A 137618-nucleotide genomic window follows, 5' to 3' on the forward strand; every position below is an offset into this window, starting at 1 on the left:
GTGCCGTATGCCCTGGTCATAGAGGGAGCTGAACACCTGTGCCCCCTCCCAGAGGAATATAGGCCTGACAACTTTCCTTTTAGGGTCATACCTCTTGGGCGAGTGGATTGAAAGCAGCAGCAGGTGCATGGGTCGAGTTATTATTATGAAGAAAAGGAAGCACAGGCTGGATTTGCGGTAGTACGAGTGCCACCTGCTGGTCAAGATGCAGACCCTATTCAGGTTACAAGAGGGAGCGGTAATCCACATTCGGGGCAGGCAGCTGAAGTTGTTGCGGTGGCCCGGGCTCTGGGGTTGTCAGCAACTGAGCACTCAGTGGTAATTTTATCTAATTCAGGTTGGATTATTAGTATGATGTCAGATTGGCTGCTGGTCTGGGAAAAGATAGGAATGAAAACAGTAGATGTGGTGTGTCCAGGGGTATTGAGGTACACCTGGGAATGGCCCAGCGATGGGACACCCCAATATTGTTAGGGAAATTGAACGCACATGCAAGAGAGTGGTGTATGTGGAGGGGAGCCAGACAACAGGTGCAGAAGCAAGAAGAGGAGCAGCTGAAGGCCAACTGTGGAAGCCAGGAAACCCAGAAATGGGAAGGGCCACCCCTGTAGCCCCTGTTAAACAAAAGGTGCTCCCTGACATAGATTTAGTGAATGCAGCAAGCAGACCCCTCTATTACAAAGCTGGTGCAGTGGATGGAAACCTCAGGCTGGAAGGTCTGAAAAAAACCCAGATGAGCTAGTCCTGGCTCAGAAAGGGAAAGATGAAGAGGCTCCTGTATGGGTGGTCCCTGCAGGTATCTGGGAGGAACTGATCCTGATGATACACAACCAAGGACACCTGGGGATTGATAAAACACTGAAGAAGGTACAGACAGGAGACTGATGGCTCAAGATACGAGAGGACATGAAGCAGTGTGTTAACAACTGCTTTCCCCACTATGCTTACAATCCAGACACCAAGATTGTTAAGGGACCTCAGGGCTCATCAGCAGATTGAAAGCCCATGGAGCAAACTCCAGGTAGATTACATCAACATGGCCCACAATAAAAGAGGGTTCAAGTATTGTTTAGTGGTAGTAGATGACTTCACTAAATGGATTGAAGCCATGCCAGCTTGGAGGAATGATGCCCAGGCCACTGCACAGGACCTGGTGAAGCACATGTTTAGCAGGTTTGGTTTGCCTAAAGAAATTCACTCTGATCAGAGACCTAGCTTTGTGTGGGAAATTATAACAGGGTTGTGCCAGGCCCTAGGCATAAAGCAGAAATTGCATATTCCAGGTCATCCTCAGAGTTCTGGGTTAGTAGAAAGGACCAATAAAACCCTGAAATTAATGTCAAAGAAAGTCATACAGCAGCAAGGAAAAGATTGGGATGAAGCACTACCCCTTGTCCTAATGGCTATACAAAGCACTATAACCTCTCACAAGATTAATCCACATGAAGCGATGGCACCTCCCTGAACGTTGGTGGCTTGGAAGGGAGCCGCCGGATGGGCTGCAACCCAGAGTCCTCACAGATCAATGGTTTCAGAATCTGCTTCACACTACTTCCAAAACACAGAAGCCATGCACCACCATGCATCACATCCCATCATGCCTTCTTCCAGTGCGGGGTGTGTGGCAAAGTGGGATTCTTTCAGGCCAGCCGTCACCAGCCTCCCACCTGCCTCCGGGCACGCCGCCCGCCTGTTTTGCCCGCCACGACTTGCTGGAAAATTAGTAAGCTGTTAATAATGTGGGAGGCTACCCATTTCTTGCCTCGATGCCAGGGGGCGCTATCTGCAGCTCTGTTTTTCCCCTACACCACAGCCCAAGCCTTGCAGATGGCATCCAGATGTTAACAAGCACACCAGCCCCACACTGGGCTCCCAAATCCTCCTGACAGGACCCTCCTTTGATCCCTCCATTCAGGAGGCCTACGCCAACTTCATTTGGGCTGCCGAGCTCCCTGTAGCTGGCTCCCCTCTTGGGCATGGTCCTCCACTCGGGACCTTCGGCTATACACAGGCCCTGGCCTCACCTCCAAGGCCAGACAGGGTCCCAGGCCCACGACTCTGGGTGCCCCTCGCGGTGGGAGCCTGGCCCTTTTGACCTTCTTGGTCCTGGCCCCAGCATGGACCAGTCGAGGGGGCACTCTATTCCCAGCCTCACTAGCCCCACCTTCTCTCCGAGTCCCTCCTTCCTGCATGTGGGGAGCTGGGGTATCTCACACCACGACTGGTGCCCCAGGGTCTCACAGGGCACTCTCACTCCTGCCCTGGGGCAGCAGGTCATGGTGCTACTACAGAGGGCTAGGGTTAAAGAGCCCCGACCCGCCTTTCACCGGGGAGGCCTGGCATTTCCTGGGGGCTCCCGCACCACTGAGAGCCCCACCAGGCCACCCACTCCCAGCAGGGTGCAGTTTTAGGTCATGCCCAGGACCAGGAGCCTCCTGACCATCCCCTACAGCTCCTCCCTTACCTCCAGGTGATACCAGCAGCCAGGTGATGTTCTTACCTAGCCTTCAGCAGCAAAAATGCCCTGTTTATATGGGCAGCCCCAGATCCAACATGGCTGCCTTCATCAGGCACCTGCTGGCTGCTAGCATCCGGCCCTTAAAGTGGCAGGCACCTACGGTGCCCTGCCACAGGGTGGGTCTGTGTAAAGAGACCAGAAGCAGGGAACTGACTACCTCACCTCTCACCCACTCAAAAAGGTTACTTTCATTACTGGAACATCAAGAGCATTAAAAAGGAGACATCGTAGAATCATAGAAAACGAGGGCTGGAAGAGACCTCAGGAGGTCACATCTAGTCCAGTCTTCTGCTCAAAGCAGGACCAGCCTCAACTCCAAGGCTTTGTGTAGGCAGGTCTTCAAAACCTCCCAGGATGGAGATGCCACAACCTCTCTGGGCAACCTGTTCCAGTGCTTTATTACCCTCCTAGTGAAAAATTTCTTCCTCATATTTAACCACAACTTCCCTGACTGCAGCTGGACACCTCAGCCTGGAAGGGCCCTCTAGAGGTCTGTGATAGGGGGCAGCTCTCAAGGCCGGGTCTCATGCCAGCCCACCCACCTGTCTATGGGGCAGTCCATCCAGTCTTTCCTGCCACGATTTTGCTGTTCTCAAAACAGGGAGGGAGGGGGGTTTAATGCTGGAGACTGCCCATTACATGCCCTGATGCCAGGGGGCACTATCTGCAGCTCTGAGCCTCCCCTACACTGCAGCTCATGCCTTGCAGATGGCATCCATAGTGTCATTATGCTCCCAGCCTAGAGCCGGGCCAAGCTTAGCCCTCACTGTCAGGCCTCTTTCACACACACATTCATAGTTTCACAGTTGGTCGGGTCGGAAGGGACCTGAGCAGATCATCAAGTCCGACCTGCCATGGCAGGAAAGAGTACTGGGGTCAAACAACCCTGGCGAGGTGTTCATCCAGCCTCCTCTTAAAGACCCTCAGGGTAGGAGCCAGCACCACTTCCCTTGGAAGTTGGTTCCAGGTCCTAGCCGCCCTGACTGTGTGTGAAGTAGCACCTCCTGATGTCTAGTCTGAACCTACCCTCTGCCAGCTTGTGACCATTACTCCTTGCCACTCCTGGTATTGCTCAGGGGAGCAGGGACTCTCCCAATGCCTGCTGGTCCACTTGGCCAGTTTGTAAATGGCCACCAGGTCCCCCTCAGCCTTCTCTTGCGAAGGCTGAACAGATTCAGGTCCCGTAGCCTCTCCTCGTAGGGCCTGCCCTGCTGCCCCCGATCATGCAGGTGGCCCTCCTCTGGACCCTCTCCATGCTGTCCACATCCCTCCTGAAGTGCGGTGCCCAGAACTGGACGCAGTACTCCAACTGAGGCCTGACCAGTGCCACATAGAGGGGGAGGATCACCTCCTTGGACCTGCTCAAGATGCATCTGTGGATGCACGACAAGGTGCGGTTGGCCTTCCTGACCGCGTCCCCACCCTGTCGGCCCATGTTGATTTTGGCATCAATAATGACCCCAAGATCCTTTTCTGCCTCTGCGCTAACGAGAAGGGAGTTCCCCAGCCTGTAGGTGTGCTGCTGGTTCTTCCTCCCCAGGTGCAGCACCGTGCACTTGTCAGTGTTGAAACCCATCCTGTTCTCATCCGGCCACCCCTGCAACCTGTCCAGGTCTGATTGCAGCCTATTCCTCCCTCCTAGCGTGCCCACTTCTCCCCACATCTTAGTGTCATCTGTGAATTTGAATAAGGTGCTTTTTACCCCCCATCCAAGTTGCTGCTTAAGATGTTGAACCATGCGGGCCCAAGGACCAAGCCCTGGGGGACCCCATTTCCCACATCCCTCCAGGTCGAATAAGATCCATCCTCCACCACTCTCTGCATGCGGCCCTCCAGCCAGTTAGCGACTCATTTCACTGTGTAGGTATTGATGCCACAGCCTCCTAGCTTTTTAATGAGAGTGGGGTGAGAGACAGTGTCGAAGGCCTTCCTGAAGTCCAAAAAGACTACGTTCACTGCAACACCTCGTCCAAGTTGCTGATGAAGATGTCGAACAGCGCGGGCCTGAGGACCACGCCCTGGGGGACCCCACTGCCCACATCCCTCCAGGTTGAATAGGACCCATCCACCACTATTCTCTGGGTGCAGCCCTCCAGCCAGTTAGTGACCCATTTCATGGTGTAGGTGTCGATGCCACAGTCCCCTAGATTTTTAATGAGAATGGGGTGAGAGACAGTGCCAAAGGCCTTCCTAAAGTCCAGAAAGACTACGTCCACTGCTACCCCTGCGTCTAAGGGTTTTGTGACCTGGTCATAGAAGGCCACCACGTTGGCCTGACAGGACCTGCCTCTAATGAACCCGTGTTGGTTGCCCCTAAGCATAACCTCCCCTGCCGGCCCCTCGTGGACATGCGTCAGGATCATTCTCTCAAAATCTTACCCAGGACCGAGGTAAGACTAACTGGCCTATAGTTTCTGGGTCCTCCTTCCTCCCTTTCTTGAAAATGGGGACCACATTGGCCTTTTTCACTCTGCTCTCCTCTTACTAGGTCCTCTTGGACCCCATCCCCTTTCACAGGGTCTCTCTCTCTCATCAACAACTTGTCCCACCCTGCTCCCTCTTGGAGCGGGTCCTGTAGGCCATAGACTTTATCGGTATCACATCTTGGGTGGCAGACGTACAGTCTCTTGGGCCTCTCCCATGACCTTCACCTGGGTAGTGGCCAGCCACGTTCCTGACCTGGGCCAAGCTTGCCGTGGCCCTTCCTGGGGCAGCTTTACATAAACATACATAAACACACACTGGGTCCCTGGCCCCATGCACTGGCCCATGTGCTGCCCTTCAGGCTGACCCTCAGCCCTACTCAACCCTCTTCCGGGCCCTCACTACCACCCCCGCTCTGCGGTTACACATCTACCTCCTCCTTGGGAGCTCCAGGATTTCCCTCCCCTGTGGAGGCTCAGGTGGCTGTAACTGTGCCTGGCCCCCTTGTACCCACAGTGCTGTGGGGGCTGGGGTTAAGGCACCCCAACCCGCCTTTCACCAAGGTGGTAACTGGCCTGGCATTTCCTGGGGGCTCCCACACCACTAGAAGCCCCAACAGACCGCCCATCCCTGGCAGGGTGCAGCTTTAGGTCATGCCTAGGACCAAGAGCCGCCTAGCCATCCCCATAAGCTCTTGCCCTTCTCTCCTGGTTGATCCTGCCCATGCAGCCAACGTTTCTGCCCTCATTGCCAGCAGCCAAGTGCTGTGTTTATATCGGCAGCCAGTGTTTTGAAACAGCTGCCACGAGGTCACAGAACCATAGAGAAATAGGGACCTCATAAAGAAGAGGGCACATCTAATCCAACCCCCACCTGAGGCAAGATCTGCCCCCAGTCATCCTATACAAATCCATTGTGTAACCACATAAATCAACCCTGCCGCACAACTGCAAGACTTCACACACCCAACTGCCCCAGGGGAAGAAGGGAGGGGGGGGGCACCGTGAGGGGGACAGCTCCTGTTGCCACGGGAGCTGTCAGAGCACAGTATCTCCATGCTTGTATTCCAGCAAGGAAATATCAGCTTCTCTGCTTAGGAGACACATCCTGATTTTCAGGGCTGATATTTGGGTGGGGCAGGGGGAGCTGCATGTTGTATGCATGGTAGCAGGGGCCAGTGACAGTACCTGGGTGTGTTCGTGGGGGGCTAGGGGGAGGGATGTGTGGTGTGGGGGGGATACTGCCCCTGGTGGAAGGTGGGTTTTGGGGGGCAGCTGGGAGCACAGTTAAAGGGAGGGTCCAGCTCACCCCAGCTATGTTCTCTCTTCCAGATGCACCTACAGCCACATACGAACCAATGTGGAAGCCCCTGTGTACCTCCCACCAGAGGCAGCATGGAAGCACAGCATGGCATGTGAGCAGAACCCATCTCCGCCGTGGGCCCTAGCCACCTCTGCCCTCCCCACTCCACCCCTGGATACCAACCTGCCAAGACACACAGCCAGGCAGGGACCAATCAGACGCTTGGCTTCTCTAGCTTGGGTAATTGCAGCATGCATATGTGTGGACATGCAAATCACACATGCACTCTTGGGTCACAGCAGGCTGGAGGAGGGGCTTGGGGGTGGGGAACACAGCCCAGGTTGTCACATATGAACATGTCAGTGTGCTCCCATGCTCGCTGTACATGTGTATGCAATCCCATATGTACACACACGTACACACACATGCACACAAAACAGAACCCAGGTATCTGGGACATACACACGCACACAGATACCCACACACACACACACAGAGCCCAGGTGTTCAGAACACACACACACACACACACACACACACACACACACACACACAGAGGCAGGACTGATCCTGACCAGCAAGGGGCATTGTGCACACACACACACACACACGTGCGGACTGCTCCACAGATGTGCACATGCAGTTCTGTGCTCACAAACACACAAGCACAATCATGCACACAGACACAAGGGTTTGCGCACACAGAAACACGGGTGACTGTGCACATTCATTAACACAATTACATGCTCCTGTATACACAACTCTGCCCTCAAAAACACATACATACACCCAAACACACATGCACACACATTCAGATAATACACTTGTGCTTGCACAACCACCCCCTCACAGACACCTGCATGTGTGAACACACACATACACATGCACACACACAGAACCCAGGCATTTGGGACACGGACACACACACACACACAGAACCCAGGTGTCCGGGTCGCACACGCACACGCACTCAGATGCCTGATTGATGTAATTCAGCAGGAAATGGTGTATGTACCCTCTCTCTTTCTCGCTCTCTCTCTTTCTCTCTCACACACACATGCACACACACATACACGTGCACACACACACACACACAGAGTTGTGCACAAAGATAGGCATACCCAATTCTATTACATTGGGGACAGAGCATGCATGCAAATACACATGCATGTGCACACACATGCAGGTACATCCATATGTGCAAAACACACACATGCATATGTGCACACAGTTCTACCCACCCTGCTTGTACACTCACCACCCTCCCTGCCCATCCATGCACACACCTGCTGTACATAAAGCCCGAATGACCCCCGCATGGAAGTCCCTGCTGGCCTGACAGAACGGACTGTCCAAGGGAGTTAGAGGCTGAACCCAGCCCAGGGGATTTGGACACCTTGCTCCTCCATGAGTGCAGGGGGGCTTCTTTGTCAGTCTTGCCCGATATGGGGAAAGAGATGAGTTCTCATGTCCTCATTCTGACTCACCCCAATGACCGGTGGGCAGAGCAATAAAGCCTCCTAGGGTGCGTCCAGACAAGCCCGCACGTGCCTCTTGCAGCATCTCAAACCCCTTTGACGCTGCAAGAGGCACGTGCAGGTACAGGAAAAGGTTCCCCCTGCTATGTTTGCAGTGCGGGGGCAAAATTAGACCCCAGGGGTCTAAAAAAAATGAAGTTAAAAAAAGTGGAGCAGGGCACGGTCCCAGACCATGCCCTGAAGCAGCCAGAGCCTGGGTCCTCCACAGAGATGCTCTGACTGCCAGGGAATCTCTGTGGTTGCCCCTTGCCCTGATGCAGAAGCACGCTGCCTGCCCATGCAGGGCAGGCAGTGTGCCAGCAGCAGGGCCCCAGTGCCAGTAAGTAAGGGGTCGGAGGTATGGAGGAGGGAGGGAGGGGACTATGGGGGGGACCCCTGCTGGCCTCTCCTAGCCCCCCCAGCCCTGCCCTGCCTGACTCTATCCCCCACCTGCCCCCCAAGCCCCCCCCAATCCCTTTCCTGCCTGGCCCCACCCGCTGCCTGCCCCCCAGCTCCCCCGATCCCTGCCCTGCCTTACCCCACCCCTGTCTGTCCCCCAAGCCCCCCCAATCCCTTTCCTGTCTGGCAGCACCCCCTGCCTGCCCCCCAAGCCCCCCCGATCCCTGCCCTGCCTGGCCCATGCCCCCAAAGCCCCCAATCCCTGCCCCCACAGCCCAGCATCCCCACAATAAACCACCTGCCCACACTTACCAGCAGTTCTAGCTGCTGTCTGTGTCACTGGGGCCCCGGCCACACAGCGCAGGACAGGGGGACAGCCCCAGCGGCCCCAACCCGAGCCCTGCTGCCCTCACTGCCCTGTGCTGCCCAGGGGCACTCTGCCAGGAGGCCCCGAGCCCCCACAGACCCTGCTTTTAGGGTGAGCTTTTTTCCCCCTTCTTTTCATTCTTTTTTTTCCTTTGTTTTTTTTAAAGTGATGGTGCCTGGGGCCCAGGGGTGCAAGCGTGGGCGGGGTGGGGCAGGCATTAGGGAGTCTGGGGGAGAGGGGGTTGGGGCTGGGTGGGGCAGCAGCAGCCAGCAGGGCATGGGGCCATGTGGGGCAGCAATTGGGGGGCTGGGGTGGGACATGTGGGCCCTGCAGGGGGGGTATCCTCTGCGGGGGCCATTTGGCCCCTGTTGGGGGGGCTGTAACCCCTGTGTGGGGGCCGTAGCCCCGGGGGGGGGGGGCAGCAAAATATATATTCATGTATTCATGAATTCATTAAGCATGTATTTAGAGTTCATTTTATTATTATGATAGAGACATTGGTAGTCTTCCAAATTGCTTTAACACTGTAGATATAGCAATAAAACACTGCCCTACTGATCGCTGTCTTTGTCTCTCTCTCTTTATAGTGGTCTTTTGTTTCAATTGTGGAGGAACATGGATTTTGGAGTAGTTTACAAAGTGACTTTGGTATTTTTTTATCAGGGATTTTTCAGTTTTCCAATAGGGAACACCAGAATTCCTGCTAGGGAGGCCAGTGGCAGGACCCTGCCTGCTCAGAGCTGGCACCTTGGACCCAGCTGGCTGTGGCTGTGGCCAAATGGGGCCAGGAGGACATGCTTTAACAGTTCAAAGCAGGCCACCACACCCAAAACATCTTCTGGGCAATAGCTGCCCAGATGGCCAGGCAGGGGGCATACATGGCAGTAATGCCGTACAGAGGCCAACTCTGCAACCACAGCTCACTAGCAGCTGGTCCAGAGGAGCAGATGCCTCCACCGGCTATGCAATCCCCATCTGGGTCTGGCAGGTGCGCAGCAGGTCACAGCCAGGTAGCAGCCCCCACTGCCAGACTGCTGCAGTGGGTAGGGGGTGCAGGGAACAATCAGGGCTGCTTCAGCGTCCAGCTGGCACAAGGGGTAGGGTCCCCAGGTACCAACTGGATGGGCTGCAGAAGCTCCTGAGAGCAAGTAGCTCTGAGGTACTTGCCAGGGCAGCTTTTTGTACTGATGGTGCCAGGACAGGGCAGCTTTTTATCCTGCTGGTGACAGCACAGGTGCTGGCCCCAGGCACTAGCTCCTCCTGGCTGCAGATCCGAGAGGAGCCAGCTGGGGTTATTTTGCCCCAAGTGACACGATTTGCTCCACAACAAAGTGCATCTCCAAGCATGTGCACTGAGGCAAAAAGCCCGGGCTCAAATTTGCACCACTTATATTTGAGCTGCTACAAGTGCATGTGCTTGCATGTGTGGACGCGCCCCTAGAAACCTTTGTTCTTCAGGCTGGTTTGGGGGTGCGGGGTGTTGGTCACAGGCCTGTTCTTCATGGTCAATCCCACACATCTCCCATTGTCCCCAGGGCAGTCAGCACCACACTTTCCTTGCCCGGAGATTCCCCATGTCTAACACCTCCATGAACAGGTGTGTTAACACATATTGGGTGTGGCCTACACGTGCCTCTTTTAAGTGGGCTTAGCATAAAATCACCATTATTAAGGTGCATTAAGGGCACGTATCTACATATGTATGTCCTTAATGCGCCTTAAAAATGGTGATTTCATAGAATCATAGAATCACAGAAGTCGGGTTGGAAGGGACCTTGCAGATCTTCAGGTCCGACCCCCTGCCTGGGCAGGAAGAAAACTGGGCTCAGATGATCCCAGTGGGGTCAATGATTTAAGGCTACCTGAGTCTAAATTTGATACCTGCATAAAATAAGTATGAAACTTATGTGTCAATAGAGAAGTCTCATCAGTGCACATGTAGACATTCTAATGAACATTAATGTAGTGTGTGTCAATGGATACACACTGCATTAATGTGCATTAGTGTATCTGCATGTGTGCTAATGCAACATAGTTATTCACGCCTAGATTTAATGTGCCTTCATGCTCATTAGCGTGTCCACATGTAGACATGCACCTAAATCACCTTAACGCGCCTTAAGCAAAAGCACATTAAGTTTAGGTGCACGTAAATACAGGTGTAGGCATGCCACTCAAGATCTACCATCAACCCTGGCACAACACCAGACATCACACCTGAACCTGCAACTGGGAAAAAGTGGAGACCACGGTGGCCAACAGATCCCAGGCGGAGGCCATGCCTCTGTTACAGAGGAAGGCAACCCCCCCTCCCCCGCCCTCAATCCATACCAATCTGACCAGGGGGGAAATCCCTTCCTGACCCCAAATCCGGCATCACTGTGAGTCTGAGTAGAGGGCAAGACCCTCTAGCCAGGACCTTCTGGAATAGGCCCCATTGACCACCCCCAGCCAGGGCTGACACCAACATCCCATGGGTTTACTGGTGGAACCCATTTCCTCAGGAACGGTCAAGAAGGGTCTGAATAGGCCCATGGATGATGGTTCTGTTCGTGGCAGTGGGCCAGAAGGCCTGGAGATGTTTCCTCTGCGATCTAAACCCAGATCCCAGAGGAAATAACAGTGGATGTCAGGAATGGGGATAAATCACTCCGGTTCCATGCTCTCCCTCTGTAGCATCCATTTCTCCCAGTATTGGAGATGGAAAACTGGACTAGATGGACCATTGGGTCTGCCCTGGTCTGGCACCATTTATCCCTCATAGTCCATCCACCATCTTGGACTTTGGATTCTAGCTTGACCTCAGCCTGCTCCCTGCTCCCCCTATTCTGGTTGCTCCCTTGGCTTGGAAGTTGGTTCCTGGCTCTTGGCTTCAGACCCCCCCAGCCCATTCCCAGTCCCACACCTGGCTCTACCTGCTAGGCAGGATGTCCCTTCATGATAATATTGTCAGGAATCCAGACAGCGGGCAAAATAATTAGCCCCCACCTGACCCTCATTACCCTAATGGCTCTGGTTACTGGCATAGCCTGCGACTCCAGATGCCAGCCAAGACTCTTGAACAACGACTGGTCTAGATCTCTCTTCCCTCAGGCTAGCCAGGTCTCTTCCAGTCTTCACCCTCCGGACTCTTTGGAACTCAACCTTGTCTGTTCCTGATCTTCTCCGTCTGGGGTTTTCATGGAAAATGCCACCTCTTTAGTTTCACTACTTCTTGCTGACTGAAAAATACTAGAGCAATTCTGCAGCAAAGAGCTCTGACGAGGGCACCACCTGCTCATCCAATCATAGAAGATGAGGGTTGGAAGGGACCTCAGGTCGCCTAATTTAAGTAGGTCCATAATAATGATGGTGGGGTGAAGGAAACATTCTTGTTTGACTATTTTTGCCTAATTTGTTGGATTTAAATTAAAAAAAATTAAATATAAGTGAGCCAATGAGAGCACATTCCAATCATGTTAAATTTGCTTTTGCTTTGATCTTAAACTGAATAACATTGTGCTAGCCCACCTAGTACAGCAGTGCTTCACCCTTGGTCTGTAGACCAGATCGGGCCCATGGCACCATGTCGTCTGGCCCATGGGCTCCTCTTGGTGTGGGAATTTGGTGGTGGAGTGCTGGCGTGTGCTGTTATATGTGTGGAGGTAGCACCCCTGCCTTGGGACAGGTCTCTGTGGTAGGCAAGAGTCTAAAAGAGCACGTTGGCTAATGGATTTATTCACAGGCTGCGTTTTTACAATTCTCTTCCGTTTTCATCATGTCCCACAATACGGGCTTCTGAGAAGCAGAGCCGGGTACAAAGAGGCCTATTTCTGTGTGTGTGTGTGTGTGTGTGTGAGTGAGTGCACGTGTGTATATGTGTGCATGTGGGTGTACATGTGTGTGGGTATACGTATGCATGTGTATTTGTGTGCACACGTGTATGTGAGCATGTATGTGTATGTGCATGTATTTTTGTGTATGTGTGTTTGTGCATGTGGGTCTATTTGTGTGCACATGGGTGTGTACTTCTGTACAGGTGGGTGTGTGTGCATGTGTGTGCATTTGTGCATGTAGTTGTGTGATGCGGGTGTGTATTTGTGTGATGTAGATAGGTGTGTGCACACACGCGTGTGTGTGTGGCTCATTTACGCCCCAGGGTACAGTCCATGGAGAAGAGATGTCTTCCCCTGCATCTCCAATGAGCCTTCATTGCCACTAGAAGAGGAACGAAGGGAGACAGCATCAGCCACTCGCTGGGCTTGATTTAGGAATCATTAAGCCCATTAAAAAAGAGAGACAGTTGTTAGCACCTGTGGAATGAAGAACAATGAGCCATGGGGTCTTAAGTGGAAAAGGCATGAAAGGGATTATAAAAGCAGTCTTCGGATACTTGAAAGGTTGCCATAAAGAAGGGGGAAAGCACCTTTTCTCTCTGGCTACAGAGGGGAGGATGCAGACCAATGGCTTGAGGTTGCAGTAAAGTTGGTTTTGACTGGATCTCAGAAAAAATTATTCCCTGTTAGAGAAGACAGACAGTGGAATAGAGGTTGAGGAAAGGTGTGGATGTCATTGCTGGAGGGGTTCAAGGAGAGGCAGGGCAGGCACTGACTGGAGGTGATCTAGGTATCACAGTGCCTGTGCTCTGCTGTGGGGATCATCTAGGCTTCTGGGCTTTGCTGGTTCCCTGCTTACCACCCTTTCTGTTCCATGTGTCAGGGAGGTTTTAGGCCTCTCCCAGAAGCACTGGCTGGTGGCTGCAGCCCAGGCTGGAGATGGGGACTGGGCTGTGCCAATGCTCTGGCTGGGACCAACCCCAGAGGGTCCAGGCTAGAGGGTCTTGCCCCTGCGCTCAGACCAGTGCTACTTTGGGGGTCAGGAAGGAATCTCCCCCCAGTCAGATTGGTACGGACTGGGGGGTGGGGGACAGGGTGGATTGCTTTCCTCTTTAGTGGGGGCACGGCCTCTACCTTGGATCTCTTGAGTATATATTAACAACCTTCTACAGCAGCAGGACGTTGGCTGCTGTGGTCCCCCTATTTCCCTGGTGCAGGTTTGGGTGTGATGCCTGGTGTGTCAGGGTTGATGGTCATTTTGCTAAGAGTTTGGATGATAGGTTTGTCCAGTATGGTTTGGACAGGGCTGATTCTGCCTCAGGCAGGGGGTTGGACTAGATGTGACCTCTGGAGATCCCTTCCAGCCCTACTTCTCTATGAAGTGAATTGACTCCCTCAGCTACCCAAATAGTAATTCAACAACTTCTGTACCACGGAGCAGGGGGCTTCTCTCCCAGGCAAAAAAATCAGCTCCTCTGGTTAATACACACACATACATTTTGGTGGGGCTCATTTTGGGTGTTCCAGACCTGCACAGAGGCTCAGCCCAGAGCCTGTGCCATCAAGTTAGTGAGCTCAGAGAGCTCCCTGCATGTACACCGCACAGATGAGGTGGCTGTGACTACACCCCCTTGGCCCCCTTCCTAGTTCCACCCATGTCATTACATCCCTGAGCTTGCTGGGACTTGCCTGAGAAGTGGGTCTCATCGGGCTGGGTGACACCGACAGCATGGGTGGGAGAAGTGGCAAAGAAAGGAATAGGAAGAAACTAAGATAAGAAGATGTTTATGGTGTGGGACAGTCCCTTCTCTATGGTTGTAGCCAAAAGAGGAGACAACACACAGAGAATAGATCCATGGTGCATCCACCCCTTGAATATTGTACTCAGTTCTTGTGCCCACACCTCCAAAAGGATAAAGAGCTAGAGACCACATCTAGTCCAACCTACTGCTCCAGGCAGGATCAGCCTTGTCTAAACCATCCAAGACAAGGGTTTGTCCAACCTTCCTCATCCTGGTTGTCCTTCTCTGTGCCTTTTGTAGAAGAGCTAGAGAAGGGCAACAGGGATGAAAGACCCTCAGGGGACCACATCGAGTCCATCCCACTGCTCTAGGAAGGATCAGCCTTGTCTAAACCATCCAAGACAAAGCTTTATCCAACCTTCATCATCCTTGTTGACCTTCCCAGTGCCTTTTATAGAACTAGAGAAGGTCTAGGGAAGAGAAACAAGGATTCTATGGAGGAGCTTCCCCAGGAGGAGAGAAGAATGAGGCCAGGCCTAGTCAGGATAGAGAGAGAGATGCTTGAGGGGGGACAGGAGAAGGGTTTCCAACATACTGAAGGGTGAAGAGAAAGTCACCAGGGATTTATTCTTGACTGTCTCTCACCAGACAAGAACATGGGGTCACAGCATGAAACTAGGAGGTTGTAGGATGATAATGAACACCAGACAGATCTTTTTGACCCAGCATGCAAGGAAAGAGTGGGACTTGTGGCCACCAGATGCAGGAAAAGCTGAGAATTTAGCCAGATTCCCCAAGGGATTGCAGCAATTCTTGAAGGAAAGGGGCACTGGTCACTATTGAGCATGGGATTGAGGGGCACAGCCTCTGGACCAGATTTTCAATGCTGGAGGCTACAAGTGGGAGGAACAGAGAAAAACCCCAGCTCAGACCCAGATCACTCCCTTCCAGCCTCCAATCTCTGCTGTTGTGTGGCATGAGACACTGGGCAAGACAGACCTAGGGTCTAACCCAGGACATGGCTGCTCTTACATAACTTCTGAATCAGCCAAGGAGAAGCAGCCCCTCACCTTCTTGGGAAGTCCCGGGCCTTCCAGGAGTCAATTATTTCTGTGATGGTTCCCACTATCTTCCCACTGGGCAGCTGCAGATCATTGGAGGCATTGCCGTTGAAGTCCCCACAAGCCGCACACAGCTGGTTGGCCAAGGTCTTCTTCACCATCACCGTCACCTCTCCATTGGAGCTAAGCTGAACTTGAACTCCTGCAGCTTGGGTGATTGTGATGGTGCCCTGGGACTCGCTTACAGACACAGTCTCAGACACCTGCACTGGGAGCTGTGTTGAACGCCCATTCACCTAGGACACATGGATGGGGTATATTTAGGGGACAGCTAGGCAGTGCGGGTTAAGAGGGAGACATATGGGCTGAGCTGGTGCCCATGGGCTGTGGCTTTGTAGAGTGTGATCCATTGGTGAGATGAACAGACTGTGGTTCAGGACACCTGGGTTCTTATTCTTATTTCAGGGTGGGGGGAAAGTAGGATCTAGCGCAAAGCGGATGGGACCTGGGACTGTCGCATTCTGCTTGACTCCAGAGAGGGAGGGGATGCTTGTGAGGTGGTCAGGGAGCCAGAACACCTGGGCTCTCTTCCTGCTCTGGGAGGGGAGTGGAGTCCAGTGGGTTTAGGCAGATGGGTTGCAAGCAGGTCACCTGGGTTCTCTCACTGCTGTGGGAGGGGTCTGGGTGGATTAGGGCAGCCCAGACCTCTGGGTTTTCTCCAGGTATGGAAAGGGAGCTAAGTCTAGTGGGTAGATCAAGGTCCTATCAGAAGTCCAGCTTTCCCACCCCTCCTGCTGACTCCCTATGAGACCTGGGGCAAATAGCTTTCCTTCCCTGGGCCTCAGTTTTGCCATCATGGAAACGGGGCTGATTGCATTGACACCCCCCCATCACCACTGACCTCCACTTACCCAGACCTCCCTTGTCTTGCTGATGACAACAAGCCCCTCCTCAAAGAAAAGGTAGATGGCGCCAGGCACGGGAATGCCTCCTTCCCTGAGGACCTTGGTCACCAGCCTGAACCAGGGCAGGCTGCTGCCCTCACACAGGGACACCATGTCATAAGCCCCATCCGAGGGGGCTTTTCCTGAGACACCATCGAAGGAGGTGAACCAGCCTCCGGAGGCCCAGGTGCAGTGACCCTCTTGATCCACACAGCCCTGGCTCCTCTCACAGACGAGTTCACCTGCGGAGCGGCAGGCACAGGTCTGCGAGCAGTTGCTGGACATGATGCTTTCCCCGATCTGCAGGGGAAACACATGGCTCCATTAGCCCCCTCCTCAGGCCCAATGACATCAGAAAAGCCCTGAGAAAGCTGCACCCATAAGTAGGAGCCAGGACTAGATCCAGGGGGGTGAATTCACACCTGCCTTTGATGCCACAAGTCCCCCCCAAATTTAAAACCAACCACCTGGAAGTGGCAGCAGCTTTTCTATTTAATTGGCTTCATTGCTCATTGTCATCTAGCAGATTCCTGCTAACCTTTCACCCCACAGTGTTAACCACCCTCCCCTTTTTAAAATGGTCTTGATCTTCTGCTAATCAGGCTGGCCTTTCTTCTGCAATGCTGCTCTCTATTAGCTGCAATGTAGCTCTCATTTCACAGACCTCCAGACTCTTTTCAACTCCAGCTAAAAACATCAGCTCAAGTGAACATTAACCCAGGGGTGGAAATAACTTCCAGGGAAGCACTGAAGACACTGCCCAGATACTCAAGGAGGCCAGATTTTGCTTTATGAATCTGTAGAGATATACATTTAATTCTAGTGACCACAGATACAATAGCTTTAGATTTTTTTTGCCTAGTTTGTTCTGTTTTATGCAAAATATATGATACAGCAAATGAATGCATGTTCCAAGAAAGTTATATTGGGGGTTGGACTTGATGACCTCCTGAGGCCCCTTCCAACCCTAATTTTTGATGATTCTATATTTGTTTTTGCTTTGATCTTAAACTGAATAGCACAGCTCTAGGTCCCTAGCATACTGGCCATGGTTCTAGTTTCTTTTTAACTGAAGAAACATGCGTGTTTTATGTGATGACACAACTCACCTTCTGCAACCCCTTTTTCAAAGTCCTAGATCCAGCCATGGTGGGAGCCTTTGGTGATAGCTCCAACCTCAGAACCCATCTCCATCCTTTCTCTCATCACCCTCCAGGGATTTGAAGATTATAATTAAATCCCCCCTTCAGTTCTCTCTTCCTCACACTCAGTCACTCTAGGCCTCTACCTGGGACCTTTTGAATATGTATTAACAGCCTGTTATGGAAGCAGGACACCACAGTCCCCCTGCTTTCACTGTGGCAGGTTTGTGCGTGATGTCTGGTATTGTGGATTGACAACAGGTTTGCTAAGAGGGCACATTATGGATTTGTCTGGGGTGGTTTGGCTGATCCTGCCTCAGGCAGGGGGTTGGACTAGATGGGTCATAGAGAAGTCATGCTGGAAGGGACCTCCAGAGGTCACATCTAGTCCAACCCCCATTCTTCACTCCAGAGGTGTTAACAATCATCTCTCTTTTTCAATGTTCTTGATATTGCACTAATCAAATTAACCTTTTTAGGGCAATTTTGCTGTTCCACTAGTGAAATTAACCTTTCTTAAGGCAATGTTGCTGTCAGCTAACTGCTTCTGGTTTCTCTTCTATTTTACAGCTGCTTTAGATCTTCATCATAGACCCTTTGCCTCTTTTAGAACGCATACAGAAGTGGGGCTGGAAGGGACCTCCCAGATGTCATAGAGTCATAGTCATGTAGTCATGGAGAAGAAGGGCTGGAAGAGACCTCCAGAGGTTACATCTATTCCAACCCCTGTCTAAGACAGGATCAACCCTGTCCAACGCATCCCAAACAAATGCAAAATCTTTGTAAAACTATCATTAATCTTAACACAACACCAGACATCACACCCAAACCTGCCACAGGGAAAGCAGTGGCCAATGTCCTGCTGCTGTAAAAGTCTGTTAATAGATGCTCCAGAGATCCCAGGTAGAGGCCATGCCCTGATACAGAGGAAGGAAACCCCTCCCCTCCCCACCACCCCAGTCTGTACCAATGTGACCAGGGATAAAAAAAAAAATAGTAAAGCATAATTATGCAAATTATGGAAATAGCCATTAGTGACAGTAATAGTGGAAATACTAAATATGCATAGGACAAAGGGCTGCTGGACTATGCCCTAAATGTCCCAGTGAGACCCTAGGCTGCCTGATCTACAGGATAGGGTGCCAGACTCATTTTCAAGGTACCTAGGGCATTTCATGGTATGGGAGTATCTGCTCTCTTCTGAATAAAACTACATGAGTGGAGTAGAAACTCCTGCTCCTCAAAGATTCTTCCCCTCAACCACCTAATGGCCCCCTGATCCAAAATTTTGGGGATGCAGAGGGGCCTGTGGCCTCCAGCCACATAAAAGTTGGATGGCCCTGGTGTAGATAAGACCCTGAAAGGGCTGGATTTGCTTCTGTGTGGTCGTAACAGGGAATCCAACCCCTGTTATAGAGGAGGGTTGGAAAAGGCCAGAAAGCCAGCCTGGCTCTTTTAAACTACAACCTTTTGGGCTGTCTAAGCCAATTGGGAAAGCAATCCCATTAGCATGAACACTACAGAGACAGCAGTCAACTTGTGCTAGGTGGAGTGGAGTAGGTCAGATGATTAGAAAGGGGGTGGAGTTAGGGAGTAATAGGGAGATAGGGGCAATTAAACCTTGATTGCAGAAAAGGCTAGCCTGCGAGTGGCTATGAGGGAAGATAAGGCTTCATAACACGGTGCTCCGATGTCCTGCGTGCTATCCTCCCAGACACAAAGGTCTGAAGGTAGGGAATAGAGCTGGTTGCTGTGGCCTATAAAGTCAACTGATGGATTTACCAAGCCCAAGGCTCTGGGTTCTAGACCCTGGGGAGGCTGAAACCCAGGACTAGCTTTGAGGCACAGAGGGTGTGTCTACATGTGGATTTACTACACAGTAAGTTACTGCACAGTAGGAGGTTTTCACACCAGCATCTACACTTGCAGGCATTACAGCACAGTAACAGTGCATGTGGACAGACTTGGGTATAAAGTTAGTCCCAAGTCAGTTCACACACAGGGTTACTGCACAGTAAGGCATCTATCTACATGTCCCTTACTGCGCAGTAAGTAATCAGGTGTAAATTTACTACCTGCATCATGCAGGTAGCAAATTTATGCCCAAATCGGCATAAGTTGCCACAGATACTATGCAGTACAAGAACACATGCGTAGATGCACACCAATACTGCACAGTAACTTTCGGTTACTGTGCGATAACCTAAATTAGTGTGCAGTAGCTGTGCACATGTAGACATGCCCAGAGAGGTAAAGAGTCTGGAGACTGCAAGTCCAGAAGAGACCAGACTCAAGGGTTCAGCTAGAGAAGCTGCATTCAAGATCAGGGAGCCAGCAGACACCAGAAGCCTTGCTGGTGCAGTGCAACTTTGTCATCACGTTCCTTCCCCTCCTTTGCTTTGGGCAGAGACAGGACAGCTCTGGAGCCACTTGTTTTCCAGCAGAGTAGGGACCAGGGAGAGTGCAAAGGAGACTGGGGAATGACAGGACCACCTGTATGAGATGGAGAGGCCCTCAGCTTGAATCCTGTCATCGTGTTGTAGCCCAGCACTCACCTGGAGGTAGCGCCCATCACGGACACAGCCACACTGGTACAGAGGCACACAGGAGGCCCCATCAAACAGATAGCCGTCATCACATTGGCAGCCTTCGAAGCATCTCTCAGTGCAGTGGGTGGGCACAGACAAGGCGGCACAGGTGAAATCACAGGATCTGGTGCACATTTCGTAGTGGCTGTGGGGTGGGCAGGAGAGAGCTGGGGGGAGAGAGGGGGGAACTGAATCCACCACTGGGCTTTCCCAGTTGCAACATGGGGCCTAGAAAGAATCCACCTCCTCTCCCACTCCAACCAGGGTTTTATTTTTGTCCTCCTCAGAGGCACTGGGTCTTGGTTTCAGCCCTAGCTGAGGATTGGGACTGGGCTGTGCTAATGTTGCTGCTGAGACTCAACCCCAGAGGGTCCTGACTAAAGGGTCTTGCTCCTCCACACAGGGTCAGACCCATGCTGCACTGGGGGTCAGGAAGAGACATTACCCCGTGGTCAGATTGGTACAGACTGAAGATGGGGGGTTGCTTTCTTCTGTAGTGCGGGGCACAGCCTCTACCTGGGATCTCCCGGCAGCAAGACACTGGCAGCCCTTATCTTCTGGCTTTACCTGGGCCAGGTTTGGGGCCTCAAGGTGTCTTGGGGAAACTTATCATAGAGCAGTGGAGCTAGGAGGGATCTCCAGAGGTCATGTCTAGTCCAACCCCAGGCCTGAGGCAGGATCAGTTTTATCCAAAACATCCCAGATACATCCATTGTCATAGTATCATAGAGTCATAGATAAGTCGGGTTGGAAGAGACTCCCAGAGGTCACATAATCATACAGAAGCAATCATCTTCTGTGGTGTGGCCACATCTGGAGTCCTGTGTCCTGTTCTGGGCCCCCCACTACAGACAGGATGTGGACACATTTAGACAGAGTCCAGCGGAGGGCAACGAAAATGGTTGTAGGGGGTTGGGGGACATGACTTCTGAGGAGAGGCTGAGGGAAATGGGCTTGTTTAGTCTGGAGAAGAGAAAACTGAGAGGGGATTGAATAGCAGCCTTCAACTCGCTGCAGGGGGTTGCAAAGAGGATGGAGCTGGGCTGTTCTCAGTGGTGGCAGAAAACAGGAGAAGGAGCAATGGGCTGCAGCTGCAGCAAGAGACGTTGAGGTTAGATATTAGGATGGACTTTCTCACCAGGAGGGTAGTAAAGTGGAAGAGGTTACCCAGAGAGGTTCTGGGATCTCCATCTTTGGAGGTTTTGAAGACCTGGCTAGACAAAGCCTTGGCTGGGATGCTGTAGTTGGGGCTGGTCCTGCTTTGACCAGGGGGTTGGACTAGATGTGACCTCCTGAGGTCCCTTCCAAAGCTGTTTAGCATAGACCCTTTGACTCTTATAGAAATCATAGAGAAGTGGGGCTGGAAGGGATCTCCAGAGGTCACATTTAGAGTCCAACCCTTGCAGGATCAGCTCTGTCCAAACCATCCCATACATATCCATCATCTAAATTAATCCATAATCCCAGGCCATCTCTGCACCGGAAGAAAGCATGATGGGATCTGATGCACATCACCACAATCACACCTCAGAGAATGATAGAAAATTTGGGTTGGAAGGGACCTCAGGAGGTTACATCTAATCCAACCCCCTGCTCAAAGCAGGACCAGCCCCAACTACATCATCCCAGCTAAAGGAAGCCAGCAGCTGGCCAGGACCTTTGCTGATATGGGCCATTTTAAAGTGGAAAACCAGCTCCCAATGGCCAGGTTCAACATGCATGTGATCCATGGGGAAAACCATGGTGCATGAACCTGCAGGAACCACAGCTCAGGCTGGAGGTTGGTTACTTACGGCAGAATGCGTCCGATCTCCAGTCTCTGACCTGGGCTCCGACCAGCTGGCAGGCAGCTGTGTAGGCCTGGAGACTGTGACAGAGAGTCTCCTGTGCCCCACGGGTGGCGCACATGTCCTGGACACAGCTCTTGAAGTAGCTGGCAGGGCTGACCAGGTTGTGGCAGTCACTGAAAGGACCCAAAGTGTCTCTCATTTGTCCACATGAGCTGCCAACCTGGTACGGTGCCATTTTGTTCGTACTGCAGACGGGGCACTGCACACCACAGCCCTTGGTGCACCGGGGATCGTCCACATGCACTTTCCATGAGGTGATGAACTCATCCATGTCCTTGGTTCCCCTCCCAGTGGGCAGCAGGAAGTCATCGCTCTTGTCCCCATTGTAGTTGCCGCACAAGCCCCGCATGCGGCCCTGGTAGGTGCTGGGGACAGTCACCAGAACATAGGAGGAGGTGTCGTAGAGGACGCGGAAACCAGAGGCAGCCTGGATGATGATGTTGTTGCCTTCCTGGTTGGCCCAAAGCTTCCCATCATCCAGAGTCAGAGGTAGGATGTAGAGTTCTTCATCTACCTGGGGAAACATGAGGGAAATCTGCCCATCACGGAGAGCACTCAGCAGTTCTGTCTTGTTCACACATACACGTGGCACTCATTACGTGGCACATACGCGTGGCACTCATTACACAATCAGATTCAACGAGGCCAGCAGAGATGTCCCTCATAGGGTTTGTTCCCTGAGCAGCTACAGTCTCCAGCTGGAAACCAGGACCCCATAGGTGGAAGGTTGGAGATTTAGGGTCCTGGCACCTGTGTGTACAGGGCAAAGGAGCCAGGGAGTAGTGACAGGGTGGCCTGCAGGGTCGCATCATCTACAGAAGAAGGTGTCCCCTCACCTATCACTTGCTCCCCATTGCAGCTGTGGCCAAATGTCGTGCTGAATGAGCATATGACACCTTTCATTTGGTGGTGTCCATAGCTGCCAGGACCCTAGAGCAAACCCCTTCCATCCCCTCTTGGGTCCTGAGCCTGAGTAGAGGCATAGCTGCATCCATTCTGGTGCCCCACTCTGTTATGAATGCCCCCCACATCCACCCCACATGACTCCCTTCCTAGGGTGAAGCCAGCTTCCAACACGGACTTACCATAATTCTCCACTTCTTTCCCTTCTCAATGGTCATGGTATGGCCATGAGCAGTGACCACCACAGTCCTGCCTGGAGGCAGGAGGCTGTCCCCAATGGAAACATCATTCTCTATCACCACGGAGAAGTTTTCCAGCCTGGAGTCCCCTTCCTTCGCTTCAGCCATGATGTAGCCACAGGAGCCCTGGAAGTTGAAGGCTTGCCCATCAAAGGTCAGGTAGTGAGTACCAGCATGTGCTACGCATGTGCCGGAGGCCACAGGGTGGCAGCCAAAGATGCCATTCTCCAGGCGGCACTCTTCATGTGTGCTGCAGCTGACCAGCGAACACTCAATGACCCCGTTGGTTGTGCACCGGCACCATTTCTGGCAGGATATATCAACATAGAACTCTGCCCCTTGGCTGTAGTACCGGCCCTGGTGCACACAGCCACATTCCTCAGCTGGGACGCAACGGTCCCCGCTCAGGACGAAGCCGGCATCACAGAAACACCCTTCAGTGCAAGGAGCATCACACATCTCCAGGGACACGAGCCCGTGGCAAGTGGTTGGGCAACTGTTCCCACAGAGCTCATAGTGAGAGTGGGGGGGGCAGGGGAGGTCTGGAAGAAAAGATGGGAGAGAACAGGGTGGTTCAGGCACAGAAAGACATACACATCTCACCAGAAGGCTGGAAACTCTTTCTTTCCATATCCTTTGTGATAGGGCTGGGGCAGAAGTCGTATTCAGTCTGTTTACAACCAGAGGTGGACCCAGGGGGTGCACTTATACCCCACTTTGATTCCTCCCCCAGTCAACATTTAAAACCAACTGCCTGGTAGTGGCAGTGGCTTTTCTATTCAGGCAGTGCCAAAGGAGTCATTTGATTCCATGGCTCATTATCTTCTCACTGGTTCCTGCTAATCTCTTCACCCCACAGGTGTTAACAACCATCTCTCTTTTTTAATGATCTTGATGTTCCACTATTCAAGCTATCCTTTCCTTTGCAATTCTGCTCTCTCTTAACCATTCCTGATGATGCCTCTCTTCTATTTCACATCCCTGCAGTGTTTTTAGCTCTAGCTACAAGTCTTACCTTAATAGTGTGGTGCCAGGCCCTCAGAACTCAATCCTGCTCTAGATACATCTTGTTCATATGCTCTCTCTCTAAAACATCCACTCCTGCTGCTGTCAGGGGCAGGACCCAATCTGGCACTGCTGATGGTCTTCTGAGCCCACCCTAGAGGAGACACTCACCACAGAACATAGCTGATCGCCATGGCCCGACAGCAATGCCCTGGGCTTGGCAGGCTGTCACATAGGCGCTGATGGAGTTACACAGAATATCATGGTACCCCTTGAACTGGCAGGTGTCCAAGATGCAGTGATCAAAGAACGGAGCCAGTGTGATGGTCTCATGACATTGCCTGAAGGGACCATCTTCTCCCATGAGTACCCCGCAGTAATATTCTGCCTTGTAGGGCAGCTTCTGTGCCTCCGTACAGACCACACAACTCCCAGAGCACCTTGCTGAGCACCCTGGAAGCCCTCTTAACTTCCAGCTCTCAGTGAACTGGGCTTCATTGAATGCCGAGCTTCCATCCTTCATGGTGAGGTCATCACTGGGGTCCCCGTTGGCATTGCCACAGAGGCCACATGTGGCACCTGCATAAAGGTTTGGCAGGACCACCTGGGCAGAGCTGAACCAGTCAAAGGTCACCTGCAAGTCAAACTCAGTCTTGACAAAGCCATGACGTCCACTGAGGTAAACAGAGAGTTTGTCCTTGTGGTGAAAAGGCAGGTCCACCAGGACTCCATCAACCTATTAAAAACACAGGGGAGACAAACCAGAGTGGATGAGGCTTGAAACAGTTCCACTTGCTTCGAACTAGCTTCACCATGACATAAGGACAACACAAGAACTGCCGTCTCTGGGCTCGGATTGTAGGTCTGTCTTGCCCGTCTCCTGTGCCACATGGCAGCAGAAAGTGGAGGCTGGAAGGGAGAGTGAACCAGGTCTGAGCTGGCTTTGTCCCCCTGTTCCTTTCTCCCTTGCAGCCTCCAGTATTGAAGTCCCAGGAAGGTCTGATTCAGAGGCTGTGCCCCTTACTCCCATGCTCAAGCTACCGATTCCCCTTTCCTCCAAGAACAAGTCCAATCCCTTGATGGATCTGGCTACACTCTCAGCTTCCACCACATCTGGTGGCCACGAGTCCTACCCTTTCCTTCCACACTGAATGAAAATGTGGGGAGCACATAAAAAGTGGAAACAAGGTGAGATCACTAAAGATGATTATACCTCCTCTGCTCGTGCTTGTAGGGAGGCAGTTAGGCGGGCCAAAGCTACCATGGAGCTGAGGATGGCAACCCAAGTAAAAGACAACAAGAAATTGTTTTTTAGATATATAGGGAGTAAAAGGAAGGCCCAGGGAGGAATAGGACCGCTGCTAAATGGGCAGAAACAATTGGTGACAGACAGGGGGGACAAGGCTGAACTCCTCAACGAGTTCTTTGCCTCAGTGTTCCTAAGCGAGGGGCACGACAAGTCTCTCACTGGGGTTGTAGAGAGGCAGCAGCAAGGCGCCAGACTTCCATACGTAGATCCTGAGGTGGTGCAGAGTCATTTGGATGAACTGGATGCCTTTAAATCGGCAGGCCCGGATGGGCTCCATCCGAGGGTGCTGAAGGCACTGGCCGACATCATTGCAGAGCCACTGGCGGGAATATTCGAACGCTCATGGTGCACGGGCCAAGTCCCGGAGGACTGGAAAAGGGCTAACGTGGTCCCCATTTTCAAAAAGGGGAGGAAGGAGGACCCGGGAAACTATAGGCCGGTCAGTCTCACCTCCATCCTTGGTAAAGTCTTTGAAAAAATTATCAAGGCTCACATTTGTGAGAGCCCGGCAGGGCAAATTATGCTGAGGGGAAACCAGCACGGGTTTGTGGCGGGCAGATCATGCCTGACCAATTCAGTCTCTTTCTATGACCAGGTTATGAAACACCTGGACACAGGAGGAGGGGTGGATGTCGTATACTTAGACTTCAGGAAGGCCTTCGATACGGTATCCCACCCCATACTGGTGAACAAGTTAAGAGGCTGTGACTTGGATGACTGCACAGTCCGGTGGGTGGCAAATTGGCTAGAGGGTCGCACCCAAAGAGTCGTGGTGGATGGGTCGGTGTCAACCTGGAAGGGTATGGGCAGTGGGGTCCCGCAGGGCTCGGTCCTTGGACCGATACTCTTTAATGTCTTCATCAGCGACTTGGACGAGGGAGTGAAGTGTACTCTGTCCAAGTTTGCAGATGACACAAAGCTATGGGGAGAAGTGGACACGCCGGAGGGCAGGGAACAGCTGCAGGCAGACCTGGATAGGTTGCACAAGTGGGCAGAAAACAACAGGATGCAGTTCAACAAGGAGAAATGCAAAGTGCTGCACCTAGGGAGGAAAAATGTCCAGCACATCTACAGCCTAGGGAATGACCTGCTGGGTGGCACAGAGGTGGAAAGGGATCTTGGAGTCCTAGTGGACTCCAAGATGAACATGAGCCGGCAGTGTGACGAAGCCATCAGAAAAGCCAATGGCACGTTATCATGCATCAGCAGATGCATGACGAATAGGTCCAAGGAGGTGATACTTCCCCTCTATCGGGCGCTGGTCAGACCGCAGTTGGAGTACTGCGTGCAATTCTGGGCACCACACTTCAAGAAGGATGCGGATAACCTGGAGAAGGTCCAGAGAAGGGCTACTCGTATGGTTAAGGGCCTGCAGACCAAGCCCTATGAGGAGAGACTTGAGAAACTGGACCTTTTCAGCCTCCGCAAGAGAAGGTTGAGAGGCGACCTTGTGGCTGCCTTTAAGTTCATCACGGGGGCACAGAAGGGAATTGGTGAGGATTTATTCACCAAGGCGCCCCCGGGGGTTACAAGAAACAATGGCCACAAGCTAGCAGAGAGCAGATTTAGATTGGACATTAGGAAGAACTTCTTCACAGTTCGAGTGGCCAGGGTCTGGAACAGGCTCCCAAGGGAGGTGGTACTCTCCCCTACCCTGGGGGTCTTCAAAAGGAGGTTAGATGAGTATCTAGCTGGGGTCATCTAGACCCAGCACTCTTTCCTGCTTATGCAGGGGGCCGGACTCGATGATCTCTTGAGGTCCCTTCCGACCCTAACATCTATGAATCTATGAATCTATGAATCTAAAAAGATCTGCCTGATGTTATCAACCTATGACCTTGTAGTTTCATCCATCCATCCATCAAGCATGGTTGTGACCCCTCATTCTTTTCTGGTGAGAGAGTCAAAAATAAATCTCTAGTGACTTTCTCTTTACCCTCTAGTGTTTTGTAAACTATAAAAAAATACTATCATGACTTTGCAGTGACTAGAGCAACCCCCCAGCCCTACCTGTATCTTGTGTGGGTGCTCCCAGCTCAGGGTGATGGTCACGTTGTAGACGTCCAAGGTCACTGACTGGATGAAGGATGTGGCCCGGAGGCCCCGGTGGCTGTTCTGCACCGTGATGAGGAACGGGACAAGTGTAGGGTCCTTGGAGCAGAGCGCTGCAAACTGGTAGGTACAGGTGCCTGTGATGTCATACTTCTTCCCATCGAAGGTGGTGTAATGGGCATCTCCGGTTGCCATGCAAGTAGAGTAGCTGGAGGCATGACAGCCCCAGTGCCCATTCACCAGGGTGCATTTCTCATTGGACTTGCAGCTCACTTCCTTGCAAAGCACCACGCCCAGGCTAGGGTCACACATGCACTGAGCACGGCAGTTCTCATCAGTCCAGAAAATTTTCCCAGGCTCATAGAACTGGCCACCATAGGAGCAGTCACAGCTGTCCACAAGGATGCATCGCCCAGCACTGAGGATGTATCCAGGGTCACACTGGCATGACTCCTCACAGGGCTCCCAGCAGGAGGACGGGGCAGCTGGGTCAGAGCAGGTGGCTGGACAGGCATTGCCACAGGCTTCATAGTGGCTGTTCTCAGGACAGGACAGGGCTAGGATTGGACCAGAGAGAGGGAGACTTACAACCAGTGCAAGGAACTAGGAGGTTGTGAAAATGATGCATGAATTCTCCCATGTCACCAGCACCCACAATATTTCCCAACTACAAGAGGAAGGTTAAATTTCTCCAATTATCCCCCTCCCCCAACCCAAAGCCATACTGTAGCAGGAGGCCCTGCTACTTTAAAGAGAAGGTAGACTGCAGATGGAGCAGCCTGCAGGTAGCAATCAGGAGTCATGAGGTCCAAAATGGGGCTGGGCTTACAGGATATAATCCCAGAGCCTGAGCTGGGGCAGGAGTTGATCCTGGCAGCTGAGACGTGAAGAACTCCCCAACAGCAGGGCTGCAGCCAGGCTCCTGGCAAACACTTAAGCTGGGGTAAGCAGACTGGTGGTTTAGGGACTGAGACAAGGGGCAGTGGTCTCAGGGTATGAGAGATAGGGGCCAAGGCCAAAAAGTGGGAGCTACAGCCAAATGGTCATGAGAGCAAGAAGGGTCAGGGACCCATAGCCCTCAGGAGCCAAGAGGCAGAGTTGGGGACTCATAGCCCAAGAGGCACACACAGGGCCCAGGAGCCCAGGGGTCTCAACTGTCTTAAAAGCGGAGTCAGGGTCTAGGGAGAGGGACTGAAGGCCAGGAAGGCCACAGCTGGAGACCTACAGGATCAAGGAACTGCCACCCAGAAAAGGGCAGAGTCAGGGCCTCAGGAGAGATGGGATCAGGGTCAGAGACACAGAGCCACAGTCAGGAGCAGCCAAGATGGGTGAAGTGACCAAGTGTGGACAGAGAGAGACAGCTTGATAGTAATCAGTGACATCTGTGAGGCCTGGACATGGTGTAAGGGGCAGTTGGAGACATAAGCTCTTGAGGCACTGAGTAATGAAATGTAAGCTCAGGAGTGGATGAGATCTCACTCACGGATCCCAAGGGTGGCCTCCCTGCTCTAAGGACTTATTTCCATCAAAGCGTGCCAAGCAAGGAGAAGGGGAGAATGCATAAAGGAGCAAGGACACAACAGGAGCAGGGTGACCACCGGGGCATCACAGTGGGTCCTTGCCTGTTACACACACACACACACACACACACACACATACACACACACACACAGCCAAATTGCACAGGTCAGGAGACACCTGGGATCAGGATGACCTCCTGAGGTCCCTTCCAACCTTAATTTTCTATGATCAGAGGTGGGGCAGGGAGAATGTACAGGCTACAAAGAGACATCAGATTTCCCTATGATGAAATCTTTTTTCTCCCAGAAAAAAGTGTGATCATTTGGATATAGATGTCCGTTGTCCCAGGACAAACCCTAAAAAGGATTGAGGGATAAGAAACACTAATGGGTCATCCTGGGACATTGCCAAGTTCAGAGGAATAGTTGTCCCGGGACTGCTTCATTGGCTTAATGGTGGAAAAGCAGGAATGCATTCAGCCACATATAGAATCATAGAGAAGTGCGGCTGGAGGGGACCTCTGGAGTTCACATCTACTCTAACCCCCTGCCTAAACCATCCCAGACATGCGCTTATCTGACCTATCATTAAAACTACACAATCAACTCCATCACATACGACAAGGCCCATTGGACCAAGAGCCCCCAGGGCTGCCCCAGGTAAAGACAGGGGACTGAGAGATCCCAAGAAGAGGCCATACCACCCACTATAGAGGAAGGCAACCACCCCCCACCCCCCACCCCCACAGCTGCCATTGATTCCATCCACCCATCCATCTGTCCATCCACCTGCTTACCTACACATCCATCCATCCATTCATCCATCCATCCGCCCACTTGCCTACATGTCCATCTGTCCATCTGTCCATCTATCTTTCCATCTTGCCATCTGCTTACCTACACATCCATCCATCCTCTTACCTATATATCCATCCATCTATTCATCCATCCATTCACTTATCTACACACCCATCCATCTGTCTCTCCATCTCTCCATCCATCTGATTACCTACACATCCATCCATCCATCCACCCACTTGCCTACATGTCCATCCATTCACCCATTTATCCACACAGTCACTCATCCACTTACCTCTCTATACTTCCATCCATCCATCTATTTACATTTATTTACTCATCTACCATATTTTCCTACCCACCCTTTAATGTCTACATCCAATCCCACTGCCCACCCCCCTTGTTTATCAATCCACACTACCTACACATATCACCTTCCTATCCAGAGGATTTAATGATGCCATTTACAAATCCATCTGCTACCCTGCTCTAATATCCCCCATCCACAGCAATTGCAGAGCTCACCACAGCCTGATGGCTCCCTCCAGGCATGGACAGTGATCCCATGGTCCTTACAGGTGGCTGCATAGACTTCCAGTGCCTGGCACAGACTGGTCTTTGTCCCCCCGTCCCGACATGCATCAGAGGCGCAGGTATTGATGAAGTCACTGGGGTTCACTGTGGAGTGGCAGTCTTGGAAGGGGCCTTTGGGTGCTTGGAGAAACCCGCAGTGATCATTGCCTTCATATTGCTGCCACTGCTCTTTGCTGCAGATCAAGGGATGCTCTTCACAGGAATCTGAACAGGAAGACTCCAGGAGGTAGACTTTCCAACTACCTGCCCAGCTGATGATGGAAGGGACCACTGAGCCATCAAGCAATGTCAAGTCATCATTGGGGTCTTGGTTGAAGTTCCCACAGAGGCCACATGTGGCCCCATAGTAGCTGCTGGGTACAGTGACCTCCAAAAGCCAGTTCCAGTCATAAGCTACCTGTAGGCCAAAAGCTGTCCTCAGGACAGCACGAAAGCTGCTCTGGTACATTCTGATCTCACCACCTTCCAGTGTTATGGGGAGATTGGTGACCACTCCATTCAGCTGGAGGAAAGACAAAGAGGGAGACAAGACAGGCTGGTTAGTGCCCTTTCATATGCTCTTGTTCTTACCATAGACATGGCTTCTTCAGGCCTTTGGGCTGGTGCTTGGTTGTGCCCAAGGATATGGGAGGTAACCTAATCCTTAATCATTGTAGCTGCTTTTCCATCCATCCATCCACCAACCCGTCCATCCATCCATCCATCCATCCATCCATCCCTAACTAGTTATGCCACCACTGACATCTAACCTTCCATCCATAGACCCATCTACCTTCCTAGAGACCCACCCTTCTTTCTAGGCACACTATCTATCTATATCACCTTCCCTTCTAAAATATTTGGCCAACCATCTATCTATATCCACCCATCTCTACCTAGCTATAAGACTTATTACATCTAACATCTAACCATAGACCCATCTACCTTCCTAAGCATTCACCCATAATTCTATCCATATTATCTACCTATCTCTAGGAGCACCATCCCTGCAGCTGTCAAAGGGGTTGGATCACATGATCCTCAAGGTCTTTCTCAACCCTACTATTCTATTACCTGACCACCCTACAGTATATAGTCATCCATCCATCCATCCATCCATCCACTCTACTTAATTTGACCTTTGTCCATCCACTCTACTTAACTATATCAACCAAACTATATCTGCTACATCTACAGTAACTCTATCCATCTACATCCATTCATCTACTGATCTTTACCTATATCAACAGTGGCAAATACACATTCTTCTTATCTATTTTATAGTCTGTGTGACAAATTTAGAATCTAAGCTTTTTTTTTTTTTTTTAATTAAGTTTCTGGCCTTTAAGAATGTGGGGAAAGACTTCCAAATGTGCCCCTGGTATGATTGGTGTCTGCCTGAGTGTGAACAGAATCTGAAATAATAAGGCATAAGCTTCTCTGACAGTTATTAAGATGGCCAGAAGGCATTGTGCTGAGCCATCCTGGAAGACAACCCAACACTGGATGGAGGCCAATAAACTCACCCGGATCTTGCCAACCTCTCCCTTGTGGATGGAGATGTTGTGACCGTAGACATGGATGTTGGTGAACCTCACAGAGGAGGTAGCTGGGCAGCCACGATTGTCATTCTTCTCCTCCACAGCAAAGGGCACCAGCCCAGCATCACTGCCACAGGACTTCACAAGGGTATAGGTACAGGTGCCTTGGAAAGCAAAGTCCAGGCCATCTAAGGTGTAGAAGTGTGAGTTGCCCCAGGCCCGGCATGTTCTCATGTAGTCAGGAACACATTTTGCGTGGCCATCCTCAGACTTGTAGCTCTCCTTTTCCCGGCATCTCAGGTCTTCAGAGGGATTGGAAAAGAGAAAGATGAGTTGCATCAACACTAGGAGGAACTGAACTTTAGTACCTGAACTGGGGAATCAGTGGCTGGTGGGTGGTAGAGGAACAATAAGGAATTTTGCCCCAGTCTTGGGCATGCTGGCTTTGGGCCACTTTAATAGCTTGCTATTGGCTTCTCCATAATACTTACAATTTTGCACTAAAACCATAGAATCATAGAGAAGTTGCACTGGCTGGGCCCTCCAGAGGGCACATCTAGTCCAACCCCTGCACAGGGGGACTAGATCATCCCTGGGTTTATTTAGTCTGGAAAAGATGAGACTGAGCGGGGATTGAATAGCAGCCTTCAGCTTCCTGAAGGGCGGTTGCAAAGAGGATGAAGCTGGATTGTTCTTAGTGGTGGCAGATGGCAGAACAAGGAGCAACGGGCTCAAGCTGCAGCAAGGAAAGTTGAGGTTGGATATTAGGAAAAACTTTTTTATGAGAAGGGTAGTAAAACACTGGAACAGGCTGCCAAGAGTGGTGGTGGGATCTCCATCCTTGGATGTTTTGAAAACCTGGCTAGAAAAAGCCTTGGTTGGTATAATCTAGCTGGGGCTGGCCCTGCTTGGAGCAGGGTTTGGGACTAGATATGACTGCCAATTATCATTTTCTAAGCTATGTAATTATATTATATTTGACATAATATGACATGATATGACGTGACATGACATGAAAGTGTGCGTCTACAAACACATGTACACACATATATGCACACACATAATATAATATAATATAATATAATATAATATAATATAATATAATATAATTGTATGTATATCTACACACACAGACACACATATATATACACACACATACCACAATATGCAATGCAATGCAATGCAATGCAACACAATGCAATGCAACACAATATAACATAATGCAGCACAACCCAATGCAGCATAATACAACACAACACAACATAGCACTATATAACGCTATATAGTCCCGCTAGGGGGAATGCCATACTGGATCTGGTATTGGCAATAGGGGATGACATGATAGGGGACCTCCAGATCAGTAGCCATTTGGGAGACAGTGATCACCTTATAATAGAATTCAACATAAGATGGCGAGTGGGTAAGGTAACTAGTAGGGTGAAAGTGCTAGACTTCAGGAAAGCTGATCTCAATGCACTCAGGCGATTAGTCAAGGAAGCACTGCAGAGTAGGAGTTTTGAAGGGATGGGAGCCCAAGAAGGGTGGCTGTGCTTAAAGGAAACGATCCTTCAGGCACAAAGCAAGACGATCCCCGAGCAAGGCAGAAGAGGGAAAGGGGCCAGGAGGCTTCCATGGCTGACCAGAGAAATTCAGGGCAGCCTAAGGGCCAAAAGGGGAGCACATAAAAAGTGGAAACAGGGTGAGAGCACTAAAGATGAATATACCTCCTCTGCTCGCGCTTGTAGGGAGGCAGTTAGGCGGGCCAAAGCTACCATGGAGCTGAGGATGGCAACCCAAGTAAAGGACAACAAGAAATTGTTTTTTAGATATATTGGGAGTAAAAGGAAGGCCCAGGGAGGAATAGGACCGCTGCTAAATGGGCAGAAACAATTGGTGACGGACAGGGGGGACAAGGCTGAACTCCTCAACGAGTTCTTTGCCTCAGTGTTCCTAAGCGAGGGGCACGACAAGTCTCTCACTGGGGCTGTAGAGAGGCAGCAGCAAGGCACCAGACTACCATACGTAGATCCTGAGGTGGTGCAGAGTCACTTGGAAGAACTGGATGCCTTTAAGTCGGCAGGCCCGGATGGGCTCCATCCGAGGGTGCTGAAGGCACTGGCCGACATCATTGCAGAGCCACTGGCGGGAATATTCGAATGCTCGTGGCGCACGGGCCAAGTCCCGGAGGACTGGAAAAGGGCTAACGTGGTCCCCATTTTCAAAAAGGGGAGGAAGGAGGACCCGGGAAACTATAGGCCGGTCAGTCTCACCTCCATCCTTGGTAAAGTCTTTGAAAAAATTATCAAGGCTCACATTTGTGAGAGCCCGGCAGGGCAAATTATGCTGAGGGGAAACCAGCACAGGTTCGTGGCAGGCAGATCGTGCCTGACCAACCTAGTCTCTTTCTATGACCAGGTTACGAAACGCCTGGACACAGGAGGAGGGGTGGATGTCGTATACTTAGACTTCAGGAAGGCCTTCGATACGGTATCCCACCCCATACTGGTGAACAAGTTAAGAGGCTGTGATGTGGATGACTGCACAGTCCGGTGGGTGGCGAATTGGCTAGAGGGCCGCACCCAAAGAGTCATGGTGGATGGGTCGGTCTCGACCTGGAAGGGTGTGGGCAGTGGGGTCCCGCAGGTTTTGGTCCTTGGACCGATACTCTTTAATGTCTTCATCAGCGACTTGGACGAGGGAGTGAAATGTACTCTGTCCAAGTTTGCAGATGACACAAAGCTATGGGGAGAAGTGGACACGCCGGAGGGCAGGGAACAGCTGCAGGCAGACCTGGACAGGTTGGACAAGTGGGCAGAAAACAACAGAATGCAGTTCAACAAGGAGAAATGCAAAGTGCTGCACCTAGGGAGGAAAAATGTCCAGCACACCTACAGCCTAGGGAATGACCTGCTGGGTGGCACAGAGGTGGAAAGGGATCTTGGAGTCCTAGTGGACTCCAAGATGAACATGAGCCGGCAGTGTGACGAAGCCATCAGAAAAGCCAATGGCACTTTATCGTGCATCAGCAGATGCATGACAAATAGGTCCAGGGAGGTGATACTTCCCCTCTATAGGGCGTTGGTCAGACCGCAGTTGGAGTACTGCGTGCAATTCTGGGCGCCACACTTCAAGAAGGATGAGGATAACCTGGAGAGGGTCCAGAGAAGGACAACTCGTATGGTCAAGGGCCTGCAGACCAAGTCCTACGAGGAGAGACTAGAGAAACTGGACCTTTTCAGCCTCCGCAAGAGAAGGTTGAGAGGTGACCTTGTGGCTGCCTATAAGTTCATCACAGGGGCACAGAAGGGAATAGGTGAGGATTTATTCACCAAGGCGCCCCCGGGGGTTACAAGAAATAATGGCCACAAGCTAGCAGAGAGCAGATTTAAATTGGACATTAGGAAGAACTTCTTCACAGTTCGAGTGGCCAAGGTCTGGAACGGGCTCCCAAGGGAGGTGGTGCTCTCCCCTACCCTGGGGGTCTTCAAGAGGAGGTTAGACGAGTATCTAGCTGGGGTCATCTAGACCCAGCACTCTTTCCTGCTTATGCAGGGGGTCGGACTTGATGATCTATTGAGGTCCCTTCCGACCCTAACATCTATGAATCTATGAATCTATGAAAGCAGCATAACACAATGCAATGCAATGCAACGCAACATAATGCAACATGACATGACATGATATGATATGTGTGTGTGCATACACACGATATCATATCATATATCATATCATGTCATATTATATCAGTGTGTGCATCTCTGGCATTGGAATCCTGATCAGGAGGCCCTTTATGGGCATTCGATCATCAAAGATCAATGAAGAGAAGCATGAGCAAATACCCATCTGGCACAGAAATACATTGTCAGCAACCCTACAATCTCCCAGCCAGGATATGACCCACTGAGAAAGATTTGGTCTTCCCAGAACTGCATCCAGAGACATCATGGAAAATGTCAACACCTACTCTATAAATGGAGAATCAAAGAGAGTCTGGGTTGCGACTGTGGTGAGATTTTTCAGATGGTGCAACACATTGTGAATGATTGCCCTGTTCGAGCATTTAACGGTGATCTCAAGTCAATCCATGCAGCTACCCCTGAAGCAGCTGAATGGTTATCAGTGTGTGTGTGTGTGTGTGTGTGTGCGTGCGTGCACGTGCGTGCATGTGTAAAATTATTGCAAACCTTGGGGGAAATGGGGAATCATGGACCTGTGCTTTCGGGAGACCTGAGCAAGAGCTCAGAGTTCCTGGCATGGGTCTGGGTCTGGGTCTGGTTTTGCATTTGATCTAACTACTAGTTAAACTTATGTTCAGCTTTCCAATAAAGTGACTCTTTTGAGAAGAGGAAAGTGTGCTCTCCCTTTACCCCAGGGCCCTGTCTGGCAACATAAGCTCCCTTTGTCCCAGTTTGTGGATGGAGGCCTTCTCTTCAGGGGGCATCGCGCTATCTCAGCTGATCTCAATCACCAAAAAGGGGCTGAAAGTCAGCAAAGTTCTTAGCCAGCTGTCACCTGAATTCCACCAGGAATAAGTCTTGGTCTCTAAGGTTTGCAGGCACCACCACCCTTTACCTTTGCCAATGCAGCTCTGAAGGCCATTCTTGATCCCACAGGTCTCTCCTTCAGGGCAGCCGGGGGCCTCACATGTGACCCCTCGGGTGGGAACGCACGTGCAGATTTCCTTACACTTGTTCCTCAGGAGCTTCTCATTGGGCTGAGACATGGGGTGGATGGGGGAAAGAAAACCATGGGAATGGGAAAGAGATGTTTAAAATACTGTATTAACCACATGCACTGTTCCCCATAAAATAAGCCCCTTAAAACTGCGGTACGTGTCTTCGCAGACAGGTTGATTTTTCTTCACTGAAGCAGCATGGAGGAATAGAAGCATGCAGATGCTGTGCTCTAATGGCCTTTTAACTGGGCCAGCAAGCAGGGGGGTGGGGGGGGGGAAGTCCAGGCTTAACCCTCTCATGACTGTGAATCCAAAAGCTGCTACAAGTTCCTGAGCGGCTGTGAGAGATTTAACATTGCAGCTGGTGCCGGAAGCAGTGATTGAGTTGGCTCAGGGTGAGGGAGCTGCTGTCTGCAGCTGGCGGTGACTGGCAAAAATCATAGAGAGGTAGGGCTCGAGGGGACCTCCAGAGGTCACATGTAAGCCAACCCCCTGTCTGAGGCAGGATCAGCCCTGTCCAAACCATCCCAGACACAGCCAGCATCTAATCTCTTCATAAAACTACCATCAATCCTGATGCAACACCAGACATCACACCCGAATCTGTCATAGGGGAAGCCAGGGAACAACAGTGGCCACCATCCTGCTGATGTAAAATATATGCTCAAGAGATGCCAGGTAGAGACTGTGCCTCCTGCTACGGAGGAAGGCAAACCCCCTCCCTGCTGTCCCATCCATACCAATCTGACCAGGGGGTTAAAAGTCTTTCCTGACCCCAAATATTATGATCATCAGGCTGACCTTGAGCGGAGGGGCAAGACCTTCTAGCCAGGATCCTCAGGGTTTGTGTTTCAGCTGAAGCATTGGCATGACCCAGTCCTCACCCCCAGCCTGGGCTGCAGCCATCATCCAATGTCTCTCAGAGTGGCTGGACCACCCCACAAAAACCCGCCAAGAGCATGTTTCTAAATAGATTCACAGATGCTAGGGTCGGAAGGGGCCTCAACAGATCATCGAGTCCGACCCCCTGCATAGTCAGGGAAGAGTGCTGGAGTCACGCGATCCCAGCCATGTCTATCCAACCTTCTCTTAAAGACCCCCAGGTAGGGGAGAGCATCACTCCCTTGGAAGCCCGTTCCAGCTTCTGGCCACCCTTACCAGGAAGAAGTTTTCCCTGATATCTAGCCTAAATATGCTCTCTGTCATTTTGTGACCATTGTTCCTTGTTACCCCAAGAGACAATGGTCTCATGTAGTATATGAGAGAATATGGTAATTTCTGCCCTAAGCCATTTGGGGACATGGGCCTCAAAGTCCACCATGTTATAAAGCTGGTTGCTTTGAACAGCTGAGCAAAACAACGCAGTGAGCTGTGAGAATGGGGAATGGCCCCTAGCTTCCAGCCTCTGACCTTCTACTGACTCTGGTAGCTTCCTTGGGTGCCCTGTTATGTGCCTCAGTGTCCCCAGGATTGGAGAAAGGCATTCAAGTCCTAAAGCAAGCATGAGGTGCAACTAAGCATTGACAAAAAGAGAGACAAGTGGTAGGAGACTGCGTCCTAGAAGGGCCCAGCTAAAGGAAGCTTTCTCTTCCTGGAATGGATCCCATCTAGGAATAAGTTAGCCTGCTACTTGTCTCTTCTTCTGCACTTGGCTCTAATTAGGGGCAGTAGAGAAGGGAAGTGAGATACTGGCTGGTTGGAAATCAGACCTGGGGACTTGTAGGATTGCTGGTGGTGGAGTAGAGAAGGGAAGTGAGGTTCTGATGGGCTGGAAAATCAGACCCAGGGACTTATGGGATAACTGCTGGAGGACTTCTTGCATATCTGGGTTGGAGTTGAGCTGTGAGCATGCGATGAGGCTTGGGGGAAGGACAGACAGCCTAATGGGAAGCTCAGTCATGGGACATGTCCCTCAGTAGAGCTTCTGGGGTGGACTTTTATTGGCTGGTGGGTTTGGATAAGAAGTTAAGTCTCCAGCTAGCAGTAGATCTTCCTGTGCTGTTGGTTTTGGCCCATTGCCTGGTGGGTACTACAGAGCTGGGACCTCAGCCCAGATGCATTCCTCAGAGGCATTGGCTGTTGGCTGCAGCCCAGGCTGTGACTGGGCTGTACCAATGCTCCTTCTGGGACCAACCCCAGAGGGTCCTGGATAGAGGGCCGTGCTCCTCTGCTCAGGGTCAGACTGATGCCAGATTTGGGGTCAGGAAGGAATTTTTGCCCCCTGGTCAGACTGATACAGACTGGAGGTGGGGAAGGGGGGCAGGGGTTGCCTTCCTCTGTAGTAGGGGCAGTGCCTCTACCTGTGGTCTCCTGAGCATATATCAACAATCTTTTATAACAGCAGGACATTGGCCACCGCAGTTCTCCTGCTTTCCCTGAGGCAGATTTGGGTGTGATGTCTGGTGTCATGTTAGGGGTGACTGCATAGTTTGGTTAAGAGGCTGGACAGTGGATTTTGTCTGAGATGGTTTGGATGGGGTTGATCCTGCCTCAGGCAGGGGCTGGACTAGATGTGACCTCTGGAGGTCCCTTCCAGCCCCACTTCTCTGTGATTCCTCAGAGTACCAGTCTTCATAGACTTCAGGTATCCTCACATCCAGCCCACAGGGCTCTTTGGGGGTCCACAAATTTCATAGCAGGGCAATGGTGGCAGTATTAATTGCTCCTCCCCTAATGCCAAATTTCTGGACCCATAGATGTGATTGTGTACTTTTGCTAAGTTTTTGGAAAATGGATACGTCTGGGATGGTTTGGACAGGGCTGATCCTGCCTCAGGTAGGGAGTTGAACTAGATGTGACCTCTGGAGGTCCCTTTCAGCCCCACTTATCTATGATTTTAACACCCCGACCCAGTATTACACACCCTGTGATCCTGGTTAATGCATGATGTTGGATGAGGTGACTTCAGACCCAGATGGCACAGCCAGGACCCATACCTTGTAATAGATACCATTCTGGAAGCACCCACAGCTCCTTGCAGCCACACAACCTTGGCCATCAAAGAAGAAGCCATCATCACACTGGCAGCCCTCGGCACAGATGTCTGGGCACTGGAGGTCACTGGTGAGGCTGGCACAACTGGTGCTGCAAAGGCTGGAACAGATTTGGTAGTGGCTGTTGGCTGGACAGCTCAGGGCTAAAAGAGAAAGAGAAATTGTCTTTAAGTCTTACGCCATGGATGTAGGATTGGAGGAAAACTGCCTGAAGGGACCTCAAGAGGTTGTCTAGACCCAATTCTACCAGCCCCAGCTCTACTTTAACTACAGATCTTTGCTTCACCTGCTCTTAACATTAATATGAAAGAGAGAACAGGACAAGAAGAAGACCGGGACAGTATGGGAAGGAGGGTTTCCATCAAAAAATATCTGAAGAAACCCAAGGGTCTCAAATGAAAGTCCAAGAAATGCTGGCTTCCCAACACACCCCCGCCCATGGTCCATCAGTATCAGGGCACTTACGGCAAAAGGACTCATTTCTCCACTCTTCGATGGGGACCCTAGCACTCTGGCAGGCTATCATGTAGCTGTGGATGCTCTGACACAGGACCTGGGGGTCTCTGTCGCTGAGGCAGAGGTCATGGATGCAGTGGCTGAGGTAGGCACTAGGCCTGATCACACTGTGGCAGGAGGCAAAGGGGCCATTGGAGGCTGTGATAAGTTCACAGGAAGAGGTTTTCTGCTCTGTTTCCTTGCACACTGGGGCTTGCATGCCGGCTTCACATGAGGGCTCTGACATGGGACCCTTCCAGAAGGCACCAAACATGGGTGTGTTAGGGGCCATCGTGCCATTGGGGAGCAGGAACTCATCGTCCTGACGTCCATTGTAGTTCCCACACAGGCCACACACATGGCCCCGGTAGCCTCCTGAGACAGTGACACCCACACGGTACAGGAAGTCATAGCTCACAGCCAGGCCAAAGTCAGTTTTCACCAGGACATTAAGGCCATGTTGATAGGCCCGGAGGCGTCCATCTGCCATCATCACGGGAAGGTTGTGGGACACCCCGTCCACCTAGAAAGGACAGAACATCCCCCACACTGTGAGCACAGGGAGGTGGGCTCAGAGTAAAGGGATTTGGGGACTCTATTCCAGTGGTCTACAATCTTTTTATGGTGAAGATCAGTTTTTGGTACTACCGCCACTCCCCCCACTGCCCCTCCCACCCCACTCCCCCCAGCCCCTTCCCTGCCTCCCAGCCCACCCCCCATCCCACCCCCACCTTGCCCCCGCCATCCCCAGTGCAGAAATCAGCTGCCTCACTTAAGATAAGCGCAACCCAACTTTGTAGGGCTGATTTTTTTTGAGGGAGTGGGGAAGGTATGTGAAAATAGAAGCAAAGAAGAGTCTTACTCTGATGCTTCCCCAGCTGTGAGGCAACAGGGTGAGTACAATTCCATAGACCTCGACAGACACTGTCTTGGCGACGGAGACCTTCCCATGTCCCGTTATCTCCTTCTCTAGGGTGACCACAAAGGGCATCAGCTTCCCTGTGAGGGTGCAGGTCTTGACTAGAGTGTAGGTGCAGGTGCCTTGGAAGTCAAAGGAGAGCCCATCGAAGGAGAGGTAGTGGGAAAGGCCAGTTGCGAGGCAGCTGGCAGATCGAAGCGGATAGCATCGTCGGATGCCGTCCACTGTCAGGCAGTCCTCACCGGCGCGGCAGGTGTGTTCCTGACACCTAACATCCCCCCCAGGCCGACACTCGCATTGCTTTTTGCAGGAAGCCTCAGGGTAGAAAATCTCCCCAGCCTGGTAGTAAAGTCCCTTGTGGAGGCATCCGCACTGGGAAAGGGTTATGCAGTGGTTCCCACTGAGGGGAAATCCCTCGTTGCACATGCAGCCTTCCATACACCCAGCTGTGCACTGAGTTGGGGAGTATAGATGGCCACACGAGAGGTCACAACCTTTGCTGCATGTTTCATAGTGGCTGTTGGGAGGGCAGGATGGAGCTGCGGGTGGAACAGAGACAAAGTTAGCTTGTGGTATGGAATTGAGTCACCATCTCAAATGGGTAAGCTCAGTGGAGACCCCTAAGTCTTGGTCTTCAAGGTTGGGTTACCATATTTTCTCATATATAATAAGTGTTCCCCCCTTACAGGGAGCTTACTGTGCCCATCACTTTCAGAGAAGAGGCCTGCAGGTGTGGCAGGGGCCAATTAGAGAGTCATCTGACCAGAATGAGGCTGGGATTGAGGCATATAAACCAGGGCCTGAGCTGGTCAGGGAGTGCCATGAAGAGACAAGCTCCTGGAAGCAGGGCTGCAGCAGGGCTCCTGGTTAACATGTAAGCTGGGGTAAGCGACTCTGGAGGCTTGTGGATGGGACTAAGGGGTGGAGGAGGTCCCAACAGCCCCAGGAACAGGATAGAAGAAGGATGGAGAGGCCTGGGAGTAAGGCCAGATCCCAGGAATAGGGCAGTGGAAGGACAGAAAGGCCTGGGAACTCAGAATAGAAGGCCTGGGGGCCCAAAGAGAGAGAGCTTGAGCCCAGGAAGGGTGCGTGTCACTGGTCCAGGAGCAAGGCCAGGACCCAGAGATGGGGCATAGGCTGAGGAAGGCCACAGCCAGAGACTGGTGAGGCCAGGAGAGCCCAAGAGTCTCCACTGCAGGGTCCAGAGGGGAAAAAGACCAGGGGTTACAGCCAGAGACCGAGGTGGCCAAGGAGCAGTAGCCCAGGAGGGGCGAGGAGTGGGGCTGGGAACCTGCAGCCCAAGAGGGGTGTGTGTCAACTGGAAGAAGGATCACCTGCGAGGTATGGGCGTGGTGTAAGGGGCAGTCAGTCATGTAATTAGCTCTTAAGGCCAAGAGCAAAGACATCTGAGCTCAGGAGTGTAAGATCAGGCTTGGGAAGCCCTAGGGCAGCCTCCCTTTTCTCAAAGGATAATAACATGAAGGCAAAGCAGGCAAGTAAATGGGAGAGTGCCCAAAGAGATCCAGGTTGGCAAGGGCTGAAGGGGCTCCTGGGGCATCCTGGCCACCCCTGGAGCAGAACCTGGTTACACCCTCCCACCCCCAAAACCCAGCAGCTGGGAATTGCTGTGCGTATTATGTGTGAGGAAATATGGTAGCAGCAGTTCCCATTCTGGACCAAACCCGGGCTTCTCTGCTGCTGCTACTTGGCTCTTTGCTACAAGGAAAGGCTTAGACTTACCTGGGTGGGGCGGTGGGTGGGAAACAGACTGCCTGCCTTGCTGAGATCATGAAATGGGACAGTGGTTTTCAAACTAGGGTCCGCAGCACGGGGGCTTGTGGATCCAAGGGGCATGTGTCTATGTGCGGGGGCACATGCCAGGGGGGTACATGCCACCAGTCATATGAGGAGAGGCTGAAGGAGCAGGGCATGTCCAGGAAAAGGCACACAGAAAGGCTTGAAGGGCTGCCATGAAGAAGAGGGAAGGCACCTTTGCTCTCTGGCTGTAGACAGGAGGATGTGGACCCATGGCTTGAACTTGCAGGAAGTAGGTTGAGATCCCAGGAAAATAAATCTTCAATGTAAGAGCAGGGAGGCAGTGGAATAAATACCCAGGAAAGGCGTGGCCTCCCCATCACTAGAGAGGTTCAAGGAGAAGTTGAAGGGGATGATCTAGGCATAGCGATGCCTGTGCTCTACTATGGGGATTTTCCAGGCTTCTGGGCTTTGCTGGTTACCCCTGACTCTCCTTTCTGTGCCATCTGTCGGGGGGGGGGGGGGGGTTAAGTCTCCCTTAAAGGCATTGCTTGTCGGTTGCAACCCAAGCTGGGGATGGGGCTGTGCCAATGCTCCTGCTGGGATCAAAGCTAGAGGGTCCTGGCTAGAGTGTCTTGCCCTTCTGCTCCTGGTCACACCAATGCTGTATTGAGGGCAGGAAGGGATTCCCCCAGTGAGATTGGTATAGGTGGGGGGGCAGGGGTTGTCTTCCTCTGCAGCAGGGGCATGGCCTCTGTCTGGGATATCTCGAGTGTATGTTAACAACCTTTTGCAGCAGCAGGATGTTGGCCGCTGCAATCCCCCTGCTTTCCCTGGAGCAGGTTCAGGTGTGATGCCTGGTCTTGCATGAGGGTTCATGGTAGTTTTACAAAGAACGTGGATGCTGGATGTGTCTGAGGTGGTTTGGCCAGGCCTGATCCTGCCTCAGGCAAGTGTGTGGAGCACGGGATGGGTTCATGGCCTGGGAACCGCTCTACACAATTTATCCTTGCTGACTTGTTGGTAATTTCTTCCCACGTGATGTCAGGTGGGGTCCCAAGTGGGGCTGGAAGGCACCTCTACTCTAGGCCCCTGCTAAAGGCAGGACCACCCATTGCAGAGCTCCATCCCAATCCCAACAATGCCAGATTTCCAAGTGGAGAGCTGGATGGGCCACAGAAAGCATATAGAGCATCTCTCCTGGCCCAGGGTAACAGAGAAAAATGAGAACAAAGTTCCAGAGGCTTCAGTTCAGGCCCATCTTTTTCCTTGGAGACAAGACAATGAAGGAACAGAAGGAGAGATCATAGGAAAGGCAAGCTGGAAGGGACCTCACAAATTCACATCTAGTCCAGCTCCCTGCTCAAGGTAGGATCATCCTTGACTCAACTACCCCAGTCACATGTCCAGCCAACCTTCTCCTGAACATTTCCAAGGATAGAGACTCCACCACAACTCCGGGAAGCCTGTTCCACTGCCAGACCACTCTCATTGTCAGAAAGTTCTTCCTCATCTCCAACCTACTGAAACTTGAGGTCATTGTTCCTAGTCCAGTCCCCTGTGACTGTGGAGAAAAACCCATCTCCATCCTCTCTGTCATTACCCTTCAAGGACTTGAAGACTGTGATCAAATCCCCCTTCAGCCTTCTCTTCTCCAGACTCAATAACCCTGGATCTTCCAGCCTGGCCACATCAGCTGTGCCTGCCCTAATCATTGCTGTGGCCCTGCACTGGGCTGCAGGACTTAGAACTTGTCCTTGTTGAATCTCATCTGGTGGACTGTGGACCATTTCTCCAGTCTGCCCAGCTCATTCTAGATCCTAGCCTTGCCCTCTGGAGTGTCCCCAATGCCACTCAACTTGGCGTCATCCTCAAATTTGCTAGGCATCCCCTCAATCCCATCATGCAAATTATTGGTAAAGTTGTTAAACAATACTGGACTCAGGACAGGCCCCAGGAGAGCTCTGATTTTAGATGGACCTCTGCCCCCAGCAAGGGGACGACCAGCCCTGGACAGGAAGAGGGTGCAGGGGGAAGTGAACTCACGGCAGAACTTCTGTGTCCTCCAGGGGTACACCATTGCTCCAGCCTCCTGACATGCTGCCACATAGCTGGCCACAGCCTGGCAGATGATGTCCTGCTGGCCTTGCTGTAAGTAGTAGTCATACACACAATCTGAGAAGTAGCCCTGGGGGTCCACCTTGCTGTGACACATCCTGAAAGGGCCACTTTTGTCCAGGATGACCTGGCACTGGCCTTTAGTGCTATATTGCTGCTGTTTCAGAGCTTCTTGATCTGGCTGTGGCTGGATCCTGACCACAGAGCAGCCTGAGGTCCCCCCTACAGTCCAGCTCTGGCCCAAGCTGGTGGGGTTTGATGCCAGGTGACCATCACTCATGAGGAAGTCATCTTCAGCATCTCCGTTGAAGTTGCCGCAAAGGCCACACACAGCACCCATGTAGGTGCTTGGCAGGGTGATGGCAGTACGGCCGGACCATTCTGTGAAAGTCACAGTGAGGCCAAAGTCTGTCTGGATCACCATGGCCCAGCCCCTTCTATATATGGAGATTTTGTTGGCATCAAGGTTGAAGGGGAGGTTAAATAAGAAACCGTTTACCTGCAAAAATTAACCAAAAACGTGTCAAATCATAGAATTGTAAAGTGGGGCCGAAAGGGACCTCCAGAGGTCACATCTGGTCCAACCAGATCAAGGCAGAATTGTCTCTGACAAACCAGCCCAGACAAGCATATATTCAACCTGTTCTTGAAGACTTCCAAGGATGGAGAGTCCGCAACTCCCTTGGGAACCCAACCTGGACTGCAACCATTCTTCAGGTGGCTAATGATCCTGATGTTGAATCAGAAGTGGCTTCATGAAACTCATAAGAGCGCCAGCAGGGCCAGGCTGGGTCAGATCAATGGTCCATCTAACCCAGTATCCTGTCTGTAGCAGTGGCAAGGGTGGAGTCTATCCAAGGAGAACATGAAACTAAATATGTCAAGAGTGATCTATCCTTTATTCAATATTCTCCATGACATCCACCATCTATTGGGTTAGAGATGCCAGAGGAAACATCTCCAACCCTTGTGTTCAATAGCCATGAATAGATCCATCATCCATAGATTTATCCGGTCCATCCACCCACTCACTTTCCTACACACCCATCCATCCATCTGTCCATCTACCTACTTACCTTCAGATCTATCCATCCATCCACTTACCTACACATCCATCCATCTACTTCCTTATACATCCATCCATTTACCTACATATCCATCCATCTGTCCGTCCCTCCATCCATCCGTCCATCCATCCATTTATGATTTGTTTTTTCTTCTGGTTCCAAGATGACAACCCTCCCCTCCCAAAAGAAGTACTTCTGGGGGCAAGGGGAGGGACTTCCAGGGTCAAAGGTCAGGGGGCAGGACTTCTGGTCCCAAGATGGCAACCAGGGGGTGGGTCTACCTTTGCGGCCCTCAACAGCTCACCAAAACTCTTTGAGCGGCCCTCCAGCCTAAGTTATTGCCCGCCCCTGACCTAAGGCCTAGGGGTAAGCTGGAATTTTGGAGATTTGTGTTCAGTTCTTTACCCTGATGCATTCTCTCATGTTTTGACCCTGGGCAAATTGGTTCAGATTTCAAAAGGTAGTTAGACGGCTACCTCCTGTTATCTGATTTTTAACCATAGTTTGCAAGAGTTATTTTTTTATATTTTCTTCTCTATGAAAGTGTTTTCATTTAAAGTTTTAGGATTTTAGGATATATCCTTGGATGCTTATCTTGCTGGGGTGATCTCACCCTCACTTACTTCTTGCCCCTTGGGCAGGGGGCTGGACCCAATGATCTTGTGAGGTCCCTTCCAGCCCTAGTGTCTATGAAATCTATACGTGCATCCATCCATCCACCCACCCACTCGCTTTCCTACACACTCATCCATCCATCCATCCATCCATCCATCCATCCATTTACTAGGCCTGTGCAAAGCAGCTAGTATTCGCTTTGGATTTGGATTCAGTCGATTTGGGGGACAGTGATTCAATTTGGTGATTCAGATCACTGTCCCAATTTGATTCAGTCGAATCTGATTCAAATTCAGCTGCTGCCCAAATCTCTGAACCAGGCAAGCCAGGCCCATCCCCTGCCCATCTCCCAGCCCGGCAATGGCTGCCCCATCCACCCCAGCTCCCAGCACTAGTTTAAAAAAAAAGCCCTGGCTCAGCAGGTGCTGCCAGGTGGGGGGTGATTCCCACTTCCCCCCACTGCCCCACGCTGCGTGGGGGGCTCTGCACAAGCCCCCTGACCCCCCCTCACTCCCCCAGCCTCCCCAAAGGTGCCCTGCCTGGGCCAGCTCTGGCCCTTTAAGAAAAAAAACCCTAGACTCACTGCTTCTGCTGGCTGGGGCGATCCCTGCTGCCCCACGGCACATGGGGGGCTTTGCACGAGCCCCCAAAGCCTTGAGGCCACACCAGGAGCAGTGAGTCCCGGGGCTTTTCTCCATTTTTTTTTTTATTAAAGGGCTGGAGCTGGCCCAGGCAGGGTGCCCATGCGGGGGCCGGGGGAGTGGAGGGGGGGTCGGGGGGGCTCGTGCAGAGCTCCCCATGCAGTGTGGGGCAATGAGGGGCAGCAGGGATTGCCCCCTGCCTGACAGCACCCAGTGAGCTTTTTTTTAAAGTACCGGGAGCTGGGGCGGGTGGAGCAGCCATGTGGGGGCGGTGCTGGGGGAGTAGTCGGGGGCAGGGGGGACGGAAGGAAATGGGGGGGCTGGCAGGGGCCTCCCATTGGCCCCTCCCCCGCCCCTAATACTTACCAGCTTGGAGTCAGCTGCAGCTCCCTGCTGCAGCCTCTGGGAACTCATCATCAAATCATCAAAGCTCTCCGAATCTTTTCCAAAGATTCGAAGAGCTTTGAATCGATTCGGACCTTTCAGTTGGTCCCCTGTTTTGATATGAATTCAGAGATTCAGCCACCAAATTGGGCCGAATCTCCTCCGAATTGAATCACCACCTGAAGCTTCGCACAGCCCTACCATTTACCTACATAACCTTTCATCAATCCACCAGACCACTTACCTACTCTTTTGAGCAGGTGCCCCTAATTCTATTCTTGGACTTAGTGAACAACATGTCCCTGTTCACTTGGTCCACACCCTTCATGATGTCATAGACCTCTCTCCTCTCCTCCCTCAGCCTTCTCCTTTCCAAATAGAAGAGTTTGAGCCTTCTTAGACTCTCCTGGTCTAGTAGTGGGGCTCCAGGCCTCTGATCATTTGGTTGCCATTCTCTGGACCTTTTCTAGCTCTATTCCATCCGTGTGGAGATGTGGGGACCAGAACTGAACACAGGATTCAAGACATGGGCACCCCATGGATTTGTATCATGGCAGGATAATGGAGAAACCAGGTGTCCTGGAACCCAGCCCCTGCTGCTCTAAGCCCCCACACCTCTTCCAGAGCTGGAGAGAACTCAGGTGTATGAGCTCCTAAACAGGGGTGGGCAACATGCTGCCTGGGGGCCAGATGCGGCCCATCAGGCCATTCTATCTGGCCTGCGGGGCCTCTAAAAATTTTAGAAAATTAATATTTATCTGCCCTGGGCTGCCTGTCATATGGCCCTCGATGGCTTGCCAAAACTCAGTAAGCAGCCCTCTGCCCAAAATAATTGCCAGCCCCTGTCCTAAACTAACCCACCAGGTCTCACTCCCCAACCAGAGCTAGGATAGACCACAGGTGTTCAGGCTCCCAGCTCTCTCCCACTAGACCTCACTTTCCTTCCAGAGCTAACATAGACCCTGGTCTCCAGGCTCCCAACTCAAACCCACCAGACCTCATTCCCCCACACCCAAGAGTCAGAGTTTTCAATTCCCTTCTTAATGGTGCCCCACCTTTTATTTTGGATGCCCCACAGATTTGTATCTGTAACTCACCAGAGCTTTGCCAGGGAAGCGGAGATTGATCTGGATGTTGGTCTCATACACCCGGACCTGGACAGGTGCCATCTCGCTCTGCTCCTGGATGTCAATGTGGAAGCTCACCAGCCCCTCTGCTCCCTGACACAGGGCAGCCAGCTGGTACCGACAGGTGCCCTGGAAATTGTACCGCTGCCTATCAAAGGTGATATAGTGTGGGGTCCGCCCCACTGAACAGGTGGCGTAGGAGGTGGAGTAGCACCCCCACACACCATTCACCACCCCACACTGCTCAGAGGGCTTACAAGCTGCAGATGTGCATGAGACATGGCCAGTGGTGGCACTGCATGTACATCGCATGTTACATGTGTCATTCCAGACAGTCTCACCAGGAGCATAGGGGCGCCCCTCGAACATGCACCCACAGCCGCTCGTGGGGACACAGCGCCCCTGGCTCAGCACGTAGCCAGCTTTGCACTGGCAGGTTTCCATGCAAGGGAATGGACAGCTGCTGGGATCATCTTCATTCACACACGTGGCAGGGCATGCAGTCCCACAGAGCTGGTACTGGCTGTTCTCCTGGGGACACTCCAAGGCTAGGGAGAGAAGGAAGGACAGGGATGGAAGGCTCACATCATGAGGGCCACCACAGGTCTAGTGCCAGCTCCCTATCCCATCTACATGTCTGTGGACAGGAGCTCCTCCACATTAGAGGTGTCTCCAGAGAGGGATGGAGAAACTGATTCTTGGAGCCAGGAGAGGACCCAGGAGTCTTTAGGTCCCAAACTACTGGCTTAAGATGCCTTCTTAGAGCCAGAAATACCCTATTTCCCTCCCAGGTGTCCAAGCTTCCAGCCCCTGCTGTTACAGCCCCTCCCTGCTCCCCCCCAAAACCCCACTGCTTTCCAACAGAACCCAGGAGTCTGGGCTCCAAGACTGGGGGTCTCTGGTCCCCTTCTTCCAATCCTCTGCCTCAGATACTCACAGCACCGTGCAAGCTCCCGCCAGTCCCCGATGGACACTCCAAGCAGTTGGCAGGCAGTGGCGTAGGCTGCCAGGGCCTCACACAGCACCTCCCGGTAGCCATTGTGGTGGCACAGGTCGGCCATGCAATTGTATGCATAGACCTCTGGGTTCACCCTGGCATGACAGGGGCTGAAGGGACCCTCGCCTGCCTTGGCCATCAGGCCACACCAGGCCTCCCCAGCATAGGCTAAAGACTGTTTTTGGGTGCAGGACCCGCAGGTCCCAAAGCAGTCATGCCAGCACAACTGGTTACTGTCACCCAGTGGCCAGCTTTGGGCAAGGGTAGGGGCATCAGGCAAGTCATCAGCAGGGTCTCCATTGTAATTTCCGCACAGGCCACAGAGGTGAGCAGAGAAGGTGCTAGGGATGTGGAGACGTAGGTGGTGGTGCCAGTCATAGGAGACTCGGAGGCCAAAGTCAGTGACGAGAAGGAGGTGGGAGCCAGCTTGGGACAGGAGCAGGGCCCTGTGGTGCAGCGAGAGGGGTAAGTGGGCCCGGGCACCATTCACCTTTGGAGGGAGAAATGGAAGAGATCAGACCAACTCCTGAATGCTGTGATCCCTTCATCACCTACTGGGCCTTGCTCAGGCTCCAGAGCGAGGCTATAACCCAGGTGTCCAGGGTCCCTCCCACCTCTACTCTGACCCATTAGACTCCATTCGTCTCCAAGAGCCAAAGATATAACCCAGATGTCCAGGGTCCCAGCTCCCCCTACTCCAACCCACCAGATCCTTCTCCCTTCCCAGAATGGGAAAGAACCCAGGTGACCAGGATCCCAGCCACCTCCCCCTGCTTCTCTAACCCAGAGTCCACTCCTCCTCCAACAGCTAGGGAAAGAACCCAGGCATCCCAGCTGCCAGCACTGTTTCATACACTCACCCTCACAAAGCCAACCTCAGACCTGACCACCGTGACCTTGACTCCATAGACTTGGACAGTGAGCGAGGTGATGTACGAGATGAGTGAGTTTCCCCTGCTGTCAGTGGTGGCTGTGACATTGAAAGCAGGGAGGTTGGATGCCTCCCCGCAACTCTGGGCTACCATGTAGGTGCAGATGCCCCGCATGTCATATGTCCACCCATCAAAGGTCTGGAAATGCAAGTAGCCCATGGCCCAGCATGTGGCTTCGGAGAGGGGCACACACTCTGGTTGTCCATCTCTCATCCTGCAGAAGGTTCCTGCCCTGCAATGGACCACACTACAGGATGGCATCAGGGTGTCTGGAATGGAAAGAGAAGGGAACTGGTAGTTATAGCTACAGGATCCCACTCCAACCACCAACCCTGTAATGAAATAGATGGTACTAAAGGAACATAAGAATTGCCATTCCCTGGATCAAACCCTTCATCTATTTTGTTCAGCCTCCTGTGCCCAGTGGCAGCATAGGGTGGAGGCTGGAAAGGAGAGTGATCTGGATATGAGCAGGGTCTCTCCCCCTGTTTCTCTCTCCTGGGCAGCCTCCAGCATTGAAGGTCTGATCCAGAGGCTGTGCAGCCTCACTACCATGCTCAAAAGTGACCAATGCCCCTTTCCTCCAAGAGCGGATCCAATCCCTTAGTGAATCTGGCTACACTCTCGGCTTCTACCAGATATGGTGGCCACAAGTTCCACCCTAGTTGAAAAAGACCTGCCTGATGTTCATTATCAACCAACCTCTAGTTTAGTGCACTGACCTGTTGTTGTCTGGTGAGAGACAGTCAAGAATAAATTCCTAGTGACTTTCTCTTCATTCTTTAGTATGTTGTAAGCCCTCCTCTTGTCCCCCCTCAAGCATCTCTCTTCTACCCTGACCAGGCCTGGCCTCAGTCTCTCCTTCTAAGGAAGCCCCTCCATAGCACTTGTCATCCTTGTTTCCCTTCTCTAGACCTTCTCCAGTTCTATAAAAGGCACATATGAGGACAAGAAGGATGAAGAAGTTTGGACAAAGCCTTGTCTTGGATGGTTTCAAGACTGATCCTGCCTGGAGCAGTGGGTTGGACTAGATGTGATCTCCTATGGGCCTTTCATCCTCGTTGCCCTTCTCTGGACCTTCTCTAGTTCTTCTATAGCCTTTTGGAGGTGTGGGAATAGGGAAAGAGGGTGGGGTACCAGCATGAAAGCCACTACTGAAATCACGTGGTATCAAAACTGACTGGTCTCTGGATTTGAACCAGGGGGTGGGGTCAAAGGTGACAGGTCACTCACCCCCAATGTGTCCCCTACATGGGTCCCCAATGGGTCCTTCCAAAGGTGGAACTCACCTCTGAATTCCCAGTCAATCCCAGCCCCATCGTCCAGCTGAAATGGTTGGATCTGGCCAACAGGCTGTGACTTTCCCACCCCTGCCCTATGCTATTTAACAAAATCCATCTGGTATCAACCTAGAGAGGTTAGAGAAAGGATCTGAGATTAATCAGATCAAGTTAAACAAGGACAAGTACAAAGTCTTGCCCTTGGAAGGTAATCATTGAACACGGAGGAATGACGGGCTGGGAGGGAAGACTGAAGAGAAGGACCTAGGGGTAATAGTGGACCATAAGCTGAATATGAATGAACAGTGTGCTCTTATTACAAACAAAGCCAGCAGCATCCTGGGTTGAATGAATAGGAGGGTCACTTGCAAATCAAGGCAATGACTTTCCCACTCTATTCAGCACCGGGGGGGGGGGGGGGGCTCTCCTAGAGTCCTGTGCCCAGTTTGGGGCCCACACTTCAAGAAGATCGACAGATGGGAAAGAGTCCAGCACAGAACACCAAATATATTGAAGGACCTGAGAAGGAAGACTGATGACAAAAGGCTGGAAGAGCTAGGATGACTGTGTGTGGAGAAGAGAAGATTGGGAAGAGATGTGACAAATTGACAGCAGCTTTTGGCAGCTCAGCCAAAAGCTATGGCCCATTCAGCAGCAGCTGTGAGAAGGCTAAAACTAACAGTGATATTACTCTACCATTCCTTCTCCCTGGCCATTGAGAGAAGCAGAGCCCTGGCAGCCATTACAGTGCCCCTGTAAATCCATTACAATGTCTCCATGCTTCTATTCTGGTACAGAAATCACCTTCCCTGCTTAAGGCATACACCCCATTTTTGGGGGACCTTTTTGGGGGAAAAAGTTGTACGAGGTGCATGAGGAAATATGGTAAAAGGGGGGAGGGAAAGTGTAAGAAAATATGAATGTGATTGAATGGAGATTCGTGAACTCTTTTATGAAGAGCTTAGTTATGGATTTGTCTGGAATGGTTTGGACAGAACTGATCCTGCCTCAGGCACAGGGTTCAACTCAATGTGACCTCTGAAGGTCCTTTCTGGACCAACTTCTCTAGGATTCTATGGCTCTATGACCTCTGGAGGTCCCCTCCACCCCTATGACCCTATAATGATGACTCTGACTTCTAGAGATCCCTTCCAGACTGGATTCTCTAGGATTTCTATAATCAAGACCCCCTCCTTACCTCTGATCCCAATTGCTGGTGAGCCATACCCAGATTTGTCATTGATTCCAATGTTCCACAGCCCGAAGGAGGTGCTGAGATGCCTCATGTTGTGTCTCTTGAAACCACGACCAAGGTTGTATTCTGCCCAGGAGAACTCAGTGCCTGGAACTGGCTTCCACTTGAGGTTCCTGAGGGGCCTATTATCCAGGATAATCCCCTCTGACTGAGACGTGTTGACCACAATCAGCGCATAGTTCTCAAAATCCTCCTGCCCAAAGACATTATAGGTTTGACAGTAGCTGGAGACATCAGGGATGGTCATGAAGAAGGGGTCGTAGATGATGTTCCTGCTGGTCCCACCAGTGGAGAAGAAGACGACTTGGATTCCCACACTGGCCGAGAGGTATAAAGGTCTCAAGGCAGTGATTTCAAATACTGTCACCTGCCCCGCCTCCAGGTGCTTTGTGGCCTCTCTCAACCTAGAGTGGTAGGTAATGTGGGTATCTTGGGAAGCCACAACATACACCACATCAAATTTGGTCTGGAAGGACATGGCCGGGACCACAAACGTGGTGCCCCATGTGGACACTGGCAAGAGCTGCTCACCGACATAGTCACATTTGGTGTGTTTTGAGGCACAGGTATGCCCAGCATAGACAGCCACAGGGCTTTGGGACACAATCCTGGTACCAGATAAATCATCATGGCTCTGCAGCTGGATAGCCTGGTAGGCCTCCAATGTAATGGTCAGCTGTCTCCCTGCTGTATAGATTTGTCTTTGGAATGTCACATCTCCTCTGAGGTAGATGTCCACACGGGTGGACTCCTGCCAGGTCACTACCATGAACTGTTTGTAGCCAATCTTGGACAGCCTTCTTGGAGTCACCACATAATAATCAGTCCCAAGGTCCTGTATGGGGTAGATAACCGTGGTATCAGCTGTGTGGTCCTTATAGTTCAGGGCAAGGACGGAGATCTGCTGGTCAGCCCGGATGGTAACTGTGTTGTCTGAAATGGTGCTGCCTTGCAGCTCTGCGAAGGCTGGGATGCTCACGGGGATTGTTTCACTGGGATTCCCAGTCAGGTGGACAGTGAAATTTGCCTGGTTCACTAAGACAGTCACCGATGTGTCAGGGAAATAGCTGGTAATGAACAGCATGTTGCGGCTCTGCCCATAGCTGGGGACATAGTTTTGCAAGAAGGCCATGATGAATTCATTTCCTTGGGGCCCTGAGCAGGTAGTATGTGGAGGTTCAGCAGGTGTGATTGTGGGGGAAACAGGGCTTCCTGGGTGGAATAGACAAGGATACAACAACGTCATGAGCTGAGATACTCACATCATTGAATCATAGAGGAGTCGGGTAGGCATGACCCTCAGGAGACCACATCTAGTTCTACCCCCTACTCCGGATCAACCCTACTAGGTAAGGGTTTGTCCAACCTTCATCATCCTTCTTGCCCTTCTCTGCACCTATTATGGAAGAACTAGAGAAGGTCCAGAGAAGGGCAACAAGAATGATGAGAGCTATGGAGGGGCACCCATAGGAGGAGAGACTAACAAGCCCAGGCCTGTTCAGGTTAGAAAAGAGGCACTTGAGGGGGGACAGAAGAAGGGTTTCCAACATACTGAAGGGTGAAGAGAAAATCACTAGGGATTTATTATTTCCTGTCTCTCATCAGGCAAGAACAAGGGGTCTCAACATGACACTAGAGGGTTGTCAGGTCAAAATTAACACAAGGCAGGTTTTTTTCACCCAGTGTGGAAGGAAAGGGTGGGACTAATGGCCACCATATGTGGTGGAAGCTGTGAGTTCAGCCAGATTCACCAAGGAATCGGACCCATTCTTGAAGGAAAGGGGCATCAGTCACTATTGAGCCCAGGAATGAGAGGCACAGCCTCTAAACGAGAACTTCCTGGACCTTCATTGCTGGAGACTGCCAGAGAGACAGAAACAGGAGGAAAAACCCAGCTCTGACACAAGTCACTTACCCTTCTTCCCTCCGCTGTCCGCCACTTGTTGTGTGATACAGTCCTGGCAAGACGGGCCTAGGGACTGACCTAGGAAATAGCAGATCTTAGTTTCTTGTGTCAGAAATGTCTCCCCTCCCCCACCCCCCGAGTTTGCTGAGCCACCCTTCTCCCTCATTGCAATTTAAATCGCATGGACACGGAGAGCAACCCATTCCTGCCCTCTTGCTGGCTCAGTGTGGGTAACATGGCTACAAGGAAGGAAATCAGGACTTCTGAGTTCTCACAGAGGCTCTGGGAATGAGTATACTCTTTATATTGGTCCTGATGCTATCATGTTGCTTCCAGGAAGAAACGAAGAATACACACATATTTTGCATGGGTAAGACTATTTCCTTACCTCTTCCCCCTATAGCTGGTGAACCATATCCAGATTTATCAGAAATTCCAATGCTCAAGACAACAAAGGGTGAACTTGGGTGTTCAATGGTGTGGTTGCTATATCCCATCCCCAATCTGTATAATGTCCATGAATAGGCTGCACCAGGAACTGGCCTCCATAGGGTGAAGCGTAAGGGTTGTTTGTCAATAGTCAGAGCTGTGGTATCGGAGGTCTTGGCTACAATCAGGGCATAGTTCTCAAACTTCTCCTGCCCAAAAATGCTGTAGGTCTTGCAGTAGCTGGAGACATCAGGGATGGTCATGAGAAAGGGGTCGTAGATGAGGTTCTTATGGGTTCCACCAGTGCAGAAGACGACAACTTGGACTCCTACACTGGCCGAAAGATACAAGGGATTTGAGACTGTGACTTCAAATGTCATGACCTGCCCAGGGGCCAAGATCATTGAGGCTTTCAGGCTCCCAGAGTGGTAGCTGATGTGGGTGTCTTGAGAAGCAACCACATAGGCCAAGTCAAATTTGGTCTGAAAGGACATAACTGGGACCACAAATGTGGTGCCCCACTTGGACACTGGCAAGAGCTGCTCACCAACATAGTCACATTTGGTGTGTTTTGAGGCACACACGTGCCCAGCGTATACAGCCACAGGGTTTTGGGACACGATCCTGGTACTGGATAAATCATCACGGCTCTGTAGCTGGACAGCCTGGTAGGCTTCCAAGATGATAGTCAGATTGCTTCCTGCTGGGTAGGTTCTTTCTTGAAACGTCACAGCCCCTTTGAGGTGGATGTCAACGCGGGTGGACTCCTGCCCAGAAACCACTGCAAATTGTTTGTAGAGCTCACTCAACCCCTCTTTGGGTGTTACCACATAGTACTCAGTCCCAAGGTCCTTCACAGGGTAGACAATGGTGGTATCTGCTGTGTTTCTCTTGTAGTTGAGGGCAAAGACGGAGACCTCCTGGTCAGCCTGGATGATGACTGTGCGGTGGGAAGTGCCACTCCGAAGCAGCTCCACAAACTCTGGGATCTTCACCACCACTGTCTCCCCTAGGTTGGCTATGGCCTGGAAGGAAAAGTCCTCTTTGTTGACAGAGACAGTGATGGTTGTATTGGGCATGTAGGTAGTGATGAACAGCTTGAAGTCTGCCTTGCCAAACCGGGGCAAGAAGTTCTGCATGAAGGCCATAATGAACTCCGTGCCTTGGGGGCCAGAGCAAGAGGGAAGTCCTACAGGGGTAGCTCTGCTGGGAACATAAGCAGCACCTGCGGACACAGGCAGAAGAGACAGATATAAAAGGCTGTGAAGAGTCAATTGGTTGTCATCTCATGAGCCTCCCTATTCTCATTCACTTCCAATGTTACAGCGGGGAACTTTTTCTGGTCATTTAGCATAATTACACACACAATATTACATACTTAAGAACTGCCGTTTACTGGGTGAAACCATAGGTCCATCTTGACCAGTCTCCTGTGTCACACAGCAGCAGAGAGTGGAGGCTGAAAAGGAGAGCAAGCTGGGTCTGACCATGGTTTTTCCCCCATTCCTCTCTCACTTGCAGCCTCCATCCAGCATTGAAGAGCTAAGAAGTTCTGACTCAGAGGCTGTGCCCCTCACTCGCATGCTCAATAGTGACTGATGCCCGTTTCCTCCAAGAATGGATCCAATCCCTTGGGGAATCTGGCTAAATTCCCAGCTCCCACCAGATCTGGTGGCCACGAGTCCCACCCTTTCATGCCACGTTGGGTGAAAAAGGACTTTCTTGTGTTTGTTTTTAAACTGATGTCCTCTTAATTTCATGTTGTGACCCCTCATTCTTGTCTGGTGGAAGACAGTTAAGAATAAATCCCTAGTGACTTTCTCTTCACCACTTAGTATTTTATAAAACTTTCTCCTGTCCTACCTTAAGCATCTAATGTGGTCCCTATTTTTAAGAAGGGGAGGAAGGAGGACTCTAGTAATTATAGGCCTGTAAGCCTCACCTCGGTGCTCGGGAAGCTCTTGGAGAGGATCATCAAGGAGCATATCTGTGGGGGGCCTGAAGGGGAGATCATGCTCAGGGGCAATCAGCATGGGTTCACCAAAGGCAGGTCCTGCCAGACCAACCTGATTGCCTTTTACAACCAAGTATCTAAATCCTTGGATGATGGTGTCGCTGTGGACATAGTCTTTCTAGACTTTAAGAAGGCCTTTGACACTGTCTCTCACCCCATCCTCATCAATAAATTAAGTGACTGCAGCATTGATGCCTGCACAGTTGGATGGGTAAAAAATTGACTGATGGGGCACACCCAGAGAGTAGTGGTGGACAGGTTGTACTCAACCTGGTGAGATGTGAGCAGTGGGGTACCCCAGGGCTCAGTCCTCGGGCCCGCACTGTTTAACATCTTCATCAGCAACTTGGACGAGGGGGTGGAAAGCACGCTGTCCAAGTTTGCTGATGACACTAAGATGTGGGCGAGGTGGACACACTTGAAGGGAGAGAGAGGCTGCAACTGGATTTAGACAGACTACAAAAGTGGGCAGACGAGAACAGGATGGGGTTCAGTGTAGACAAATGCAGGGTGCTGCACCTTGGGAGAAGGGATCCACAGCACACATACAGGCTGGGGAGTTCCCTTCCTGAAAGCACAGAGGCGGAAAGGGATCTCGGAGTCATTATTGACTCCAAGATGAACATAAGCCGCCAATGCCAGACCGCAGCCAGCAAGGCCAGCCAGACCTTGTCATGCATCCAAAGGTGCATCTCAAGCTGGTCCAGAGAGGTGATCCTCCCCCTCTATGCGACTTTGGTCAGGCCGCAGTTGGAGTACTGCGTCCAGTACTAGGTGCAGCACTTCAACAGGGATGTGGCCAGCCTGGAGGGTTCAGAGGAGGCCACCCGCTTGGTGTGAGGGCAGCAGGACAGGCCCTACGAGGAGAGACTGAAGGACCTGATCCTGTTCAGCCTCAGCAAGAGGAGGCTGAGGGGGGACCTGGTGGCTGCCTACAAGCTCATCAAGGGGGATCAACAGCAAATAGGCAGAGCCCTTTTCTCCCCAGCACCACCTGGGGTGATGAGGAACAATGGTAATAAGCTGATGGAGAATAGGTTTAGGTTAGAGATCAGAAGGCAATATTTTACAGTTAGGGTGGTCAAAATCTGAAACCAACTTCCCAGGGAAGTGGTCCTCGCCCCTACCTTGGGCAGATTCAAGAGGAGGTTGGATGATCACCTGTCTGGGGTCTTGTGAATCCAGCATTCATTCCTGCCTGTGGCAGGGGGTCAGGCTAGATGATCTGTTCAGGTCCCTCCTGACCCTAGTTACTACGAAACTATGAAACTATCTATTTTCTAAACTGAACAGACCTAGCCTCTTTAGTCTCTCCTCCACTGCTGACATCCTTGTTGTTCTTCTCTGGACCTTCTCCAGTTCTTCTATAAAAGGTATATAGGAGGGCAACAAGGATGATTAGAATTGGACAAAGCCTTGTCTTGGATTGTTTAGACAAGGCTAATCCTGCGTGGAGCAGTGGGTTGGACTAGATGTGGTCTCCTGAGGACCTTTCATTCTTGTTGCCCTTCTCTTGGCTTTCTCTAGTTCTTCTATAGCTTTTTGGAGGTGTGGGGAATCAGGGAAAGGGGGTTAGGTACTGGCATGAAAGCCACTGCTGAAATCATGTCTGCATCAATGGAGTCAAAAGTGATTTGGACCATGGGTTGGGGGCAAGAGATGGCAGGTCACTCACCCCCATTGTGTCCCCCACATGGGTCCTCAATTGGTCCTTTCCAGGTGGTACCCACTTTTGAATTCCCAGTCAATCCCAGCCCCTTTTCTAGGTCTTCTATGTCCTTTTTGAGGTGGGAGGACCAGAACTGTGCAGTATCCAAGCTGTGGATGCACCAGGGATTCACAAACAGGACACCCTGAGTGCACAGAAATCAAGAATCTGGCCCCATATATTGATGCTAAAAGATTTTTGTTTTATGATCATTATAGGGCTCCATTCCTCTGCACTAGATCCAAAGGCCCTGTTCTAGTTATAGGATCATAGGACAGTCAGGACAGAAGGGTCCTCACAGGGTCACATCTAGTCCAGCAGGGGCTTAAGGCAGGATCATCCCTGACTATACCATCCCAGCCATGTGTCTGTCCAACCTGCTTTCAAGCATTTCCATGGATGGAGAAACCAGCACCTCTGGGTAGCCTGTTTCAATGCTTGACCACCCTCAAAGTCACCAAGTTCCTCCTCATCTCCAGCCTCAGCTTCCCCTGCCCTAGTTTGAGGCCATTGCTCCTAGTTCTAGCCCTTGTGGCTCACCTCCATCATCTCTATACTTGCCCTTCAGGGAGCTGGAGACTGGTAGGCATCTAAATAGGTTTCTATACCATCCTACCCAAGTCTCTGGAAAACTGGTCATGTAGCTACATTGGTCTATGTCAGCCTTCAGAAGATGATAGCTCACACAGGATGCAATTCATAGAAAATGAGGGTTGGAAGGGACCTCAAGAGATCACATCTAGGCCAACCACCTGCTCCAAGCAGGATCATCCCCAACTCGGTCATCCCAGACAAGGCTTTTCTCTAGCCAGGTGTTCAAGGATGGAGATCCCACAACATCTCTGGGTAGCCTGTTCCAGTGCTCTACTACCCTCCTCGTGAGAAAGTTTTTCCTAATATCTAAGGGGGTTCCTATGGGGTAATGTATCTCAGGTTTTTCATAGATTTCATAGACATCAGGGCTGGAAGGGACCTCGGAAGATCATCGAGTCCAGCCCCCCGCCCAAAGGGCAGGACGTCAGCTGGGGTCATAGGATCCCAGCAAGATAAGCATCCAGTTTCATCTTGAAGGTGTTCAATGAAGGCGCTTGAACAACCTCCGGTGGCAGGCTGTTCCAGACCTTGGGGGCTCGGACAGTAAAGAAATTCTTCCTTATGTCCAGCCTGAAACGATCTTGTAGTAGTTTGTGACCATTCGACCTCGTCAACCCTTGGGGCGCTCTGGTGAACAAACGTTCCCCTAGATACTGGTGGTCACCCCTGATAAACTTGTAGGTGGCCATCAGATCACCCCTCAGCCTGCGCTTTTCCAGGCTAAAGAGCCCCAGGGCTCTCAGCCTGTCGTCGTAGGGTCTGCTTCCCTGACCTCTGATCATGCGTGTGGCTCTTCTCTGGACTCTCTCAAGCTTCTCCACATCCTTTTTGAATCGTGGAGCCCAAAACTGGACGCAGTACTCCAGCTGCAGACTCACTAAGGCCGAGTACAGGGGGAGAATGACGTCCCGGGATTTGCTTGAGAAGCATCTATGGATGCAAGCCAGCGTTTTGGTCGCTTTACTAGCCGCAGCATCGCATTGCAGGCTCATGTTGATCTTGTGGTCAATGATGACCCCCAAGTCTCTTTCTTCCATAGTGCTAGCCAACATAGCACTGCCGAGCCTATAAGGATGCTGCGGGTTTTTTTTCCCAAGGTGGAGAACCTTGCATTTATCAGCGTTGAACACCATCAGATTCTCATCCGCCCACTTGCTGAGCCTGTCCAGGTCAGCCTGGATCACCCGCCTGTCTTCTGGTGTGGATGCTTTGCCCCAAAGTTTGGTGTCATCAGCGATCTTGGCCAGTCCGCTTCTGACTCCAGTGTCCACATCATTAATGAAGATGTTGAACAGTATGGGTCCAAGGACAGAGCCTTGGGGGACCCCACTGGTCACAGGACACCACGATGAGTGACTTCCATCAATTACTACCCTCTGGGTCCGACCACGGAGCCAATTTTCCAGCCAGTGGATCGTGGGGGACCCAAGGCGACAATTGGCCAGTTTCTCCAAGAGACGATCATGGGACACCAGATCGAAGGCTTTTTTGAAGTCAAGATATATGACATCAATCTCATCTCCCTTGTCCAGGTGATAGGTCACCTGGTCGTAGAAGGAAATGAGATTGGTCAAGCAAGACCTACTCACAACAAACCCGTGCTGGCTATCCCTTAAGATGTTGGCGTCGGCCAGTCCATTAAGGATGGCCTCCTTAATAAACTTTTCTAAGATCTTCCCCGGGATAGAAGTCAGGCTGATGGGCCTATAGTTAGCCGGATCCACTTTCCTCCCTTTCTTGAAGATAGGCACCACGTTGGCCATCTTCCAGTCTTCGGGCACTACACCAGAGCGCCAAGAGTTTTCAAAGATCCGCGCTAGAGGCTGGGCTATGATGCTCGCCAGCTCCTTGAGTACCCTGGGGTGAAGATTGTCAGGGCCGGCTGACTTGAAGGTATCCAGCTTCTCAAGATGTTCCTTCACAAAGTCAGCATTAATGGAGGGCAGGGGATCACCCTCACCCGGACTTCCTGGCCCTGTAGTGGGCACGGGCGTCCCATGGGGCTGATGAAAGACCGACACAAAGTACCTATTTAATAGGTTGGCTTTTTCCTGGGCGTCAGTTGTCAGTTGCCCCATCTGGTTCAGCAGGGGTCCAACATTGCCCCTGCTTTTTCTCCGGCTCCCCACATATCTGAAAAAGGACTTTTTATTGTCCTTGATGCTCAAAGCTAGCTGGAGTTCAGTTGCAGCCTTGGCTTTCCTGGTCTGCTCCCTACAGGACCAGACCAGTGCAGAATAATCCTCCTTGGAGGTGACTCCCATCCTCCATCCTTTGTAGGCCTTTCTTTTTAGCCTCAGGAGGTCTGCTAGGTCCCTGGAGAGCCAGGGGGGCTGCTGTCCCCTCTTGCTGCTGTTTTAGTCCAGAGTAAATTTATTCAGGGGTGAAGTGTCAGCACAAGTTGCATGCACACATCTGGGAGAATTCTCCCAGGTTTGCTCTCCTGGTAAAGACATTTACGCAGGTTTCTTCTGGGACATTTAAAAAGGTTTCCCAGGAGAAATGTAATGTCTGTACAAGGCCTGACACACACAGAGCACCAGGTCAAATATCTACAGAAGCTGCTATTACCGAGCAAGGGCACTAAGTGGTAGGGTAGCCCATCTGCAGTGATCCTGACTAGGCCCACAGACAGAAGTAAGGATCCCATGGCTGCCATCGGTTACAGAGATCAGCTATTAGGATACAGCTACATGATGCTGTAGTGATACCAATGTAGTTAAATCACTGGAAATGTAACTCTTCTTCATTCAGTTAGGCTCACTCATGGTTAGTATGGAACAATCCCATGTAGTACAGGCTGAGGACCAACAGACTGGGCAGCAGCTCTGCAGAAAAGGACCTGGGGGTGACAGGGGACAAGAAGCTGAATAGGAGCCAACCATGTGCCCTTGTTGCCTAAGGGCATCCTGGACTGCATTAGTAGGACTGTTTCCAGCAGATCAAGGGTAGTGATTCTCCCCCTCTATTCAGCATTGGTGAGGCCACATCTGGAGTCCTGTGTCCAGTTGTGGGCCCCCCCTACAGCCAGGATGGAGAGAGTCATGGCCATAGAATCGTGGTCATAGACCCATAGAGAAATCAGACTGGAAGGGACCTCCAGAGGTCACTTCTAGTCCAACCGCCTATACAAATGCATCCTCTAAACTCTTCCTAAAACTACTGTCAACCTAACATAACACAAAACTTGCCTTATACCAGACAGATGCCCCAACCTGAGACTGGTTTGAACTGGTTCTTTACAGGGCTTTCCCCTTCCTTCTTGTTGTGGACCTCAGCAACTTATCTAGAAATGTTTAGAAATCCATGCCAAAGCAGGGAATAGAGCCCCGAATTTCCTCCCCCAAGATATTCATATCACACCAGGAAGGGAAGGAGCTAGCTCAGTTGGCTGTGAATTCCTGTGGTTCACCTACACGTAACATGAGGTTTCTCAATCGTCCTTCTTTCTCAATCACCCTCCACCTGATTGGCTGGGATATCTCCTATCCTCTCTGTGGAGGGCATGAGACTGGGTTGGATCAACACAGAAAGTGTTGAGTAATCCCGCCACTGAGGCAACAGGAGGAAGTGTACAGTCCCATAGAACACCTGCAGTGAAATGAGTGTCATTTTGGAAAATTACCGGGTCTTGTGAGAGCCAAGATCTGTGACATACTGCCTCATAAGGAAGGCTGAAAGAACTAGGGTGATTTATTTTGGAAGAAAAAAAGAGAAGCCTGGGCAGAGGGTGGAACAGGTGAGGATTACAGGAAAGTGAGGCTGGAAGGGACCTCACAAGATCACACCTAGTCCAGCCCCCTGCTCAATTCAAGATCAGCACTGATAAAACCACCCCGGCCAACCATGTCTCTAACCTGCTCTTGGACATTTCCAAGGATGAAGATCACGCCACCTCTCTGGGCATCCTGGTCCAATGCCAAACCACCCTCTGAGTCAGCAAGCTCCCTCTCATTTCCAACCTCAGTTTCCCCTGCTGCAGCTTGCAGCTGTTGCTCCTAGTCCTGTCCCCTCCAGCCACAGAGCCCATCTCCATCCTTTGGGACATGGCTTATGAAGAGAGGCTGAGGGAACTGGGCTTATTTAGTCTAAAGAAGAGAAGACTGAGAGGAGATTTAATAGCAACCTTTACCTACCTGCAGGGGGGTTGCAAAGAGGATGGAGCTGGACTGTTCTCAGTGGTAGCAGATGACAGAATAAGGAGCGATGGGCTCCAGGTGCAGCAAGGGAAGTTGGGGTTGGATATAAGGAAAAATGTTCTCATGAGGAAGGTAAGAAAGCACTGGAACAGGCTCCCCAGAGAGATGGTGGAGTCTCCATCCTTGGAGCTTTTGAAGACCCTGCTAGACAAAGCCTTGGCTGGGTTGATGGAGTTGGGACTGGTCCTGCTAAGAGCAGGGGTTTGGTCTAGATGTGACCTCCTGAGGTCCCTTCCAGCCCTCATGTTCTATGATTCTTTCCTCTCTATCATTGCCCTTCAAGGATTTGAAGACTGGTGTCAAATCCCTCCTCAGGCTTCTCCTCTCTGGACTCAGTCACTTTAGCTCTTCCAGCCTTTGTTCATCAGTTTTGCTTCCCATGCCTCTAATCGTTTGTCTCACATTGAGCTGCACTATTTCTAAACTGTCCACCTCCTTCTTGAAATGTGGAGGCCAAAACTGGACCCAGGACTCCAGGTGAGGCCTCACTAGTACTAGACAGAGGGTGCATCTACATGAGATACTTTAAGGCACACTAGCTTAAATTTAAGGTGCATTAGGGTGCACGTCTACACATGTGCACCCTTAAAACATTTTTAAATGGTAATTTTGGGCTATTCATGCCTAATTTGATACTTGCAAATGCAGGTATGAAATTTAGGTGTGAATTGTTAAAGTGTATTAACACTGTGTGTGTGGACTGACTTGGGACTAACTTTATCCCAAGTCAGTCAACACAGTGCTAATGTGCTTTAACACCTGCATGTACTTTAATGTGCTATAACACCTGCCTAAAACCACTTAATGTACACCACAGCAAGCCTTAAATTAGGTGCACTTAAATGCACATATAGACACCCCCATAGCGGGAGAATCACTGCCCTTGGTTTGCAAGTGATGCTCCTATGAATACAAACCAGTCTGCTGTTGTCTTTGCTTGCATCAAGCCCACACACCTGGCTCCTATTCAGGTTAGGATAAGGAAAACTGAGGCACAGATAAGGAAACTGAGGCACAGTAAGTGTGCTGAGCCTAGAGGGTAGGTAGCAGAGAAGAGGGTAAAGTGGGTGAATGACCTCAGGACTTTGGAGGGAATGTCTTTAGCTCATGTTAACCAAGGGTTGGATCATGAGGCCCGTGTTGGGTCACTGCTTGACACTGACCCAGAACTCTGGCACTAGCAACCATTCCCTCTCCCCTTGTCTTCCACAATGAACTGCTAAGGATCCTGGGTAGTGCAGTTCAGTGGGCAACTTCCTGTACTAGGAGAACTGTAATGAGAGTCACCATGAGAGAGCACTTAATAGCGTTTGGACTCAGAGCATCGCTACCCCACAGTGGACTAGAGATGTCCAACCATCTTGTCTGGGTTTCCATGAGTTTAAGGCCAAATCCATGGCTGGGTGCAGAAGGAAACTACACCAAACCTCAGTGGCACTGAGTGAGTTTGCTTTGAGATTTAGGCTTGTTTCCAGCCAGCACAACTCAGGGAATTCTGAAGTCCCTGCGGAAACAGACATAATGGACATGGACACCTCCAGAAAGAAAGGGGGCAAGAGTGCTCAAAAGCCCCCCTGGCTCACCAAAGTCATTTAGGAGCACCTGAAAGCTAAAAAGGAGGCATACACCTGGTGGAAGGGAGGGGCCATCACCAAGGAGGATTATACCTCCATTGCTCAAGACTGTAGGAAGGCGGTCAGGAAGGTCAAGGCGGAGACGGAACTAGGACTAGCGACCAGGATCAAATATAACAAGAAGTCCTTTTTTAAATACATGGGGGGTAAAAAGAAGGCTCCGGGTAACGTGGGGCCCCTGCAGGACACGCTTAGTGATCTGGTGGTTGCACCAGACAATGAAGCTGACCTCTTTAACAATTTATTTGCCTCCATTTTTCTGAGCAGGGACCAGAACATCCCCCCTACTGGGATCCTGGACGGATTCAGGAGAGGCACCGCCAGGCCTAGGGGCAGGGTGGACTGAGTTAGGGAACTTCTCATGGGGCTGGACACGTTTAAATCAGCAGGTCCAGATGATCTCCACCCCAAGGTGTTGAGGGAATTGGCAAGGGTCATTGCAGGACCCCTGGCATGGTTTTATGAGTACTTGTGGTGCTCTGGTGTGGTGCCAGAGGACTGGAAAAAGGCCAATGAGGTCCCCATTTTCAAAAAAGGGAAGAAGGAGGACCCAGGTAACTATAGGCCCATTAGTCTTACCTCGGTCCTGGGGAAGCTCTTGGAGAAAATTATCCAGGAGCACGTCTGTGAGAGACCAGCAGGGGAGATTATGCTTAGGGGCAAACAACATGGGTTCAATAGAGGCAGGTCCTGTCAGACCAACCTGGTTGCCTTCTACAACCAGGTCAGAAAATCCTTGGACACAGGTGTCACAGTGGACGTAGTCTTTCTGGACTTTAGAAAGGCCTTCGACACTGTCTCTCACCCCATTCTCATTAAAAAATTAGGCAACTGTAGCGTTGATGCCTACACAGTCAGATGGGTCACAAATTGGCTGGAGGGCCGCACCCAGAGAGTGGTGGTGGATGGGTCATTTTCGACCTGGAGGGATGTGGGCAGTGGAGTCCCCCAGGGATTGGTCCTCGGGCCCACACTGTTCAACATCTTCATCAGTGACTTGGACGAGGGGGTGAAAAGCACCTCCTTCAAATTAAGATGTGGGGAGAGGTGGGCACTCTAGAAGGAAGGGACAGGCTACAACTAGATCTGGACAGGTTACAGAGGTGGGTGGATGAGGATAGGATGGGATTCAATACTGACAAGTGCAAGGTGCTGCACCTAGGGAGGAAGAACCAGCAGCACACCTACAGGCTGGGGAACTCCCTTCTCGTCAGTGCAGAGGCAGAAAAGGATCTTGGAGTTATTATTGATTCCAAGATGAACATGGGCCGCCAATGTGAGGACATGGTCAGTAAGGCTAACCGTACCTTGTTGTGCATCCACAGGTGCATCACAGGCAGGTCCAAGGAGGTGATCCTCCCCCTCTATGTGACACTGGTCAGGCTGCAGCTGGAGTACTGCGTCCAGTTCTGGGCGCCGCACTTCAGGAGGGATGTGGACAGCACGGAGAGGGTCCAGGGGAGGGCCACCCGCATGGTCAGGGGGCAGCAGGGCAGGGCGTACGAGGAGAGGCTACAGGACCTGAACCTGTTCAGCCTCCACAAGCTAAGGCTGAGAGGGGATCTGGTGGCTCTCTGTAAACTTACCAGGGGGGACCTGCAGGGAACGGGAGAGTCCCTGTTCCTCTGAGCACTACCAAGAATAACTAGGACTAACGGCCACAAGTTGACTCAGAGTAGGTTCAAGCTAGACATCAGGAGACACTACTTCACAGTGAGGATGGCTATGATCTGGAATCAACTTCCAAGAGAAGTGGTGCTCACTCCTATCCTGAGGGTCTTCAAATGGAGGCTAGATGATCACCTAGCCGGAGTCGTTTGACCCCAGCATTCATTCCTGCCCATGGCAGGGGGTCGGACTTGATGATCTGCTCAGGTCCCTTCTGACCCGACCAACTATGAAACTATGAAGAAAGCAGAAGAACCTTCACCAGGTCCCAGAAGACTAGAACTAGGGGCACCTGCCAAAATGAGTGGGTGACAGGTTTAAAGCTAATAAGGGAAAGGACTTTTTAATTTAAGGCCTAGTTAACTGGTGGAATCTATTGGTGGGATCATGGCTGCAGTGATCCCTAAGCCCCCATGAGTAGGAAACCCTCACCTGAGGGGCCCTGCAGCTGCAGGAGCTTGTGTGGATCACATATTAGATCCCATTGCACCTTTACCTGCACATGTAGAGACATCCAAAAGTCTGCAATCTTAACGAGTACTTACACCACAGCATGACTACCCAGGTCCACAGGTGCAGGGCAGTATTTGCGTCCACCATACCTAAAAACCAGAAGCCAAATATGTCTGAAATTAGTGAGAAAACACACCCTTGTGTTGTGTACATTTGCCAATAGGAAGCAGACATTTCTAGGGACGGGATGAGTGAATCTCTCCCCAGCGGGTGAGTGAATCTCTCCCCAGCTCTTTCATCACTACAACACTCTGGCCGTGTCTACACGAGACATTTACTGCGCAGTAACAAATTACGACTATGCAGCCACTCATTACTACTGCGTAGTAGCATCGTATGGCATGAACCATGACGTGACACCACTGTGCAGTAGTAATGAGCTACTGTACAGTAATAATGATCTCCTGAGCTGTCATCATCACCAGGAAGCCATGCAGAGATGCTACTGTGCAGTACTGATGGTTACTGCGTATTCATTTAGTCATTATGCAAATACTAAATGACTGCACAGTAACAACTGTGCAGTCAGCGTCTCGTGTAGACACGGTCTCTGAGAACTAGAGGGGGAAACAAAAAACCTCAGGGATATTCCAAAAATTGGTCAAAACCCCCCCTGGAAATTCACACGTGTTCCAAAATTCTAATGAATTCTGAGCTGTTCTACCAGTAACACTGTTCAAATAGATTAATTCCTCTATCCAGAGCTAGGATTTAACTTGTATCAGGTTCTGTTTTTCTGGGATTAGCGTTTTTTCTTTGTACATCTAGGCCACAAACACGTTTCCTGGAATGAGATCTGCACTTAGTTTTGCAAAAGCAAAATGAAGAGAAAAAAGATCTATCCTTGTAATAGGCAACAAAACAGCAGCAGCAAGGTGTGCTTATGCCTGATAAGGCATAAATTACTCTTACCATATTTCTCCCATATAATATGCACCACAATTTCCAGCAGCCATTTTTTGGAAAAAAGGTGTGAACTGTTTGTAAGAAAATATGATAATATTAGTCACACATATATTATGGATTTTTTTAAACATGTTCCCATGGGCATTTTGTTCTTAAGTGCTTTGCTAAGTAATGAATTTGGCAGTTAATGAAGGACCGAGTGGAAGAGGTGGCAAGTGTGGGATAGAAATATCAGAGAAGTCAGACTGAAAGGGACTTCCAGAGGCCATAGAGTCCTTATCATAGAGAACTGGAGCCAGAAGGGACTTCCAGCAGTCTCAGCCTCCAAGTTGTACAGTCATAGAGAAGCAGGGTTGGAAGGGAGCTCCAGAGGTCACATCTAGTCAAACCCCCTACCTAAGGCAGGATCGGCCATGTCCAAACCATCCTGTACAAATCCATAACCTAAACTCTTCTTAAAACAATCACCAGGGTTGGGGGAGGAGGAGGGGGCAACCAGCAAAGACCAGAAGCCTGGGAAATACCCATGGTAGAATACAGGAATAGCTATACCTAGATTATCCCTACCAGTGGCTGTCCAACCTCCCCTTAACCCCTATAGTGACAGAGAGTCTACAGCTCCCCTAGGAACATTGGCATGCCCCAGTCATCATCCCCAGCTTTGGCTGCAGCCAATGCTCAGTGCCTCTGAATACCATGGATACCATGCGCTGTCATGTACAGTCCTTTTCCCTGAGAAAAACAGCCGTTGGAAATTGGAGTGCATGCTATATGCAAGAAATATGGTAAGAGCAGATACTACCACTTACTAGCTGAGATCAATCGAGCAGAACAATGAGCAGGCCTGGCTGCCACACTGCTGCTCCTCAGTTACCACAAAGCTAGATCTTCTTTCCCTTCGTTCGGCCTTTCAAAACAAAGGGGCACGCTATATTCTGGGATGTGCTATATGTGAGAAAAGACAGTCTTTCTAGGAAATCACTTAAGCTGGCCCTATCTGTACTTCTCATTGGCTTGGAAAGTGTTTTCACCCCCTCAAGGCTGATTCATTTCAACATATGCCCCCTTCACAGTAGCTTCTGTGCATGTTTTGGACCCTTCATAGGTCTGGAGTAGGCATGCTGCTAATGGAGTGAGAGTATATGGCATATTTGAGCACTCTAACGGCAGAATTTCACCCATCCTTCCCTCTTCTGTCTGGCCAATGGGGAAGCACCACCCCCCTGTTTTGAAGGAAAGGCCCAGCCCCTTTTTCTGGAGCCTGGAGAAAAGGTTGTAGAGACAGTTCAGAGCTGGGAGTGAGTGAATACAGCAGCCAATCAATGGTCCAGAGAGGGGCACCATATATGATCCCCCCTATTCTGGCCCCTCAGGTTGTCTTCCTTTCAAGATCAAGGGGGTTGTGTCTACATGTGCATTTATGCCAGCTTAAATTTACTGCACAGCATATTACTGCGCAGTAAGTGGGAATAGGCTGGCATCTACACATGTGGGCATTAAAACACATTAACGCTGCGTGTGGACTAACTTGGGACTAAAGTTAGTCCCAAGTCAGTTTACACATACAGTGTTACTGTGCAGTAAGTCATCTACACATACATTACTGTGCAGTAACTAATCAGCCATAAATTTGATACCTGCATGATGCAAATATCAAATTCACCCTCAAGTCAGCATAAATCACCATATTTACTGCTCAGTGCGGGCATGCACACGTAGATGTGTGCCCATACTGGGCAGTAATTTCAGTTACTGAGCAGTAAATGCACACATGTAGACGCACCAAGGGTGTATTATATTCCAAGCCATGTTGTATGCAAGAAAATACAGTATTTCTATTAAACCTCTTAGCTGGCCAAATCTGTGTTTCTCAGCCTCGACCCCATGACTTTAGGACTGCCATTCCTGCTGACAAACTCAGTTTGGTGGCGGGACACGGAGTCCAGCGTGGGCTAAACCCCCTGTGTCAACAGACAGCAGCAAATTTTTGGCAGCTCTCCTGGCATCTGAGGACACCAGAGGGATTGGCTGGGAGAGCTCTGAAGGACTGCCAGCTGCTCCTGAACAGAGGCTAGGAAGAATTCTCCCTTAACCCTTCATCAAAAGGCTATACAGTAGCTCATTGTGGAGGGCTGAGACTTTCCTCCCATCCTAATCCCACACTCCCCTAATTTAAGCAGCTACTAAAATGCCGGGAGAACAAAGAGACATCTCTTACCTCCAACCCCCATGGTGGGTGACTTGCAGCGGAGAAACGGGGAGCTCTATGTCTTCCCCAGCTCTGCTCCTGGACTTTTTTATACCCCCAGCAATTGCCAAACCTTCAGCTCTGCAGAACAGACCGGGGAATCTCTTGAAAAACTGTGGCAGGTACCAGGGTGGGAGTCCAGCCTCCAAAACCCAACTAGACCTGGGAGAGAAGGCAGCAACTCACTATCTTCCCCACCAGCTCTCCCCCTGCAATCGGTTCTTCCCAGGGGCATGTGACTGTGTCATATTATGCAATATCCCAGCCATCAGGAATTCAGAGGCCACCAAACTAGTTTATTGACCCCATTGAAAATCACCTCCTGGGCATGTGTGTTCCCCACGGAGCCAATAGTTAAGAAGCTCCTTGCAGCTGTACAGGAGAGGTGTTTCTTATCAAAATCCTTGACAGAGACATGTTTATTGAGCCAGAGCTGGCAGGGTGTCTGGATATGTGGAAACCCAAGAATTTACCAGAAATGCTCTGTTATCTTAGCATAAATTTTCCCCATTTCACAATGGGGCCAGGTTTATCTGTGCTTCTGATCTGGTTGTGTGCTCTGGTATCTACAGAAAGAGGAGGCTGCCCTCTGCCCCAGCTGCAGCTGGGCTCCAGCCTTCAATAACCCAGGAGTCACAGAGTGACCCTACCAACTATGGAACTATGAAACTATGAATGCTGTCCACATCCCTCCTGAAGTGCGGTGCCCAGAACTGGACACAGTACTCCACCTGCGGCCTGACCAGTGTCGCACAGAGGGGGAAGATCACCTCCTTGGACCTGCTCGAGATGCATCTGTGGATGCACGACAAGGTATGGTTGGCCTTCCTGACCACGTCCCCACCTTGTTGGCCCATGTTCATTGTGGCATCAATGATGACTCCAAGATCCTTTTCTGTCTTGACACTGGCGAGAAGGGAGTTCCCCAGCCTGTAGGTGTGCTGCTGGTTCTTCCTCCCCAGATGCAGCACCGTGCACTTGTCAGTGTTGAAACCCATCGTGTTCTCATCGGCCCACCCCTGTAACCTGTCTAGATCCACTTGCAGCCTGTTCCTTCCTACTAGCATACCCACTTCTCCCCACATCTTAGTGTCATCTGCGAATTTGAACAGGATACTTTCTATCCCCTTGCCCAAGTCACTGATGATGTTGAACAGTGCAGGCCCGAGGACCGAGCCCTGGGGGTCCCTCCAGGTCAAATAGGTCCCGTCCACCACCACTCTCTGGGTGCGGCCCTCCAGCCAGTTAATGACCCATCTGACCGTGTAGGCATCAACACCACTGTCTCCTAGTTTCTTACTGAGAATGGGGTGAGAGACCGTGTCAAAGGCCTGCCTGAAGTCCAGAAAGACTATATCCACTGCGACACCTGCATCCAAGGACTTGGTGACCTGGTCATAGAAGGCCACCAGATTGGTTTGACAAGACTTCCCCTAATGAACCCATGCTGGTTGCCCCTGAGCATAACCTCCCCTGCCGGCCCTTCCTGGACATGTGCCAGGATAATTCTTTCGAAAAGCTTCCCCAGGACCAAGGTAAGACTCACGGGCCTATAGTTTCCTGGGTCCTCCTTCCTCCCTTTTTTGAAGATGGGGACCACATTGGCCCTTTTCCAGTCCTCCAGCACATCGCCCAAGTGCCATGGGTGCTTGTAGAGCTGCGCCAGAGCTCCTGCAATGACCCCTGCTAGTTCCTTCAGCACTCTGGGGTGGAGATCGTCAGGACCTGCGGATTTAAATACAGCTAGTCCCTCCAGAAGTTCCCTGACAAGGTCCTCATTAACCCTAGGCCTGGGTGTGCCACCCACAGGGACCTCAGGGGGACCAGTGGGGGAGATATCCAGGTCCCTCCTCAGAAATACGGAAGCAAAGAAATTGTTGAATATGTCAGCTTTACTGTCAGGTGAGATGACCAGATTTCCTAGCGTGTCCTGCAGAGGCTCCACGTTACCTTTGAGAGGGTCCAGAGGAGGGCCACCCGCATGATCAAGGGCAGGCCGTTCAAGGAGAGGCCACGGGACCTGAACCTGTTCAGCCTCCACAAGAGAAGGCCGAGGGGGACCTGGTGGCCGTTTACAAACTAGTCAGAGGGGACCCACAGGCACTGGGGGAGTCCCTGTTCCCCTGAGCACTACCAGGAGTGACTAGAAATAATGGTCACAAGCTGGCAGAGGGGAGATTCAGACTAGACATCAGGAGGCGCAACTTCACAGTCAGGGTGGCTAGGACCTGGAACCAACTTGCATGAGAAGTGGTGCTGGCTCCTACCCTGGGGGTCTTTAAGGGGAGGCTGGATGAACACCTCGCTGGGGTCGTTTGACCCCAGTACTCTTTCCTGCCATGGCAGGGGGTCAGACTTGATGATCTGCTCAGGTCCCTCCCGACCCGACCAACTATGAAACTATGAAACTATGAAAAATCACTTCCCTCGATCTGCTGGCAACGCTCCTGCTAAAGCAGCCCAGCATGCCATTAGCCTTCTTGGCAATAAGGGCACACTGTTGGCTCATATCCAGGTTATTATCCATCGTCACCCCCAGGTCCTTTTCTGCAGAGCTGCTGCCCAGCCCGTCATCCCCCAGCCTTTGTTCCATCATAAGCGAAGGACTTTGCACTTCTCCTTGCTGAACACCATGAGGTTTTTTTGCCCAATCCTCCAATTTTCTAGGTCCCCCTGATTCCTAGCCCTACCTTCCAGCATATCTATTACTCCCCCCAGCTTGGTGTCATGCATGAACTTGCTGAGGGTGCACTCTGCCATCTTCCAGATTTTTAATGAAGATATTGAACACAACCGACCCCTAGGGCACTCCATTTGATAGCGGCTACCAGCTAGACACTGAGCTCTTGATCACTACCTGTTGAGCCTGACAATGCAGTCAGCTTTCTACCCACCTTCAAGTGCATTCATCCAACACAGACTTCCTAAGCTTCCTTGCAAGAATGCTGTGGGAGACTGTATCAAAGCCTTGCTAAAGTCAAGGTATATCGCATGCACTGCTTTCCCTGCACCCAGAGATCCAGTCATCATATCATAGAAGGCAATCAGGATGGTGTTCTATGATGAGATGACCGGCTCTGTGGATGCAGGGAAAGCAGTGGACATGATATATCATGACTTCTGCTTGCCTTATCTTGGCATGGGGCAAGTAGTTTCCTTGTAACAGGGCAGTCTGTCCCTTTAAGGAGAAGCATCCAGCCCACTTGATGGTGGGCATTCAGATGAGTGGTTCTCAACCAGGGTGCTGTGTGCTCTCTTTCTCTCCATTCTTGGGGTCCCTGGTATGAGTGCATATGGGAAAAAACACCAGACATGTTCTCACACTTCCTTCCAATGCAAACAAAGGAAGTTTTATGGCCTCATAAAGCCTCAGTATTTGGGAATAAGCCAGCTTAAGACATGACCCAGGTATATCTGTACATGGGAAACCCTTGGGACATTTCCCTGAGCCTTCTGACCTGCCTCAATTTCCCCTGCCTTGATGGGATGTGGGTCGATGCTGGGGTTGAGTTAACTTCTGCCCTGAGCAAGTAGGGTAAGGGGTAGCCAGATGTGGGGTGTTCATCTCTTGGCAACAGCTTCCCCAAGGGCTACCCAGCCCCCCACCCCCCAAAAAATTACCCCTCAAAAATCATACCCCCCAAACTAAGGTGTGTGTATTAAGTGGAAAAGCTTCTTTTCTGCCTGAGATAGAAACTCAACAGTGCAGCAGCTGTGGCACTTTTCTGTGACTACATGAAAGTCCAAGTCAAAGCTGGGCCAGCCTCAGCCACCCTGGAGTTCAGGACCTGCCTTCTACAACCACTTTCCCCTCATGCAGAGTGAGCCTCAGCTTCAACTGCCTCTTTTCTTAGGACAACACACAATAAGAAGCTCTCTCACTTTCACCTCTTTCCCAGAAGCCTCCACTGGGCCCCACGCCAACCCTCCTGTTTACTTTCCCAATGAGGAAGACTCAACTGAGTCAATATTAGCAGTGTGAATTTACAACCCCCAGCAGGCAGGCTATGAAAACCAAGCCTCAGCAAGAATTATTTGTACAAAGGCTGCCAAACCCCACAAAGACCTTTTCCCTTTGGAAAGTGGCCAGACTCCAAGTGCATCTCTCCTCGGGGTTTACACAATGCATGGTTTCACTCAAGTCATAGAGAGAAGCCATGAGCCAAGAGTAGAGAGACCAATACCGGGTAAGAAGGGATTAGCTGAGGCAAGGGCATGTTCCCTGTTAACACCACGTCTTCAAGGCTTCGCACTTCTGTCTGTATCAGGCCATGCCAAGCTGTTCATCCAGGTGCAGCTGACACCGGGTGAACTTGAGGGTGCCCTTGGAGTAGCTGGAGAAGAAGTTGGATGAGCAGACACTGGATGAGCAGCTGTTGCCCACGGACTGGGGGGAGGGGGGGCAAACAAAAAAAGATGTATCATGGGAGTGATAATGGTAACGAATGTCACTTATTCTCTTCACTTCTGTTATACATAAGAGCTGGCCTGTACTGGATCTGTCTTGCCCAGTCTCCTGCATCTCATGGTTCAGTGTGCTCTGCTCAGTGTCCCCCCTTGGCACTCTTGTTATGAACCCTTGACCTTCACTTCTGTATCTGTTTTTAGCTTCACTTTTAGCTTCTCTCATTCCTTGGATGGAACCCGAAAGTTTGCTAAGAACTGTTTTCCAACTACTCAGTTGGTCTGTTGAAGGTTTCACATCGACTCAAAGAACCTTGCCTGCCTATGTCCTCAGACCAACACAGCTGCAACCAAACACCCAGCTATATAAAACATATACACACTTCTGTGCATTTTATACACCCACATTTACATATGTGTGTATAGAAAACATATACACGTGTGCATATGTTTCATATATACATATCATACACATATTATATATAAATGTGTGCATAAAATATACACAAAAGTATGCATGTTTTATAGGGGTGTAGGAACCTTGTCTGCATGTTTTATATACACACATATTATATAAAAATGTGTGTATGAAGGGAAACCCCCCAGGTCCCTCTAACAACCAGGGTTATGAGGTGAAAGACCCCCTAAGCAACCTCTGTCTCTGCTGTATGCAGCCATAACTCTGGAAGAAATCCCTTTTCCTTCCTCAAACCATGGTGCAGCCAGATATGCAGTGGCAGGGGTGGTATACAAGAAGATATGGTATTTCTTGCAGTGTCCTCTGCATCTCTCTGGACAGGCCCTGTTTCTTTCTTGCAGTTGATACAACCCACGCACCCAGCACAATCTACCAGAAACTGTATTTCACAATCTGGGACAGGGAGGGGGTGTTATTAAGTGGAAATCAGCTGATTCAAAACGCTGTTCCCTGCAGAACTCATTGCCCTTGGGTATTGCCCATGCTACAAGGAGACCAGGGTAATTAAAAGGACCCTGCGTTCATAGAGAGAACAACCCCTCTCCTCTTAAAATGACTGCCCTTGAAGAGGGAAATGCCTGGACTTGGTGCAGACAGTGGCTTTATGGCTTATTACAAGCTAACGAGTACTGCTACTAATTACCATGACCTTCACAGGTAACGACTAGCTCTTCCTTTCTTGAATGGCTTCCCCTACCACTAAACTAAGTTGCCTGCTCGACTGGATGCCTTATCATGTCCCAGGTGGATATGAGCAGCCAGGTCTGGGGACACTCAGGGATTTTGGGGCCAGCCCACAGGTCTGGAGGGTGGAGCAGAGCCTGGAAACAAACCAAGTCAAAGGGCTGGTCCATCAGGGAGTGGGGCCTAAAAGCACATTGAGATGAGAGCATGGGAGGAGAAGATGGAAAGCAAGGTTACCAACAAGACAAGCCAGGAGGAGACCAAGCCACAGGGAGCTGCAGCAGCATCATGAGTCAAATAAGGCCCTAATGCCCAGACACCCCCTACTTATGGTCAGGGGGTTATATGGGAGAAGTGGAGGGTCAGCTGATCCCAGCTGGCCACTCCGGTGGCCAGGAGTGGGTGGAGGATTAGGGCCTCTTGGAGACTTCACACCAGCCTTGACCAGCCCAGAACAGTTGCTCTAAGGTGGCAGGGTGGGATGGTTTCATAGGTTTCATAGGCATTAGGGCTGGAAGGGACCTCGGAAGATCATCGAGTCCAGCCCCCCACCCAAAGGGCAGGACGTCAGCTGGGGTCATAGGATCCCAGCAAGATAAGCATCCAGTTTCATCTTGAAGGTGTTCAGTGAAGGCGCTTGAACAACCTCCGGTGGCAGGCTGTTCCAGACCTTGGGGGCTCGGACAGTAAAGAAATTCTTCCTTATGTCCAGCCTGAAACGATCTTGTAGTAGTTTGTGACCATTCGACCTCGTCAACCCTTGGGGCGCTCTGGTGAACAAACGTTCCCCTAGATACTGGTGGTCACCCCTGATAAACTTGTAGGTGGCCATCAGATCACCCCTCAGCCTGCGCTTTTCCAGGCTAAAGAGCCCCAGGGCTCTCAGCCTGTCGTCGTAGGGTCTGCTTCCCTGACCTCTGATCATGCGCGTGGCTCTTCTCTGGACTCTCTCAAGCTTCTCCACATCCTTTTTGAATCGTGGAGCCCAAAACTGGACGCAGTACTCCAGCTGCAGACTCACTAAGGCCGAGTACAGGGGGAGAATGACGTCCCGGGATTTGCTTGAGAAGCATCTATGGATGCAAGCCAGCGTTTTGGTCGCTTTACTAGCCGCAGCATCGCATTGCAGGCTCGTGTTCATCTTGTGGTCAATGATGACCCCCAAGTCTCTTTCTTCCATAGTGCTAGCCAACATAGCACTGCCGAGCCTATAAGGATGCTGCGGGTTTTTTTTCCCAAGGTGGAGAACCTTGCATTTATCAGCGTTGAACACCATCAGATTCTCATCCGCCCACTTGCTGAGCCTGTCCAGGTCAGCCTGGATCACCCGCCTGTCTTCTGGTGTGGATGCTTTGCCCCAAAGTTTGGTGTCATCAGCGATCTTGGCCAGTCCGCTTCTGACTCCAGTGTCCACATCATTAATGAAGATGTTGAACAGTATGGGTCCAAGGACAGAGCCCTGGGGGACCCCACTGGTCGCAGGACACCACGATGAGTGACTTCCATCAATTACTACCCTCTGGGTCCGACCCCGGAGCCAATTTTCCAGCCAGTGGATCGTGGGGGACCCAAGGCGACAATTGGCCAGTTTCTCCAAGAGACGATCATGGGACACCAGATCGAAGGCTTTTTTGAAGTCAAGATATATGACATCAATCTCATCTCCCTTGTCCAGGTGATAGGTCACCTGGTCGTAGAAGGAAATGAGATTGGTCAAGCAAGACCTACCCACAACAAACCCGTGCTGGCTATCCCTTAAGATGTTGGCGTCGGCCAGTCCATTAAGGATGGCCTCCTTAATAAACTTTTCTAAGATCTTCCCCAGTATAGAAGTCAGGCTGATGGGCCTATAGTTAGCCGGATCCACTTTCCTCCCTTTCTTGAAGATAGGCACCACGTTGGCCTTCTTCCAGTCTTCGGGCACTACACCAGAGCGCCAAGAGTTTTCAAAGATCCGCGCTAGAGGCTGGGCTATGATGCTCGCCAGCTCCTTGAGTACCCTGGGGTGAAGATTGTCAGGGCCGGCTGACTTGAAGGTATCCAGCTTCTCAAGATGTTCCTTCACAAAGTCAGCATTAATGGAGGGCAGGGGATCACCCTCACCCGGACTTCCCGGCCCTGTAGCGGGCATGGGCGTCCCATGGGGCTGATGAAAGACCGACGCAAAGTACCTATTTAATAGGTTGGCTTTTTCCTGGGCATCAGTTGTCAGTTGCCCCATCTGGTTCAGCAGGGGTCCAACGTTGCCCCTGCTTTTCCTCCGGCTCCCCACATATCTGAAAAAGGACTTTTTATTGTCCTTGATGCTCAAAGCTAGCTGGAGTTCAGTTGCAGCCTTGGCTTTCCTGGTCTGCTCCCTACAGGACCGGACCAGTGCAGAATAATCCTCCTTGGAGGTGATTCCCATCCTCCATCCTTTGTAGGCCTTTCTTTTTAGCCTCAGGAGGTCTACTAGGTCCCTGGAGAGCCAGGGGGGCTGCTGTGCCCTCTTGCTGCCTTTCCTCCGAGACGGAATAGACTTAGTTTGTGCATTGAGGATCGCTCCCTTGAGGAGCAACCACTCTTCTTGAACTCCCCTCTCCCTGTGGTCACAGTCCCTTAGGGCCTCACTGACAATCCTCCTGAGCTTGTCAAAGTCGGCTTTCCTGAAGTCAAGGACTTCTGTGTTGCTGACTGACTTGCCAGCTTTTCGGCGGATGGTGAAGGTGATCAGCTCGTTGTCGCTGTCACCCAGCTTCCCATCGATCACTAGGTCACCAACTAGGTCCTCCCCAGTAGCCAGCACCAGGTCGAGCAGCGCTTTGCCTCTCGTTGGCCCATAGACTTCTTGAGTCAGGTAGAGGTCATCCACGCATGAGAGGAAGCTCTGCGACCGCTCAGATTTTGCTGAGCGATCCTCCCACGAGATGTCCGGGTAATTGAAGTCACCCATGACAACCATGGTCCTGGAGCAAGCTGCCTCAGCCAGTTCCTGGGCAAACTCCTGGGTTGGGTCACCATGTTAAACCGTGCTCCTAGGTTCAAGGCTAGGACCAGATGTTATTCCCTTTCTAGTAACACCTCTTCCCCCAACTCCTATCTGTTGAAACAGATGATTGTACCTGACAGGGGGACTTTTATATTTAGTTCAGCTTGCGTCTACCTCTTTCCTAGACCTGAGGAAGGACGCATGATGCCCAAAAGCTTGTCCAACAGCTATCCAACTACACAGTGGGTCTAATAAAACATAGCACAAGACATTTGTTCCTTTCTAAATGTTACAACCCAGAGCCAATTCCCCCAGAACCTCTATGTGATTCCATTCTCTCTCCCTCCAAGGAGCAATTGTTTGCAATCATAACCAATACCAGCATTTCCTGCTTCATTCGTATTCTGAGTTGTTATAATTTGGGGCCAAAATAGAAAAGTCATAGAATCATAGAAAATGAGGGTTGAAAGGGACTTCAGGAGGTCACATTTAGTCCACAACCATCCTCAAAGCAGGACAAACTCCAAACAGATCATCCCAGCCAAGGCTTTGTCTAGCCAGGTCTTCAACACTTCCAAGGATGGAGATTCCACTACCTCTGGGTAACTTTTTCCACTCCGGCTGGCTGGGTCCTAGGAAGGTCTCATCTAGTTCATCTGCCTGATCTAGCCCTCTCTCAACCACCCTAGCTCAGTGGTCATGCAACCTGTTCTTCAAAGCTCTGGAAACAACCCTCACACAGTACATCCATACACAAGGCTTGGGGGTATCCAAAATACCCTTTAACTTGCCCCAGGTCAATCTGGGGCCTTGCCAAAGTCTTGTCACACTGTAGTGGGGGTATAGCCTCTACCTGAGATCTCTTGAGTGTATATTAACAACCTTTGCAGCAGCATGACATTGGCCGCTGTGGTCCTCCTACTTTACCTGGGGAGGTTTGGGTGTTATGTGTTGTGGCTGTGTCAGAGTTGACTGTAGTTTTGCTGAGAGGTTGGACAATGGATTTGTATGGGATGGTTTGGATAGGGATGGTCTTGTCTCCAGAAGGGAGTTGGACTGAATGGGACCTCTGGAGTTCCCTTCCAGCCCCACTTCTCTCTGACTCTACAACTATAACTCTACAACCTCAGGAGGTCCCTCCCAGCCCTACTTTTCTATGACTACATCTAGGACTCTATAACCTCTGGAGATCCCTTCTAGCCCCGCTTCTCTATGACTTTATGACTATGATTCTATGACCACTGGAGGTCCCTTCCAGCTCCACTTCTCTATGACTCTCCGACTATAACTCTACAACCTCTGGAGGTCCCTTTGAGCCCTACTTCTCTATGATTCTACAACTAGGACTCTATGTGACATTCTGGAGGTCTCTTCCAGCCCCACTTCTCTATGACACTATGACTCTATGACCTCTGGAGGTCCCTTCCAGTTCCTCTTCTATATGACTCTACAACTAGGACTCTATGACCTCTGGAGGTCCCTTCCAGCCCTGCTTTTCTACAATCCTATGATTCATTGCAACATCAAGAAAAAGCTAGTTCTAACACATGCCAGGGATCCCATGCTCACAGAAGAAGGTAACTTCCCTGCTCCAGTCTGCACCAATCTGATGGAAAGTCAAATTCCTCATGAAATTATGAAGTGAGCTGATGAAGTGATCTCCAGCTCACTCAAGTTTGGCTGTCTATAGCTCTGTAAACGAATGAGTGTTACGGGATCCGTTCGCTTACTTTTCTGGTGGAACTAGGTCCTAGCCCTTAGGTTCCAGCAGGTATTCATAGATTCATAGATACTAAGGTCGGAAGGGTTCAGTCTTCAATCTAATCTTCAACAGCACATCCACTGTATCTCACCTGCCTGACTTTGATGTAAAGATAAGTAAAAAGGGAAGTTTGCTGGCCTGAACTGCTGTTGACCCAGGGCTAACTCCTGTTCCTCACACAATCTGACCTACCTTTGGGTCACAGGCAAGCAATGAAAACTGGTCTGCAAACTCGACCCTGATTCTATCCACAAGGGCTAACTGCTAGCTCTCTATCTTAACATAGTCCATGTTCTAGAACTAGCACAACTTAACTACCCACTGCCATGGTATGTCCATTTTAGATTCAAGAAATAGCCTCAGGTTGGCAGCAGGGTACCTTGTCTTGGGATTCTCCCCTGTCAAGGTCCCTGAAATGCTATCCCTCATGGTTAGTCATCTTCTCTGCTCCTGTAGGTACTCTCAAACAGTCTGGATTGCATCCCTCAGAATGCTGGCCTGTCTTCTTCTCATCTCTGAACTCAGGTGAGTAAAGAGACTCCTCCAAGCCTCAAAACTGGTGAACATACTGGTTCCCCATACTGGTGAACAAGTTAAGAGGCTGTGACTTGGATGACTACACAGTCCGGTGGGTGGTGAATTGGCTGGAGGGTCGCACACAGAGAGTCGTGGTGGATGGGTTGGTTTCGACCTGGAAGGGTGTGGGCAGTGGGGTCCTGCAGGGCTCGGTCCTTGGACCGATACTCTTTAATGTCTTCATCAGTGACTTGGACGAGGGAGTCAAATGTACTCTGTCCAAGTTTGCAGATGACACAAAACTATGGGGAGATGTAGACACGCTGGAGGGCAGGGAACAGCTGCAGGCAGACCTGGACAGGTTGGACAAGTGGGCAGAAAACAACAGGATGCAGTTCAACAAGGAGAAATGCAAAGTGCTGCACCTAGGGAGGAAAAATGTCCAGCACACTTACAGCCTAGGGAATGACCTGCTGGGTGGCACGGAAGTGGAAAGGGATCTTGGAGTCCTAGTGGACTCCAAGATGAACATGAGTCGGCAGTGTGACGAAGCCATCAGAAAAGCCAATGGCACTTTATCGTGCATCAGCAGATGCATGACGAATAGGTCCAGGGAGGTGATACTTCCCCTCTATCGGGCGCTGGTCAGACCGCAGTTGGAGTACTGCGTGCAATTCTGGGCGCCGCAATTCAAGAGGGATGCGGATAACCTGGAGAGGGTCCAGAGAAGGGCCACTCGTATGGTCAAGGGCTTGCAGACCAAGCCCTACGAGGAGAGACTAGAGAAACTGGACCTTTTCAGCCTCCACAAGAGAAGGTTGAGAGGCGACCTTGTGGCTGCCTATAAGTTCATCACAGGGGCACAGAAGGGAATTGGTGAGTATTTATTCACCAAGGCGCCCCTGGGGGTTACAAGAAATAATGGCCACAAGCTAGCAGAGAGCAGATTTAGATTGGACATTAGGAAGAACTTCTTCACAGTTCGAGTGGCCAGGGTCTGGAACGGGCTCCCAAGGGAGGTGGTGCTCTCCCCTACCCTGGGGGTCTTCAAGAGGAGGTTAGACGAGTATCTAGCTGGGGTCATCTAGACCCAGCACTCTTTCCTGCTTATGCAGGGGGTCGGACTCGATGATCTATTGAGGTCCCTTCCGACCCTAACATCTATGAATCTATGAATCAAAAGGAAAGAATTTCCTACTCTTCTCATTTGCCCCTGCTGGGGCATAGCCCAAACACCTGCTCCTTCAATAACTTCTCCCGTCTCCATGTCTCTCCTCCCCTCCTGCAGCTTTTGCTAGACACATTTTTCAGACATCATTCATTGAGCGCCCAACCAACTGGAGCCAGAAGGAACTGATAAATTGCATCATCTGTGGTTCCGGTGAGTCTCGTGCTTTCACCTCTCACTCCTGACAAGGTAAGTACTTATGCCTGGAGCAAACTCTCCGGCCATCTTTGGGGTCTGCGAGGCCCTTTCCCCCAAGCCCAAAACTATACTCGGAGCTGGCAGCATGATCTTCACTGCCACAAACTCTAATTTTGTTGGCCTATCAGGTGCAAATCTACCCTACCTTCCACTTAACTTCATGCTAACACAGCTAATTACGTCCCTCGAGTCAAATTCCTTCCTAAGCTACAATGTGCCAATCAGGTTGACCTCTGTAGAGCAGCAAGACCCTCTATCCCCATGGCTGTCAACCTTGTTAGACTCAAAGCACCCCTTGTTAGACCCCTTGGAAAATGCCAGCTCTAAATTTTCCCTCATTTTTTAACTACAGAAAAATACTAGTGCAATTCTTCTGTTGCAAAGATCTCAGGAAGGCCACACCAAGTCTGAAGCAGACAAGGTTCCTTGGGTGAATTTGATATCTTTTATTAGACCAACCCAAATAGTTGGAGAATAGTTATTAAGCAAGCTTTCGAGTTCAAAAACCCTTCGTCAGGCTAAGGAAGTCTCAGCTGTTGGTGTGTGCTCTTCCTGGATGGAATTCCATCCTCAGAAATGTTGGGTGTTGGCCACAGTCAAGATTGGGGCCCGTAACTGAAAAAACTCAAACAAAACCCAGAACCCAATAGCAAACAGGATATGACATTTCAAACAGATTTGAACGGGTTTATTTTGATGAAAGAGCCATTCATTGTGCTGTTACCACTACAGTAGCATGTGGGCATTTATATCTAAACTGAATATTTCTGATAAGCTTGAGTCAATATGGAATGTGATAGGGAATATGCAAATTCTAAACAAACACACAATATGCAAATATCCCATCTGCCATGTAATCTATCAATTATCATTATTGGCACAGAACGACCCCTCCAGGATCTCCCCATCCTTTGGTCAAGGGAAATCTACAAAGTACCTGAGCTGAAAAATTCATCAACTAGCTAAGTACTAAGAACCAAGGATGGAACATGGACATGGACTTTCTTGTTCATTATAATCTATTCGATCCCTGCTAATCTCTCTTCACTCCACAGGGGTTACTGACCCTCCTGTCTTTTGAGTGACCTTGATCTTCCACTACTCAGGGTATCCTTTCTTTTTGCCCATGCCCTGCACCTGAAAGCTTGTCTAAATCAATGCCAGCCATCTGGATGCTTATCTTGCTGGGATCCTACAACCCCAGCTGACTTCCAGCCCTTCGGGCAGGGGCCGGACTTGATGATCTTCCGAGGTCCCTTCCAGCCTGAATGTCTATGAAATCTATGAAATCTGGTCCAATAAAAGCAGCCATCTCTCACCCAGTACAAAATTCAGTGCATATGGGAAAGAGTCAATAGAAGCAAATAAAAATAACACTACTTTTTGCATGATCATAATGTAATCAAAAAGGTTAAATGATTTACCATATTCTCTCACATGTAATATGCACTTTTCCCCCAAAATTCAACTGCTCCCCCGCTCCCCCCCGCCAACCCTCCCCCCGCCCCGGGTGGTATGTATGAAGTTGAGAAGCTGGTTTTCTGCCTGGGATAAAAGCCCCCTGCTTTGGTTCCTTCTCTATATTATTCTTCACTCCAAAGGTGTTAATGATCATCTCTCCTTCTTAATGGTCTTGATATTCCACTAATCAAATTAGCTTCTCTTAGTGCTGTCTGCTATGTGATTCTAGTCTCTCCTCTCCTATTTCACAGCTACTTTAGCATAGAGACTTTAGCTCTTCTAGAAATCAAAGAGAAGTAGGGCAAGAAAGGACCTCCAGAGGTTACAAATAGTCTAACTTTCTGCCTGAGGCAGCAGCATCCCTATCCAAACCATCCCAGACACATCCATAAACTAAACTCTTCATAAAATTACCAACACATCCGAACCTGCCACAGGGAAAGCAGGGGAACCACAGCAGCCAATATCCTGCTTCCATAAAAAATCATAGATCAACCCATGGATATCCATCTTCAGCAGCAGCTAGGGTTTCAACTTGACTGGAGCAGGAAAAGGAGGGTGAGTCAGCTGAAAATTAGGCTCTGTCCCTGATCTATGCAGCCATAACCCTTTTTTCCTTCATTTGACCTCTCAAAAACAAGGTGTGTATTATATTTCAGGGTGTGCTGTATATGAGAAAATATGGTGTATTTTGGGGCAAATCACAGTTAGATTAGGAACCTCACCCTTTTTTTTGTTTTTGTTGTTGTTTGTTGGGTTATTGGGGGGGAGAGGGGGTTGAGTGGAGTTGTTTCTTTTTTTGCTTTTTTAGCAATCTTTCAAACCCATTGTATTAATGAGGTACCTGGGCATCTTGCTTCAATCTCTTTACCCTAAGAGAGAAAAGTAAATTTTAAGAGGAAAGAACAACACTAAATATTCCCCTCCTGGGTTCTCAGAACATCGTCTGTGCCAGTGGTCTTGAAATTAGAAGGTCTCTGGTCTAATCCACCCTGGGAGCTTGTTTGATGGCATTTACTTATTATATGTGTTTCAGCAATACAATTGTCAAATCCCTGAAGAGTGGTTATATGGAGGATGGAGATGAGCTTTTTTTTTTGTGGCCAGAGGAGACAGGACCAGGAGTAATGGCCTCGAGCTACATCAGGAGAAACCAAGATTGGAAATGAGAAGAAACTTTCTGACTCTTAAGGTGGTCCAGCATTGGACCAGGCTGCCAAGAAAAGTGGTGGGATCTCCATCCTTGGAGATTTTGAAGACCCAGATAGACAAAGCCTTGACTATGATGATCTAGTTGGGGCTGGTCCTGCTTTCAGCAGGGGTTTGGACTAGGTGTGACCTCATGAGGTCCTCTCCAACCCTTATTTTCTATGCTTTTATGATTATAAACAAGGTATGGACTATGGGACTATGGGTTTGCCTTCCTCTGTAGCAGGTTCGGCAGACACTACCCTGTGATGGTCTGTATGGATCATAGAAAATGAAGGTTGGAAGGGACCTCAGGAGGTGACATCTAGTCCAACCCCCTGCTCAAAGCAAAACCAGCCCCAACTATATCATCCCAGCCAAGGCTTTGTCTAGCCAGGTCTTCAAAACCTCCTAGTGTTGGACTAGATGTGACTTGTGACCTCCTGAGGTCCCTTCCAACACTCATTTTCTATGAAGCAAAATCCCTTCTGATTGAATGCCCAGAAAGTGAGCAAAGCAGGAGCAGATCTACCCCCCTCCCCACCTTGGCACTGATAAGCATCTGGGGATGGGATAAGGGGGACATTACACTGTTTGGGTCAGGGGATAGGGGCTGGGGCAGGAGTTTTCCCCCTTCCAGGGGACACCAACTCCATGGCCCCTTGATCTACCTCCCTCTCATCCTTCTAGTTCCTCACTCTCTCTATCACTCCCCCACTTCTTATATAGCTTTGGAGAGGCAGCGGTTCTCTGCTTGACAGTGAGTTAGCTGGGTGAACCTTCATCCCCAGTGTAACTATTTCCCATCCCCTCTGCTCCCTGTCATTGCTTCCAGCTGCACAGTGGCACAAACAACGCGGTCCTGCCTTTTGTCCCACTCTCCTGTTCCAACAGGTGGGGTCAGTGGTTATCTGCTCCAGGAAGCTAAGATCCGGCACCTGAGTGCCCCTCCCCTGGCATCAGCTGTTTCTTATGACACAAGCTCCTATATATATACATACATCCATGGGTTTGAGCATCAGGCAGCCAGATGCCTGGGACAGGTAAGTGCAAGACTTTCCTGTCTGGAGGGTCCAGGGAACATGTTTTGCCTTTTCCATGCAGAAGGAATGGGGGTGGAAATGGAAATGGAGGGGCTTCCCAACCCACCACTCACCCCTCGAACCCTCCAGAGACCCTCTTTTGGGTACTGAGCCAGAGAGCCATAACCCTCTTCTCCTGAAGCTGGGGCTAGAGACCAGGGGTCTTGGTACCCAGCCACCCTGCAGGGCTGACCCAACAGGCCTCATTCCCCTCCCAGAGCTGTAGATATAACCCAGGAGTCCAGGATCCCAGTTTCCTTCAGGTTTCCAGTTCCTCTTCATCCCAAACCAAAGTTCTGCCACCCCTAGCTCCTCCTAGACTCAGTGGGTCACCTGGTCCCCTCACCCTTGCATCACCTCCCCATTGGTGTCCCCATCTCCTGGTACCCCCAGCCCCACCTCTCTGGAGAGACCCTTCTTTTGACCTCTTGTGTTTCAGCCATGGCTCCCAGGATAACGATGCTGCTGCTTGTGCTTCTCTGGGTTGGACCAGTGCTGGGGGGTGAGTCGAAGTCCTTCTCCATCTGGGGTGCTCCAGAGCAGGGGAAGGTTTGGGGGGTAGTGCCATGGCACTATGTTGATGGAGCTGGGACATGGTGCATCTCACAGCTTCTGGGGGGAGCTGGGATAAGCCTGGACCAAAGGGACATTTGGTGTAGAAGTGAATTCAGTGTAAATCTGGGGTAACTCCTTTGCTGCCCCAGGGTCTGGGTGTTTTATCATTGGCTCTGGGAGTGAGGGACACCAGGAGGGTGGGGGGTAGCCCTATGGCAAGGGGCTGTGGGTTGGGGGCTAAGAAGCATTGGCAAAGCTGGAGGGATCTCATGGCTGGAGGACGGTCAGGGGGCTACAGCTTGGGTGTGAGGCCTTATCAGAGCCATGTGTTATCAACAAGCCACTTGAGCTCTTGGTATGAGCTGTGAGATCTTCCATGACCTTAGGCTGGTAACCTTTTCTCCTTTACCAATCTCTTCTCAGGCACCAACACAGGCATTACCGTGGGCCGGGAATTCATCACGGCCTTCATGGAGAACTACGAGGTCAGCTACTCCAAACCCGACCTTCAGCTGCTCATATACGGCTATGCCCCTTCCACCACCGTCACCATCTCGGTGCCCAAGTCTTCCTTCCGCCACACTGTCCAGGTCCAGAAGGACCAGATGGCAAAAGTGGAGATCCCTGCTGATGTTGAGTTGTCTGGTACCACCAAAGCCTTCAGCACCATCTTGGTGAAAAGCGACCAGGATGTGTCAGTGATGTCTCTCACCTCCAGGGACAGCACGGGTGACACGACCGTGGTCTACCCTGTGAAGAAACTGGGCTTGGAATATTATGTCGTCACACCAGGAGGGGATGGGCTTAGGCCCTACAATGAGTTCTTGGTGGCAGCATGGCAGGAGGCGACAGAGGTAAAGATCTACCTCCGCGGTAGCGTGACATTCCAGGGACAGGATTATGCGGCTGGCAGCCAGCTCATTGTCTCTCTCACGCCCTATGAAGCCATCCAGATCCAGAGCTCCCAAGATCTCTCCGGGACCCGAGTGGTGTCCTCCAAGCCAGTGGCAGTGCTGAGTGGCCACACCTGCACCACAAAGAACGGCCGATGTGACCATGTCTTTGAGCAGCTGCTGCCCGTCTCCACCTGGGGCAGGATATTCTTCATCCCGCCACTGCCTTTCCAGACGGGCTTTGACCTGGTTTATGTAGTGGCCTCCCAGCCCACGCAGCTCACCATTTTGTCTGGTGGATTGTGGAAAACCCAGGACCTGGTGGCTGGACAGATTGTGCAGCTACAAGTGAGCGTTGCCAAGCCTCTGGGCATCTCAGGCAGTACCGGCATTCAAGTTCTCCTCTTCTGTAATGGTGCTGGGGGTTTTGACCCTTTCCTGGCTGTCATCCCTGATGTGTCCAACTACTGCACCTCTTACTCCATCAGTGGCCAGCAGGGCTTCAACAATTATGGTCTGCTCATGGCAAAGACCGCAGCAACCTCCAACTTCATGGTGGACTGGAAACCTCTACGGGGGGTGCACTGGAGACCCATCCCTGGTACCGAGTACTCATGGGGGGAGTACAGGCTCGGCACGGGGGCAGATGTCCACTCTGTGAAGAGCTCTAGTGACCCCTTTGGGCTCCTCAGTGTCAGTGTCGCCGGCGCCAATGGTTATGGCACAGTGGCTCTTTGCAACAGCGGTGAGCATTTGGCTGGGGTGGGGGATCTGGGAAGATGGTTTGGGCAGGTATTTTGCTGCCTCTGCTGTGGTAGATGCAATGTACCCCTTCATGGAGAAGGTCTTTCTCAGGAAAAGTGGGGCCTGCAACCCCCAGACCAACCCACCATCCATCCATCCATCCATCCATCCATCCATCCTCACACTCTATCTTGTTATCTAGCTATTTATCTAGCTATCTAGCTATCCAGCCAGATAACTATCCATCCATTCATCCACTCATCCATCCACCCCATCCGAAGTGCTCTTCCACCCTTCCTGCCATCCACCCCTCACCTCCTATTCCCACCTGCACACTTCTGTACTCCATTCCTCTTTAAAAAGCCCATTCCCCTGTCCACTCACTTGCTTTCTTCTCTTGTCCCCCTCCCCACAGTGACTCCAATCCCCTCCTGCAGCACTACAGCGTGCCGGAAGATGGAGACCTGTAAGATGACCAGCAATGGCCCTGAGTGCGTGGCCACATCCACAGCAACTGGCTGGGCCTGGGGTGATCCCCACTACAAGACCTTTGATGGACATTACTATGATTTCATGGGCACCTGCACCTATACCATTGCCAAGACCTGTGGCCCAGATACCAGTCTCCCAGCCTTCCACATCACAACCAAGAATGATAACCGTGGCAACCGACACGTGTCCTACGTTGGCTTTGTGGATGTTCAGGTCTACAACTACACCATTTCCATAGTCCGGGATGAGTACTGGAGCATCAGGGTAAGACCAGTGATTCTCTGTTCCCCTTTTTTTCCAATTTAATTTCTCTCCTTTCCATCCGTCAGTGCAGTACATTTTTCCTTTTTCCCCTCCCTTTCTTTCCTTTATTTCTTATTCTTCTCATCCATCCTTCCTTTCATGTTTTCTTTTCTTCCTCTTTTCATCCCCCAGTTGTTCCTCCTTTGTTCTTTGCTCTTCCTTTGTTTTCTCCATCCTTTGTCAATCCTTTCCTTTGGTTTTTTTCTCTCTTTTCCATTCCCTACTTTTGTTTTCAGCCTTATTTTTTTCCTTTTCTTTTTTTCTTTCCTTCATTTGATCTTTCTTATGTTTTCATATTTCTTACCTTCTTTTCTTCACTCTTTCATTCTTTCTTTCATTTTGGTCTTTTCTGGGGACTGGCTGAATATCTGATCTGTAAATGGAATCAAGGGTCTTTCTAGCTATACATCCTATTCCTGTCCAATCCCAAAAGATGATGTAACACACCCCAAAGTAGGTCCAGAGGGGTCATTTGTCTGGGGAGATGTCACCTCTGATCCCTTGTTGACTAAAAGTTAGCATAGGAGGCCACATTCATAGAATCATAGAAAACGAAGGGTGGGAGGCACCTCAGGATATCACATCTAGTCCAACCCCCTGCTAAAAGCAGCACCAGCCCCAACTGGATGATCCCAGCTGGGCCTTCAAAACCTCCAAGGATGGAGATTCCACAACCAGTCTGGGTAGCTTGTTCCAGTGCTTTACATCCCTCTTCATGAGAGAGTACAGAGCAAAGTTGGATGGGTAAAAAATTGGCTGATGGATGGGTTGTACTCAACCTGAAAAGATGTGAGCAGTGGAGTACCCCAGGGCTCAGTCCTTGAGCCCATACTGTTTAACATCTTCATCAGCGACTTGAACGAGGGGGTGGAAAGCGCTCTGTCCAAGTTTGCTGATGACACTAAGATGTGAGGTGAGGTGAACACACTTGAAGGGAGAGAGAGGCTGCAACTAGATTTAGACAGACTACAAAAGTGGGCAGACGAGAATAGGATGGGGTTCAACGTAGACACATGCAGGGTGCTGCATCTTGGGAGAAGGGATCCACAGCACACATACAGGCTGGGGAGTTCCCCTCTCGAAAGCACAGAGGCGAAAAGGGATCTCAGAGTCATTATTGACTCCAAGATGAACATGGGCTGCCAATGCCAGACCGCAGCCAGCAAGGCCAGCCATACCTTGTCATGCATCCAAAGGTGCATCTCAAGCCGGTCCAGAGAGGTGATCTTCCCTCTCTATGTGACTTTGGTCAGACTGCAGTTGGAGTACTGCATCCAGTTCTGGGCGCCGCACTTCAAAAGGGATGTGGCCAGCCTGGAGAGGGTTCAGAGGAGGGCCGCCCACTTGGTGAGAGGGCAGCAGGACAGGCCCTACGAGGAGAGACTGAAGGAGAGACCTGAACCTGTTCAGCCTCAGCAAGAGGAGGCTGAGGGGGGACCTGGTGGCTGCCTACAAGCTCATCAGGGGAGATCACCAGCAAATAGGCAGAGCCCTTTTCTCCCCAGCACCACCTGGGGTGACGAGGAACAATGGTAATAAGTTGATGGAGAATAGGTTTAGGTTGGAGTTCAGAAGGCAATATTTTACAGTTAGGGTGGCCAAAATCTGGAACCAACTTCCCAGGGAAGTGGTCCTCGCCCCTACCTTGGGCAGATTCAAGAGGAGGTTGGACGATGACCTGTCTGGGGTCTTGTGAACCCATCATTCATTCCTGCCTGTGGCAGGGGGTCAGGCTAGGTGATCTGTTCAGGTCCCTCCTGACTATGAAACTATGAGTATTTCCTAATATCCAAGCTAAACTTCCTTTGCTGCAACTTGAATCAGTACATCTTGGCTTCCCTTGGGCCTTTAAGAAAGTCCTCACAGGTGGGAATAGATAAGAGGCAAAGGGGGAACCTCTGAAGACTGATGATAGTCACTTCTTGCTTCCTTTCCAGGTGAACAACCAGCGTTCCAACCTCCCCATCTCCCTGCTTGGGGGCAAAATCCGGGCATACCAGAGTGGAGCCTCCGTGGTCATTGAGACCGACTTCTCCCTGTGGGTCTCCTATGACTGGAACTCCTACATTTTGGTGAAAATCTCCAGCAGCTTTGCTGAGAACCTGTGTGGCTTGTTGGGCAACTACAATGGGAACCCCTCGGATGACTTCACCACCTCAGCCGGCACCCTGGCTCCCAGTCCTGTGGAGTTTGGGGGGAGCTGGAAGGTGGCAGATGGAGACCGTTTCTGCTGGGATGACTGCAATGGCATCTGCAAGACCTGCCCCCTGCACCTGACCAACAAGTATGAAGCCGCAACCTTCTGTGGCTGGCTCAGCAAAGAGGCAGGTGGCCCCTTTGCCCAGTGCCACAAGATTATCAACCCAAGGGTCTACGTAGGCAACTGTGTCTATGACATGTGCATGATGGGTGGGACCCAGGAGGTGCTATGCCAGGCACTGAAGACCTATGTTGATGCCTGCCAGGCAGAGGGAGTCACCTTAGGGAACTGGCGGACGCTCACAGGCTGCCGTGAGTATATGCTATTGAAGGGGCCTGGGATATGATAGCCCCAGGATGGGAGGTTGGGGCATTGCTGGTCAGGAGACACCTGGGGTGGTAGAATCTTGTCCCCAGGGAAGCCTTATGGGTTGAAAAGAAGGCTAAGGGCATCCTGGGCTTCATTAGTAAAAGCGTTGCCAGCAGATCAAGGGAAGTGATTCTTCCTTTCTATTCGGCAATGGGGAGGCCACATGTCCAGTTTTGGGCCCACATTTCAGAAAGGATGTGGACAAATTGGAGAGACTCCAACAAAAATGTTTTGGGGGCTGGGGCACATGACTTGTGAGGAGAGGCTGAGAAGTCGGGCTGGAAGGGACCTTTAGAGGTCACCGAATCTTAGGCATCACACCCAGTCCTGACACCAAAAAAACTGGGGGACCACAGCAGCCAACATCCTCTGCTGTAACAGGTTGTTAAGATACACTCAAGAGATCCCAGGCAGAGGCTGTGTCCCTGGTATAGAGGAAGGAAAACCCTCCCCCAACCAAGTCCATACCAATCTGACCAGGGGATAAAATTCCTTCCTGACTCCAAATCTGGCATCAGTGTGAGCCTGAGAGGAGGGGAAATACCCTCTAGCCAGGAACCTCCATGGATAAGTCCTAACAGGAGCATTTCCACAGCCTAGTCCCCATCCTCAGACATGGTGTCATCCTTAGTGCCTTGGATGAGTAGTTCCTGGTGGTGCAGGGACACCACTGGAGGTAACTCCCCTGGAAAGTACCCAACGCTGTCTCTGTGGCTCCATACCTAGCTATGCTGTGCTCATGGTCCAGCACTTCCTCCCTTTAACCCTGCTCTCTCTCCCTCCCTGCCACAGCTTTGCCTTGCCCAGCAAACAGCCAGTACCGAGCCTGCGGATCGGCCTGTCCCATCACTTGCAATGACCAGGCAGCCCCAAAGAACTGCAACTTGCCCTGTGTGGAGACCTGTGAGTGTCAGGCAGGCTTTGTGCTGGACGCTGGAAAGTGCATCCCCCAGGCCAGCTGCGGCTGTGAGTTTGAGGGGCGTCTCTACAGCTCTGGTGAAGAGTTTTGGGGGGATGGGGCCTGCAGCCAACGCTGCCTCTGTGACCCACAGACCCGGCGTGTGAGCTGCCAGGAGAAGACCTGCAAAATTGGGGAGGAGTGCCGGGTGGATAAGGGAATCCAGGACTGCTACCCCGCCAACTACACCACTTGTACATCAGTTGGGGACCCGCACTACATCACTTTTGATGGGAAGAGGTTTGATTTCCAGGGCAGCTGCCTATATCAGCTTGCTGGGCTGTGCAAAAAGTCCAGAGACCTGGTGGACTTCCAGGTCTTGGTCCAGAATGACAACCGAGGCTTCCCAACCTTGTCCTTCACCAAAGTAGTGGAGGTCAGAGTCTATGGGATCAACATCACCATCAGTCGTGAGCATCCTGGAAGGGTCCTGGTAAGTTCAACCATGGTTCTGTTCTTGGTCACCACTTCAATGGGTGTCTCAGCATTGCCTCTTCCTGGTTTCAGTCATTACCCCGTGTCTCTCCTTCACTTGTCATCACACCTTTTCTCCTTCCTGCTCCCATCACAAGCAGAACTGAGAGGGATGAGCAGAGGGAGTTTTCCAGTGTAAAGAATCTAAAGCTGATAGGTTTTGCCTGGCAATCAAAATACTGGTTCGTGGTTCCCCATGGGGTTCTAGCTCTGCAACTGCCTGGGTGGAAGGTGGAGAATGATTCAGAGTTCTGCAGCTATTTTCATTATGAAACAGGATTGCAGTTGAAGCATTGGGATATAGCAGAGTTAGAAAAGGTATGGAGAAGGACAATGAAGATGATGAGGGACCTGAAGTAGCTGCCAGACCATGAGAGACTAAAAAAGCTGGGACTCTTCCATTTAGAAAGGTGAAGGCTGAAGGGGGGATAGAAAAGAGGTCTAGAAAATCATGAAGGGGATGGGGGGTGCTGATCCAGGTCAGGTGCAGAGGTGCAGTTTCACCACTACCACCACCCCCAACTCTTTTATTCATGCTCACTCAAAGTTTAAAACCAACTGCATAGAAAGGGCAGCATCATTTCTTCTCAGGCAGCAGTCAATTGACTTCCTGGCTTATTACAATCTCTCCAATTCCTGCTCATCTCTTCCCTCCACAGGTGTTAACGAACCTCCCCACATTTTTTAAAGTTCTTGATATTCCACTAATCAAGCAGTTCTTTCTTCTGCAATACTGCTAACCACTGCCCCTCTTAACATACCTCCTATTTCACAGCATCACCAGCTGGTTTTAACTCTAACTAAAAGCATTAACTCAGGTGCGGAAACATTCACTTAGGGAAACATCAATATGGGGGGTGGAAATAACTTCCAGTGAAGTATTGGAGGCACTGCCCAGATGCTCAGAAAGAACAGACTTTGTTTCACGAGTCTGAAAGAGACGTGCTTCTAATTGTAATGACCAAAGTTAATTTTAAGGACTAAAGAAACAGCATTTTTTATATATTTTAATATATTCTTAATGTATGTTATTATGAATATAACATATTATGATTTCTATATTCATATATGCATATAGATTACTATTATGTGTGTGTGTGTATGAGTATGTGTAGATTTCATACTGAATACAGTGACTGTATTCCAGTGCTGGTGCCTCCAACCAAGGTCTGGCTCTAGGTGCCAATCTCTCCAACCCCTCTACCCTTGTTCTCAGGTGAATGGCTTGTTGACCAACCTGCCCTACAGCACTGATGGGGACAAAATCATCATGTTCAGGAGGGGGCAAGAGGCTGCAGTCCAGGCTGACTTTGGCCTCAGTGTCACCTTTGACTGGCAGAGCCGAGTGGCTGTTACTGTGCCCAGCACCTATGCGGGCAGTGTGTGTGGACTCTGTGGGAACTTCAATGGAGACCAAGGTGATGACTTCATCATGAAGGATGGCAGGGCAGCACCAAGCCCCAAAGCCTTTGGATGGAGCTGGAGGGCAGTGGAGACCCCAGGGTGCACTGAGCCTGATGTATCACCGTGTCCCCGTCATGCATTACTGGAGAGGAAGCAGAGAACGCTTAAGGGGGAGTGCGGGACAATCCTCAACACAGATGGCCCCTTCAGCGTGTGCCATGCCAAGGTGGATCCTGAAGTCTACTTCCAGGACTGCGTGTATGACTACTGCTACTATGGGGGGCAGTTGGACGTGATGTGCCAGATCATTGCAGCCTATGCCGCTGCCTGCCAGGCCGCTGGGGTGGCTGTGGACAGCTGGAGATCAGCTCCCTGCGGTGAGTGTCTTAAAATCAAAGCCTCATAGATAAGTTGGAAATGGAAGGGGATGGGGATTATGATCCAGAGATTATGGAGAAGTCGGGCTAGAAGGGATCTCCAGAAGTCATTGAGTCATGGAGTAGTTGGAGTGAAAGGAACCTCCAGAAGTCAACGAGTCACAGTCATAGAGTTGTAAACAACTGGGGCTGAAAGGAACCCCCAGCATTTACATCTACTCCAACCCCCTGCCCGAGGCCAAATCAGCCCTGTCCAAACCATCCCAGACAAATCCATAGTCTAAACTCTTCATAAAACTACCGTCAACCCCGACATGACATCAGATGTCCCACCTGAACCTGCCACAGGGAAAGCAGGGGGGCCCTGGCAGTCAACATCCGGCTTTAGTAGGAAGTTGTTAGCATATACTCAAGAGATCCCAGGTAGAGGCCGTGCCCCTGCTACGGAAAAAGACCCCCCCCCCCCCCCCCACACACACACACACAAGTCTGTACTCATCTGACCAAGAGGAGAAATTCCTTCCTGACCCCAAATCTGGCATAAATCTGACCCTGAGCAGAGGGGCAAGACCCTCTAGACAGGAACCTCTGGGATTGAGTCCCAGCAGGAGCATTGGCACAGCCCAGTCCCCATCCCTAGCCTGGACTGCAGCCAACACCCAATGTCCCTGATACATGGAGCAGAAAGGGGAGAAGGGGTGAACCAGCAAAACCCAGAAGCCTGGGACATCCCCATAGCAGAGCAAAGGCATCACTACACTTATGTATTGAGTTCAAACTGGGTTTGCTGGGTTGAGACGGTTCTGGTCATGCTGCCCCTCTGTTGGGCTTGTGGGTACCTGGCTCAGAGCAGGAAAGAGAGAACAGAATAGCTGCCATTTCCTGGCTCAGACCACATGTACATCTTGCCCAGGGTCCTATGTCCCATGGTGGCAGAGAGCAAAGGCTGCAAGGGAGAGTGCAGCCTGACTTACCTTGGGTTTCTCCCCCTTGCAGCCTCCAGCACTGAAACTCAGATTCAGAGGCCGGGCACTTCTCCTAGGCTCAATAGCAACCAGTGCCCCTTTCTCCAAGAACGGGTCCAATTCCTTGGTGGATCTGGCTACACTCTCACCTTCCACCACATATGGTGGCCACAAGTCCCAGCTTTTCCTTCCACACCAGGTGACAAAGACCTGCCTGGTGTTGGTTATCAACCGACAACCTCCTAGTTTCATGCCATGACCCATCGTTCTTGTCTAGGGAGACACAGGCAGTAATAAATCCTTAATGACTTTCCCTTCACCCTTCAACATTTTGGAAACCCTTCTGTCCCTGCCCCCAAGTGTCTCTCTCCTAACCTGAATGAGCCTGGCCTTGTTAGTCTCTCCTCATATGGAAACCCCTTCATAGCATTATTGCCCTTGTTGCCCTTCTCTGGACCTTCTCTAGCTCTTCCTTTTGGAGGTGCGGGGACCAGACTTGGTGCAGTATTCAAGGTGTGGATGCACCATGGATATATAAAGGCCATCATAGCAGCCATCAGAGGGGGCATGCAGGGATTGATAGATGCCTGAGCTGATTCAGACTTGCTCAATGAGTCTCTGGAAGCTTTGCAGGGGAGCCATGGAGGTTCTCCAGCCAGGGGTTGAATCAGGAATGCCACTAGTGAGTGGGTATCATTGAGTGAGCTTGTTGTCATGTCCTCTCTTGTCTCATCCCACAGACCCCACCTGCCCCCCTCACTCTCACTATGAGTTGTGTGGGACTAGCTGCCCAGCCACCTGCCATGACCTTGCTGCTTTGATGTGTGATAGCACCTGTACTGAAGGGTGTTTCTGTGATGCCGGCTATGTCCTGAGTGGGGACCGATGTGTGCCAGAGGAAGAGTGTGGCTGTGTGCACCAGAACCGGTACTACAGCCAAGCAGAGACCTTCTACACTGACACTTCATGCCGGGAGCAATGCCGTTGTGTGGGCAAAGACAAGTTGGAGTGCCAGAAAGCCAGCTGCGGCACTGGTCAGGAATGCCGTGTGGAGAGTGGCATCATTGGCTGCTATGGAGAACGTCAAGGCCAATGCACCATGACCGGCAACTCCCACTACCTCAGCTTTGATGGCCAGGCCTTTGACTTCCAGGGATCCTGCACTTACACTTTGGCCAAAGTCTGTGGTGGGGCTGCTGGGCTGGAGGACTTCAATGTAGTGGTGGAGAACGAGAGTCCCAGCAACAGCCATGTGACATTGGCCAGGTCGGTGGTGGTCTCTGCTTATGGCTATACCATCACTATGGAGAAAGGGAACAGGTGGAAGGTCACGGTAAGTCCTCATTTGAGATTAATTCAGTCCTCTCAGTCATAGACTCATACAAATCATTGGCAGCTACCGGTGTGTTGGGTGGGGCACCATGTGATGTATACCACATATGGTTGATGGCCTCCCAAGATATATAGGTGACTCTTGGGTGAGCGGGTCATGGCAGCTGCTTCCTGTTGACCCCTGGAGGAAGCATAGGGGTATGAAGGTGCTGTGGACACCAGCTGAGAATTGCTAGTCTAAGGCACAGTAAAACTACTACAAAAATGCAAACTTAAAATTATAGAGAATGAAGGTTGGAAGGGACCTCAGGGCACATCTAGTCCAACCCCCTGCTTATAGCAGGACCATCCCCAGCTAGATCATCCCAACCAAGGTTTTGTCTGTCCAGATCTTCAAAACCTCCAAGGATGGAGATCCCACCAGCTCTCTGGGTAACCTGGTCCAGTGACTTACTACCATTCTAGTGAGAAAGTTCTTCCTAATATCTAAACTCAACTTTCCTTGCTGCAACTTGAGTCCATTGTTCCTTGTCTCTCAATTGCCCCCACTGAGAACAATCTAGCTCCATCTTCTTTGCAGTCACCCTTCAGGGAGTTGATGTCTGCTACCAAATCCCCCCTCAGTCTTCTCTTCTCCAAACTAAACAAGCCCAGTTCCCTCAGCCTCTCCTCACAAGTCATGTGCCTCTCTTCACAAGTCATGCGCCTCAGCCCCCAAACCAGTTTCATCACCCACTGGACTTTCTCCAACATGTCCACCTCTTTTCCGTACTCAGGGACCCAAAACTGGAGACAGGGCTCCAGATGTGGCCTCACAAGTGCTGAATAGAAGGGAAGAATCACTTCCCTCCATCTGCTCACAACACTCCTACTAACGCAGCCCAGGATGCCATTAGCCTTCTCAGCAACAAGGGCACCCTGTTGGCTTAACTTAACACAAAGTTCTACAGTGCCCAACTGTGATAGGTGAATTTCTGTCCTGTTGCAGGTCAATGGAGAGCTCTATGCCCTACCACTGGTTTTGGACAGTGGGAATCTTTGGGCGAGTCAGGAAGGGAACAACATCATTGTCCAGGCTGCCTCTGGTCTCCAAGTCTTGTATGACACCTCCTCCTATGTCCTGGTGACCATCCCCAGCACCTACGAGGGCCACGTGTGCGGCTTGTGCGGCAACTACAATGGGAACAAAAATGACGACTTCCTGCTGCCCGCTGGGAAGGTCACCCAGAGCATAGATGAGTTTGGAGCCTCCTGGAAGGTGCCCACAGGTGCTGCCACGTGCTCTGATGGCTGTGGGGACCAATGCCCCATCTGCAATGAAGCCAAGATGGCACCGTACAAAGCCAAGACCTCATGTGGGCTCATCAAAGACACATCAGGACCCTTCACCAGCTGCCACTCACTGGTCAGCCCTGACAGCTATTTCAGCCACTGTCTCTATGACATGTGTGCAGCCAATGGGGCACAGGACACCCTCTGCCGGAGCCTCCAGGCCTACACAGCCGCCTGCCAAGTGGTCGGAGCCCAGGTCACAGCTTGGAGATCTACCACCTTTTGCCGTAAGTAACCAACCTCCAGGGTCATCTAACCCCCTGAGCTGCTTTTTGGGTCATTACCCTTATTAACCTCCTTTGCCCCTTACCCAAAGCAGATTGGTCTCCAGAAAGAGGGTGATGGGGACACAGAGCATGTATTAAGGGCAGGGAAGCAAGGAATTCCTGTCCCTATGGGTAAGCACTGTCAGACTCCATCAGGTGTGGTTAGGGGTAAAGTAGTACCAGTCACATCAGGTTCCCTCAGTTGGGATCATAAGATCATAGGAAAGTTGAGATGGAAAGGACCTCACGAGATCACATCTAGTCCAGCCCCCTGCTCTAGGCAGAACTAAGCCATCCCATTTAAGTGTCTGTCCAACCTGGTCTTGGACAGTCCTAGCGATGGAGACCCTACTACCCCTCTAGGCAGCCTGTTCCACTGCTTGACATCCCCTCAGAGTCTTAACGTTATTCATCATCTCCTACCTCAGTTTCACCTGCCATGTCACATTTTCCCAGGCTATCAAAACTGTTGGTCCCTCTTGAGCTAAACAATGAGCTGCGTGAGCTGGCAGCAGTAGTCAGTTTTTATCCCAAGCTAAGAGTGTGATGTGACATGACCCTACCAAGCAGGTAGAGGAGCAGGGGAAGTCAATGGAGAGATGATGGGCTGGGCTGGGCTCAGATTCATGTTTCACCAAGATCTGCCCCTAATGGATGTCATTCTCCAGCTTTCAGCTGCCCAATGAAAAGCCACTATGATCCTTGTGCCCGCTCCTTCCTTGCTGGCTGTGCCAGCCTGGCTGGGCCAACCAGGTCCACAGGGAAGTGCTTCGAAGGTTGCCACTGTGACAAAGATTACATGTTTGACGGGGAGAAATGTGTCTTTCCGGGCGCCTGCGGCTGTGTCCACAATGGGAGATATATCCAGGTAGGCACATGGGGTATGTTCCCCCAACCCTGCTACAGAGGGGGAAGATGAGGCTCAGGGAAGGATGATTGTTAGAATCCCCTGACCCCTGCAGCAGAAAGGGGGAGAGCGGGGAACCAGCAAAGCCTGGGAGATCCCTATAGCTTTACACAGGTGTTGCTGTACCTATTATGTTCATACTGGGTTTCTCTCACTGGGTTGAGATGCTTCTGGATGGGGAGAAGAGCTGACCTCTGGTTAATCCATAATGGGCATCTCTGGGTTGGGGCTAGGGGGAAAGGAGTCAAGAGGTTTGGGTACAAGGACTGTTGGGTTCTTTCCCCAGCTCTGGGAGGGGAGTGAGGTCTCCTGAGTTTCCAGGTAGAGGCTATACCCCAAAGCTACACAGAAAGGCAAAACCCCCACAGTCCATACCTTGCTTATAGTCATAGAAAATGAGGATTGGAAAGGGCCTCAGGTCACATCTAATCCAACCCCCTGCTCCAAGCAGGACCAGACCCAACTAGATCACCCCAGCCAAGACTTTGTGTAGCTGGGTCTTCAAAACCTCCAAGGATGGAGAGTCCACCACCTCTCTGAGTTCCTGTTTCAGAATTTTACTGCCCTCCACATAAGAAAGTTTTTCCTAAATCTAACCTCAACTTCCCGTGCTGTAACTTGAGCCCATTGCTCCCTGTTCTGTCATCTGCCCCCACTGAGAACAGTCCAGCTCCATCCTCTTTGCAACCACCCTTCAGGGAGTTGAAGGCTGCTATTCAATTTCAAAGTTTAATAAGAAGGGTGCGCATTGTAGGGGAGAAAATACACTAAAAAAGAAAATGGCCTCTGAAAAGGGTTTCTTTGCTCAAAAATGCCACACTGCCTTCTGGTTCAGGTCTAGCCGAGTGTTGTGGCTTGATCACACCCCACAGGGGGGCACATCCTGCATGGTTTGAGAAGGACACAGCCATGGAAGTGTTTGCCTTGAAAGCAAAGATGGAATTTTCTTTTCTCAGGGTTTCCTATTCTCACTCTTGTATCCCATCTTTCTTCTCTCCCCCTACCCAGTCCCTGGACAGCATCCTGTCTGCAAACTGCTCCGAGGAATGTACCTGCTACCCCAGAGGCACCATCAGCTGTGAGGCAGCCACCTGCTCTCCAGGCGTAAGCTGCTCGTTGAAAAATGGTTTGCGAAGCTGCACGTAGACAGATGCAGGAAGCCCTAAAGACATGGTGTTAGCAGAGAAAGTGCCATTGCCCTGGTTAATCCCTCCTTACATAGTTTCATCAGTCTCTCCGCTCTTGTCTCATGGCTCCTTCCAAGGTCTTGAGTGAAACCATGAATTGTGTAAGCCCTGATGAGAAAAGTGCTTAAAGTCTGGCCTCCCTCCAAAGGGAAAGGCCTTTGTGGATTTTGGCAACCTTTGTTTAAACAGCTCCTGACCATGCATCTTTTCACTGAATGCCTGTGAAGGGTTGTAGATTCACATGTCTAATATTGACCCAGCTTAGCATTCCTTGTTGAAGAAATAAACAGAATAATAGCAGAGGCCCAGGGAATGGGGGTTTTTTTGTGAAAGAGGTGATGTTGAGAAAGCTTTTTGCATCACAGAAGGATTATTGGGGTAGGTTGTCACAGGGAGAAAGCGCTGACCCCTTGGTGGGTGTGGTGGGCCCAGACCTTTGGAAGAAGACACTGACTTCTTGGTGGTTGTGGTGGGCCCAGACATTTGGGACAAGCACTGAGTGGTTGGTGGTTGTGGTGGGCCTGGGCCTTTGGGAGAAGGCACTGATCTCTTGGTAGATGTGGTGAGCCTAGACCTTTGATGTGATCATAGAAAGGTGCGTGCCCCACCACTAAGTGTCTTCTAAGGGACACCCCATCCTTTCCATAGTCTCCTCTTGGTAGGCTACAAGGGTGGGTCACCTGTCATTAGGCCATAGCCTTCAACACAAGCATGGCCACTCATCCCAGTCTGCTACCTCCTCAGCTGAGCATCAGGGTGGACATAGAAGGTCAGAACCCACTGTCTGGGCCTAGCCACCCGCCCACTCCCTGCAGCTTGAATAACCAGCCAGGGTCAGCTGATCCTCAAAAAAAAGCTGACTTGGAAGAGGAAGTGTCTGGACGGCGAGGCTCAACATTGTACCCAGGCTGCCTTGCCATTGGCTTACATCTCTACCAGCTCTGGTGGGTTCTCTGCCCACCCAGCCTGTCCCAATACTCTGCCCAACCCTCTGGATCTCTCACTCAGTTTCCCAGATGTATCTCCTGGCTCCCTAGCTCTCTAAGCTTGGACTCTCCACACTCCCCTCAGATCTCAGTTGCTTCTTCCATCCCTGGGTGACACCCAGAGCTAGCCACCATGACTTGGTATGACACGGATGTATCAAGGGCAAGGTCCAAAACCTGGCATCAGGGTTGGAGACCTGGAGAGGCAGGGTTCCAAGCCGAAGTCGGAAGCTAAGACCAGAGGCAAAGTCAGAAGCCAAGTGCGGGTGAGGTGAAGCGTTCCACGTAGGCTGTGGTGGTGCCCTGCTTGTTGCTGTCTGCTTGGAGCTGATAAAGGCTGGCGTGAGACCACGTCTCTAATAGATTGTCAACATTTCAGGGGGCAGGGGCACACTCTGATATCCTCTACACCTAGGAGTTCACCAGCCAGGCTGCCCTTAGCAGCCATAATGTGGCCTTCCTCAAGTCTAAGAAAGAGGTAGACAGTCTGAGCAAAATATGAAGACTCCAAGTCAATACCAACTGTAACCTGGGTACACCCGAGGGTGTGCCCTATTCTCAATCAGATGGGATGGGTAGGCAGGAGGGGGTGCTGTGAGAGAGAAGCCAGAATTTGGAGTGGTTCCCTCTTTCCTCTATAGGTTAGCCCAAGCCCAAAGTTCTTAACTATATACAATTTATTGAGTTATAATATACATAAACATAAAACTAAATATCATATACATATATTTACACAGTGAACATTAACCAATAACCAAGTTCAAACCCTAAGTAACACTATTTACCCATCACAATAAAACAATTTCAGCAGCATCAACACAATACAACATCACAATACAACATTTCAATTACAAAATATAAGGCGCAAACATGAACAATCTTAATATCATCTATTCCTTAATATAGTCCTTGACTCATGGCAAGAGATAGTCCTCCTTCCAATGGGGTCCCGTCGGGGGGAAGAATATCCAGGAAGCACCAGGGCCCTGTCCCCTTAGGGTCTTGACTAGGTGGGGGGCTGCTCACCCACCCCCTTCTCTGGGTTTGCCTGCCCCAAATGTCTTTCCTCTGTGGGACCCAAGGGCCCAATGACTCACTCTCCCTCAGGTGGCAGTGGTCAGGGTGCAGTTCAATGGGTTTCCTCTGCTGGAGCACCTCTTCAGGCCTCTCCTGCACTGCTGGGCTACTCTGCACCCTGTGCCCCGCTCTGAGCACCGAGGACTCAGCTCCTCTCAGCTGCTGCACCACTGCTGCTGGCTCCTGGGTGCTGGGCCTCACGCTGCAGCATTACTATTTCCCCATGCCCTGGCTTCAGCACCGAGGGCTCTTTTAGCACAGGCTGGGCCCTTCAGGCTCTGGCCAGTCATCCTCATGACAGGGGGCTAACCCAAGCAGCCTCCGCTGCTCCCTGGCTCCCAAGGCTCAAGCCCGTGTGCCACCCTGTGCACCGTGGGACCTGCCTGCTTGCCCAGAGATGGGGCCTGAGTCGTCTCACTGCGGTCCCCAAGGCCCTTGTCCCATGCTCTGCTCCACACACCGTGTGGCCCGCTGGCCCTGCGGGGGGTGCAGGCTCAAGCCACCACTTGCGGCTCCCAAAGCCTGGGCTCTGTGCACCAAACCACACACCGTGATGGGCCCAAGCAGTCCCACACTGCTCCCAGAGCCAGGTCTCCCCGCACCGTCCCTGTGCACCATCAACAGCTCAAGTGGACTTGCACCGCTCCCAAGGATGCTCCTCCAGCGGCGGCTTCAGGAGCTTTGGAGCTATTGCCCGCTGAGGGAGAGCTCCCCAGCTTTTCTTGGCTCTGCTTTTCTTGAGTCTCTCACTGCATCTGCCCAGCCTGCCAAGCATGCTCCCCTTTTATACTCTTCAGGGGCTCTACCCCTGACGTTCTCCAGACCTGGCTGGCGCAGTTCTGATTCAGGTCCAGCAGCTCCTTGCCCCTCCCTTTGGAAAAGGGCGGAACATTGCTTCCCTTGTGCTGCCTCCAGATTGGTAGGTGGGCTCCACCAATCAAACAGCAGACCCTCGATCCTGGGACTCAACCCAAGCTCCAAAAAAAGCCTGCTACACAACCATCTGCTTCAAGGGAAAGGAGTGGGAAAGAGGTGCTATCACAAGCACTGCTAACATCAGGCCATAGCCCTGAACCTTGGCTGGGCATGCCCAGCCAACCATCCCACCCTGCCACCCTAGGGCAGCTCTGCCAGGCTGGTCAAGGCTGGTGTGAAGTCTCCCGGAGGTCCTAATCCTCCACCCACTCCTGGCCACTGGAGTGACTAGCTGGGATCAGCTGACCCTCCACTTCCCCATATAAACCTCTGACCATGACTAAGGAGTGTCTGGTCATTAGGGCCCTACTTGACCCATGATGCTTCTGAAGCTCCCTCTGCCTTAGTGTCCTCCTGGCTTGTCTTTCTGGTAACCTTGCTCTCCATATTCTCCTCCCGTGCTCTCGTCTCAACGTGCCTTTGGACCCTACTCCCTGATGGACCAGCCCATTTGTGGACTCTGCTGCACCCTCTTGATCTGGGGGTTATCTCCACAATCCCCAAGTGGCCACAGACCTGACTGTTCATATCCTGCTGGGACATAACAAGATATCCAGTAGAATAGGTGAGTTAGTTTAGTGGTAAAAGAAGTTACTCAAGAAGGGAGAAGCTAGTTATTACCTATGAAAGCTACGGAGACTAGCAGTAGTACTCATTAGTTGAAGGCCATGGAGTCCATGGGGACTAATAACAGTACTTGTTAGGTTGTAATAAGCCATAAAGCCACTGTCTAGTCCAGGCATTTCCCCCTTCAAGGGTGATCATTTTAAGAAGAGAGGGGTTGTTCTCTCTATGAACACAGGGTCCTTTTAATTGCCCTGGTCTCCTTGTAGCATGGGCAATACCCAAGGGCAATGAGCTCTGCAAGGAACAGTGTTTTGAATCAGTTGATTTCCATTTTAATAACACCCCCTCCTTGTCCCAGGTTGTGAAATATGGTTTCTGGCAGATTGTGCTGGGGGCGTGGGCTGTATCCACTGCAAGGGAGAAACGGGGCCTGTCCAGAGAGATGAAGAGGACACTGCAAGAAATACCTTCTCTTCTTGCATACCACCCCTGCTGCTCCGTATCTGGCTGCATCATGGTTTGGGGAAGGAAAAGGGATTTCTTCCAGAGTTATGGCTGCATACAGCAGAGACAGTGGGTGCTAAGGGGTCTTTCACCTCATAACCTTGGTTGCTAGGGGGGTTTCCAGGGGCTTTGACCTCATAAACCTGGTTGCTAGGGGAGGTTTCCGTGCGGGGGTGGAGATTCACCATATGACCCTGGTTGTTGGAGGGTGGGAGGGAGGGACAAATTTTCAGACCCTTTAACCTCAAGACCCTGGTCACTAGGGGGGCTTCCAGGGGCTTTTACCTCATAACCCTGGTTGCTAGGGGGCATTTCCAGGCGAGTTTCACCTCATAACCATGGGCAGATTAATGCATGGGCCAACCGGGCACAAGCCCAGGGGCCCCTACCAATCCGGGGCCCTGGGATCCTGATCAGCTGGGAAGCGAAAGCCACAAAAATGGTGCCAAGTTAAAAATCCCGGCTTTTGCATTTGTTTCCCTGCAGCCGGGGCCGGGGGTGTGGGGGCAGGCTGGGGTTGGGCTGGGCTGGGCTGGGCTGGCCAGGAGTGACGGAGAGTGGGGGCGGGGGAGGTCCTGGGAGGGGAAAGTATGTGGCTGGGTGTGTGTCTCTGTGTCTGTGTGCGCACATGTGTGTGTGTGCATGTGTCTGTGTATGCATGCACATGTCTGTGAGCGCGTGTGTGTGTATCTGTGTGTCTGCATCTGTGTGTGCGTGTGCGCTCATCTGTTTGCATATGTGCACGTCTGTGCATCTGTATGAGTCTGCTTCTGTGTGTGTGCCTGTGTGTGCGCATCTGTGTGTGTGTGTCTGTGCATCTGTCTGTGCGTGTGTGTCTGGGCATCTGGGCATGCATGTGTCTGTGCATCTGTGCATGTGTCTGTGCGTGCATGTCCCTGCATCTGTGCGTGCATGTCCATGCATGTGTTTGTGTATGTGTCTGTGTGTCTGTTCATGTGTCTGTTTGTGCATGTGTCTGCATGCACATGTTTGTGCGTCTGTGCGTGGGTGTGTCTGTGTGGAACCAGATGAAGTTCAACATCGAGAAGTGTAAAGTGCTCCGTCTGGGGATGAACAATCCACAACTTACAGGCACCAGAACCATGAGTGAAAAGGACCTGGGGGTAATAATACACCACAGTATGAACATGAGCCAGCAGTACAATGCTGTAGCCAGCAGGGCAAACAATACTCTGGTGTGCATCATCACCCCATGCATCTCCAGCAAAGCCAAGGAGGTGATTCTTCCGCTCTACTCAGCACTAGTGAAACTGCAGCTGGAGCACTGCATCCAGTTCTGGACACGGCTCTTTAACAAGGACGTGGAAAAGCATGAGAGAGTCCAGAGAAGGGCCACCAGTATGATTTCATAGATTTCATAGACATTAGGGCTGGAAGGGACCTCGGAAGATCATCGAGTCCAGCCCCCTGCCCAAGGGGCAGGAAGCCAGCTGGGGTCATAGGATCCCAGCAAGATAAACATCCAAATTTCTCTTGAAGGTGTTCAATGTAGGTGCGTGAGCCACCTCCGATGGCAGGCTATTCCAGACCTTGGGGACTCGGACAGTAAAGAAATTCTTCCTTATGTCCAGCCTGAAACAGTCTTGCAATAGTTTATAACCGTTTGACCTCGTCATCCTTTCTGGTGCTCTTGTGAACAAATGTTCCCCCAGATCCTGGTGGTCACCCCTGATAAACTTACAGGTGGCCATCAGATCACCCCTGAGCCTGAGCTTTTCCAGGCTAAAGAGTCCCATAGCTCTCAGCCTGTCATCGTAAGTTCTGTTTTCCTGACCTCTGATCATGCGCGTGGCTCTTCTCTGGACTCTCTCAAGCTTCTCCACATCCTTTTTGAATTGAGGAGTCCAAAACTGGATGCAGTACTCCAGCTGTGGCCTCACCAAGGCCGAGTACAATGGGAGAACGATGTCCTGGGATTTGCTTGAGAAGCATCTATGGATGCAAGCCAGTGTTTTGCTGCATTGAAGGCTCATATTCATCTTGTGGTCAATCATGACCTCCAAGTCCCTTTCATTCATACTGCTAACCAGCATAGCACTGCCGAGCCTATAAGGATGCTGCAGGTTTTTCCTCCCAAGGTGGAGAACCTTGTATTTTTCAGTGTTAAACACAATCAGATTCTCGTCTGCCCATTTCCTGAGCCTGTCAAGGTCAGCCTGGATTGCCCTCCTGTCCTCGGGTGCGGATGCTTTACCCCAGAGTTTGGTATCATCAGCAAACCTGGTCAGTCCACTTCTGACTCCAATGTCCACATCATTAATGAAGATGTTGAACAATATAGGTCCAAGGACAGAGCCTTGAGGGTCCCCATTGGTCACAGGGAACCATGACGATTTACTTCTGTCAACCACCACCCTCTGGGTCTGACCACGGAGCCAATTCCCCAGACAGCAGATTGTGGTGGACCCAAGGTTGCAGTTGGCCAGTTTTGCCAAGAGGTGATCATGGGATACTACATCGAAGGCTTTTTTGAAGTCAAGATATATGATGTCAATTCCCTCTCCCTTTTCCAGGTGATAGGTCACCTGGTCGTAAAAGGAGATAAGATTGGTCAAGCAAGACATACCCGCAACAAACCCATGCTGGGTATCACACAGGAAGTTGCCATCGGCCAGTCTGTTGAGAATGGCGTCTTTAATAGTCTTTTCTAGGATCTTCCCCGGGATAGAGGTCAGGCTGATGGGCCTGTAGTTTGCCAGATCCACTTTCCTCCCTTTCTTGAAGATAGGCACCACATTGGCCTTCTTTCAGTCTTCAGACACTTCACCAGAGTGCCAGGAGTTCTCAAAGATCCGTGCCAGGGGCTGGGCTATGATGCTCGCCAGCTCCTTGAGTACCCTGGGGTGTAGGTTGTCAGGGCCGGCTGACTTGAAGGTGTCCAGCCTCTCAAGGTGTTCCTTCATGAGGTCAGCATTGAAGGAGGGCAAGGAATCTCCCTCACCCAGGCCTCCCTCATCCAGGCCCCCCATCCCGTAATGGGCAGGGGTGTCCCATGGGACTGATGAAAGACCAATGCAAAGTACCCATTTGATAGGTTGGCTTTTTCCTGGGCGTTGGTTGTCAGTCATCATATCTGGTTTCACAGGGGTCCAATGTTGCCCTTACTTTTCCTCTGGCTCCCCACGTATATGAAAAAGGACTTTTCATTGTCCTTGATACTTGTACCTAATTGGAGTTCCATCGCAGTCTTGGCTTTCCGGGTTTGCTCCCTGCAGGTTTGAACCAGTGTGGAATATTCCTCCTTGGAGGTGGATCCCATCCTCCATCCTTTGTAGGCCTTTCTTTTTTGCAACAGGAGGAAGTTCCCTGGAGAGCCAGGGGGGCTGCTGTGCCCTCTTGCTGCCTTTCCTCCAAGATGGAATAGCCTTAGCTTGTGCATCGAGGATCACTCCCTTGAGGAGCAACCACTCTTCCTGAGCTCCCCTCCCTTTGGGGTCGTGGTTCCTTAGGGCCTGACTGACAAGCCTCCTGAGTTTGTCAAGGTCAGCTTTCCTGAAGTCAAGGACTTCTGTATTGCTGACTGACTTGCCAGCTTTACAGCAGACGGTGAAGGTGATCAGCTCATGGTCGCTGTCATCCAGCTTCCCATCGATCACTAGGTCACTGATTAGGTCATCCCCAGTTGCTAGTACCAGGTTGAGCAGCGCTTTACCTCTCGTTGGCCCATAGACTTCTTGAGTTAGGTAGAGGTCATCCACGGAGGAGAGGAAGCTTTGCAACCACTCAGATTTAGCTGAGCACTCTTCCCACAAGATGCCTGGGTAGTTGAAGTCACCCATGACAACCATGGTCCTGGAGCATTCGGCCTCAGCCAGTTCCCTGGTGAACTCCTGGTCAAGCTCTTGACTTTGGGTGGGAGGTCTGTAGTAGACTCCCACTGTTGTGTCCCCTGTGCCATGTTCCCCACAGATTTTAATTCAGAGGGTCTCCAGCCATCCACCGTGGTCACCAATGTCGGCTTTCAGGGACACATAGCTCTCCTTAACATAGAGAGCTACACCCCTGCCCCTTTTGTCTACTCAATCTCTCCTGTACAGGGTATAGCCATTTATACCCATGATCCAGTCATGGGTGGAGTCCCACCAGGTCTCCGTTATCCTTATGACATCGTAATTTTTTGCACTAACCAGGAGGACAAGTTCCTCCTGTTTATTTCCCAAGCTCCTGGCATTTGTGTACAGGCAGACAAGTGTCCCCTTTGTGATGGCCAGAATCAGAGGGATTAATAAGCAATAAATATGTGCTTCTTGGAGGCATTTGGTATTTTGCCTAACAGGTAACATTAGTTAATATAAAGCTTGTAAGTTCGTAACCCGCAAATGTAACTTGTCTGTCATAAGTTTAACCAAAATGATAAACTAACTGTTCGTATTAATCGTGAAACTGACTGGGCCCCAAAGGCGAAGCTGTAGCTGCAAGATTAGCTGACCTAACGGTTTTCGCTCAGGGTTCAGCCTTGACGATAAAAACTGGATCCAGTCACCTGGCACACCCAACACATTCCAGGAAAGCACGTCACAAGAAAGCATATTCAGAGAAACCTAAAAGGGGTTGGGGCTTAGGTGGAGCAATGTCAATTTCAAACCTAAAGGTGCTGCACTGTAATTTGCTTATTGGATAAACCCGAGTCTAGGAAGTAACCTTTTATGATAATTTTTAATACCTTTCAATCCCATAGGGTAACAGCTATAGGGCAAGATTGTGAGTGGCTCTAAAGCCAACAGATTAGCATAAGATTAGGTATAAAAAACGCGTGCGTCAGGTGATCAGCAGGAAGGAGGGAACAGGACAGTAATTGCTGTTCCAAGCCTGGACTCTGGACTCCCGGTGTGAGTAAGGATCAGATCCTGACCAAGGGATCTTCCCCGGTAATCCCTCTGACAGCTTCGATCGGGGATGCCTGACTTCACTGGAATCACTTGGCACACACATGGCATCGAGGGACTATTGTTAAGTTGCCAACCCATGTCTGTCTATCTGTTGTTTTGAACAGCCCAGTGGCTGATACCCTCACAGTGCCCAGTTGGCCTGTGACAGAATTGATCCATCTATTTCTTGTTATTATCTGTTGTTATTATTTACTATTAGCTCTTTAATACTGCATTATCTGCTTATCGCATTTATCTTTCTGTTAACTGTTGTGTGTGTGACCTATAATAAATTTGCCTTTGCTTCACTCCCAACTTTGCCTCCTCAGTCCAAAACTGAACCAAACAGCCCAGTGGCTGCTACCCTCGCAGTGCCCAGTTGGCCTGCAATAGAATTGATACACTCACAGTGCCCAGCTGATCTGTGACAAAAATGGCATCATGAACAGGATAGAAGATGGAGAGTTTGGAAGGGAAGAGTGTTACAGAGGGGGCAGAGGGATGGGACCCACTGATTGCTTTGATAGATGAGGTTATGGGTATTAAGAATCTGGAGTGGGATAAAGAGAGGTTGAGAACCGCCTGGAACAATCCCACCACAGTACCGTCAGTGAGCTGCATCCACTGCTGTGCAGAAGGGCAGACCTAAGAAAGGATGTCTGTCCTGGCAGCTGGCTTGCTTCAAAAGGAATCCCACATCCAAGTGGGATCAGTTGGTATTTGTCCCTCCTGCCTTGATGCGTAGCCTTCCCTCCCTTGAAGCTGTCAGGCTATCTAGGCATAATGTTGTGCCTACTGCAGTGCCTCTGAGTAAGGCACTTTGTTCTTATGCCTCTTCTCTCTCTCTCTTATTTTTCCTTTTTTTTCAAAAGAAATAGACTCCTGGGAAGGAGAGAGATGTGGAGCTGCCTTCTTTCCCCCAGCCTCCTACAGGGGGCTCAAATGCCTCCCCTGCTCCGCCTGCTGGTGCTGCACTGGCTGTACTGCTCCTCTCCCGTGCAGGAGCCTCAGCACGTTTGGCATACTGCACACCAGCGTGCTCTCACTGCAGTGGCCGGCATGGCCGCCATGATTGGTCCAGCTGTTCCCCACCCAGGAAACAGCTGATTAAACAGCTGGAGTAATGCCGGCTCACGCGGCTGCGGCCATGGTTCCTGCTCCTGCTCTGGCTGCCTGGTGGGAGGTAAGTTTTCCCCATGGGGGGGGCTGTTTTGGGGTTTGGAGGCCTGCAGGGATGACCCTCTTCCCTTCGGGAGCCTGTGGGGGGCATCTCACTGCCACAGTCCTCCCCCCTTTAGTTGCCTTGTCGCGTCTGGACCCCTCATGTGGCTTCTTGCAAAGCCTGATGCTCCTCTTCATGAATGTGGCGTGCTTCCTCCTCCGACTTGTCTGGGCTTCCCCATCTGGAGAGAAAATCAGCCACGAAATTATCCTTGCCTGGGCGGTGTATACGTGTAAACTTGAAGGGCTGCAACACCAAGGCCCAGCAAGTGATCTGGGCGTTTATGCTTTGTTTCCAAGTTAACCATTACAGTGGGGCATGATCCGTCACTTCCATGAATTCTCATCCCATTAGGTAATACTTAAAATACTCTATTGTCCAGCGTATTGCCAGGCACTCCATCTCGACTGTGGCATACCTGGTATCGGTGCGACTGAGCTTCCGACTGGCAAAGGCGATTGGGCGCTCTTCTTCCCCATCTCTTTGAAGTAATACCACCCCTAGGGTGTGGCCTGATGCATCCATCTGTAAAATAAAAGGGGCATCAAAATTAGGGATGTGCACTATGACATCATGGCGCATTGCCTTCTTCAGTTCTTTGAAGCTCCTTCTCATGTCTGGTGTCCATTTCAACAGCGCTGACGGCCCTCCTGCCAACGCATCTGTGAGGGATGTGGAGAGACTTGCAAAATGCGGTATAAACAGTCGATAATAATTAATGAGTCCCAAGAAGAAGTGTAGCTGTTTGTGGGTATGAGGTTCCTGAAATCGTCATATGGCTTCGATCTTGTTGGTCACGGGACGTATTGTTCCCCTGCCTACCCGAAACCCTAGGTATGCCGTTTCTCGTCCTCCTAACTTGCATTTCTTGGATTAGTGGCCAGACCCACTGCTTGGAGTTCTCCCAGGATGGCTCTCAGGGCTCCAAGGTGCTGGTGCCAACTGGGAGTAAATATAATGATATTGTTGATATATGCTGCCGCATACGATGCGTGCGGTGCAAGCAAGGTGTCCATCAGCTTCTGGAAGGCGGCAGCCGCGCTGTTGAGGCCAAAGGGCAGCCGTATAAACTTGAATAAGCCCAAGGGGTTACAAAAGTGGTCTTGGCACAATCTGCAGGGCACAGTGGGATTTGCCAGTACCCTTTGGCCAGGTCGAGAGTAGATATGTACCGCGCTTCACCGATCCTCTCAATGAGGTGGGTAATGTGTGGCATAGGGAATGCATCAAAGGTCATCAAGGCATTTAACTTCCTAAAGTCTATACACAGACGCAGTGACCCGTCAGGTTTGGCCACCGGCACAATGGGGCTACGCCAAGGGCTTTGGGATGGTTGTATAATTCCCTGTCCCTGCATCTTCTTTATCTCCTGACGTATTTCCTGCTGGCAACACTGGGGTATCAGCTTCCACCTTTTCCTAACCAGCGCACCAGGGGGCGTTCTACTCTCATGTTCAATTCCTGTCGCTTGTCCCGGGGTTTCTTGGAACATTGCCCGGAAATCCTCTTTTAAGTCCAACAGCTCCTGTCATTGCTGGCTATCCAGCTCTTTGCCCATTTGCACTGACTCTTCTGTGGATTCACTTAACCCAGGGCAGAGTGGTCCCAGGTCCTCCCCCGTCTCCTCTTCTTGTGCCATCCAGCCCTGTGGGGTTTTCCACTCCTTAAGAAGGTTCACATGGTAAATTTGGTGTTCCCGTCGGTGGCTCAGCTTGAACAATTCATTATCTACCAGACATACTTGTCAAACTACTCTAAAAGGGCCTTGCCACATTGCAAGATGCTTGCTTGAGGAGTCTGGAAGAGACACCAAAACCATATCTCCGGGCTGGAAGGTCCGGGTTCTTGTCTTCTTATTATAGTGGGTTTCTTATTGCTCTTGGGCAGCCCTCAAATTTTCCCTGGTGATCCTTTGGGCCTTGGTGATCCGGTCCTGCAACTCTTGGCGCTATCTTTCCACCGATATTCCTAACCCTACCGGCCATTCCCATTCTTCCCTGATGACCTGTAACAGCCCCCTGGGGTTGTGGCCATATACTAACTGGAATGGGGAATACTGTGTTGACTCTTGTGGGGCATCCCTCAACAATGGTGTTAAGATGGTATCCCACCTCCAGGGGTCTTCCTGCGAGCAGCACCTGAGCAACCACTTGATTGTCCCATTTCATCTCTCCACTAGACCGTTCGTCTGGGGATGGTACACTGATGTCTTCAACTGGGTAATGCCAAGGGTTTTACACAGGGCTTTCATCATGCCAGACATGAAATTCATTCCCTGGTCAGTGAGTATTTCATGCAGTATGCCAACCAATGCTATCTATTTAAGTAATTCTTCCGCTACTCGCTTTGCTGTAATAGACCTCAGTGGGACAGCCTCCGGAAACCGGGTGGCATAATCCACCAAAACCAAAATATATTGATAACCGTTGTGCAACTTCGGGAGTGCGCCCACTATGTCCAGCAAGATTTGGGAGAATGGTGTCTCTATTATCGGCATGGGGTGCAACAGTGCCCTAGGTGGCCTCCACTCTTGATCCCTTTGGCCCTCCGGGCAAGTGGCCCCCCAACTTTCCATGTCTTCTTGCAGATGTGGCCAAAAGAATTCTTGGACGAGCCTAGCCCGGTGTCAAAGAGCACAGAGGTGCCCTGCTCCAAGAGAGGGGAAACTGCCAGGGAAAGAGCCCTAGCAGGGAATATGGAGCCCAGCTGTGGGTTGCCAGGGCAACCAGGAGGTCAGCTGACTGAAAGGGGCAGGGCGTGGCTCCTATATAAAGCACAGACAGGAGGCCAGAGGCAGTTCCCTGCCAGCAGCCAGAGAGGCAGGAGCTTTCTAAGCCAGGAAGAAGCTTGACCACAGGTACAGCTTATGGCAGCTCTAAGATGCTTGAGCAATGTTGTGATAGCCAGGCGGCTTGTGTTTAGATTATAGCCAAGAGGCTCGAGTTTCTGTTTCGTTTTGTTGTTACACCGGTGGTTTGGGTGAGGCTATTAGGGGTTGGAGGAGGCCTCATGGGGGAACCCACAGTAGCCTGGGGACCCCAGCGCCAGTAGGGGCACAGCGTATGGGATACATAGACCCCAGCCCCAGAGAGGAGCATTTGAGAAGCCCTAGTGTGGGCGTGGCGAGCCCCAGAGAGGGGGCACTGTTGAGAAGCCCCAGTGTGGGCGTGGTGAGCCCCAGAGGAGAAAGCAACACTTGAGGCATTACTGAGGAGTCTTAGAGAGGGGGACCGCCTTACTGAGGAGCCCAGTGCGGGCATGGGGAGCCCCGAAGAGGGGGCAGCATTGCTGAAAGCCCCAGAGAAGGTGCAGTGACTGAGAAGTCCCAGTGTGGATGTGGAGGCCCCAGAGAGGGGGCAGCACAGTTGATCACTGGAAGGAAGGCCCAGAGAGGATAAAGAGGGGCCCGATTGTGATAAGGCTGAGACAATGGCTATTCCATCGGCAAGGTGTGAACTGCAGTGTAGGGGAGGAAACGGAGTTGCAGATAGTGCCCCCTGGCAGCGGGGCAGTACAAGGGCAGCCTCCTGCTAATTAACATCAATTAATTAATTACAAGCAAGGCATGGCAGGTGAGAAGGCAGGCGGTTGCCACAGGAACAGGTGTGCAGGCCACATTTTAGCCCGGCCCCAAGCGGCCACCTGTTACACCCAAGGATCTTGGTGCATCCCAAATGGCCTCCCACTGGGGAGTCATGAGTCTATCTCCACACAGAGCAGTGGAGTGAGGACGGGACCACTAACTGTCTCCCTTCTGCAGTGCCCTCCTCACCCCATTGGACCTAATATAATAACCCCCCGATTACCTCAAAGCCAGAATGACTTCATGACGTTCCTTCCCCGGATCCCTTTTAGCTGAGCCAGTAGGGAGCCGCACTCCAGAGACGCACCGCACAAACAGAGCACGCAAACAGGGGGAGGGCTAGCGGGACTGTCCCCCCAGGCTAGGGAGCACCCCCGGGTTAACCCTTGGGGAGCAGGCTCCAGAGTCACTGGATCCCCCCAGCGGGGGAGCATAGGGGGCGGGACTGCCGGCAGACACTTCCAGGAAGACCAGAGCACCTGATTGGCTGTTGGGGCAGCGGTGGGAATTTCATACCACGGCCTTTAAAAGCCACGGTTTGACATAGCCCCCAGCACTCAGGACCCAGGAGCAGGGAGGAGAGGAGGGATCTAGGCACGCGTGCGTCCTGCACACACGTGTGCCCCCTTACCAGACCCAAGCTGGAGGCGGACGCAGCAGCAGCGGAACCAGCAGCAGGGGCAGCAACAGCTGATCCCCCAAAGGAAAGTGGGGCAGAAGGACACAGCACAGCTGAGCCAGATCCAGAGGGGAAGCCCCCCCCCCCCGATCCCTTTTAGCTAAGCCGGTAGGGAGCTGCACTCCCGAGCCGTGTGGCGCAAACAGAATATGCAAACAGGCACGCTCTGTAAAAGCGTGCTGGCGTTTGCGCCAGCGAGAGGGCAGAAAGGGCCAGGAGGGAGACTCCTGCAAGGGTAGGGCAAAGGCACCACACAAAACTCTAAATAAACAGCAACTTATACAATGGTGTCGATGCGAAGTGCTGCTAGGGCCCCTGCCTAGGGGGCATTGCATACCTAGGGCTTGTCTGAGGCCTCCACCCAGACAAAGCCCATGGGGGAGCTGGTGTCCCCCTGCCCCCCAGCCTGCAGGGGATGCCCAGCAGGGCCGGGGGGGCAGGGATTGGGGGCCCCCACACCTGTCCTGTAGACGCCCATCTTAGGGCCCTGAAGGTGCAGGTGAGGGAGCTCCAGGAGGAGGTTAGCAGGCTGAGGGGCATCAGGGAGGCGGAGGATGAAATTGATGTTTATTTCCTTTCCCTGCATGACCAGGCACCCAAGGAAGAAGCACCCCAGGAGGTGCCCTCCACTGCAGAGTGGCAGACGGTCACATCCAGAGCCAGGGCTGCTCGCAACAGAGCAGTACCAGTTCCTTCAGTCCGGCTGGAGAACAGGTACGAGGCCCTGGCAAAACTGCAGGAGAAGGAAGGAGAGGAGGAAACCTTTGGAGAGGAGGCAACTCCACACTCTTCATGCTTCAAACAGGCCGAAGGAGCTAAGCAGACCTGGAGGAGGAAACGTCAAGTGATCGTCATAGGCGATTCCATCCTGAGAGGTACAGAGGGTACCATCTGTCACCAGGACCCCTCAACATGCAAGGTCTATTGCCTGCCTGGAGCAAAGATTCAGGATGTGACAGGCATGATCCAGGCTGTGATCCAGCCCACCAATTACTACCCCATGGTCCTAATCCATGTGGGTACTAATGATGCAGCCAGGAGAAGCCCTGATCACCTGATGACAGACTATCACACTCTGGGGGGCATGCTGAGGGAGATAGGGGCACAGGCGGTATTCTCCTCTGTCCTACCAGTGAGTGGATGTGGTAGACAACACAAGACTGGCATCAGAGAGACCAACTGGTGGCTTTGGGAATGGTGTCTCGAGGCAGGCTTCAGCTTTCTAGACAACAACCCGCACATCACGACGAGAGACATGCTCGGGTTGGATGGGCTTAACCTTTCCCCCAAAGGTAAGCATGTGTTCTCCTTTAGGTTGGTGGATCTCCTTTGGCGGGCTTTAAACTAGGCTCATCGGGGGAAGGGAAAGATGAGGGCAGAGGAAGCCTTGGACCACTAAACCAAGCAACACTCACAAGAACAGCCCAGCCTAGACCAACGACGAGCAGAACAAATACCCAGGTAAGCAACAGGGGCCCAGGTGATACTGAGATTATGGGGGCAGTGCATGCATCTTCAGGGGGTCTCAAATCCCTCTACACTAATGTTCGTAGTATGGGGAACAAGCAGGAGGAACTTGCCCTCCTGCTAGCTGACACCAACCCAGACATAGTGGGGCTCGCAGAAACATGGTGGGACCCAATGCATCATTGGGCAGTGAATATCAAGGGCTATAGGCTGTACAGGAGGGACAGGTCAGGGAGGAAAGGTGGGGGTGTGGCGCTCTACGTTAAGGAGAAATACACATCCTCATCAAGTAGCACTGGGTCAGAGGAGGGGCACACTGAAGTGCTCTGGGTTAGAATACAAGGAAGTCAAGGGGAAAGGGACTTAACGGTGGGGGTCTACTACAGACCACCCAACCAAGGGGAAGAGCTAGACCAGGAATTCTTAAGTCAGCTCACGGAGGTAGTTAGGTCAAAGGATGTGGTCATTATGGGTGACCTGAACTTTCCAGACATCTTCTGGGAAGAGCAGTCATCCAGGTCTGACCGCTCACGAAGGTTCCTAGCTGAGTTACAGGACCTCCATCTAACCCAGGAGGTGCACAGCTCCACCAGGAGAGATGCCTTGTTGGACCTGGTCCTGGCCACGGGTGACGACCTGGTGAGGGGACTGCAGGTGCTCAACCACCTGGGCGACAGCGATCATCGCCTGCTGGGATTCACCATCCAGCGCAAGATGGCAAAGGCCTGCAGCAAGGCAGGAGCCCTGGACTTCAGGAGGGAGGATTTCAATGAGGTAAGGGGACTAGTCAGGGAGGCACTGAGGTCCCGGAGGGGAGGGGAGTCGGGTGTCCAAGAAGAGTGGTTGTTCCTTAAGAAGACAATCCTCCAGGCCCAAAGGGAGATAATCCCAACATGGATCAAAGGGGCAAGAGGGCGCAAAAGCATACAGTATTGTCTACTAGCTAAAAAGGAGGTGTACACCTAATGGAAGGGAGGGGCCATCACCAGGAGGACTACACCTCGGTAGCTTGGGGCTGCAGGGGGGCGGTCAGGAAGGCCAAAGCGGAGATGGAACTGGGACTAGCGACCCGGATCAAGGACAACAAGAAATCCTTTTTTAAATACACAGGGGGTAAAAGAAGGTACTGGGTAACGTGGGACTTCTGCAGGACATGTTAGGAAATCTGGTCGTCACACCAGACAGCAAAGCTAACTTCTTTAACAATTTCTTTGCCTCCATTTTCCTGAGCAGGGAATGGATCAGCCCGCCCACCAGGACCCCCTCAGGTCCCAAGGGAGGCCTAGGGTCAGTGAGGATCTAGTCAGGGAACTTCTGGAGGGATGGGACATAATTAAACCAGCTGGTCCTGACGATCTCCACCCCAGAGCACTGAGGGAATTAGCAGAGGTCATTGCAGGACCCCTGGCACAACTTTACGAGCACTCGTGGTGCTCTGGTGTGGTGCCAGAGGACTGGAAAAGGGCCACTGTGGTTCCCATTTCCAAAAAAGGGAGGAAGGAGGACCCAGGAAACTATAGGCCAGTTAGTGTTACCTTGGTCCTGGGTAGCTTTTTGAGAGAATTATCCTGGTGCATGTCTGCGAGGGGCCGGCAGGGGAGGTTATGCTTAGGGGCAACCAAGACAGGTTCATTAGAGGCAGATCCTGTCAGACCAACCTGGTGGACTTGTATGACCAGGTCACAAAATCCTTAGACACAGGGGTAGCAGTGGACATTGTCTTTCTGGACTTTAGGAAGGCCTTCAACACTGTCTCTCACCCCATTCTCATTAAAAATCTAGGGAACTGTGGTGTCGACACCTACACAGTCAATTTGGTCACTAACTGGCTGGAGGGCTGCACCCAGAGAGCAGTGGTTGTTGGGTCCTATTCGACCTGGAGGGATGCGGGCAGTGGGGTCCCCCAGGGCTCGGTCCTTGGACCCATGCTGTTCAACATCTTCATCAGCGACTTGGATGAGGGGGTAAAAAGCACCCTGTTCAAATCTGCTGATAACACAAAGATATAAGGGGATGTCGGCACACTAGAAGGGAGAAATAGGGTGCAATTGGACCTAGACAGGTTGCAGGGGTGGGCGGATGAGAACAGGATGGGTTCAACACTGACAAGTGCAAGGTGCTGCACCTGGGGAGGAAGAACCAGCAGCACACCTACAGGCTGGGGAACTGCCTTCTCGTCAGTGCAGAGGCAGAAAAGGATCTTGGAGTCATTATTGATACCAAAATGAACATGGGCTGACAGGGTGGGGACACGGTTAGGAAGGCTAACCGTACCTTGTCATGCATCAACAGACGCATCTTGAGCAGGTCCAAGGAGGTGATCCTCCCCCTCTATGCGACACTGGTCAGGCTGCAGTTGGAGTACTGTGTCCAGTTCTGGGCGCCGCACTTCAGGAGGGATGTGGACAGAGGAGGGCCACTCGCATGATCAGGGGGCAGCAGGCCAGGCCCTACAAGGAGGGGCTACGGCACCTGAACCTGTTCAGCCTCCACAAGAGAAGGCTGAGGGGGATCTAGTGGCCTGTTACAAACTAGTCAGGGGGACCAGCAGGCATTGGGGGAGTCCCTGTTCCCCTGAGCACTACCAGGAGTGACTAGAAATAACACCTTGCTCGGGCCCTTTGACCCCAGTACTTTTTCCTGCCATGGCAGGGGGTCAGACTTGATGATCTGCTTGGGTCCCTTCTGACCTGACCAACTATGAAACTATGAATCTTCGGTCCATAGCCTCTGGAGTTCCAGGTCTTCTTGCTGGGCTGACAGAACTGGGCTGCACTAACCACTTGCTCCAGGTTAATAGTGCCTGATGCCACTTCCCTCGGGTGAGATGGGTTTTCGCCAGCCCAGCCTTCTCCCCTTTGGAGCCACTTCCTTTCTTCCTCTGTAGCTCGTACCCATTTGAGCACTGTGTAGAATATTTCCCATTCCCTCCCAAGGATCATTTCACAGGCTAAGGCAGGTGCCAGTCTGACCCACAGTTCACCACAGAACTCCATCACCCTAAACGGCAGATAACAACTCTGAAAATGCATCTCACCACCCAGTATACACATCATCATTATGGGTCCGGCCTCTTTCCCCTGCGTCTGCAGAGTGAGATCTGCATGGAGTAGGGACGGGGAACACCCCGTATCCAGAGTTGCTCTGACTGCCTTGCCCCCAATCCAGGTGGTTACTATGGGGTGGTTCCATCCTCCTTCTTGTGCGGCAAATCCAAAACTACTATCCATGGGCTCTCCCCTCTCCGTCTCTTTACCTTTCTCACGGGGTGGAGTATATCCAGCTGGCCCGTGGCCCAACTCACTTAGGCGCAAACCGCATTCCCAGGAGATGTGCCCCGTTTGCCCACAGCAATAGCACACCACACCTCTCAATGGTCCTCTTCTTGGGCCAGTCAGCCTCTCCCCTTCACTCTTCAGGCTCTCCTTCGAGGCCCGTGAGCCTCGCCCATACCCCCTCTCACTTTCTGAGTTATCAAAGGCCTCAGCCAGGCGGAGGGCCTCCTCGCTGGTCCGCGGTTGGTGTCTCCATACCCACCTCTGGGTGTCTTCCTCCAAGTCCCAGAGAAACTGCTCTAATAAGATCTGGTCCATCACCCCTTCCTAGTCAAACCTGCCAACTGGTAACCATTTATTAAGCAAATCCTGCAAAGATTGCAACAAGCCATGGGGTCACTTAGCTCCTTTTGCTTTTCATGCTTGAAATGCCTACCTGTAACTCCGGGGAAATTTCCAGCCTATAGAGGATCACTGCCTTGACAACCTTATAATCTTGAGCTTCCTCCCTTGACAGGGCCCGGTAGGTGGCTTGGGCCTGGTCTATCACCAAAGTGCCTAGCTGGTGGCCCCACTGACTACGATCCAGCCCCATCTGGATAGCAGTCCTCTCAAAGGCTTCTGTGTAAGCTTTGGGATCATCTTCCTGTGTCATTTGGGGCATCTTGAATAGAGCAGCATTACGCTGCATCCACTCTTGCTGGTGTGCTCCTTGCAACTGTTGCACCTCCAGCACTTGCCCTATGGCCTGGATAGCCTGTGTAAGTAACTCCGTGTAGGCTATTGCTGGCAGTTGCATCTCCACTTACCCCAAGGTTGTTATCTCTGTCCCGCTAATGCCGAAAAATTTCCTGGCCAATGCACCACAGTGATAAAAGGGGCCTTGTGTGTTGTGTTGCCTGCCAGGTGTGTAGCCTCTTCCCTCAACTCTCCTGCCACTACTTGATGTTATTCTATAAAGGGAGAGGGTTCAATGGAGATCTTCTTCCTGGTAGGGCTTCCCCAGGAAATGGGAGTACTCACGATTCTGGTGCTATGTTCCACAGGGCTTCACCTCCCCTACACCCCATCAACTCGCCAACTGGATGGGCGTCAGCAGAATGGTGGTTCAGCCTTGCTGGCTTGAGATTAAGCTCTCCCCTTCGGGAGCCTGTGTGGGTGCCTCGCTGCCACATTCCCAATGACACCAGTGCTGCAGTCTTTGGTTAACTACCTGGACCCTCCTCTCCCTCCTCAGCCCATAGCCCGAGACTGGGAGGATCGAAGAAAACACCACCTGTGCCCCCAAATGCTTTAGCCCCGCTTCCAAATCCCTGTAGTGCCTCATGACCCAGCTGGGAGCATGCTGAGCCATGTCATTGGTGCCCACACGGATAAGGAGCATGGGGTAGTGGTCAGTGAGCTGGAGGAGTTTAGGGATCTTCTCCACAGTATCTTGGATGCAGGCCCCTGGGAAGAAGCAGACTTCCTGGGCTACGGGGTCAGGGCAGCAGATTGCCCCCTCCGTCCCCCTCAGGATGGAGTCTCCCATGACAAACACTTTGCATTTTGTCCTGGTGAGAGCAGGGGTGGTAGCTACAGTAGAGCCTGTGTTACCTGTGGGAGCTGGCAACTCAGCAGGCTCTGCGGGGGCTGCAAGAGGTGCGTACCTGTTGCATAGCTCCAGCGGGGGAGGGGCCTTGGTGCGGTGGGCCTTGGGGCCCTTGACCACCTTGGTCCAACCCCTGGGCTGGACAGTGAGGAAGGTCCCTGAGTCCTCCCTTGCCCTGGAGGGAGACCATGGTCTACCCTCTGCCTCCCGGGGCACAAGGGCCTGGCAGTAGGAATCAATCTCCTGCTCACAGTCCTTGATGGCGTGCAGGCTCTGGACTGTGGCCTGGAGCTCCTCCAGCTGGCACGCCAGAGACACCAGAGACTTGCAAGGCAAGCCATACAAGGAAAAGCTGAGGGACTAGGTCTCTTCAGCCTAATAAAAGAGAAGGCTGAGAGGGGACTTGGTAGCAGCTTACTGCTACATCAGGGAAGTACATCAAGGGCTCAGTGAACAGCTGTTCACCAGGGCACCTGAGAGGAAAACCAGGAGTAATGGCCACAAACTCCTGGAAAACTAAGCTAAGTTTGGTCACCACTTTTAGCCTTTCTTATCTGTTCCCTGCAAATGCTGGCCATCGTGAAATAGTCCTCCTTGGGCCCTGCACTGAGTTTCCACTGTTTATAAGCCCCTTCCTTCTTTCTTAAGAGGACACTGATTTCCCTGTTTAGCCAAGACATAAATGTGTATGTATAAAACATATGTGTGTGTATGTTTTATATAAATACATCTACACACACACACACACACACACACACACACACACACATATATCTGTAGATATCTATCTATCTATCTATCTATCTATCTATCTATCTATCTATACATATATGGGGGTGTATAAAACATATACACACTTGTGTGCCTTTTATATACACACTTAATGTGTATATTAATGTGTGTACATAAAACTTGTTTTATACACACACATTTTGATATATTTGTATCTATAAATAAAATGTGTGTGTACATAAAACTAAACATAAAAATATGTGTACGTATTTGGACTGTTAGAAATCCTACATTTTAGTATGCTATAAAATGGTGAAATATATTTCTTACTCTCTATTGTTGCTCGTATTTGTATCAAGTGGCAGTAAGCTGGCAACTTGGATTTTAATTAAACACTCATAACCAGCACTTCAAATTTATGAAACATACTTGAATATCTTGAATACAGAAACTTTTTTTAACACCAAAACATAGTGCACATTCACAATGAATTGATTAAGTCTGAACTGTTATAGTGTTAGAAGTACAAATCAGAACCATTCAGAAGCCAGGAATTGGTCATTTACTGAGCAGCTTGGGGTTTTTCCCTGAGTTGGAGAATAAGCCTCCTTTCTTAGTGCAGAATCATAAATAGCCATCATTCAAGAGCTGAGCTCATCCAAGCTTAGCGGGAGAGACATGGTATGTCTGCACAAGACACTTTCTATGCAGTAGCCTAATTCTACTGCACAGTAGCATGCAGGGCAAAACCCATGCTAATACACTACTAAGGGTGTTGGTTGCAGCTGCGTTGGTCAAAGGACATAGGCAGACAAAGCTACTCTTCTGTTTACTTCATCGACAAAGAAGGCTAAGCTAGGTCAATACTAGCCATGTGAGTCTACAACCCCACACAAGCACTCAGTGCTAACACCGTGTCTTAAGGGCGTCCCACATCCACCTACGTGCAGCTGCACAAGCCTTTCTACAATGAGCAGCTCACGCCTGGAGAGCAGGTGGCTGCCTCACAGCTGAGGATGCCCCTGGGGTAGCAGGTACATTCCTTGGAGCAGTTTGCAGACAGGATGCTGTCCAGGGACTGGGTAGGGGGAGAGAGGAAAGATGGGATACAAGAGTGAGAATAGGAAACCCTGAGAAAAGAAAATTCCATCTTTGCTTTCAAGGCAAACACTTCCATGGCTGTGTCCTTCTCAAACCATGCAGGATGTGCCCCCCTGTGGGGTGTGATCAAGCCACAACACTTGGCTAGACGTGAACCAGAAGGCAATGTGGTATTTTTGAGCAAAGAAAGCCTTTTCAAAGCCCATTTTCCTTTTTACCGTATTTTCTCCCCTACAACATGCACCTTTTTTTTTAAACACCTGCCACATATTATTTTCTGAGTCTGGAGAAGAGAAGACTGAGTGGGGATTGAATACCAGTCTTTAACTCTCTGCAGGGGGGTTGCAAAGAGGATGGAGCTGGATTGTTCTCAGTGGTGGCAGATGATGGAAGAGGGAGCAGTGGGCTTAAGTTACAGCAAGGGAAGCTGACATTGGATATTAGGAAAAACTTTCTCACTAGAAGGATGGTGAAGCACTGGAACAGGTTACCCAGACAGGTGGTGCACTCTCTGTCCTTAGAGGTTTTGTAAACCCAGCTACACAAACCTTTGGCTGAGATGATCTAGTTGGGGCTGGTTCTCCTTGGAGTAGGGAAATGGACTAGATGTGATATCCTGAGATCCCTTCCAACATTCATTTCTGTGATTATAAGAAAGGTATGGACTGTAGGGGGGGAGATTGCATTCCTCTGTAGCGGTGGGCTAGGGCCTCTACCTGGGGTTCATAGATTCATAGATGTTAGGGTCGGAAGGGACCTCAATAGATCATCGAGTCCGACCCCCTGCATAAGCAGGAAAGAGTGCTGGGTCTAGATGACCCCAGCTAGATACTCATCTAACCTCCTCTTGAAGACCCCCAGGGTAGGGGAGAGCACCACCTCCCTTGGGAGCCCGTTCCAGACCTTGGCCACTCGAACTGTGAAGAAGTTCTTCCTAATGTCTAGTCTAAATCTGCTCACTGCTAGCTTGTGGCCATTGTTTCTTGTAACCCCCGGGGGCGCCTTAGTGAATAAATACTCGCCAATTCCCTTCTGTGCCCCCGTGATGAACTTATAGGCAGCCACAAGGTCGCCTCTCAACCTTCTCTTGCGAAGGCTGAAGAGGTCCAGGTGCCCCAGTCTCTCCTCATAGGGCTTGGTCTGCAAGCCCTTAACCATATGAGTGGCCCTTCTCTGGACCCTCTCCAGGTTATCCGCATCCCTCTTGAAGTGCGGCGCCCAAAACTGCACACAGTACTCCAACTGCGGTCTGACCAGCGCCTGATAGAGGGGAAGTATCACCTCCTTGGATCTGTTCATCATGCATCTGCTGATGCACGATAAAGTGCCATTAGCTTTTCTGATGGCTTCGTCACACTGCCGACTCATGTTCATCTTGGAGTCCACTAGGACTCCAAGATCCCTTTCCACTTCCGTGCTACCCAGCAGGTCATTCCCTAGGCTGTAGGTGTGCTGGACATTTTTCCTCCCTAGGTGCAGCACTTTGCATTTCTCCTTGTTGAACTGCATCCTGTTGTTTTCTGCCCACTTGTCCAACCTGTCCAGGTCTGCCTGCAGCTGTTCCCTGCCCTCCGGCGTGTCCACTTCTCCCCACAGCTTTGTGTCATCTGCAAACTTGGACAGAGTACACTTCACTCCTTCGTCCAAGTCGCTGATGAAGACATTAAAGAGTATCTGTCCAAGGACCGAGCCCTGCGGGACCCCACTGCCCACACCCTTCCAGGTCGAGACCGACCCATCCACCACGACTCTCTGGGTGCAACCCTCCAGCCAATTCGCCACCCACCGGACTGTGTAGTCATCCAAGTCACAGCCTCTTAACTTGTTCACCAGTATGGGGTGGGATACCGTATCGAAGGCCTTCCTGAAGTCTAAGTATACGACATCAACCCCTACTCCTGCATCCAGGCACTTTGTAAACTGGTCATAAAAAGAGACTAGATTGGTCAGGCATGAGCTACCTGCCACGAAACTGTGCTGGTTTCCCCTCAGCATAATTTGTCCTGCCAGGCTCTCACAAATGTGAGCCTTGATAATTTTTTCAAAGACTTTGCCTAGGATGGAGGTGAGACTGACTGGCCTATAGTTGCCTGGGTCCTCCTTTCTCCCCTTCTTGAAAATGGGGACCACATTGGCCCTTTTCCAGTCTTCCGGGACCTGGCCCGTGTGCCACGAGTGTTCAAATATTACCGTCAGTGGCTGTGCAATGACACCAGCCAGTGCCTTCAGCACCCTCGGATGGAGCTCATCTGGGCCTGCCAACTTAAAGGCATCCAGTTCCTCCAAGTGCCTCTGCACCACCTCCAGGGTCTACGCATGGGAGTCTGGCGCCTTGCTGCTGCCTCTCTACCACCCCAGTGAGAGACTTGTCTTGCCCCTCACTTAGGGACACTGAGACAAAGAACTCGTTGAGGAGTTCAGCCTTGTCCCCCCTGCCCATCACTAATTGCTTCTGCCCATTTAGTAGGGGTCCTATTCCTCCCTGGGCCTTCCTTTTACTCCCTATATATCTAAAAAACCAATTTTTTGTTATCCTTTACTTGGGATGCCATCCTCATGTTGCTCTCCCCTTATTTATTTGTATGCCGTCACATGGGCAAGAAGAAAGGATACCTTGATTAGTGGAAGGTCAAGGCCACTGAATGGGGAAGAGGGTCATTAACCCCTATGGAGTGAAGAGAGATTTGCAGGGATTGAATGGATTATAATGAACAAGAAAGTCCATGTCTATGCTCCATCCTTGTTTCTTAGTACTTAGCTAATTTTATGAATTTTTCAGCTCAGGTACTTTGTAGATTCCCCTGAGCAAAGGGTGGGGAGATCCTGGAAGGGTCATTCTGTGCCAATAATAACAATTGTTAGATTACATGACAAATGGGATATTTGCATATTGTGTGTTTGTTTAGAATTTGCATATTCCCTATCACATTCCATATTGACTCAAGCTTATCAGAAATATTCAGTTTAGATATAAATGCCCACATGCTACTGTAGTGGTAACAGCACAATGAATGGCTCTTTCATCAAAATAAACCCGTTCAAATCTGTTTGAAATGTCATATCCTGTTTGCTATTGGGTTCTGGGTTTTGTTTGAGTTTTTTCTCACCTTCCTCAGAACTGTTGGGTGCTGGCCACAGCCAAGATTGGGGCCTGTAACTGGGCTATGCCAATGACCTTGCTGAAACATAGGTAACCCACAAGGTTCTGGCTAGAATCAGGATTCTCAAGCAGGGGACAGGGTCACCCTAGGGCACCTTGAAATCCCTAGAAGTGTGCTGTGGGGTGCCATATACTGTTGGCACTGGTTGGTGGGCAGACATGAGTCATGAGATAAACCCAAGAGATTTCAAATAGGAATTATAGAATCATAGAAAGTGAGGGTTGGAAGGGAGCTCAGGAGGTCATCTAGTCCAACCCCCTGCTCAAAGCCAAACTACATCATCTCAGCCAAAAATTTGTCTAGCCAGGTTTTGAAACCCGCCAAGGATGGAGCTTCCACCATCTCTCTGGGGAGCCTGTTCCAGTGTTTTACTACCCCCCTAGTGAGAAAATTCTTCCTAATATCTAACCTAAACTTCCCTTGCTGTAACTTGAGACCATTGCTCCTTGTTCTGTCATCTGTCATGACTAAGAACAGTCCAGCTCCATCCTCTTTCAAACCCTGCTTCAGGTAGTTGAAGGCTGCTATTAAGTCTCCTCTCAGTCTCCTTTTCTCCAGACTAAATAAGCCCAGTTCCCTCAGGCTTTCCTCAAAAGCCATGTACCCCAGCCCCCTCACCATTTTTGTTGCCCTCTGTTGGACTCTCTCCAATTTGTCCACATCCTTTCTGTAGTGGGGGCCCAAAACTGAACACAGGACTCCAGATGTGGCCTCACCAGTGCTGAATAGAGGGGAGGAATCACTTCCCTCGATCTGCTGGCAACGCTCCTACCAATGCAGCCCAGGATGCCATTAGCCTTCTTGGCAACAAGGACACCCTGCTGACTCATATTCGGTTTATTGTCCACTGTGACCCCCAGGTCCTTTTCTGCAGAGCTGCTGCCCAGTCAGTCGGCCCTCAGCCTTTCATGGTGCATGGGATTGTTCTGTCCTAAGTGCAGGACTTTGCCCTTGTCCTTGTTGAACCTCACTAGATTTCTTTTGGCCCAGTCTTCCATTGTGTTGAGGTCTCTCTGAATCCTAGCCCTACCTTCCACTGTATCTACTACTCCCCCCAGCTTGGTATCATCTGCAAACTTGCTGAGGTACACTCTATGCCACTTTCAAGGTCACTGATGAAGACACTGAACAATGGTCTTGTTCAATGTCTTGACCCCTGGGGCAATCCCCTTGATACCAGCTGCCAGCTAGACATTGAGCCATTGATTACTACTCTCTGAGCCTGATGTTCCAGCCAGTTTCTATCCACCTTACAGTTCATTCATCCAGTCCATACTTCCTTAGCTGTCCTGCAAGAATGTTGTGGGAGATGGTATCAAAAGCCTTGCTAAAATCAAGGTACACCACATCCACCAGTCTCCCCACATCCACAGAGCCAGTCACCTCCTCATAGAAGACAATCAGGTTGGTCGGGCATGACTTGCCCTTGGTGAATCCATGCTGACTGTTCTGAATCGCCCTTTTCTCCTTCAAGCACTTACAAATGAATTCCTTGAGGATCTGCTTCATGATTTTTCCAGTGACTGAGGTGAGACTGACTGGTCTGTAGCTCCCTGGATCCTCCTTTTTTCCTTTTCTTAAATATGGGCACTATGTTTGCCCTTTTCCAATCATCTGGAACTTCTCCTGATCACCATGAGTTTTCAAAGATGATCACATCAGCCAACTCCTTCAGCACCCTCAGGTGCATCCCATCCAGCTGCATGGACTGTATATGTCCAACTTTTCTAAATCGTTCCTAACCTGTTCTTTCACCACTGTTGTCTGTCAAGGCACCCCCTCCCCAAACTGTGCTGCCCAGTGCAATAGTCTGGGAGCTGACCTTGCCTGTGAAGATGAAGGCAAAAAAAGGCATTGAGCACTTCAGGCTTTTCTGCATTGCCTACCACAAGGTTGCCTTCCCCATTCAGTACGGGACCCACACTTTCCTTGATCCTCCTCTTACTAGCAACATACTTATAGAAACCCTTTTTGTTACTCTTCACATCCCTTGATAGCTGCAACTCCAACTGCACTTTGGCCTTCCTGACTTCATCCCTGCATGCCCAAGCAATGCTCTTGTATTCTTCCCTAGTTGTTTGTCCAAGTTTCCACTTCCTACAAGCTGCCTTTTGTGATTCAGTTTATTGAAGAGTTTCCTGCTAAGCCAAGCTGGTCTTCTGCCATACTTGCTAGTCTTCCTGCACATCACGATGGTTTGTTCCTGCACCCTCGGTAAGACTTCTGTCAAGTACAACCAGCTCTCCTGGACTCCTCTCCCCCTCAGTCTGGCTTCCCAGGGAATCCTGCCCACGAGTTCCCTGAGCGAGTCAAAGTCATCTGCTTTTCTGAAGTCCAGGGTCCTTACTCTGCTGCTCTCCATCCTTCTTTTCCTCAGGATCCTGAACTCAATCATCTCATGGTCACTGCTGCCCAAGTTGCCATCCACTACTACATTACCCACCAATTCTTCCCTGTTTGTGAGCAGCAGGTCAAGAAGAGCACGGCCCCTAGTTGGCCTCACCAGCACTTGCACCAGGTTATCCCCAACACTCTCCAAAATCTTCCTGGATTGTCTGTGCGCTGCTGCATTGCCATCCCAGCAGATTTCAGGGTGATTTGAAGTTCCCCATGAGAACCAGGGTCTGAGATCAGGAAATCCCCACTAGCTGTTTGAATAAAGCCTGATCTATCACTTCCTCCTGGTCTGGTGGTCTATAGCAGACCCTCACCATGACATCACCCTTGTTGCTCTCCCCTCTGACCCTAACCCAGAGACTTTTGACAGGCCTATCTCCTGTTCCATACTAGAGCTCTGAGCAATCGTGTACCTCTTTTACATAAAGTGCAACTCCTCCTCCTCTTCTCCCCTGCCTGTCCTTTCTGAACAGTTTGGGCTCCAGGCAGTGCTCCAGGCATGCAAGCTTCACGATTGCCGGCATGATTAGAAAAACAGGTGCAATAACCTAATGATCGTTAAACCCCTCTGTCTCTGTTTTTCTAATCATGTCATAGGTCTGACTGTGCAAGGACTTCCAATTTTTCCTGCTTGTTTCCCAGGCTCCGTGCATTTGTGTACAGGCACATGAGGTAACTAGTTGATTGCCCTGATTTCTCAGGAAGTATGAAAACACCTCCCCTATTGCCACCTTCTATGTGCTCTTCCTCCAGGTCTCCCATTTCCCCACTTACCTCAGGGCTTTGGTCTCCAACACCCTGGCATTCTCCATCCCTCAACTTCATAGGGTTAAAAACACTTGGACCCAGTGTGGCCTTTCTGAGATCTTCGCAGCACAAGAACTGTGCTACTTTATAAAGTCCTGGCTGAAGAGTTTGGGACAGCTCTCTGGTTGAGACACATGGGGGCAAGCCCATTGTTCCCCCAAGAGCTGAAGACTTTCAGCAAACCCTTTCGGCAGATCCCTGATCTCGCTTGCAGCACAGAGCTGGGAGGTAAGTGGGGCCCACAGCAGGAGGGCACTTGTTAGGAGCAGGAGGCTCCTAACCCTGAGAAGAACCAAGGAGGGTCATGCCCCCCGCCCAGCTCCTACTTGGCCCAGCTCCCTAGGGAGCCGCATGAACAGAACGTGCAAACAAGCGCTCTCTGGGCCCCAGTGCGTGAGTTAGCACATGAGTTTGTACAGGAGGGTGAGCAGGAGGGCCAAGAGACTATAGATGGCAAGCTTGAAGAAAAAGGTTGACACAGCAGTAGCCCATACTACTACCTGTACAATGGTGGTGATTCGCCGGACCCCAAAGATCCCCGCCCCCGCTCCGATACCACTGAGGACTACCCAATCAGAGCCCACAGCTCCAGCCTCCACCCAGATGCAGCCCCTGGCTCTTGGCTTTGGGGCTGCCTGGCACGATTGCCGGCATCTGGGATCAGGAGCAAGGACACCTCCCCTTGTGGGGTGTGCTCCGCATTGGAGTCCCTGGAGTGCCAGATAGGAGAGCTCCAGGCTGCAGTGCAGAGGCTGTGTGCCATCGGGGATGGTGAGGAGGAGACTGATGCCTACTACCAGGCTCTTCACCTGAAGAATGAGGAGGGTAGAGCAAGGAAGGGTAGCAGAACAAGGGCATACAAGAAGAGCTCCCATAACGCCCAGCCAGGTGTCACTTGGACAAAGGTCATCTCTGGCCCCAAGGCAAACTGCATCAGGGTCACCCCCCCACCTCCCCCCGAACTGCACAACAGACACGAACCCCTCGCAACATCAGTGTAGCAGACTTACCTTTCTGAGCTTGGGCTGAGTCCCAGGCTTGAGACTCTGCTGTTTTGTTTGGTGGAGCCCATCCACCGATCAGGAAGCAGCAAGAGAATTGAAGTCACAACCCTTGCCTGAGGGGAGGGGAAGAGGAGCTCCTCCTGGACCTGACTGTACACTGCAACACTGTCAGGTCCAGAAGACTTGAGGGGCAGAGCCCTGGAGAGTATAAAAGGAGCTGCATGTCTAGCACAAGGCAGATCCATCAGGGGTGGAGAAGAGTGGGGCTTAGAAGAGCTGAGGAGAGCTGCTCAGCAGGGCGAAGCAGTAGCCCACAAAAGCCCCTGAAGACTTCCATCAGTGGGGAGCTGCAGACGGCTCCAGCGGTTATGCTTTCAGTGCACAACACGGCACACAGCATCCAGACCCTGGGAGTTGCATGAGGGGGCTCAGGTCTGCAACCTTTGGCGTGTAGCCAGAGACACGAGGCACAGGCTGGTGCATGGAGCAGGATCTTTGGAGCCCCTTGGGTGGCTCAGGTCCCCGGCCCCGCACGAGGCCAGGAGCTCAGTGCAGGAGGCACTGCACAGAGGGTGAGACACCCTGGGAGCCGCTTGAGGTGGCTCAGGTCTACAGTAGTTGGTACAGGGCAGCAGCTCAATGGAGATGACACTATACAGAAGGTCTGGAAGCAGACCATACCCCAGATCTGCACAAGGCTGCCCGGGCCTCCAACCCCTAGCACAAGGCAAAGCACCTGCTACACACAGCAGTGCATGTGGCCCAAACCCAGGCCAGTGGCAGCAGAGTCAGGCAGCAGAAAAGCCCGGCAGGGAACAGAGCTTGACCTGGAGTCTAGGAGGCAACCCTCCGGGACTGTGGAGTAGTGAGTTACCCTGGAGAGAGGGTCCCCACAGGGGAGGGAGCCCCAGGGTTGTGAAGGGGCACCACGTGGGCCACTCCTGGGTGATAGGAGGGGCTTAGAAGTCTTTGGAGTCTCCCTCTTCTCTTCTTTTCCCCACCTCCTTTCCTGTAGTGATACCTTGGGAGTGGGGCCTGTATCCTGGAGGGCACCCAGGTAGTCTAAGGATTGCTTGTTTATTTGTAGGCTGTGCCTTATAGTTTATGTGAATAAGTTGAAGTAATTGTTTGTATATTTATAGAGTTATAAGGTTGCCCGATCAATATCCTTTGTTCTGGGTTGTTCTATTGTTCGCTTGTATGTTTTAATAATAGTTGGGGGGGAGGGGTGTGTGTGTGTGTGTGTGTGTGTGTGTGTGTGTACAAAGTTACAAAACAATAAACCCTATACCATATCTATCTATGTCCTTACCCTTTAATAGTTTTGTTGTAATAATAAATTTGTATATAGTTAAGTAATCGATTGACTGGGCCTGACTCTATAGGGGACGGAGGCAGTCGCTGGGTTGCTGTGTCCCTCCGTAGTACGCTGCCCTGCCAATAATTCCCTCAATTGGAGAGGAGGGTACAAACCGGTGTACACCCGGGCTACATCAGCATAGTCAGCAGAGTCGCCTGCTCCAGCACTTGAGGAAGGAAGGCACCCAGCAACCACACCAAAGAAGAGACACGGCGTGGTTGTTGCAGGAGACTCCCTCTTGCGGGGGATCGAGGGGCTGATCTGCTGACCTGACCCCTTAGCCAGAGGGGTCTGCTGGCTCCCAGGGGCCTATATCTGGGACGTAGCTGAGAGGATCCCAAAACTTGCCTGACCCTCCGACCACTACCTCATGCTCCTCATCCATGTGGGCAGTGTGGAGAAAGCAACCTCTCTGCCAGCCTGTCTCAATGCTGGAGGGCTACAGCCCAAGCCCTCCCCCCTGGCAGCTGGGTTCACCTGGTCTCCTAGGTAACAGGGCTGCAAATTCCATAGGGAGGGGGGAGCTCTCTCTTTAAGAGAGTTTAAGAATTCCCGCCACTGCAGGTCATGTGACTAGTCCTCTCACCTGGGAAGGTCACTTGCAAAGGTGATGTCTTCAGTGAGCACGAGTCAGCAGCCAATGAGTCTGCAGCCGATCGGAGCTTAGTGATGAGGTCACGAGAAGTATATATAGGGTCCCTTCTTCATAAATTTCATAAACATTATGTCTGGAAAGGACCTCGGAAGATCACCAAGTCCAGCCCCCTGCCCTAAGCGGAAAAAGCCAGTTAGGGTCAAAGGATCCCAGCAAGATAAGCATCCAAACACTTCTTAAAGGAGCCTGAGGGGTCTAATGAGGGGTGCCTTGCATCTAATGAGGTTGACAGCCATGGGGATAGATGCTCTTGCTGCTCTGCCGAAGTCAGCCTGATTGGCAGATTGCAGCTGAGGAAGGAATTTGACTGGAGGGACATAAAAACCATGTTAGCATGAAGTCTAGCAGAAGGCAGGGTAGCTTTGCACCTAATAGGCCAACTAAATTAGAGCCCAGGCTTGGGTGAGCTGGAGATCACTTCATCAGCTCATCAGGCATTTGACTTTCCAGTCAGATTGGTACAGACTGGAGTGGGGGAGTTGCCTTCTTCTGTGAGCTTGGGATGTCTGGAGTGTGTTTGAACTAGCTCTTTCTTGATGTTGCAGTGGATCATAGGATTGTAGAAAAGGAGGGCTGGAAGGGACCTCCAGATGTCATAGAGTCCTAGTTGTAGAGTGTGGCAGCGCACCTTTGGGTGCCTGCCTCTTTAAGGGCAGAGTCAGGCAGCCAGCAGGTGCCTGGTGGTGGCAGCATTTGAGAACAAGGGATATAAAGGCTGCAGTTGGCTGCTGCCAGCCCAGGCAGAAACATCACCTGGCTGAGTGGCAGCAGGAACACCAGGAGGTAAGGGCAAGAGCTTATAGGGTTGGTTAGGAGGCTCTTGGCCCTGGGCATGACCTAAAACTGCACTCTGCTGCGGATGGGTGGCCTGGTGGGGCTCCTAGTAGTGCGGGTGCCCCCAGGAAATGCCAAGCCAGTTACCTCCCCAGTGAAAGGTGTGTTGGGGTGCCTTAACCCCTACCCCCCAGAATTTGGTGGGTATGAGGGCCAGGTATGGCTACTGCCACCTCAGCCCCAGGAGGTGGAGGATCCTGGTAGAAGAGTGGGGCCAGGCATGGTGATGGCCACCTGAGGCTGCAGGGGAGGAAGACCGCAGAGGCCCCTGGTTGGGGATAGTTGTGTGGCCCTGGAGAGAGAGGGCAGTTGTGAATGTCCTGAGAAGGCAGGGATGTAGGTGGCCCTGCACAGTAAGGTTGGATGGAAGTAGGCCTGAAGGGCTGTGTGTGAGGGAGGCCTGAGTAGGAAAGTCCCAGGGGTGAGTTGCATAGGGCTGAACTGGGAGTAGGCCTGAAGGGCAGTGCAAGGGTCAGCCCCATGAGCAGTTGATTGTGAAGATAAGAAGACCCCAGGGTGGGGCATGGTGTAGAGGCCTAGAGTGGGCATAGGAACTCCATGTGTGGGGAGCAGGCCAAAGTATGTTTTTGGATGCCTGAAGCCATAGTTGGGCCTAAGGCCAAATAGTAGGGTTCAGCCAGAAAGCTTGGGGTGAGTCTTGACTTCAGTAAGTCCTCTGATGAGAGGCGGTTGAGTGTGGGTCAAAAATTACAGCAAGGGAGAGCACAATGACCTGCTGCTCCAGGGAGGGAGTGTGAGACCCAGGAATATCGGTCATGGTATGAGGGAACATCGTGTGTGTGTACAGGGGTGGTTGGAGCTGCATATATAGGCCCAGGAGAACAGGTCTGCCAAAGGGCAGCCTCCTGCCTAATTAAGACACCAATTATTACACAACAAGGCATGGCAGAAGAGAAGAGGGCAGTTAGCCCAGAAACGGGTGGGCGGGTCAACTCCTCATCAGCCCCAGGAAGGCCCCCTGTTACATAGTCATAGAGAAGTGGGGCTGGAAGGAACCTCCAGGGGTCTCATACTCCAACCCCCTGCCAGAGACCAGACCATCTCATACACATCCATTGTCCAACCTCTCAGCAAAACTAGTCAACCCTGACACAACCATAACATAACACCTGAACCTCCCCAGGTAAAGCAGGGGGACCACAGCGGCCAATGTCGTACTTTTGCAAAGGTTGTTAATATACACTCAAGAGATCCCAGGTAGAGGCTAGGCCCCTACTACAGAGTGACAAGACATTGGCAAGGCCCCAGCTTGACCTGGGGCAAGTTAAAGGGTGTTTTGGATACTCCAAGCCTTGTGTCTGGGTGTAGTATGAGAGAGTTGTTTCCAGAGATATGAAAAACAGGTTGGATGACCACTTGTTTAGGGTGGTTGAGAGAGCCCTGGAGCAGACAGGTGAACTAGACATGACCTCCTGAGGGCCCATCCAGCTGGAAAGGAACAGATTTCCCAGAGGTGGTGGGATCTCCATCCTTGGAGGTGTTGAAGACTCGGATAGACAAAGCCTTATGTGGGATGATGTAGCTGGAGGTGGTCTTGCTTTGAGGAGGGTGGTGGACTAGATGTGACCTCCTGAAGTCCCTTTCAACCCTCATTTTCTATGATTCTGACTTTCCTATTCTGGCCCCAAATTATAACAACTCAGCATAAGCATGAAGCAAGAAATGCTGGTATTGGTTATGATTCCAAACAATTGTTCCTGGGAGGAAGAGAGAATGGGATTGTGTAGAAGTTCTGTGAGGGTTGGTTTTGCGTTGTAACATTTAGAGCGGCAAAAAAATCTTGTGCTATGTTTTATTGGTCCCACTGAGTAGTTGGAGAGCTGTTGGGCAAGCTTTTAGGCATCACACATCTTTCCTCATGTCTAGGAAAGAGCTGAGCTAAATATAAGGTCTCCCTGTCGCATATGACCATCTACTTCAATGGATAGGAGCTGAGGGGGAAGTGGTGTTACTAGAAGTGGAATAAAATGAGTCTGTAGCTTTGAACCTAGGACCTAATTCTGACATTCCCAGTCAACCATCCCAACCTCCCACCCTAGGAAAGTGCTTTTGGATTGGTCAAAGCTGCTGTGAAGTCTCCAGGAGGTCCTTGTCCTCTACCCACTCCTGACCACTAGAGTGGCTGGCTGGGATCAGCTGATCCTCCACTTCCCCCATATAAACCCCTGACCACGAATAGGGAGTGCCTGGGCATTAGGGTCCTACTTGACTCGTGATGTTTCTGCAGCTCCTTCTGGCTTGGTCTCTTCCTGGCTTGACTTGACTTCTGCAAGGAACGGTGTTTTGAATCGGCCGATTTCCACTTTAATAACACCCCCTTCTTTTCCTGGGTTGTGAAATAGGGTGTCTGGCAGATCATGCTTGGCACATGGGCTGTATCGACCCCAACAGATATACAGGGCCTGTCTGGAGAGATGCAGAAGGCATTGCAAGAAATACCATACTTTCCCACATACTGCCAACCCCCTACCCCCCAATCAAATTGCACCTTGTTTTAGGGAAGAAAAAAGATTTCTTCTAGAACTATGGCTGCAAACAGCAGGGACAAAGCCCCAACTTGCTCCCCTCCCTTTCCAGCCATGAAAAAAAGGAAAGCTGTAGTTTCAACCCTTTTGAAGTTGAGTTGTCAACAGCTCCTGACTGTTCAGCCAAAAACTGAAACTGCAGCTTCTCCTGAAGACTGGACTCCATGGTGAGGTCTAGGGTTGGGGAAAAAAGCTAAAAATGATCTGCTGGGCTGTGAAATAGGAGGGGAGACCAGGAGTCACTCAACTGCAAATTCTCTAGCCCGATTGCCAAAGGTTAGCTTGATTAATGGAACACCAAGATAATTAAAAAAAAGAGATGGGGGGGGTCCTTCATACCTACTGAGTGACTAGCAATTAGCAGTAATCCAGTAGATTCCTAATGTCCCATGAAGTCAATTAGTTCCCACAGTGATGCCTGAGTAGAAATGCCACTGCTACTCTTCTGGGCAGAAAATCAGCCTTCCCCCCCAACTTAAGACCTACCCCTTGGAGTGAATCTGTCCGCATGGGTGGCCAAATATCTCCTGCCCATCATCCTCTCACCTCCCAAGGTTACCACCTCATCTTCACCTACCTCGTTTTTTGGGTGTCTTAAGTCTATTTGGGAGGCTCTTTCGGTGACTCTTGACCCCTGTTACCCTCCACCCCCCCCTGTTTTGGAAGGCTAACTTTGGCGGAAAGGGTGTGTATGATACACAGTGAATTATGGTACATCCCTTCCTAATTCTATAGATTAGAGCAGGGCCTGGAGCCAGGACTCCTGGGTTCTCTTCCCAGCTCTAGGAGGGGAGTGGG

At 51.1% G+C, this 137618-nt stretch overlaps 1 protein-coding gene across 1 annotated transcript; it reads right to left on the bottom strand.

Annotated features, from left to right (window-relative positions):
• Positions 1 to 12228: 12228 nt before the first annotated feature.
• Positions 12229 to 70883, bottom strand: LOC106737505 (IgGFc-binding protein). Its single transcript, XM_019499953.2, has 23 exons — positions 70652 to 70883; positions 67560 to 67616; positions 55157 to 56422; positions 54778 to 54846; positions 52806 to 54074; positions 50256 to 50596; positions 49336 to 49885; positions 48369 to 48946; positions 44493 to 45063; positions 40635 to 41230; positions 39743 to 40295; positions 39221 to 39420; positions 36182 to 36323; positions 31595 to 31911; positions 30021 to 30591; positions 27136 to 27734; positions 23988 to 24552; positions 22755 to 23353; positions 21613 to 22183; positions 19787 to 19986; positions 16057 to 16389; positions 15155 to 15441; positions 12229 to 12724 (listed from the first exon to the last, which is right to left on the bottom strand). Exons 1-23 carry the CDS (start codon positions 70662 to 70664, stop codon positions 12655 to 12657), a joined length of 10317 nt encoding a protein of 3438 aa, XP_019355498.1. The 5' UTR covers positions 70665 to 70883; the 3' UTR covers positions 12229 to 12654.
• Positions 70884 to 137618: the final 66735 nt, after the last annotated feature.

Source organism: Alligator mississippiensis, chromosome 15 (genome assembly GCF_030867095.1).
Source record: "Alligator mississippiensis isolate rAllMis1 chromosome 15, rAllMis1, whole genome shotgun sequence".
NCBI classification, from domain to species: domain Eukaryota; kingdom Metazoa; phylum Chordata; order Crocodylia; family Alligatoridae; genus Alligator; species Alligator mississippiensis.

Excerpts from the sequence above, each read along its gene's own strand:
- LOC106737505 (XM_019499953.2), bottom strand. Across the intron at positions 48,947-49,335 it reads GCGGGAGCTTGCACGGTGCT|CCTTGGAGTGTCCCCAGGAG; the intron begins GTGAGTATCTGA and ends TTCTCTCCCTAG. Across the intron at positions 36,324-39,220 it reads AGAATGGTATCTATTACAAG|CCCAATGAGAAGCTCCTGAG; the intron begins GTATGGGTCCTG and ends CCCATGTCTCAG.